The sequence below is a fragment of the Salminus brasiliensis genome, chromosome 9 (assembly GCF_030463535.1).
Source record: "Salminus brasiliensis chromosome 9, fSalBra1.hap2, whole genome shotgun sequence".
Classification (NCBI taxonomy): Eukaryota; Metazoa; Chordata; class Actinopteri; order Characiformes; family Bryconidae; genus Salminus; species Salminus brasiliensis.
In genome coordinates, this window is record NC_132886.1 from 25,347,200 (window position 1) to 25,489,617 (window position 142,418).

The window sequence follows — 142,418 nt, forward strand, 5'->3', positions numbered from 1 at the left end:
GCAGTAAGAGCCTGTTTGTCTGAGGAGCATTTACATTACAGTAAATACAAAGAAGGAAAGTACCAGAAGTACACTGTGCTTAAATGTGTGAAGGGTCCACCTAACACTAATTTATCTCATCAGACCTTCATCAAGTAAATCAGGTGTCAGTCCAAAGCTACAGTGGCTGAGGTCAGCAACCAAACCTGTGTTCTTCACAGCTGCATTTATTACAGCTACTGTCAAATACTGTAGCCAGCCAGCTAGCTAGCTATATAAGCTACCCCTAGATAAGCACGTGTACTACTGAGATAAACAAAAACTTACAAGCTACATAGTAAAAAAGTTGCTGTATGATTTTCTTTTATTATTTTAGCTGAATGCTGCATTATACTTACATATTTGACAGAGTCTCTTGTGATTTACTAATTCTGCTGTTTTTCTGGAGAAACTGCTGTTCTGTGGTTTTATACATGTAGCTAGCTATAAAATAAAGGAATGCGTCAATAAATGAGGTAAGTTTTGGTGTCACCGCATTGTTTTTTCTCTAATTTAAACCTATAATAAATGTCTGTCTTTTGCTGACTAAAAAACTCCTCATATTTCACAGTTCGCCGTGTTTGTTTACATAAACCGTGTCCGTGAACAGCGGTTTCTTCGGCTTCGGAGAAACGCCGTTAGGGGTACGTTCCAAACCGGCCATTATTTTCGACTCCTTCTCCCTCGCACCCTTAAAAGCGTCCACTGAGGAGGGTGGAGGGGACAGGGCGTAGGCACGATTGCTTGTAAATGGAACGCACCATTGACTACGCTGAAGCGCTTCAGCGTTGGATACATCCTCCACGTGATCCTCTCTGTTCCCGCCAGGCCCTCTTTGATCTCATTGGTCGGCCCTCGCAGTACCCGGATGGTGGTATATAAGCTTGTGAGCAGGCCGCTGCTCCTCCTTTTCCTGCAGAGCAGAGGCGACGGTGTGTTTGGGCATCCTGACTCACCGCTGTTCGCTCCTTTTACACGAATAAGTCGGTCAGGGATACACAATCATGGTAATTTTACCCGCTAATGTTTGCTCTTTGAGAAATGTTTGGTTGTAGGTGTGTTAAGCACACACCCGAAGCACGATGAATGTGTGTGTTGTTCCCGAGCACGTGTGGGGAATGGTGGCTAGCTAGCTACCTAGCTAGTTGGCTAGCCGAATAAAAATGCTTTTAAGTGTAAAGGTGCTACTGATAATGGGGGACTGTGTGGATTATTGGGATGTATTTGAGTCATCACCTGGTAATCCGTTGAGTAAAGACGTTGTTAGTCATGGTAGGTGATACTTGAGTGGCTTTGTGAGCTTGAGGTTAGCTAGCTCGAGGCTAAGTTGTGCGGCACCTACTAGTTGTAGTTGGAGCGATGTTTCTGCTCAGAAGGCGACTGAAGAGCTGGATTGCTATGTATGGATCTAGCTAGTATAATTAACTACGTTTCGTGTCACTGCTCAGTTTGAACAAGGCTTATTAGATAAATACTTTCAGTTAACTGTATGTTGATGCCCCTCAGGTAGACTCTCACTGTTGAGCTGCATACTGAATAAAGCTATATCAGTTTCATCTTGTAGTTTCCAGAGCATGTAAGAAATGCTTGTTTAGTGTTTGCTTCTAAACCTTAATGCAGGTAAAGAGGTAAAGGTCAGCAGTAGTGGTTGCAGTTAATGCCATTTCTTTTGGTTACTCAGTGTTTTTCTTTGCATTTGTTTTGACCCATGCTTCAAATGTAAAGCAAACCTCAGTCTTGCTTCCAACTTTTGAATGTTTCCCTATTTTTCTTTAACAGGCATTCAAAGACACTGGCAAAGCTCCCGTTGAAACCGAGGTGGCCATTCACCGCATCCGGATCACCCTCACCAGCCGCAACGTCAAGTCTCTTGAGAAGGGTCAGTGCCTCTGCTCAGTTTGTCTCTTTTCCTAACAAATCTCCTGGCTATGAGGATGACAATTGTAGGATGATGCTGGATGAATTATATACATACGCTATTCTGAGCCTATGATTGTCTGCAACTGATTGCTCATGAAAAGCTGTCTCGCTTTGCTCATATGAAACTGTTATTTTGCAGTGTGCGCTGATCTGATCCGTGGTGCTAAGGAGAAGAGCCTTAAGGTGAAGGGGCCTGTGCGCATGCCTACCAAGGTAAATAATGAGCGTGTGAGAACAGATGTGGGGATTGGTATTCTACTGAGACAGGGTTCACTGCACTGTCAGTTTTAGGTGCACCCAACTTGTCTGGTTGTTTGTAGTTGAGATGCTGTTGGGTGTGCTGTTGTAGGGTTGGTGAGCAAGTGGCCCATGGGTTACATTAAGGCTCTTCTGTGTAGGCACAAGACCACTGATGGGTCCAGCATTTTTCCCTGGAGTGTTGTGGAGTCATTATTGTCTCCTGAAAATATTAAAAATTCCCTAAGGAAAGATGGAATCATGAACTTGTCTAAATGCCCTGTTTCTGTAGCCAAGTAGCCTTTTTTAAGCTGCATTTTACAACATATAGAGACTTGCTTTGTGTATAGAGCAAAAGTACAGAGCATAAACTAGTGGTGGTGAAGATTTAGAAGTAGCTGGTGGAAAATGACAATATTAATAATAACATAAATGGTACTTTATAAAATGTCCACTTGTAATCCATCAATGGTAATTTCACTCAAACTGATCATTTTAAGTTTAAGAAGGAACTTGCAGTCTTGCATTGCGAAGCAATTGTAAGGTTAAACATTTAAAGGCTATTAGGATGATAACTGCTGGCATTTGTCCTGTTGAAATATTTAGACAAGTGTGTTGTGAAGGAGGTGCATGCCTAAATGTTTTTAGTACATAAACCCAGCTCCCAATCTTTTGTAAAGAGCTTGTTTTTTTGCATACATGTGGACTGAGTGTGGTTTTAGGGGAGTGGTACAGGAGGGGTACCTGTTTATAGGAGCGTTTTTACAGCTGTAAGTGTGAAGAGAGTATAGTTGTTGCCATAGCTCACCTGGCTTTAATATACTCTTCTGTTCTTCACAGACCCTGCGCATCACCACCAGAAAGACTCCTTGCGGAGAGGGTTCCAAGACCTGGGACCGGTTTCAGATGAGGATCCACAAGCGCCTCATTGACCTTCACAGCCCATCTGAGATTGTCAAGCAGATCACCAGCATCAGCATTGAGCCCGGTGTCGAGGTGGAGGTTACCATCGCAGACGCATAAACTTGCCAGATTGAGCTGCTCTGATCTTACTCATGTCAGCGCAATAAATAAATTGAACTTGTATGCTGGTTCTGGTTTTTCTTTCATGTTTCTTTGGTCTGAGGCCATGCTTGGTGGCTACATTTGAAATACTACTTCAAAAATACCCATTGCTTGCTGAAGTTTGTTGAAATCAAAGGGATATATTGAGCAGCTGACATGAGCTTGTCACAATGAGGGCAAAGCAATGTGTACAGGAAAATGGCGGTCATGCATTTGCCATAGGAATTGGTTGTATAATGGGAAGTTGGTACTACAGCCTACTATAGTGCAGTAATGTCCAATCTTACTAATAGAATGATCTCTGAATTTGAGATGCTGCTTACAATAAAATGCTTCACTTGCCTAAGTTTGACAAATACTGATCTGTGGTATTAAAGATGGGCTGGGTGGCTTCTGAGGCAACATTTTACCTTTTTTTTGTGTGTTGGCACACTTGCACCAAAAAATGTACTTGGGTATTCATCTTGGCCTGAAGGTTTTTTAGGCCACAGATTTACAATTCTACTTGGTTAAGGGTTGTTTCTCATGTTTCAGCCTTAAACTGGTTTTCTCTGCAGGTGTTAGGCACCAGTTTTAAACTCCTCAGTCAGGTTTTAGCTGGAAATTGTTCTTTTATAAAGCATTAACTGCAATTCAGACCTTTTTAGACAGCTAACTATAATGGAGGGAAAATAAACCTGGCAGGGATGGAAACCTTTAGCGTTTGGAGTTTATTCTTCTGGCACAGTAGAAGTGCTCTCTTTCCTGTATTAGGAAAAACAGGGAGCTGAACCATCCAGCACAGTGTTAACAAAGATTCTTACAGTGATCTACATCTTGTACAAGGTACCTAATACAGTTCATCACCTAAGAGAACAGGGTCTGCTCTCAAACCACTTCATACTGAAGAAACACTGAATCAGTTTTGTGACCGTGATCAAAAATAGAAATACTGATCAATCTGATCTGAGATCAGTCCTCTAAATCAGCACTGCTTTGAGACTGTGTCTGAAGCCTGATGCCTTGCTGCTGTCTACGCTGTCTCAGCTGGCAGAGTGGTGATGAAGGTCTCTCACCGAATCCAAAGGTAAAACTTTAAGGGATCGTCAGCTCATTAGCATTTTCGCTATGCTATGTAAGGATTACTACACACCTCAGTTCAGACAGGATCGTGTGTCTCTCTCTGCCGCAGAATCAAGTCTGCTGCAGGTTAGAGACACAGACACTGCCGGAGCAGAGCTCAGGTGCACCGTTTACTCCCTCAAGTTGATTGTTGCTCGGCTCTGATTGGTGGGGTGGTTGTGCAGCTGATCTGTGATTGGTTGGTGGCCACTTTTAGGCGGGGCTTCGGATCATCACTGAAAGTGGATAAAGTGGATGAAGCTGATTTCAGCGCTGGGCCTCGATCTGACTTGTCAGGCGTTTTGTAGTGAAATCAGTTGAGGAGTTTTAATGAACCAGTCTTCCTGCTTTAAAACAGAAGCGGTTAGTTACCATCAGAGGAGCTACGAGAACGAGCGGGAGAGGGTGGGTTTACCTCCAGTGGTCTGTTAGGTGAGCACAGCTCGGTCATCGTTCAGTGTTTTACCGTGTTTTTCTCGGATAGCTATGGCAGCAAATATCGACCTGACGCACGAGGGCACAGTGTTCGGGGCAATGGAGTCGACAGCCTGTGATCCTCACCACACTTCTCTACCAGAGCTTTCTGGCCTCTCCTCCATCACTTCACAGGTATTTCTGGAGCTCTTCTCGCTTCATATAGGAGCCAAGAAACCATGAGCGTGTCCGTCTGTAGATGAGCTGTTCCTAAACGGAGAAAGGAAGTTTCTTTAGATTTGAGAACTGCTGCAGTAGATCTCTGTGGCTGGATGCACAAAACGACCCTGAAAAAAATTCTTCTTAAATATGCCTTTCTCCCTTTCTTAGCTTCTAGATTAACAGTAATTCTTAAAAAAAAAAAAAAAACTTTAAAAGGTGTTTTTTTTTAATGATTTCTAAAAAAAGAAATGTAAGAGCAGTTGGTGTTAAACATGGCCTTGCATATTTCTTCTTTTTTAATTAAAATAGCCTTTAAGTCTTTTATTAAAATAAAATAGCCTTTAAGTCTTTTATTAAAATAAAATAGCCTTTAAGTCTTTTATTAAAATAAAATAGCCTTTAAGTCTTTTATTAAAATAAAATAGCCTTTAAGTCTTTTATTAAAATAAAATAGCCTTTAAGTCTTTTATTAAAATAAAATAGCCTTTAAGTCTTTTATTAAAATAAAATAGCCTTTAAGTCTTTTATTAAATAAAATAGCCTTTAAGTCTTTTATTAAAATAAATAGCCTTTAAGTCTTTTATTAAAATAAATAGCCTTTAAGTCTTTTATTAAAATAAATAGCCTTTAAGTCTTTTATTAAAATAAATAGCCTTTAAGTCTTTTATTAAAATAAATAGCCTTTAAGTCTTTTATTTTCCCTTGTTGTAAATATTGTAAGTGATTCTAATGTACACTTTTTTTCTTAATTAAAAAAGTATTAGAATAATAAATCAATTCTAAATGGTTTGTTCTTTCAAATGCTGCTAGTATCTGAGGTAAATGATGACTGTGGTGTCATGGCTCTTATTTTCAACAAGGGTTTTTAATTTATTTTTTTTTTTTATTATTCAAATGTTGAATCTGTGTTTCCTTCATTTTGAATGGAGTTACTTGACTAATGGAATATTATTGTCTGCTCAGTTATGGTGATCTGTAAAACAGGCTGCTGCAAATGGTTGTACAGAACAATGAGTGTTAAGAAAATAGAAAAGTAGACTTAGTATTAATATTAAGAGAATTGCATTTAAAAATATTAATGCGGTCTTCCTAAATGTTTATCTTTAGAGTCTCAGTAGTTTTGAGTCAGCAGGTATGTGGTTAACTGTTGTTGAGCACCGCTCAGTGTATCTACTGCTACACTTGTCTTGGCTGTTCTCGTCCATCCATGCAGAGCGAGTTTGTGGACAGTTCTGAGCAGCAGCTTCGGGTGTATCTCAGGGTTCGTCCTTTCAGTAAAGAGGAGCTCAACAGTAATGAAGACCAGGTTTGTGAACTCAGACTTTGCCCAGGTTTTCATCTTTCTTCAAAATGCAGCTTAAGTGTAGTGTCTGGTGTGGCTCTTCTCCCTCAGGGTTGCGTTGTTCTGGAGAGCACAGAAACTGCTGCGCTTCACGCTCCCAAAGGTTCTGCCACCATGAAGAGCAGTGAGAAGGGTATCGGCCAGCAGCTTCACAAGTTCAGCTTTACCAAGGTGCTCTGATACTGCTGTCTGTCCAAGTCCAGTACTTGGCATTAATAGTTCTGTATTATTGACTGTGTTTGATGCGTTTGTGTCTTTTGTGTAGATCTTCGGGCCGGACTCCACTCAGGGAGAGTTCTTTGACGGAACAATCAGATCCCAAGTGCAGGACTTCCTGCAAGGCAGAAATGCGCTGGTGTTCAGTTACGGTGTGACTAACGCTGGAAAGACTCATACTATACAAGGCATGTGCAGCTTGGTGTCTGTGACAATTTCTTAATTTCAGTTTTGAATGATTAGAGGAGGGATTACAAAATGCCTTTCTTGAGAGAATTAAGAACTGTCAATATAATATGCAGTTCATTTTATTAAAATAGTATTTTGTATTTTGGAGAAATTGTTGTTAAAGTGCAGGTCTGTGCATTATTAATTTTTTTTATTTATTTTTTTTCCCTTGTCCACACAGCCCTGACTAAATCAAATCTGTCACACTGCTCCACCCCCCCACCACACACAAACACCTGTTGGGTTGTCTTTCTCTTCCCTAATGTGAATAAACTGTACAGTAATCAAATATAATTCATAATCTATTCTGGATCTTAAAATAATCCAATCTACCCTATTTAAAAAAAGGTGCTACAAATGGTAGTGATTCCATAGAAGAACCCTTGTCTGTTCCGTAAAGAACCATGTTTGTCATAGAACAGTGAGCATAAACTTTCAAAAAACCCAAAATGTTTTCCATCAGTTTAAGTCTCATCTCTATTACAAAGAACCAAAAGTAGTGGTTCTATCGCGTTGTGCAACCTTTTGTAGCACCCTTATTTGAGTGTATAGTAATAAGTCATTTTAGAACCACATGCACTTCTCTCCACTGTTCTAAACCTCTACACTTTACCAGTGTTTAATTTTTTTTTACAGGACCCATATACTTGAACCGAATGATTTTTTTTTTTTTTTTTTTTTTTTTTTTTTTTTTTTTTCGGATTGGTATGGCATTGGGTGCATTTGGCTCCAGACTTTTGACTTGGGTTATACTTGTGTGGATGTGTGCAGGTTCTCAGAAGGATCCTGGGATTCTGCCTCGTGCTCTGGACGTGGTGTTCAGGCACATCAGCGGGCGGATGTACGAGCACATGGACCTGAGGCCATATCTGAGCTCAGATGTGCAGAAACTGGACCCAGATCAGCTCAGGGCAGAGAGATGTGCCAAGGCGGCGCTCTTCAGTCTGCTTAAAGAGGTGCTGCATATGGAGGGGTTTCTGGGTGCACCTCAGGTTCAGTGATTCTTTCAGGAATTCAAAAAAACACTGGGTACAGAAAATGCATCTAAAGGAACTGTTTACAGAGCTGCTGCCTTCAGATCAGGATGCATTTTTGCAGTCCTATTAGCTCAGCTTTAATGTTATGCTTGCAGCAGGTTTGAAACTCACAACCAAACCACGGTTCAGTGTGGAAATAGTAGGAACCATCTGTAGGAACAGATTTATTTTGTGTACGCTTGAATATGGGGTGTGCTCTAAACTGAGCGGTCTGTAGCTAGATCTGCTATGAGTTTCTGTGGAAACTGGTTTAATGGGATGGGTTTTAATGAAACATTTTTGCTTGCAGGAGTCGGAGTCCATCAGAAACAGCAGAAGTAGGAGCTCCTCCTCTTCCTCAATCAACAGCCTGTCTTTCTCTGGAGTCTCTTATGACCAGACAGGCAATACATTTTTCTCATCATTTTGGGGGGGGGACAATTTGCGTTCAGAAGTTTAATTTCTTTTGGTTTTAAATATGCTTCCTTCAGTTGCTATGTTTTCTGGACCTCCTGCTCAAATTAGCCTAGTGGCTTGTTTCCAAAATGTATTATTTTTTAAAAATATAAATCACCCACTTCTACTCTTTACACAGAGCGCAAATGCTTTTTCTGATGGTTTTGCCCACACCTGATGGCTTTTCCTGGTGTGTGGGTTATTTTTTTTTTTATTTATTTATCCCCCCTCATTCTCAGTGGACAGTGCAGAGGTGGCTGTGGAAGATGTGCAGTCTCTCTACTCTTTATGGGTGGCATACTATGAGATCTATAATGAGAATGTGTATGACCTGCTTCAGCCAAGTCTCGCAAACAAGACAAAGAGGCGTCCTGCGCTGCGTGTGTGTGAAGACAGTGCTGGAAACTCCTATGTCAGAGGTGAGCGTGTGGGCCAGTCTGTTGTGACAGGCCTAGCTGAGAGCAAACATTTGTGCATAATTGCATCAACTTCTCATACAAGGACAACCTCAATTTCTGCTGACCAAGATTGCCTCATGGTTACTTAATGAGAAGAGCATGTTAAGTTGACTGGGTCTGTAGGTCAACTTTGTTTTAAATGGTGGCTTTAGTTTTATTTGGGATTTACTTTTTATATTCCAGTGTCCAGATAGTCTTAAATTGCTCTGAGCGTATTTGCATTATCCTGTTAGTGACTGAGGATCCTGATGAGCAAATTCATTCATATCAGCAGTATAAAATGATCCTAAAATTGTTTCATTGTAATTATTTGTGGTGCAGTATCTTGTCTAATAAGTAGGCCTACTCCCAGCATTCCTTACATAATGTGTTCATATGGGTGCTATAAAGCACAGGTGGAATGATTGGTTTCAGTAGTGCATTTCCAAAATGTGATGCAGTATACACCTACCTTGTATAGTTGGTCCTTTATTTATAGCACACTGCTACAGTGTTTATGCAAAGCACACACTAGTCCTCATAAAAAACCTTAAACCTTTTTTCTGGCAGTGAAATGATCTGTTTAAATCTAAAGCATTTAAAACGGAACTCCTTTCTGTCCCTGATGGTCTTTTTGTGTATCGTTCCATCCCTATAAATGTATTGTACTGCTGTTAACTACGCCATTAGTTGTGTTGATAGGAGCAGGTGTACTGATTGTTTGTTCTCCGTTGTAGAGCTGAGATGGGTTAACATACAGGCAGCTGAGGAGGCAAATAAGGTGCTGCGTGTTGGGAATAAAAACCGCAGTGCTGCTTCCACAAAAATGAACCAGTCATCCAGCAGAAGGTATTGCTGCGTCACAAGTTTCTTTATGCACATTTTGATGCTTATTCAGTTAGCAAATTCACTTGGAAGGTCTTGCAAAATGTGCAGATGGTGGAAGTCAACCCAGGGAAGTATCCAGAGAAAGCAAAGGACAAAAGCTTCAGAACTTACTGTAACTAGATAAATATGGTTATACGTTTATGGTTATACTTATGCTGTACTTTTATATACATTGAGCATGTCTCCTCCAGGCTAGTAGTATTTTCCTTAAACGAATTACTGTTTTTTGTTTTTACACGTACAGCCACAGCATCTTTACCATAAAGCTGATGCGTATCGATGGAGGTGACGTCCAGGGAATATCAGAGTAAGTGTTTCTAAAGTGTGCATGCCTGTGTGCATCTACTCTTACCCTGGCACGGCTAGAAGAATGAAGTCTGTAACATGATTTAAATTAGTTGGGAGTCTTGCCCGAGGATTTGTATTGGTGTAGCATGGTGTTTGTCTGGACCAGGGACTTGAACCCCAATTGGCCAGTGCACTGCACCAATGGCTAGTGATAATCCTTCCCTCCCTCACAGGCTGTCTCTGTGTGACCTGGCTGGCTCAGAGAGGTGCAACAAGACTAAAACATTTGGGGAGCGTCTGAAGGAGGCGGGGAACATCAACAACTCTCTTCTGATCCTGGGCAAGTGCATCGCAGCCTTGCGCAACAACCAAAATGACCGGTATTTCCTTGTGCTGGGTGAAAGTTGTTTAAGTAGTTTGGAGGGGGGCAGTTGGTCAGTGGTTCCCAACCCTGGTCCTATAGAACCTGGTGCCCTGCACATTTCAGTGTTTGACCTGCTCCCAACACACCTCATCCAGCTAATCAGACACTTTCTTTGAGTGATCTATTGGAGCAGGAAACCACTAAAAGCTGCTGGCCACCTGGACCAGGGTAGGAAACCACTGGTCTAGATCTTGGGTGAAATGGGCTCAGATTTTTGTGTAGAAAATGCGGTCTTTAAACTCTGCATTTCGCAGGGTGAAGGGCAGCTACATCCCTTTCCGTGAGAGCAAGCTTACCCGCCTTTTCCAGGGAGTGTTCTGTGGCCGCGGTAGAGCCTCCATGATTGTGAACATCAATCAGTGTGCCTCCACTTATGATGAGACCCTCCACGTAATGAAGTTCTCTGCTGTGGCTAAAGAGGTACTAGCACAAAAAGCTCCTGGTATTGTCCAGCACATTAATGCATTTTGCCCCTTTTTTCCTAACCTGCCTGATTTTAATGCTCAACTTGAATGTTGGTGCATGTTATAATGGCTAAATAGCTTGCATTAATGTAGAGCTGTGTTAGGTGCTTCAGGTGATCCCACCCCGCTCTCTTGAGTCTCTGGCGCCCCGACTGATTGGTCGGGATGGTAAGCCATTGCTTCGCAGTGGGGTGATTGACAGCCAGGCAGTGGACGACTACTTATCAGAAGATGAGCTATTGGATGGTGAAGAAGATGCAGACATGTCAATATTTCCTCAGGAGGTAACTCCTTTAAATCTGTTGATGCACTGTGCTTGTCTTGATGCAGAAAATATCCATGTATTATATGAATGGTTTTATGGTGAGATTACAAAAATCATGCAACCATTTCTAGGAGCTCATGAGTTTGGTGGAGAGTCTGCGGGGAAAGCTGTTGGCGGAGCGCAAGAAGAACCTGATGCAGGAGATTCAGATACGCAGAGAGATGGGTGACGCCATGCTGCAGCAGATCATGGAGATTGAGGAGATTCACAGGTGCTTGTGCACGTTCATTGCATAAATGATCACAAAGATTGAATGGCATCTGCATAGCATAGTGGTGTAAATGTCTGACCTAAATTTGATTTGGGTGTGAAGGTGGAACTTTTTCCCCAGTATTGCATGTAGTTGTGGTTCTGAGGAATTGCATATTACATAACGTGGCTCAAAATACTGTTAGTTAGTTCTCAGCTCTGAGCTTTCAATTGACCTGATGGTCCTGAATGTTTGGGTTTGGTTCAGAATCTCTTGATCATCTGCATGTTGTGTCTTGATGGTGAAAGCTGTTGCTGGTGTTTCAGTCGTCAGATGGCAGATTTGAAGGACAATTATGAGGAGAAGATGGACAGCACATTTGAGATGTATAAAGAGGCGCTTAAGGAACATGCCTACCAGTGTGCTCTGGAACGCCTGGAAGATGATTATGTCCCTCTGGAGGAATACACAGAAGTGCAGGACCGAGCGAAGGTGTGTACTATTGGACTGCACAAGATGGAGAAGACTGACATGCTTTTATTAATCTGGGATACCTCTGTTGCGATGTGGATGTCAATGCCAATGTGGGTAAACGGTCATACCCCCGTTTCTTGCCCTATTAGGAGCTTGAGAGGCGTGTGAATGAATTGGAATGGAAGCAGGAAAGTTCTGCCCCTGCTACAGCTGCTCCTGCCCAAGCTGTTCAGCAAGACGACTCAACACAGACAGACCCAATTCAACCAGCCAGTGAGGAGACTGGTTAGTTGGTTGCATGCATACATGGCTTAATTTTACTTTGGTCAGATGCTGCTTATCTAAACCATGTCTGCCTACTTTAGATTCTGACAGGTTTAAGCTTCTCTACAAGGAGAAATGTGCTGTTGAACAGCTGTGTGCAGAAAAGCAAGAGGTAAATGGCCTTCATTTAAATTGCCCCCCCCCCCCCCCCCCCTCTTAATGAATGTTCTTTATTGGGGAAGTGGCAAGTGTTTTGGAGGAGTATTGCTGAACTGTGCAGGGACCTGGCACTCCAGGGCAGTAGTTCCTCGCTTGCTGTAGGATTGTGACCAGGGAAAAGATGCAGTACAAATGGTCCATTTTTAATTTTGCATATGAACTGAGGAGTGATGTTTACGTCATGTCATTTAACATGGCAATAGATTATTTCTGTCTCCTTTGAAAAGCTGAAGATGCATAGTATTGCAATAAACAATCTGCAAGGTAGAATGGACTTGAATATCAGTTAAAAGAATAGCATTTTGAACCTTTAAGGGTGCAAATGGTACAGTTCTTGTGCGCACAGTCACTTTTAATGTCCTTTGCCTAGTTGATTGAGTCTCTTGAAAAGCGGATCCGTGAGCTGAATGAGACTCTGCAAGAAGCTGGAGAGAGCTACATGGAGAAACTCACGGAGGTCCAGAATCTCCAGAACAGGCTGAACTATCAGGTATAGGATTAACTCTAACAGTTTTGAGAAACCTGCATGTTCACATGTTTTATTCCCTTCTCATTTATCACCAACAGGAGCGAGAAGCTGAGCGTTTGCAGCGTGAGCTCACTGATAAAGAGGCAGCGGTACGCACTCTGAAGGAGGAGGTGACCAAGCTGAACGCAGAGTCTGCAGGCCCGCCTCGTCCGAAACGTGGACTGCTGGTCAACATTAAAGAATCTGTGTCCAGCCCGTCTACTGGAAGCCTGTGTCGCACAATCCGAAAGTCTGTGCGTACGACAACATCTCTGAGAAAGAAGCCCAACTGACTATGCTGTTTCTGCAACTATGCAGGTGTCTGATTTTTATGTAATGTCGGTTTTTATTATTTAATAAAGTTTTTACCACAATGCTGTTCCTGGTAAAATTCTTTTTTTTTTTTTTTTTTTTTTTTTAATAAAATGGTCTGGTACTAAAGTAAAAAAGGGTGCCAGGTACTTTTCTTTTTTTTTATATATATAAATAAACCCCCACTTATTTGCATCGTAAAGCTAAATGAGTGCCTCTTGATTAATGTGGAGAGGGTGTCTCCTTGGCTGGCTGGCTTCAGCTGCGGTTTTACCTCTTTAGCCCATTCAGACATAGTCCCAGAGTGCTCCTGAATCTATTTGGGTCTTTTTTTTTGGCAATGCTGCTCTGTGATTGCAGTTGGGCTTTAAAACGGCCTTACAAACGGAATCTGCTGAAGGATGTGCCAGAGACCAGGTGCTGCTTTGGGGTGTCTCAAATGCTGAAATCCAGAGTGGATGCTCTTGATTAAGGATCAACAAATGGTGGCATTTTGAGTTCCTGTGTAGATCACTAAACTGAGTTGCCAGAAAATCTTTTCTAGGAAGTCAGTTTGGGGTTTAAAAAGAAAAAAGCTATCCAGCATCCCCACCGATCCTAATGCTCAGTGTGAAAAGCCAAAAAAAACTGACTTGGTCTGTTTGAAGCACTGTCTATAAGCCATTGTTATACAGTATGGACCCTGTTCCTTTGTCTCAGGGCTGTTGCTGATATAGGTCCTCTGTGGCAGTGAAATAGTCCTCCAGGATGCTCTGCATGTATTCAAAGGTGGGCCGCTCCTCCGCACTGGCTTTCCAACATGAAATCATTATCTCGTACAGCTTTTTAGGGCAGTTTTCAGGCTGCTGTATCCGGTAGCCCCGCTGTACTCTCGCCATCACTTCTGCGTTGCTCAAACCTACAACAGATGTGCAGAAATGGGAGGCATTGTTTCACTCTTAGGTTAATTTGCTTCAGAAATGCAGATCTTACAACTCTCGTAAAAGTCTCTTACTGATGCAAAATTAAATGACAAACTATTGCTTTTTTCCTGCTTAAGAGAATTTTCTGGTTTGAGAGCTGCATAGAATTTGAAGACACCCTTTCCAAGATTGTATTGCACATTACAGGTAGTTAAACACTACATCTCAATTTCAGCAGTTCATATTTACATGCATCTTTAAATACACTGCATGGACAAAAGTATTGGGACAAAGCTCATTTATTGTTTCTTCTGAAATCAAGGGAATTAGAAGTTGATCTTCCTTTTGCTGAATGAACTGTCTCTACAGTCCAGCAAACACCTCCTACTAGTTTCTGGAGCATTGCTGTGAGGATCTGATTGCATTAATGAGGTCAAGATGTTGGATGACTGCCACCCCGCCTCATCCCAAACGTATTGACTGGGGCACCATCAATTCAGAGAACACAGTGGGGTCTTTATACCTCTCTAGCCCATGCCTGCCATTAGGCATGGTGCCAAAAGGTTCATGTTTATCTGATCCAGAGAGTCCTATTCTACTGGTAATACTTCAAACAGGGACTAGCCAAGCTGTCTGTCTCAGCAAAGGTGTAACTAAAGGTAGCTAGCTAAATGTAGTGTGTCCACAAACATTTGGCAGCTGTTAACTGAGATGTTGTGTACAAGTTCAGTTATTCATGCTTCTTACTTCAGCCACTAGGGAGCAGCAAACACCACTCCGTGTCCTAGGACTAGATTTGGGCCTTATCCAAACAGACCTAGTGAACCCTCTGCAAACCCTCCAGTAGATTCAAATCTAAATATAACATGATGCATTGTGAAGGTTTTACCTTACATAACCTGTCTGGTACACAAAATGCTGAACCTGGTAAACCTGTTGTGAGTATTAAGACCGCATGTAACATCTGACTCACCTGTGTAGGGGATTTTCCCATTTGTGACAATCTCATAGAGGAGGATGCCAAAAGACCACATATCCGACTTAATGGTGAAAGTACCGTAGTTTATAGCCTCTGGGGCCGTCCACTTAATGGGGAATTTAGCACCTAGAAAAAGGAATTTGAAAGCATACAGTAGTTCAAGGTTGATCTGTAGTCCAATGTTTTAAAATATGGATTTTTAATAGTGATGCAATTGTCCTGATGTGTGAAATCTAATAGCAACAACAATATAAATATTAATATAGCTCTTGTCCAGAGCAACAGGGAAAGAGGAATGTAGAGCATTAATAGTATAACCCAGAACTCTCACTGGTATAGCATGGTGTTCTTGGGGATTCAATCAAACATGGGTTTGCCACATGACCATCTACTACACAGCCTACCAATCACATGCATAGTGTAATGCAATGTGTGCACCATTAGCCATTAACTCTCTTTTGGCAAAAGTATTGGGACACCTGCTCATTCATGGTTTGTCCCAAACCAAGGGTTTGAAAAAAAAGGATTTATCCTGCTTTTGATGGATTAACTGTTTTTGCTGTCTAGAGAAGACGTTCTGTTTGCATTTAGCGACAAGAATGTTAGTTAGGTCAGGATGCTGCATGATCACCATCCCACTACCCCCCAGCTCATGCCAAAAATTATTGGATGGAGCACCATCTTTCCAGAGAACACAGCTCCACTGCTCCACAGATCAATGCTGGGGGGCATTTTACTCCTCTAGTCCAGGCCTGGAATTAAGCAAGGGGTTAAAATGTAGTGTAAGGTGTGCCCATACCTTCACTGGCTGAATATTCATTTTCTTCAATCACCCTAGCCAGTCCGAAGTCAGCGATCTTACACAGCAGGGTCTCGCTCACGAGAATGTTGGCAGCCCGCAAGTCTCTGTGAATGTAGTTCTTCTTCTCAATGTAGGCCATGCCTTCTGCGATCTGACGTAAAAACACATAAACAGGTTTCCATTATGCTTTATCCCTGCTGAAGCTGAACAGTGTTCTTCTTTTCTTCTTTCGCCTCGCCACATCATGCTTCACCAGAGTCTCAGTTCTCTTTAATTATTTCCGTAGTTCTGAGAAAAGTCATTATAAATATCACACATCTGTTCAGCGCATAGTAGAGTAGTTTTTGCTCGCTCAGCTTGATCAAACCTGGTTTGTGCACATGTGGGTGGATACGTACCTGAGCACCGAAGTCTATCTGTTTAGGCAGTTGCACTTTTCTGCCTGGTGGACTCTTCAGAAAATCCAACAAGCTACCTACAACCAGACACAGACAGTTAGACAGTTAGTCTATCCCAGCTAGCAAGTTTTGGTTAGTAAAACATTTTCAGAATGTTACTGAATATTACTGTTACTTAAAATGTTAAATAAATGTTTTTTTTGTTTGTTCCGGTAACATTTACTCATTTGTTTTCACAACTGAATATGGGCTTTTCACACATTTCAAACAGTTCATCATTAATTTTTCTTTATTATCAGTGTAAATTCTGAAAATACTCTATTCTATGCTTAAATAAATGCTCCAATTCTTTAGTTTGGAAAATATTTATGGCATATTAATGGAATATTATACATCAGTGGCATATTAGTGTGATTATATCATATTTTTATTGAATGGTTTTGGAATGTTTTTTAAAACTTTACCATAAAGTTAGCATTGTCTAACTGGGAAGTTGTGTGGAAGTTGTGTTCTAATAAAGTTGTTATATAAACCATTAGCACGTCATGTAGTACAACATGTTTTTAGAATGTTCCTGGAAAATTATTTTATTGGGACTTTGTTATCAAAGTTGCTAAAAAGCTGTTCTTCTCTGTTATTTTGGATGTTTCATGGAGCTCTCATGTCTGTGCTACCTTCTGACTCTCTTCGTTTAGCCTCTGTACTCCATGAATCCAAACAGAACTAATTCCACCTCTTTATCTTTTTCTGAGCATATGATTGCCCACCTGTCTGGCCTGACACTGAAGATTGATCGCCAGGCTGTCCTGTAACTCGCCTCAGACCAGCTGCTTTCACCCTACATTACAGACTACAACTGTTGCTATTGTCGTTATTATTATTATGATTATAATTACTGTTACTATACCATAATATAATAATCATTTAGTTATTTTAACCACCAAGTCTGTGCTTATGTCAGCACACCTGAGCATAACCACAGTCTTGTGGTGTGGTGACTTTTTAGTGGTTTTGACCAGAGGAGGATGGGCCCCCGGAGTCTTTTTTTTTTAAAACAGGATTTCTGCTTTGCAACAACATCCTTTATAAAAAGTGCTAGACAAATACATTTCATCAGTAAGCACTTTTATAAATAATATACAAAAAACAAGTAGGCTAAATGGCCAACATGACTAGCAAATAATTGTAATATCATAAATGTAAGGTTTACGTAATGTCTGTAATGTCTGTCCAACATGAATATTTTACAAAGCTATTATTTGCTGATACTGATCTGATACCATTGTGCATCTGTAAATTAAATTAATTTGGAAATCACAAGAACATTTTGCTGAAAAGATTTACAATGTGCTGTGACACTGAGAATTTCCCCACTGTGGGACTAATAAAGGATTATCTTATCTTATCTTATGTATGTACGCATTGGTAAATGTGAGTACCGTTAGCCATGAACTCTGTGATAATGTAGATAGGTTCTGATTTGGTGATTACGGCCAAGAGGCGGACTAGACGATCGTGCCGAAGATTTTTCATCAGGTTGGCCTCCTGCAGAAATGCCTCAACCGTCATAGTGCCAGGCTTCAGTGTCTTCACTGCCACCTTGGTATTGCTGTTATACACCGCTGAACACACAGAGAGACAGAATGATCCAAGCAGCTAATGCTTAACCAGGAATTTGTGGTGGAAAGTAAAAACACAAGTAATATAGTTACTGAGACAGCTGACATTTAAATTCATGGAAAGAAGAACACGTTTTTATAAACATAGACCTAAACATAGAGAGTGAGAGAGAGAGTGAGAAAGAGAGAGTGAAACTAGAGATGAAAATAGAGGCAACAAGGAAGTGATGCACCTAAAATCATACACATTTACACATGCACACTTAACTTACCTAACCAGACTTCTCCAAACTGTCCAGCTCCAAGTCTCTTGACCATTCGAATACTTTCTTTCGAAATCTCCCACGCATCTTCATCCCAGTGAATTTCATCTTTCGGCTTCACACAAGGTTTGCCCAATCGTCGACATAATCCATCAGCTTGCTCTAAAAAAGACACATCACATTTGGTTCAACCACTTTTAGTCCTAATGAATGTATTACTACAATTAATTTAGGGCGCAGAATATTTGCACTCACTGAGCACTTCATTGAGAACACCTTTACACCTACTAATTCATTCAGTAAACAGGCCAGTAGATTAAGGCAAGGATCAGTAGAATTACGTCAACCATCAGAGTGATGGAAAAATGTGATCTCCGTGATTTTGAGCACGGCATGATTATTGGTGCCAGACGGGCAGGTCAGAGTATTACTAAAACTGCTGATCTAATGTGAACAGTCTCTATAGTTCACTTGTTGATGAGAAAGTTCAACAGAGAATGGACAACTGTCTGGAGCTGACAGGGAAGCTACAGTTACTCAGATAACCACAGAAAAGCATCTCAAAAAGCTCAACATGTCAGATGTTCAGGCAGATGGGCTACAACAGCAAAAGATCATGTTGGATTCTGCTTCTTTTAGCCAAAGACAGACACAGTTTCACCAAAACTAGACAGCTGAAGACAGGAAGAACATAGCCTGGCCTGATGAATCTCAATTTCTGCTGAGGAACACAGGTGGTAGGGTCAGAATTTGGCTCCAACCACATGAACCCTTGGACCCAACCTGCCTTGTTTTAACTGTTCAGGCTGGTGGAGAAGGTGTAATGGTGTGGGGAATATTTTCTTGGCACAGTTTTGCCAGTTAACACCAACCAATCATCACTTGAATGCCACAGTCTACCCATCTTCTAATGGCTGTTTTCACCATGGTTTCATGAACATGACTGTGAATTCAGTGTATTTTGGCTTCATCGAATCTGAATCCAACAGGAACATCTTGGAGACTTTGGTAGAGAACTAAAAATCTACAGAAATTGTGTGATGCAATCAAGTCAACATTAAGCAGAATCTCAAAGAAATGTTTTGTGGAATTCATGCCAGCATAAATTGAGGCTGTTTTAAGAGCAAATGGAAGCCCTACCCATTTTAGTAAGTGCTCAGTAAAGAATATAAAACCAATTTAGCTTCTAAAATAAAAAAATAATAATAATGTCCAAGGATCGTCACATGGCAATTTGATGGAGATCAAACGTAAATCAATGGAGATGAAAGAATCTGGCAAATAAATAATACTACACCCTGTTATTTATTATCTAATGACTTTGTGTTGCTTCCAAATTGCTTTAAAGGCCATACTAGTTAAATCCACACCATGTAAGTTATTATTAGTTATTCAATAACATGACAATATAGTTCAGAAGTTTAATGTGGTGCTGCAATGTGAGTAGTTAAGCAGTCATTTTCTACTTCTGTTGATTGCAGTGTGCACATACAAAGTAATCAATTTAAAAGTTCCTCAAAAACACGGCTTGCTGAATTTCTGTGTATGTTTGTGTGTTTACATACTCTGGTAGTGCTTGATGAGGTCGTCCATACTTTTGAAGGTGATTCTTGGGGAGATGTAGAATCCTCCATCATCTAACGTACGAATCTTATAATGCTTTACTGCCACTGAACCGTTAGCATTCACATCCCTCACTGTCATGGAGTAACACCCTACCCATGAAGACATACACACACACAAAGAAACATGAATCTAACAAATATACAGAATATGATTTTACTGTACATGTCCTTTTGTGTGTGTGTGTGTGTGTTTCTGACCTTCAGAAGTCTCACTCTTTCGAATGAGGAAGGCTCCTGGTTTATTAGCAGGACCCAGCAGGTTTCTCTCTGCATCTCTTCTGTTGATGTTCTTAAAGAACCAGCTGTAAAACAAAAGGCCAAGAACACAAAGTGAGAGTGTGCATGTGTATGAGCAAGAGTTTATAAGAATATACCACATATCTCCACCATGCAGACTTTCCACTGGTGTTCTACAAGGCTCAGTGCCGGGTCCTCTTCTGTTTTCTCTCTACTTTTGCTTTCTTGGTGAAGCAATGTCCTTTCATGGATTCTCCTATAACTGCTGTGCTGATGACACTCAACTCCTGCAACCCATCACCTTAAGCTCAACCCCAGCAAGAGCGAGCTGTTGTACATCCCTGGAACTACTTTGAACTTTAACATTCAGGCATAGTGTAATGTATGTACTGTGTCTAGCTGTTACATATTGTGAATATTCTGAATTTAGCTATCCATACTGACTTTTTGTATAAAATATGTTTTGGTACTTTTGAACTTCTATTCAAATTATTTAATTAATTAACTTTTGGGGTTTTTTTTACATTTTATGCTACAAATCATCACATTGTATTTAAGTGATATATGATAATTTATTTTACCCCCCAAAATGAATCATCACATAGCACTGAAATACCATGTGTTTTTAGTGCAACACCTTGTTACACTGTCAAAACTTTCAAATGTATTACACTGAAAAACTAAAAAACATTTTTACACTAAAAAACAAACAAAAATACTGAAAGTACAAAATTTTAAGTAAAAAGTAATTAAAATTTTAAGTAATTCAAAAGTTGAGAATTGTTGTGAATGGACAAAGCTATACTCAGTTTCGGATGGAACTTTTTACATATCACTAGCTGTTTCCATTACCATTACACCATGAATTTTGAACAACTGTGACAAACCATATATATATATATATATATATATATATTTTTTTTTTTTTTTTTTTTTTTTTTTCTTAAATAACATATGATGGTATCACATGCAGGACTCAGTAAAAACAAAGAAACACCTTGTTGAAAAGAAGAAAATGCCACTTGATTTTCATACAGTATATGATTACTTCCGCGACAGTCTCGCTTGACACATGAAAATGCTTCAGTTTATCTGTTATTGACAGACTTGCTATCAGGGCATTCAGCTATTTGTCCCATTTCATAATAAATGTTCTGCATTTTGCTTCAAAACTCTCACATTTTCTTTTTATACTTTTGTACTTCATACTAAAATAATTATACCTTAATCCTATAATACTGCATTACCTCCCATGCTCTCTTGCTTGACTCCACTTCAACAGTTAGGTTATGAAAAGCTACAAATATGACACTTACATGTCAAAAACTGCTGAGGTACTGAAGTATACTGTACACAGTGTACAGTTGGGTAGTCAAAGTAAAAAAAAAAAAATTTGGAGCTTTTCTGGAAATGTATGGAAATAAATTTGCACAAAGAAACAAAGTCAATTTTCACTGCATGGACTTCCATTTTCACTGCATGATCCCTCTGATTGCAGTTCACATCCATAACATTTCACAATTTGCATAAACAAAAATTTCAATGCATGAATTATGAGGTACGCCCTTATGTTTTCCTCACTTCGAAATGCAGCCCTTGCTTTGTTTATCCTGAAGACATGACATAAGCACATAAAGTGTGTTTCAGCATGTACTTACTCATTTGTCTCTATGCTCTCTTCCGCCTGCACATAATTAGAAGGTATAATGCCTTCTCTGCCAGAGCTCAAGGACTTAGCTTTCCACCAATCACCATTCCTGCCATACACACCCCATACAAACAGAGATATCACACTGGTGGGACAAAATATTTGTGACAGTATCATGTGGTGTGTGTGTGTGTGTGTGTGTGTGTGTGTGTGTGTGTGTGTGTTTATGGCATGAGGGAGACATTTACACACGTTTAAGTGTAAGAAACTGGTGCAGGTGCACATTCCACATATATGCATATCCTACAGAATGCAGGTTATACTCACTTCTCCAGTACATGGAACCTCTCTCCTTTTCTGAATGTCAGCTGACTCATGTTCCCAGCTTCATATGCAAAGAGAGCAACCACAACCGTCTCGTCTGCGCTGTTGTCTGTTGATACACAATGATCATCATGAAAGGCAAAAGGTGTTGCCGCCTGTGTGCATATGTGTGTCCTTGTACCACTGTACTACCTCTGAAGGCCAAAAGTCCTCACAATGATGGAAAAACATAAATCAATTAGCTCAAGTGAGGACATTTGTACTGGTCCTCAGTTTTAAACAGGCTGACTTCAACACAAATTCAGCTGAGCTGAAGGTTAGGATTTAGTTTATGTTATTAAACTTGAGTTTAGGTTTAGGTCAGGGTTAAGATTATGGCATATATCCAGTGTTTACTGCTTGCAAAATTACTTGTTTGTGTGTTCATCAGCTTGCCTTTTATCAAATTGGCCACATTTTAATTCCAAGAGAGTTGAAGCTCGGTCAGCCTGAAGTTATATTTAGAATCCTTTAGAAAGAAACTTCTTTGGAATTCCTGACTATGAAATAACTAAAGGTGAAATGTTGAAAGACAGGAGATGCTAATAACCATTATACATCTGAATGAATGTTTGCATGTGGTGTCATACCATCAATACTCGACAGAGCCTGTCCGGGCAGTAGAGGTAAATTCTAAAGAACAAAACACCAGAGTGAGTGTGGAAACACAGTGGAAACTCTGATATGCAAATTCTGAGGGTATTTACCTCTCACACCGGAGCCTCAAAACTTCGTCAGAGTATTTGAATGTGTACACAATTTGAATGTGTACACCATTTAGCAACTGTGTGTTCATGTGTGTCATTGTGTGTATGCCCTTAACACAGCTATTACATTAGGCTTGCTCAGAGGTGTAAAAGTACACATAAAAGAGCCCATAAAAATGTAAGTGAAGAAAACTGATGGGTGTGAGATCCTGACTGGTGTATCATTCCAAGTATTTTCATTGGGAGATTGAGATTCGCTTTCTAGAGATGCCACAGTTAGCTGCGACTAGGAGCTTCAGACAGCATTATTGGCATGGTGCCAATGGGGGACAATCTATTAGTGTGGGCAGATGCAATACAATAACAGTCCTCTTCTCCAAACACATTCACCTATCCTGAACTTTAGTGACCATTTGAAAAGGGACTCCAGGGAAGCACATGCTAGCCTTTACCCTTCGAGGTAAGTGAAGTGGTAGTGATGTGTGATAAGGGGAGTCCTAACTAGGGGTGGGAATTGGAAATGACTATATTGGAGAGAAAGTTGGGGAAAAGTCCCTCCAAAAGAAAATTTGGAGGGACTTTTTTTCTTTGTGAAAACTGCATAATTGGGTTTAAAGAAGAATTTTCTTCCAGAGAACAGTTGGTTATTTATTTTATTTTTATTTAACTATTTTAATCCTATTTATACCCACATTTTCAGTTAGATCCAATTCCCATCAGTAGCTAGGACTCCCACTCCCACAGTGCTGGTAAGTTGGAAGCATGAAGCAAAACCATTGCATCTTTTTGAACCGCTGCTAATGTAACATCATTGGACAGTTAGATGCACCTGGAGGGGAGCACTAACTGCTAATTCCATTACATCAGCTAACAGACACCTGCACTGACTGGCATCGCTCTGAGTGATGGGGGACAGAGGGAAGTCCATCTTTCCCACCCACAGAGAGCAAGGTCAGTTGTGTTCTCTGGGACTTCTGGCCACGTATGGCAGTGGCATCACCAGGAAGTGAATCAGTGATTTCCCAATGATACAGCCAACTCTCAGACAGCAAATCTTTTGTATCACAATGTTACAATGTAGCGTTAGATCCTTGAACTTACAACATTAAAAAAAGGGACAAAAATCTAAGAACCAAGAATTCTAATCTCCAAACTAAGATACAAGTTATTGAAACATTGAAAATAGACATTTAATTTAATCTTAGAAAACTGTATCAGGTCAAATTAAAGTTGCTGTACAATATGAAAGTCGTTAAACAATTGCTGATAGAATATAGATTTGGCACAGACTGCTGTAAAGATGTGTGATATGTGCTCATAACATTACATCTAACAAACTTTAAAGGTCCTACAAGTTCTTACGTTTCCAAAAATGGCCAAAAGTTGTGTAATACTAAATAACAAATACTAATTAGCTTAAATCCTGTAATCGGTAGCCAGAATGTCTTTTTCAGTAAAGTTACTGGTATGTAGGTTAGAAGAATACAGTTAGAAGTACACAAGTTTGGTTTGTTGACTTCTCTCTGAACTCCAGTCACTGTTTGGTTAGTTCAGTTCCACCAGCAGCTCACCTAACTTACTTAATAAAGGCTTGATTAGATCAACTAAGCTTTGCATACTTCAAATACTGTCCTTCCTCAAAGAGAACTTGGAAAAGCAACACACTTACATACACACACAATCACAATGCACTGCTTAACTGTATTTACTTTCAGTGTTTTCTGAACAAACACTCAAACAAATGGTTTCATGTATAATTTTCTCAGATGTCTAAAACTTGTAAACAAAACTGCACATTTAATACAGTTTAAAGCACATAAAGTTTACACAATAAATTGCTGTAGGTGTAATCACCTTTGTGTTTGATCCTGTCTGAGTTGGGTCTTTGGTGTATCGGTCATTCTGAGGTGTGTGTTTTTGCGCCTGTTGAGGGGAGCCATTTTTAACCATAGACTTCCCACATCCCATACTAGAGAATCAAAGAAAGAAAGAATGATGGTTTACTTCTGTTACTGAATTATACCTAAAATTCATTAGTACTGTTATTATACTGTATTATAATATAGAAGTCCTAATTATAATGTAAGAAGAATGACTGTCAGATTTAGTATACACTGTAAAATTGGTTCATCTGTTCAACCAAACAAAATACTTTTTGTGGTAACAAGCAATTGAACTGGGGCTATTTAACTTGAATAAATACTCTGAATTAAATAATGATTCATTCAAAGCATTTATTTGAGTTAAATAAAACACTTGCTTGTGTTTAATGTTTTAGATTAAACAGACAGACCCCTGTTTACAGTGTAGCTACAAAGGAAAGTAAACAAAAGATTTGATTATCAAAGCTGCTTAAATGAACAGATATTGAAAGTGTACATTTTCCTTTACAGTGGACCTTGATTTAGCTGGACATCCACATACACTGGTGAAGTGAAGTCCATTCTCAAGTATGTTTCTTCAAAGTACATAGGAGGGATGTGCCTCTAAACTTTAATTAGACTTAAGACTAAACCAATGGTTTACAAATTTTGAGAAATTACATAAACACATAACCAAAACGCCAGGATTAAGGTAAGGATGGGCAGAAAACAGAAGCTTAATGTGAGCCAAAAGAACAATCAGTTTCATACTACGTTTGGTGGCTCTCTCTTGGAAACTGAATGACTGTCAATGCAAAAGAAATGAAAAAGGGAATTGGGGAAGAAAAACAGAAGTGGGCATTTAGTGTGAAAATATAACAAAGACCAGTTTTACGAATTAGCAACATGTGCATCACACAGGTGCCAAACAGTGCTGTGTAACAGTGAAACATTCGTTTTACAGTTAGTAAGAAAGAAATACAGTAAATGAAGCTTCATCACTAGTTCACTGTTAGTTATATTTAAATTTGATATGCCATTAAATAAAATACAAGACAATTATCCATTCAAATGTGTAATTAAGCTCCAGCTCCGACTCCTTCTGTTTACTTGTTTGAACACCATCCATTAAGAGCCTGTATTTTAGCTGTAATGTACTCACCTAATCCTGTAAAGTTCCCTCAGTGCCCAGAATCCAGCCTCTATCTCCTTATCTCAGCTCAAACTTGATGATATACTACAGTTGTGAGTCTAACTGTGAAGATGAAGAACTTCAGGGATAGCAGTATGACTGTACCTTTCAGCGTCCAGGCCACTCTCTATCAGCCCAGCTCAACTCACCGCCTTTACTTCACCCTATTTGCATACTGTCAATTGAAAAAGAGAAACAGAAGTGGGCATTTAGCACGGAGGCTTTTACAGAGCAGCAGTATCCTGTTCATGGTGATGAAAATAAATTGTATTAACAAAACGAATTAATGCACTTTTAATTTTCTCTTTGAATGTAATGAAAATACAAGTATAAAAGCGAAACAAATAAGGGACTATAATGATAATAATAATAATAATAATAACAATAATAATAATAATAATAATAATAATAATAATATGAGGGAACTACTTGTTAAATTGAGGAAGCTACTTGTTAAATTGAGGGAAATATTTATTAATTTGAGGGAACTGCTTGTTAAATTGAGGGAAATATTTATTAATTTGAGGGAACTGCTTGTTAAATTGAGGGAAATATTTATTAATTTGAGGGAACTGCTTGTTAAATTAAGGGAACTGCTTATTAATTTGAGGGAACTACTTATTAATTTGAGAGAACTACTTATTAATTTGAGGGAACTACTTATTAATTTGAGGGAACTGCTTATTAATTTAAGGGAACTACTTATTAATTTGAGGGAACTGCTTATTAATTTAAGGGAACTACTTATTACTTTGAGGGAACTGCTTGTTAAATTAAGGGAACTGCTTATTAATTTAAGGGAACTACTTGTCAAATTGAGGGAACGACCTATTGAGAGAACAGATAGTTTATTAAATTGAGGATTCATTAAATTGATTGGACGGAATGTGGAAGAATTTAATTCTCAAAATATTATTTTCCTACCTTAATATCATCCCTACCAAAATATTATTTTCCTCATCACAGCTGGCATAGGACAACAGCGTAATTCACAGACAAACAAAACAAAAACAGACTTTAATATACAAATTTGAATTGTTACAAACGAATATTCATGTCATAAAATAATCAAATATAATACATTTCATACAGCAGAATGAAATAAACCCCAGTGAATCTCAAACTTGTAAGACGTGCGATAACAGCCCCGGAAAAACGCTGCTGACCCAAAAGACTACATTTCCCATCAGCCCTTCGGATATGGTCCATACAGTTTCCTGTTTATGTCGCGCTACACCGCCTACTGGTGGGGCCTGTCTGAGACTTCAGGACTGTACGAGTCGCAGACTGGGCAGAAGGAAAAGCACCAGTCTGAAGTCAGGAGAAGATTAAGACCATGTCCTGTAGTGATGGTGCTGTTTGCTCCATTATTTACAGCACGCTCACGTCACGTAACGGCAGTGGATGTGACGACGTTTCCGCCATTGGGACACCATGAGTAAGAAGTGATGAACCATTGCCTCTCCCATGCAGACAGCCTGCCTCTCGCACTCCTGTAATCCATATAAGTGTGCTGAGTGTGCATATTGATAATATTTGATTATAGCTGTTATGATTCCTACTGTGTTCAAATGTGGGCTGTTTCTGAGTGCTTCTGTTGTCTGGTACTTTCCCAACTGTCCTCCAGGTGTGCACCAGAGGCCTTCACCATGACAACACCATGAAGTCCAGCATCACTTCCTGTCTGTGGGATGTGCTGTGGTGGGCTTGCTCACCTGTGGTACTGGTATTTCTCCTGCCTTTCGTTATTTTGTTCTTCCTCTACCTGTCCGTTCTCTTCCTCCACCTGTATAAAAGAAAGAATGAGCTGAAGGAGGCGTACTCGCACAAGCTGTGGCAATGTGCTCGCAAAATGCTTGCCACAGTGTGGGATGCTCATGCAACCATCTGGCACGGTACTTCACACACATCTACACATTATGTGGCCGTGTCTGTGGCGTCAGAGCTATGTGTAAGCTAACGTTGTCCTGTGCAGGTTATGAGCTGCACGGGTTGGAGAATATTCCAGACTCTGGTCCCGCTCTGATAGTGTATTATCATGGCGCTATCCCCATAGACTACTACTACTTCCTGGCCAAAGTTATTATCCTGAAGGGCCGGACATGCCACTCAGTAGCTGATCGCATCCTGTTCAAGATGCCAGGTAAGGTGTTTATGTATGTTGTGCTCATGTTTGTAAAGCACATTGTACTCTACACAATTATGTTTCCTTTAATTTTGTAGCATAAGCCCATATATGTACATTATGAGCGTGAGGAACATGCATGTGCAGGAAATGTGTATTGAATGGTAATGTTTGTGTGTGTATGTGTGTGTGTAGGGTTTAAACTTCTGTTGGAGGTGTTTAGTGTGATTCATGGTCCTCGTGAAGAGTGTGTTCAGGCGCTGCGGGAGGGGCATCTTTTAGGAATCTCCCCAGGAGGTGTACGGGAAGCAATGTTCAGTGACCACACATATCAACTGCAATGGGGAAACCGCACAGGTTTCGCTCAGGTGGCTATAGACTCTGGAGCGGTAAGATTAGGATTCTTAAATGCGAACAATTTTCAGAAAAACACATTTATGTCAATTACATGTAAATTATTACATATGAAAACAGCATTTTAGGTGACTATAAACAGAGGTTTGTAAAATAGCTCAACAGAGTGGAGATAAGTGTTTTTCAGAGCTTTCATGCTGACAAGAAACACTCTGACATGATGCAGTTAACTTGGTTGTTGCCAACAAATGACTGGTTTTACTTTTTATTTCGGGGACAGAACATCCTGATGATCAAATTCGAAAACAGGTACAGAAACTCCACTTCAGTACCTAGTCAGGAGTGTGTGGGTGATTGAAAGACAATAGTAAATAAAATGATAGATAGATATTTAAATAGATTATTATGTATATATTTTCTCATTTTAAGGTTTTCTGTCTTGGTACAAATTGAGTTTAGACTGTGTAAGATGTTATAGTGACCTGCTGTTTGAACATAGTGAGAAAATCTAATTCTTGCTGTATTTAGGTCTGTTTTGGCCATTTCACTGTTTCTTAAGGAAGGAACTTGATCAGGTGTTTATGAGGGGTATGCTGCTCTCGCAAGCATCTCAGGAGTGTTTTGCATTGTTGTGTGGACTGAGGGAGTTTCAGAAAATATTAGTTATTTATATATAATAACGTGTGCGCATTTATTTTATATATTTTAACAAGGAACAGTACATGGCACCCAGTCAGTACGGAGGTCATTTACATACAATTATTTTGGATAAATAAACTGAAACTGCAATAAGTAAGAAAGAAAGATATAGAATATGGACCCTTGGCGAATACTGAGCATCATTTATAGCTTATATTCATAAGAAATTTAAAAAGAAATGTATCAAGCCTCCATGCAATAACTATTTCTATTCTATTACTACTATACTAAAAGTTGGTAAAGATGGAATATAGGAGCACAAATGTACACAACAGTTCCTGAAATGTGCATGTGTTTCTGTGTCTTCATTCCAGCCTATTATTCCGATGTTTACACAAAATGTCAGGGAAGGGTTCCGGTCACTTGGAACATTAAGTAAGTACGTTCGTTTGTATGTATCAGTCCTGGTGACACCACCTTTCTGCACAGTAACAACTATTCCCTGATACTATTAACTGATCCAGCTTGTATAATTCTGGGTAATTAGCTGGAGCTTTGGATCAAGGCAAGGAAAAACTGAAACTGAAAGCTAGTGGCTCCCCAGGACTGGACCAGCACTCCAGGCTGATCCAAGCCCTCAGCACAACACAGAATTTCTCAGACATAGCTGATTTCGAGTCATTACGTATTCATCACTGCCTTCTTGAGCCGAACTAATGAAATGCAAAACTTTCAACTCAGGACTGCAGTATAACCCCGGCTGGAGTTTTAACTTGACATTTATTATCTGATCTAATGTATTTGTTCCCCAGGATTTTTCCGGTGGGTGTATGAAAGATTCCGCGTGCCATTAGCTCCAGTTTATGGCGGTTTTCCAGTCAAATTCCACACATTCCTTGGCAGCCCCATCCCTTATGATCCAAATTTGACTGCTACAGAATTGGCAGAAAAGGTATTTCCTCCTTGTGACCAATCAAACGATATTTTTCACCTAAAAAGGAGTCATCCTAGCAACAACTATTCCTCTATGTCTTACCAGGTTCAGCAAGCTCTGCAGGCCCTGATTAAGGAACATCAGAAAATCCCGGGCAGCATCATACGAGCACTGCTGGAGAGGTTCTTACACACTGCACAACCAGCACCAAACGTACACCCGTCCCTCAAGGAGGACTAAACCACTTCCCCTTCCCCATATGGATGGGCAGTCTCGTATTGTCTGATAAAGCATGTTTTTTTTTTGTGGAAAGAAATTTCAAATCAAATGAAAATTTGTATGGAGGACAAGACGTGCGTAATGCATTATGGATAGAGGTGTGCATGTTCCATGACTTTGTTGTTTGTTGATGTACCAGTTGTAAGCTATGAAAAGGATTTGGGTGCTCTCAGATATTCAGATATATAAAATGTGTTATTCTAGTGCACTCTTTGAACCAAACACACATTTCATTCCTTTACATTTGCATTTTGTCCCACAAAACTCAGAGAGACATAAATCATGGCATGTACTCGGTGCCATAATAACTTTATTTTATATGCTCATAAGGCATTTAACACAAAATAATAGACGAAATGAAAGGTAGCCTAAATGAACATTTGTTTATCTGCACAATACATAAAAAATGAACATTTATGTCTGTTGGTAGAAATGTCATTGTGACAAATGGCACCTCTTAGGCATATAGACAGACCTCTTGTGACCCTTGTCTTTGTGGTGATCTTAACGTTTTACACTTGCATATTACTACTGTTTAACTGTCAGCCACATGGCCAGTCTAAATACCTGGAAACCGAGGTATCACTGTAAAAAAGAAACAAATTTTTACTTAATATATTTATATAAATCAGTCATTAATATATATGTTTGCCGTGTTGTAATGGCAAATTCAGCTGCAAAGACTTTTTTTAAACTGTACTGTGAAATCTTACAGGTGCTGCGTGTGTGCAGGTGCGAGTGGGTGTGGTGCAGTTACACACCGCTGTTAAATGTTAATTATGTGGATATATGTGCATTGACGTGTGCATGTCTGCATTTGCCAATAATAAAGCTAAATCCATCCTGACAATGTTAAACAGTTGCTGCCACCAAGTGTAGGAAAATGTCACTGCAGCAGAAAGTGTATTTTATTTTTCCATTCTAACACTTAATGATGCATATTTCTTTGTATTTTCATGTCAATACGTTTCAGAAAAACACACCACACGAGTATATATCAAACCTTTAATTGAACAAATGTGTATTACAAGTCACAGAAAACTCAAAACATCAGCTGCCATTGACATTGCAAAGTCAAACATGGGGTTTTGGTTTCTGTATAGTCATTTTATTTGAGGGGCACAGCTTAAAGACACATGCACAGCTTCTACCCATATAAATGTTCAATCCAAGTGCACCATACAGCGGCTGTCATAATAATAGCTAGAGACGAGTATACAGCAGGGGTGGGCAATGGGGCCAAGAGTCCAGCACAATTAGCTGATTTCCCTGCTCTACCCTACAGACCTACTAAATCTGGCAGTTAACAGGCGAGTTAAATCAGGTGTGTCTGTGCAGGTAAAGCACAAAACTATGCAGGAATCTGGCCTTCCAGGACAGGACTTGCCCATCCCTGCTATACAGAAACACCAAATGTACACAAGTTCACAAACAAAACCCAACACGTTAAGTGCTGCAGTTGCATTAATTATTCTTAAGAGCAGATTTGATTGGCAGGTTTGCGGCATATGGGAGCACTGTTGTTAATACGGAGCACACAACATTTGCGTGAGAGTCGAGCATATGCCCCAGTCCCGTGCTGGGAGCTAGAGCTGATCACCCTGATTTCGTGACACTTTTAACTGCTGAGCACTTTAAAGCTTTTGGTCAAAATGAGATTACCGTAATGCACAGGACGGCCTTGAAGTGGTCAAACAGACCTCTCTTTACTCTGCAATAGAAATATAGTACACTCATGGGTTACTCTCCGTTGAATTGCAGGTGCAAGTGAGAAGGTGGACTGTGGCTAAAATGATCTCCAAAACATAATAAGGTGTAGGATTTATTCAATGTTTTCCATAAAATTTTTGGACACTTTAAGCACTGCATGATTGACAGCTGAGTGGTGCGTTGAGAGATTAGGCACTAAATAATTCATGTTCTTTCACCTTAAGTGCTAATCAGTAACCAACAGCTGTGCTTCCAATATCAAGGTGGTTCATATTATCATCTTCCAGCACCTTCAGCAGCTGTTTTCTTTCAAAAATCTATTATGCTAATCGGGTATGTAAATCACGTATATGTGATTTATTATTAATTAATTAATTTAATTGGTTGTTAGGAATTCCTCCTGGTTTACAGAGTAGCTTATATATCATCATAAATGTTTAAATCACAGTATAGGACAGTGTTGTCCACAAAATAAGAAGAGCATCTCCAGGACATCAGGTTCTGCAGAGCACCTTGCGACCTCTGTTTTTGCACCCTGTCCCCTGGCTGGCTGGGTAACCACAGGAGGTGTTATAGCTTCTAAGAATGGGTGCACCTTATTATCTGCTCTTTTAATGACTGGTGGGTTGAAGGCAGGTAGAAGGCTATTTTTTTCAGCCCAGGACTTGGGTGACTGTGTTATAGGGGCCACCTTAGCCTCCCTTTTTGGTGGGGAATCAGCTTTTCGTCCTTCTGGCTCCAGCTCAGAGTCACTTGCATTTGGAAGATTGAAATAGGTAAACTTTTGTTCTGTCGGTCCAGACAGTTCCTCAAGGTCAGTGGAAGGAAGGACACTATGAGGAGAAGCTGGGCAAAATAACGAATATGGAACATCTTCTTTTATAGCATCCTTCTCAGGGTCAACTAATATGACTGTATTCTGTTCCACTCTCCTCTGAGGTTCTTGTAGTTCTTGAGAGGATTCATCAGTTGGTTGGTTTTCACGAAGCAACCAGCGACCTTTGTCTATGAGGACGGCATCTTCAGGTCCCACTTGGGCATTCAAAGTGACGCAGTGAGTGGGCTCATTTAAGACATCAATTGAGCTTGTGGCATTAAAGTACGACAAGTCAGTCCTTACCCGTGTTCGGGCTTCGTGGAAGGAAGCCAGAGTAGTTACGTTGGCCTTTCCAGGACCTTCTCTTTTCTTCTCTTTGGAAGCAGATAGAGGTCTCCTATCGTCTGGTCCCGTACTATTTGAATTACCTCTTCCATAGAGCCGCTCAATGGTCCTTCTGACAAAACCCTTGGCGATAGTTAGCCGATTAGTGTCATCCTCTCCACTGGATGTTTCTGGTGATGTCTGGGAGCGGTTTCCTCCACTGTCATCAGTGGATTCAGCCTGGTAATCAGACATGTCAGAATTTCGACTGTGCAGGTGCCTCTGCCCATTCTGGGTTCGAGTGTTGCTTTTAGCTAGAAACATCTCCCGGATTGACTTTACTCTGTTACCCTGAATGCTTCCTTCTGGATCTTGTGCCAGAGAGCTGCTCCGGGAATCGTAGCTGAATGCTAACGAAGACGAGAGGGGTTCTGAAGACAGGTCCTTGTGTGATTGCTTAATTGTCCTGATCATCCTTGGTGATTCTTCTGAGACTTGCTGGATGTCACTTTTGTCATGTGTTTGGACCCTAGATTGGTCCTCCATTATGTCTTGATCACTTAAGATTAAAGAGACATTGGTTACGTTACCAGTGTCTAAAATTTCTGGTACTTCGTTGTGGTCCAAGGGTTTGTTGGCGGATTTCTTGGGTTTTTTGCTGACCCTTTGTGTAACAAACTCCAGGGTACTGATGAGCTCTGCCACTGAATTTCTCCTTCTTTTTACTTCATATTCTACAGCTTCTCCTGGACCATATTCCTTGTCCTCCACAAAATGTTCCTGGTAAATTGTATAGCATTCTGGTGCTTCCAAGACCACTTGCTCCTCCTTGGAGGAAATGTTTTTTTCCTCATAGATGACTTGTTGCTGTTCTGTGTCATGTTGTGTCATATCCTCTTTTATATGTGATTCTATGGGAATAGCAAGCAAGGTAGCTTGCATTTCAGGTGGTTCGGGGTGCTTCTCCACACAGTCTGCTTTATTGTGGAGTTGGCTTTGTGTTTGAATCACCTGTGCTGTCATAGTGCATGGCATTTGGTCTGCACCACTTCCTGAGTTTGGATTTGTTTGAAGATTTTCTTCTTTATCACTAGCCTGGTCTTCAGAAAAGCTCATAAGTTCTTCATCACAGCTTTCCTCTTCCTCCCCTAAGCTGTATTTATCTTCTTCAGAGGTGTTCATTTTATCTTCACTGCTACTTGGTGACTCAAGTGATTTGGGTTCCATTTCTGTAACCCCATCTTCACCGAGTCTGTTTGTATCCGCCTCCTTTCTTGCTACTTCACTTGCTTCATCACTATCTGGTACCCTAAGATGTTTAGGATTCTCTTCCATAATGTAAGTTGTCTTGGCACCACACTCTTTGCATGCTGCCTTCTCCTCCATTGCTTCATGCTCTTTCACATTACTTGGTGGTCTGGCGTCTGTTTCCTGTTGCTTCTTATGTCTCACGGGCTCTGCTCCTCTGTCCTCTGTTCTTTGTTGCTCTTCTTCCAAGATGGGAAGCTCATGAGAAGACACGGCCTTGCACACATCAGCCTGCTTTTCTGGGGAGAATTCCTGGTCATGTTTGTCAGTTTCCACGCTATCTTTTCTAGCACCTGCCAATGCATGTGTGATACAGACACCTGGACTGTCACAATCTTCACTTTTTTCAATGACAGATTTAACATGCATGTTCACATCTTCTTCAAGCATGGGGTCATGGAAGCTGGTTGTTTTTTCCCTCATAAATGATTCTGTAAATCCATTCATCTTCGCCTCTGGCAGTGACTCACTCAGCATTTCTAATTCCTCCTCCTGATCACTTCTGATGCTCTCCTCCTCCTGAGGGCAAAGAGCAGCTAGCTCCTCTCTAACCCTGTCAGGAACACCTAGATACTCCATGAGTCCTTGAATTGCCTCTTCCTCAGAGCCTGAGCCGCTCCTTAAGGAACCCAGTGTGACACTGTGACTCCTGGACATATTGCTCAGTTCTTGGAAACCTCTCCAACTCTGCAGCAGTTGAGCTGATGTTGAGCTTTGGAGAGTATTTAGACTGGCCCTCAGCATCTCCGCATCCTCCATTGCTGCCATCTCCTTAAGTGACTGAAGCATAAGCAAGGCCTCAGAGCAGCTCAGGTTGTCCTCAGCTGGGCGACATGTGTTCAGATTGGCCAGACCATCCTTCAGAGTCATAACTGAGAGGAAGGCCAGGAGTACTCGAGAAGAAGAGCCGAATGTAGAGGCCAGGTGTGAGGAGAAGTCTGGCATACTGTTGGATTTCTCCAAACAAGACCGCCGCTTCTGCTGTGTCACTTCACGGAGTGACTGAATGGAATGACAGAGCTCTTCTAGAACATGCCTCATATCTGGCCTCACTGCCATTTTGACTGTATATGCTTTTTCTGCAGGGGATTTTATCTGGGCATCTGCAGTGTCAACCTGTGGGGTGATGTTAATTTCACTTGTTTTTATTGCATCACTCTTTACTTGCTTTGTGCTCAACAAGATTCTTTTAGGCTCAGATACCTTAATCAGTGCTGAATGTCTTGGTCCTGGCCTGGTCTTGTCAGAAGTAACCTTTGTAGAAAGTGACATTTCCTCCTCATGTTGATAGTCAAATAGTGATGCCTTGGTCAGAGTGTTGTTTTTGGGTATTTCTTCTACAGAAGCTTGGTTAGGTAGAAGAGTCTTTTCAGGTATAGGCTTCTGTCTGTCATGATCATTACCTGTGGACATTTTCCTCAAAGCTGTATCAGTGTTTGTTTCTAAACTTGAATCTTTTGAATGGAAAGACGTTGTCGTATTTTTGGGGATTGGCATTATTTCCTGATTTGATAAGTCTAGAGATGATTTTTCTGATGCAGAGTCATTATCTGAGGTAGCATGGTTGCTTTTTTCATAAGCATTTCTTGGCAGTAAAGTATCTCCTTGAGAAACGGTTTGTGTTATTGTTTTTTCAGACGAAATGTCATTCAGCAACAAACTGTCCTCTAAAGAAACCTTTTTATTATATGTATTTTTCAGAGAGGGATTTGTTGGTACTGGTATTTGCTCTGTACTACCTTCTTGACATAACTTTGTTTCTGTTTGGAGTTGGCTAGTTATGTCCACTTTCATATCTCTGTTAGACAGGGATGTGCTCTCTTGTGAGGAATCTCTGGGCAATGAGATTCGTTCTGGAGTGGGACTATTTACCTTTGCCTTTGCAGAAGTGATTATCTCCTCCACTGATGTTTTGGTTGGAGATACGTTTCTGGGAGATGAAGTACTATATTGTAAAACATAACATGGAAGATCCTGCTGTGATGTGTCTGTAGCACCCATAGTTCCACAGGTTGTCTCTGAACTTCTGCGGGAGGGCTGTCGCTCCAGAGGTGTCAGGAAGGTTGTGCTTTCCTGTAGTTCTGTATGGGGAGACGGCACCTGTTCTTGGTCAGGTTCACTCCTCTGTAGCCAGAGTTCAACATATTCATTGAAGACCGACGAAGACGAATGCAGAGCAGGAAGGGATATGCTTTCACTAAGCTCTCGTGTCTCTCTCGGAAAATTGCGCTCCTCATGCATAGACGTCTGCCGTGTTAGTGGACATTTATTGGTTGATGCGCGAAGCAAGTCTTTCTTTGGTGAGGATGAATTTTCATTCCGTTTCTTAAAGAACACGTTTGCCTGAACAGGATTCATTTCAGTACTACACTGCTCTTTCCCAGCTGATATTCCCTTTGGACTTTCCACTGTCAGCTGAACAGGATTGTGTAACTTGGAAGGTAGAAATCTTCTATGATCAGCTTGATTGTTTCTTCTTTTTAGAAGCTTGTGAACAGCTTTTGTCCGGTAATGCTCAGTATGTCTCATTGTTCCAGCTTGGCTGAACATATCAGCTCTAATTTTCTTCATTTCTTTGAACATGTTACTGGTATTATCTTTTCTCTTTTGTTCAGGAGTGGGAATTTGGAAAATATGATTCTTTTTCACAATCACTCTAACTGGCTTTCTCCTCTTGCTAGTGTCAGCTGTTGAGATTATCCTGGTTTCTGAAGCTTTAGGAAATTCAGTGACTGGAGTAAACATTCTAGACGTTTTGCTTCTGATTTTTTTAGAGGAGTTTTTTTGGCATATGTGAAACACTGATTTGATTTTTTCTTGTTCTTTGAGTGAGCCATAAGTACCCAAGGTCCTGGGCTCAGACTCAAAGTCCCCACTTGAAGAGTGCAGAGTATTTTCAGAGGATGCAGGCAATAAAGTATCTGACGATGCTGGTCGACCGCTGGCTGAACCGTAGGTGCCCATGCCCTGCATGCAGAGCTGTGTGTTGGCAAAGAGACTTTCTTGGCAGGACTGCTGTTCATAGATGTGGACCATTGTCTCATGGACCTCCTGCCCATTGTCCTGCAGTTGCAGAATCTCTGCTGACTTATAGGTATTAGACTGCAGGTCGGAGGGCAGGTTGATGCGGGGTTTAGGTACAGGACGACTTCTGCACTGCCGTACCATGCAGTGCTCCTGCTTCATCTCCCCGTTACTTGTCTCTTCCCTATAGGCATATGATCCCAGCAGGTTTTCCTGGATCTCAGTTTCCGTAACTTTCATAGTACTGCCAATAGATTGTTTCTGCTGAACTTTGCGCCACCCAGGGGTAGAAGGAAGGGATTGGAGGGACTCTTTCACACTGGTGATATCCTCCACCCTACCTTCCTGCATCTCATCAGTACTTTCCTTAGAAAAAGCATGTTCTTCAGAGGCCACAGGGTCAAGATCAGGGAGAATGTTGTCAGACAAGGTTGCACCTATATCAGGATGTGATTCCGTCTTCAGCTGATTGGCCACACTGGAGCGACTAAGTGTGGTTGTCCAATGAATCGTCTCCTCTTCTTTTATGGTTAGACGCACCTTCATCTCCACAGTCATGCTGCCGTCTTGGTTAACCCGAAAAGACTTCTCTATGTCATCCTCAGTGGGCATGTGGACTTCACCATCACCATCCATGCAGGCAATTGTGTCCGTCTCAGCAACAGAGTCTAGCATCTGACCGGTCTCCATTTCTACAGAACCAGTAGGGTTACTTGGACAGTCGTATGCACTTCCTGCAAAACTGTTGTGTATTTGATTCACAATGTAACGCTCTGAAGATGGTGAGAAAGGACGAGATCTGGTGCTGCTGGTTATGGATTTCTTTTTCCCTACAGCATTGTTCATCGTTGGTTAATAAATTAACACAGACACAAAATAGGAGACAGCAGTTTACCAGTATCAGATGCGACAGTTGATTAGCAAGGCCGGAACAACATGAAAGCATTGAGAGGGAGAGAAAGAGAGGGTGAAGACTGGGATTAGAAAGAATAACTGAACCAGTTATGATGCATGTTACAAGATGTAGGTCATGGTAGGTATTAATGGAATTATCAGAGCCTCTGTGAATTCCCTCGGATAATCTCAACCATCGACAGCTACACAAATATACAGGCCAGTAGAGCATTAGAAGCATGAGACAGTAGAGCAACTAAGTAAGTATGAAATTAAACCAGGAATTTGTCAATTTCACATAGCTTTCACAGAAAGGCATTTCTAATTGTAATCTGCATAGAATTACACATTGCTGATCCAACAGTATTGAAAATGGACAGAATGTTTTCAACTTACGAGAAACAGGATGCAGCCATCCCACACTTTTCGCTGGTAGCCAAGTTGGAGCAGAGGGTTTCTGAACATCATAATTTCCCTTTCTAAAAGACTCACGTCCAGACGCTACCAGTACCCCCGAACACAAGATGAGAGCAGGAAGGCCATCCACCTACAATACATAAAATATATATATTTTTCAATTAATTCAATTAAACATAGCTTAAATGATAGACCTACCACTTGTATGATTGTGTATTGTCTATTCTGCATTGTTTATATAGAGTTATGTAAAAACTTAAAGTTCGGGAGAAGGACCATGCCCACTATAAACCGCTCCTCTCCCCTCTTCTTCTCATGACAAAAAATCACACCCCACCACCACCCCTGCTCTTCCTAATGGCCCAATAATGCTCAACCTCTGCCTGGCAAGGAGGGGGCTGGCTTTGGGTCCCATCAGCTTGAAGCCTCCTGGAACTCCAGCCCAAATTTCTATAGTTCCCCTTCCTTGCCTCAGCCAAGCCACTGTTTACCAAAAGCTGTAGTATTTTATGCTATTGCTATTCTCATGCTTATTAATATTTGATTGCTAGATTTGATAAATGAAAAGATTTGTAATAGTTGAAGTGGATGAAGGTCTTAGATATAGATGGCCTGGTGTACTAAGCCTTTATCAGCAGTTTCAGGGCAAATCAGAAGCATTCTGCTTATATGTTATATACAAAACTATCTCACAGTCCTAAACAAGCAGTTTATGGACCACACTAAGGAAAACCACATTTGGAACAAAAGGAAAAAATCATGCAAAACGAAACAAACAAATTTTATAGTTTTTTTTTCATATTAGTGTCCCAAAAGCACTTGTCAAGGACTGTCCTTTAACAGTGACAGCAGACACTATGACTAGGCTGATGCTCAAGCTTCAAACACATGTTGAAACAATGTTGAAACAATAAGCCTATAGATGCAAAATGTGCCTTTATGCAAATGTTCATTTGTTTCACAACTTAAAATGTTTTAGCCAGAGTACACCCCTGTTGAATGCCTTGGTGTGAAGGAGCTTTGTTTATTACCTCTATTACCTTTTCGACAGTCGTTTTCTCCCCTATTTTGCTGCACTTGTTAAACGCATGTCTGTCCCAGAGTATTTCTGATCACACCTTTCAGACACTCTCTCAGGATATGCAGTGCAGTATAATAGGATGAGGTGGTAAAGAGGCTTAATGCTGAAAGGTGACGGGTCTTCTTCAAGCCCCTCTGTGTTATTTATGCTTATAGAAACTATAAAAGCCTAAAACTTATTTAAAGCAGGAGAGCACAATAAACACAATAGACACAATGATATGGTTACCTAGACAAACCCTCCAAAGTCAAGGGCAGAGATGTTTCCTGTTAGAACTAATTTATAACCCAAGGCCAAAAAAAGGCAGTGACATTCCCACCCATAGCTACAACAAAATGAATACAGCAGTTTATACAATAATAGATGGATCTCTTTCCTAGATTGCCATATTATTGTACGGGTACAGCTAAGATGGCAGAAACAGTGGTAGAAAGCATCAAGTCACCGAAGCAGTGGATTAGAAGTAGAACTTCATTGTGCTTCAACAAACTTTAGACAGCATTCGCTCAATGTTTGTGGAAAGCCAATGAGAGGTCAGTTTCCCAGTCAATTTCAGGGTCTACGTTCTTACGTTCTTCTAGTGCCATAGAAGAAAGGTGTCATTTTTGTAAAAGTGTGTGAAACGCCTTTTAAAGGTTTAAAGAAATCTTCACCAATTTGAAGGTTCTGCTGTGGCAAGGTTTAGGCCTAGACTAGTAGACTAAACAGTTTAGACATGTAAACCTCTGACCACACAGCAATTTTGTCCAATTGCAGTTCTTATTATACTGATGTTCATAGTACATATTCACAATATGGACAAAAATATTGGGACACCTGCTCATTAATTTCTGCCAAAATCAAGGGTATTATTAGTTTATCCTTTGTTGGAGAAACTTTATAGTCTCTATATTCCATGTTCCCAGACGATGATTAGGCCTAGTCATAACTAAATGTCCATGTCAATGGCGAATCCACTGGAATTGTCGCCATTGGGAATACCTGAAACTGTGGTAGCCTGGATCTTCAGTACCTTCACTGCATTACAAGGCAGGGCAAGCCAACAAGAGCTTCAAAAAATATGAAATAGTGAAGGAATTCTTACTCTTCTTCCATCTGGTGTGTGCAGCTTCAACACAGGAAAGCGCATGACCTCAGACACGAGGCCCAGTAGTGCCTCAAAAGAGTGTGTGGTCCTTTTCTGCAGCAAAAGCGTATGCTTCACTTCTGGATCTCCATTGCGGAACACCACCAGCCGCTTGGGCGTGTGTAGCAGGGCAGCGTGTTCATTACGTCTGGCCCTGCGAGCACTGCGTGGGCCAGGGCTCTGCCGCTGTCGGGCCAGCCGCCTGCTGCTGACCGGCCGGGCATTGTACCATGGCGGTGGTTTGCGCCGCGCCCGCTCCAGGTCTATGGGCTTCACTGTGCGCTTGTCCGAGCAGATGTATGAATGTCCGTGGTGCAGCTGGTCAAGGGAACGGACTGTAGTATGGCCACGCGGTGTGGTGATAGTGCGGACTCCGAAGGGCAGTGGCACGCGCTTTGACAGACTGTCCAACAGTCCCTCAAAGGTTTTGAAAGTGCGGCTGTTGATGACCACCGGTAAACCGCTGAACTGCGCATCACCGCTTTTGTAGAAGCACACTCGCTTCGAGGCAATAGGCTCACTCATGTATGGTTGACGGGATGTCATCAAGGTATGAATGCTGCCAGAAGACTGGGCCTGTGGAGGGGCTTTCCTCACTGCTGGAGCTTCGTTCATAATCTTACTGTAACAGGACATAAAAGGAGGGATGTAAAGGGAGAGAGAAAACAGGGTTGTCTGAACAGTTATGAAACAGCTATGAAAAGTACATAATCATAAACCAACACACTATATGGCCAAAAGTATTGGGACACTTGCTAATTCATTGTTTCTGCCAAAGGGGTATTAGGGGTCAAGAGTATTTAAAAAAAAAAAAGTGTTTATCCTTCTGTTGGAGTAACTGTCTCTGCAGTCCAGGCAAGGCTTTCTACCAGATTTCAGAGCATTGAATGGAGCACCATCATTCCAGAGAACACAGTTCCACTTAGTAGCTCAATGCTGGGGGGCTTCATACCCCTCTAGTCCAGGCATTGCATTAGGCATGGTGCCAAGAGGTTCATGATTATCTGCTACTGGCAGTGTCTACTCTCTACAGGAACTAGACAAGATGTGTGTGCATTGAGGAACTGTCGGAGGTTCTTCAGTTTGAAACTGTGAAGGAACCTTTTACTTCTAAAGTTTCCTCAAAGCACCTTAACAGGTTTCTCCACAGTTTCAAATTAAAGAACCTCTTTTAACCTACTTTTAACAGCGTAAGCCGCAAGCATTTATTAGAAGGGGTGTCCACAAACATTTGAACATGTAAAAAAACATGTTGACATTTAAAGCTGGCAGTTGTTTACATTGGGTCAAAATGTACTAATGAATGGACCAGTAGAAAAGCTTCATGGAACTTCAATGAAACCATTAGACATTAGAAAGGTTTTTGCTATTTGGAGATACAAGTTTTTGTTCCCACAGCAACGATACCATCAAGATTCCCCACATAACACACACAGGTACGAGTAATGCTAAACAGAAGGGCCCTTGTTTATTAACATGACGTTGCAGACTGACAGAACGTACAGCATCTTTGACGGCAGGTGTTGTTTACTGTTCCACCTTGCTAGATTAACCGTCACGACATCAAGTTAGACAAACATATGTCCAAATATTTAGAGTTAGTCTGTGACTTGCCTTCAACTTCTGTCCACAGCAACAGCAAGAATTACCTGAACTGAATATAAATGAAACCAAAATCTATCTCAGGTCAAATTGTTGAAATCAGTGACTTATTAAATTAGCATTTCTCCCTTGAGTGCTAACAGTTCTAATAGAAATGCAGGTAAATCCAAAGGAATCTATTTTAAAGATATAGATGAGGGAAAAGGAAACCATAGGGATGCATAGGACATCATTTAGTTAATCTTCAAAAGGGTTACTTTACAGGAGAAGGCCATTCAAAACCATTATCATCTTTTATTTTAAGGTTAATGTAAAGAGGTTTTATTCCAAATACTTTTGGATCCTTTCTGATGGTTTTTTCATCATAAATTCTGACCCCATGAAAAGAAAAGCTGCCGTGTTATGCAGTCGATGTGGGGAAAAATGGAAAAACCTAGACAGCCACAATACTTCCTCTAATATCCACCTGAACTGCATAGTACTGATTCCTACTGTCATGTGATTCAGTCATTTACACATTTGCATATTTTCTTCTAAGTTTTCTTCTGTCAATATATTATTTTAAAATTTGATTTATGTTATTATGATACCTTAATCTCCTCAATACATTAGTTATGGCAATTTTTTAAAAACTACATATCTTGGAAGTTCCAAATTTTGCCAGAAAAAACACCCACAGCTTCTCCTTTTTAAAAAAGGTTATGTAGCCCACTAACACTCCCCCTCGTGCACTGGATTATAAGACTCGGACAACTTAGCTGGACAACTACTGCAGCTATCTGGTAAAATAAGACAATCTAGTCTAACGCAGAGCTGGCATATCTGTTCAAAGGAAACACACTCGAGAAGTATTTTTACACTCACAAGTTTTCCCATCTTGAGTAGAAAGTCGGGATGGGTAGAGCGATTGGTCTCTCATGTTGTGCTGTGGAGCTCCGTGCTGGAGACTGAGTTATTCTGGGCGATGGCTTCAGAATTAATTTGCTTAATCTTTGCTCACTACTAATCCCAGCTACACTGAGGAGAGCCCTCTTCACAGAATAGGTGTGTCTGTGTATAAAAAAAACAAAACACTTGTGCATGTGTGTTCCTGGGTTTCTGAGTGTAGAGCAGGGTCAGAAATAAAAGCTGTTGTGGGAATTTTAGTCAGTCTCTATTATAGTGTGCATGCCACTATATGTGTATTCATCTATAAATAAACAGAGATGAATACACGGACCCAGTACATGACTTGAGTCCTGGCCAGTTCAGACTGGTGTAAAGCGATACATTTGAACAATAAGCAGAATTATATAAGTGCTTCTGTCACACTGGCACACTCACTTTGTTTCTGTGTTTTAGGCCCAGGTGGCTACTGGGTCTTTGCCTAATCTCATTGTGCATGCTTAATAAGGATAAGGACACAGCAGCGTGTGTGTGTGTTTTGTGTTAGCTGGAGGGTTTAGCTTATGTTTGATTATGGGTACAACATGCAACAACATGAGCACTTTCAAATGTGATAAAAAGAAAAGTAAACATAGTGAAAGTAATAAAGATGTCTCACTTGAAGAGCCCATAGAATCTTATTTATTTTATTTTTCTTTCATCTGTGTGGTTCAGTGTCGTTATTTAAGACATATGAATGATTTCTTCATGAGTTCCGACCGGCTGCTCTGGATTGTGTCTCATTCCAAAAGCAATACGGACTGAAACACTGCTTATATCATCGGCCTGAAGGGGTGGGGATTAACTGCTGCAAGGCTGAACAGGTGGATGTAGATGTGATGCATAGATTTTTGTGACATTACAAAAACAATGAATTTAAAATAGTGATTGTTGTGATCCAATGTGCCTTTGAAACTTGCCTTGACTACTATGTCAAACTCTTATTTCAGAGAAGTGAGGAAACTCACCATGATATGGCCCTTTAAATGTTTTGTTAGCAAACTTTTTATGTATTATATAATATTATTATTTATTATAGTATATAATAAGTGTCACACTGATTATTACCTCTTATTTTAAGCAAACAACACAAATACACAGGCGTGGGCAAATTATCTGGGCTTAAGTGCAGGGGGCCTTGAGTACTTGACTGTTCACTGGCCAGAATTATAAACAAGGTGAGCTCTGATGCTCATTAGGGCCAAGAAGGGATGCAAGGGGATCTCAATGTAAGCGCTAGTCTGCTAACCATTTATTGATCCCTTCTGTTTACTGGAATTTAACAAAATGTGGGGTTTTTTTTGGGCATCAGAAAAGCTCAGACCTCCCTTATAATAGTTTATTTATAGGGTGAGTCAATTTTAACTTGCTTGAGTTACATAATGATGTTGAGGTTGTGTCTTTAGTGTGTGCTTTTCCTTGTTTGGTTTGGGACTGGTAAATGGTTTCCATGCTGATACTGTTTCAGTCAATTTGTGGTTTAGTCAATAGCTTTTTATGACATGTGGTAATATTGACAGTGTGATATCTTGGTAAGTAAAAGCACACTTGGGACGCACATGTTTCATTATATCCTGGTGTTGAGCATCAGATTACTGTGTGGAAGCTCTGATTTGAACTTCACATTCTGTGATTGGATTAGCTCACTGGGCTTGTGTATGTTTGAGATATTAGCTCACTAGTTTGGCTGTGTAGCTACATTACTTAATGGACTGACTTAAAAAAAACAAAAAAAAAAACGAACTACTTAAATTCTCTAACATGACCTGGGGCTGGCTTGGTTTGTGCGGGATTAACTAAGTGAATGCTTGCTGGGCAGTATTAACAACATTGTAAGCTGTGTAATGTCTGATGGTAATGACTGTTGGAAAGACTGTGGTCGGAGTTTATAGGTTCAAATTGAGTTTTTGTACAAAACACAGCGGTGTGTTTTGAGTTCTTGGATGTGCCGTGTGTTCCAGTGTGCGGTAACATTAGTCCACATCAATTAGGAAGGAGTGTCATGTTGTGTTATACTGGTTTTATGGATTTTAACTGGACCCATAGGACAAGCAGGTTGGAGGGCCTTCGCACACAGGCACTCACACTCAGAGATTAACTAGCGCCTGGTATACGGTTGGTGTAAAGTTGAGAAAGATCAAACAACAACCACTACCCAACCACCCGAGGGAGCAATGATGAGTGGGAATGTGCACATGTTCCATAAGTGTGTATACATAGGGAAAGAATGTTGGACCTGCAGGAATTGAAGAAGTCTGGAATGCCGGTGTGGTCTCCTGCCGAGTCTGAATCATTCCCAAAACAAAACGGAGAGGAGGAATGCCAAACATCCAGCAGAGCAAGCCCCTTTACCATCACTGATAAGAGACTGCATGGTAAAGAGAGAGAAACACAGAGAGAGAGAGAGAGAGATGTAAGTGAAATAATTGATTAGTCACAATTAGAAATTTACAATTCCTACACACACAAACATGTTAAACCAGAGTCTGAGTGCTTTTATTCCTAAGCTCTGCAGTACTGCCATATCTGGACAGAATGTGTGTATGTGTGTGTGTCAGTGTGTGTGTGTGTCTATATTTAACCCTTCACTGCTGTCTCGGCGCCGGCTCCAGATCCCTGAGCACTCTCTTACTGGGAAACTATCCGGGACACATCTAGGATGAAATAAGGGATATGTTTGATATTTGAAACGTGCACGTGCGCACACACACACACACACACGCTCAAAACATCAAATGACATTATTCCTCCCCCACTAGCCAACCTGCTTTACTGTGTCTCTCTCTTTCATTCTCTACTGGTGACCCTATGAGTGGCCGACCCCTGTAAATGGATGCACGGGGTGTTAAGCTGAAAACTCAGCCCATGACATGGCGGACAGAGAATTCCAAGTTTTTCCAGAGTTGTTGTTTTTTTTTTCCTTTGGGGGTGGAGGGGGGAGGGTGATAGTTGAGGGAGGAAGCAGAGATTCCAAGCCCAGGGTTGACTCCTGGCAAAACACTTCCTCCTGCTCGGCTCCCTGCTGCTCCGGGTCCTGACCGCTCTTCCACTGGAATTCCCGACCGCACTGCCCTCCAACCCCACACCATGCCAGCCTGCTAATCTGAAAGGCAAGAAGGATCAAGAGTTTAAACACACTGGAGTGCATAATAAACAGTAAAGCAGTATATAACATTACAGTATTACATGATCGTTTCGCAATAGCATTCTTTTAATTGAATGTGTTAACAAAAACTAAATGAACATACACAGCGAATTGACAGACTGGCACAACAAAAAGAGAAAACTCTTTTGACTCATGAGATTCATTGTCATGAATATTAAGAAGACTTACATAAAATGCATTTTAATAGGCATAACTAAGACATTTTTTTAGTTAAATATGAATTCAACTGTTTTTTTTTCATTATTATTATTTACTGCACAGTACAGTCATTGAGATGTTACCAAATTAATTAAGAGCATTCTGGCATAACTGTTTTTTTTTTCACAGCGATGATTTTTACAACACAAATTACAGTCCTTTTATTTACTACACAAAATAACCAGTGAGGCTAGGGTTAGTTTTAGGTTCCGTTAGTTAAGTAAGGTTGATAATATTGGTGGATAGTGAAAACAGTACTAAATTCAATTCAAGTTTATTGACTGTTTGACAGTATATATGTATAGTATATAAATGTGTGTGTGTGTGTGTGTGATATTAGGTGTTTAGTGATTTGATCAAATAAGTATTATTTGGGGTGTATTTTGCCTTTTTTGTGCCCTATATGTACCTTTCTGTCATGGACAGATTTGAAATACATGTCTAATTCAAGACATTACCTGAAAATCTGAAATCATAGAAGTTTCAAGCGGATCAATGTATTATTATCCATGTCAGGTAAAAACCTTTTGAGGCTTTAAACACCGATCCACTGTAAATGACTTTATTTCCATCTCAATAATATAATTCCTCAGAGGTTTTGGAAGTATTGTAAGTAAGAATATAAGTATCCAGGTTCAGTAACACGTGCTTACAGTACTAATGCTGCTTATTAAGACTGACTACGTAGTAAAGTACAGTTAGGCCTACTTACAAAATACACAGCACACTCACACAAGTCAGAAATATCTCTAGATAAAGATTTACACTCAAACTGGAAAGCTTACACACACACACACACACACACACACACATATACACCCACTTCTGTCTCATAAGGAAATAGCCATCCAGCTAGATTTCAACAGAACAATAGTCTCACCTTTAGCTTGCTCACCATAAATCCAATCTACACACACACACACACACACACACACACACCGCCTCGTTCACTCCGACCCTTCATCCTTGTTCAGACTCTTCTCTTTTCTCTGTGAACATCTTCACATGTAAAGCTCAGAAAACTCCACAGCTTCACTCATAATCTCCTTTGAGGAGGTGTGTTTAGGTTTCGACATTAGGATATAAATGTATAATATAAGTATATGATATTTATAGGTCTGTGTGATCTCTCTGAGGGTAAATAAAGCTCAGCTAAAGCTTTTCTGAGGTTTTCTGAGAAACGCGCGTGCCTTACTTTGACGGCGCGCGCGCGCCCTCTGGCGGGCTTCCACCAACGGTCGCCTGCGGCGGTTTCTGGTCCGAAAACCCTGTAAAATCAGCTTCTGGTACTGAAGTGGATAAAAGCCCATGAAATACGATAAAGCCCAGTCCACGACTACAGACTTCACAGAAGTGCCGCGTTTATCCTTCTAAACGTGCCCAGGAGTGTCAAACTAACCGACCAGGGCTAAAGTGCGGCAGTGCAGATCAGCAGGCGGTCCGGCAGTGTGTCCTCTCTCAGACACGCTCGCCCTGTCTGTGGATGTCGGTGAGGGAATCATAATTATGATATTTTGGTTTGTGCTCGTGTTAAAACTCTCAGTGTTTCTGAGACATCTGGTTAGACAACCCGTCGTGTTACACTGAACCCCAACACACACTCCCATACACTCATACACACACAGTGTCTCCTCCTGCATGAAGGAAGGTGATGTTCACTGAATGTCTGAGCTTCTGAGAGACTGTGTAGATAAGGGTAAATATTTCTATTATAATAAACATCTATATAAATCTACACGTCTTCATAGACCTGTTTAAGAGACCCCAACGTTAGAAAGTCACTAATATAAAAAAAGTATTAAAAAAAAAAAATATATATATATGCTTCCTGTAGAAACCGGAAACGATGTATACTGTGTATATATATATATATATATATATATATATATATATATATATATATATATATATAAAATTCTTTATACATATATATTTATTATCTCATAAACTGAAAAAAATTACAGTTTTATTCAAACACTTTGAACACTTTTTATTGTTTTTTAGAAATATATATATATACATCTTCTACAGGAAGCAAATATTTATAAATGACATAAATGATACTAAAACTGCTTTTTTACTAGCTTTTGTAATTTTTTTTTTTACCACAAATATGTTAAACTCTAAATAAGCAGAAGTGTATATTCTTACTTAGAACTTAGAAAATGAACAGAAATGGCATGTCATTTTAGTTTGTAGTTTGTAATTTTAGATTTGATAATTATTTTGAAATAAACACAGAAATTGTATTTAGTATTTGAAATTGTAGTAAGACTTTATGTGATGTAAATCAGTTTCAGGGTTTAGTAATTGCATGATGAATGAAATGCATTGATGAAATAGGGCCATTTGGATCAAGTACATCTTACATCTTACATCTCATAGCAAAATGGCTGGGAATTAAATCTTTTTACACTGATGTCCATTAAATGTTATGTGATTTTATTAGATTTTTTTACCATTCTTTACCATTTTGAGGATTTTTATGTAGAAGTGATGATGTAATTTGTTTGTCAGTGAAACAACACTAAAACATCCCAGCTGACACAGAGCACGGATCCCAAAAATGAGACAGATTCCCAACATCACATTTCGCCTCATTTTTGAAAGGGTTGATGTAGAGGCCTCATTACAAGCTTAACCTAGCTCCCCCGCCACCAGCCCCTTCAGAGCAGAGTGAAGCCGTCCCCCAACCACACAAAGCGATCAAAAACCAGCAACTGAAATGTGTGTTTATGCTTGTGGGTCTGTTCCTATTCTGCTCAGGTGCAAATGTGGAACTTGAACGATAAACAGGAACATTGCTGTGACCCCGCTCTGAGACATGCGTGGGAAAGACACACAAATACATACGCACACCCATGCATATATGCTGACAAAGGTGTCTGACCTGTGTTATGGCGTGCCCTTTCTTCTTTATTTAGTTATATTCTGATGTATTTTTATTTAGGAGGAAATCCTTCTGTCTTTCCCAGAGTAGTGGAAGCGCTGTGAGTTTTAGACAACTTTGTTTCCTGTGCAGATGAGGATGTTCCCAGCTAATCTTTCACAGGGTAAGTAAGCCTAGACTGTCCCCACGCTGAGGAAATGCAGACAGGTGCTCTTGGAAACTTCCACAGATGCTCCAGTATTAAACACAATGAACCACATTCATCTTGAAACACATCAGGGCCAGTCTATCCAATGTAACCTATTTTTAAGGTGTACTAAAACAACAGTTCTGCTGAAGCAGCAGCGTTATTGGAATTATTCATCAGAATCAGATTACAAGAACTGCAGTCTCAGCGGTGCCGTAAAATGCATTTATTGAGAATTGTTAGTTGTCGTTTGATGTTTAAGTAGTATGTGACTTTTGTTGGGATGAAAGACACCCTGATGCGGTTTCACAAGCCTGATATTTACAACCCTGTTACAACCCATGCTGATTTTCCTTTTACTGTGGACGTATAACTAGTTTGTTTATAAATGAACTCTGTTTTGATTGGCTGGTTTACTTTACTTCACAGTGTTCTGTTGGCTAATTTAAGAGATTCTAGCTGTTTGGCTAAGGGTTAGCTTTTAGCCTAGCATGGATACTCACTCGTTTCAATATTGTCCCAAAGTGGCTGTTGTGTTTTACTGTGTCGCAGCTTTAAGCTGGCCCTTCTCTGAACGGTGCTTGACCTGGTTGGCTAGTATTAGCTTCAGCCTTTTTAGCCTCACTTCTATATTATCCTGAAGTAGCCATGAAAGACTTATGCTAGTAGGCTGGGTGTATGCACATTTCGGGAGTGTAAATATAACGAGTTAAGTTACTAATCAGTTTTACAGGTTTTGGTTTTCCAGATTTTCTTTTTCCTTTGAGGTTCACAGTATGTCAGTATTTACCATGCAAAGGTTTATTGGGCACCTTCAAAGAATGAGTGAAAGAATACATCACTTGAAAATGAGCATTTTAGCCTAAATTATTGACTTTTCCCTCTTGGACTCTTGCTTTTGAGCTTGTGTACAAACAATTGCACTTTGAATAAAAGCCTGGAAAGCATGGACCCCTAGAAGACCCTTAGAAAACCTCCTTTAGAAACACTCCTATACCAATTACTGCGTACTGTAGGCAGCCAAATGTTGAATTTTACAATGATGTGAAGGCTGTCACTATCAACCGTAACGACTGGTTTGGTTTTCTTGAGTACTAAGATTCTTAAAAAAGGCCAAACAAGAAAAAGTCTTAATAATGTATGTTGTAGTGTGTGTATACAATATTAAATCACAGTATTAAAGCACAGCCTTAAAATATATATAGAGAGAGCGAAACTGATAAACTAGAAAATCTTCAACATGACTTTATAGAAATGTATATAAATGTGTGTCACAGCCAATGCATGCAGCTTAAACATGTAAGTCTTAGAGTAAGTCTGTCACTGCTGTACCAATGAGTAAAAAAATAATAAAAAATTCAGGTAAAAAATGGTATGAGACTGAAGTGCAGTTTGCTTAGTCACTCACTGTTCAGACAATGTCCCTTTGAAACTGAACAGTTCTCACCAAATCCTTGCCTCACTGGAACATTTTAAGACTGTGTGTATAAGCAGGAGTGATATATATACTCCTAAGGGTCAAATCAGTGAAAATAGCTTATTGTGTCAGAGCCTGGAGCGCCGATCAAGTGTGAGTTTATATTTAGAAGCAGCACAACTGGACTGGGTTTGGGAAAGCCGTGCCTATGAAAGTGATAAGGCCAGGGAGGAGACTCATATTCCAAGGATTATAAAACCCAGTCACACACACACGCACATACAGTCAAACACACATACATTCAAATACACATGCACCCACACAGACACACACACATACATTCCTTTTCAGACAGGAGACGCCCTGTCCATTGCAGCTGCCTCTGATGAACATTGTGTCCTTCAGTTACTGCACTTGAGTGTAAAAAAACTTTACTCTTAGAACTTCAGTCTACAGCTTTTACTTCGTTGTGGTTGTGTATTAGGGCTGCATGCAGGACCGTCACTATGGATTGCATTAGTAACTGAGTAATCTAGCGATTTGTTTTTAAGTTAAAACCTCTTAATGTCCATCGAACTGCAGATGAATTCCAGGCTTCAATTCCTTTCATTACTCAGAGATTCCTCAGCCAGTTTGCTTTGTTTTCCATGTAATTACAGAATAATAATCATTGAGATGTAATGAAAGTCATAGACTTCAAGAGACCGAACCTTTTTAAAGATTTCTAAATATTTAATCTGAAAAAGGATTTTCAAAAGCCTTATAAATATGAAAGCACAATTCATATGACAAAATACTCACTAACATTTAATGGAAATCAGTGTAAAAAGATTTTACTCCAAGTCATTTTGGAGAATTTCTACTGGTCCACTCATCATGAAGTTTAATGTAAATGTAAAGAACAACCAGCTTCAAACTATGTCAAAAAGTGACAAAACAACAAAAATTTAGACAATATAAATTTGTTGTCAGTCTCAACATCTAATAATGACTGAAAGCCAGAAGCCACCAGTTAGCATGAAGTGATTAAAATGACCAGTGTTAGCAACATTAGCGCCATTGACTGAACCGTTCCAATCATGAGGGGCTCTGGTCCTGTCTTTTTTTTGTGCCTGAGGCCAATATTAGGATTTGCATTAGTCGACTGGTTAATTTGGCTATTAGCTAGATTCATCCAGCTGCTCCCAGCCCCCACCACACACAGCTCTTTCCCTTTTACAAGCACAAACACACCCACTCAGGTGCTTCTGGGTGGGGACAAAGCCTATTGTTTGGCCTGTAGTTTGGCCTCACACAACAAAATACGCACACACACACGTACTGAATGGGTCTAAGGTGTGGGAATCGGAGTGTCTGTGTGTGAAAACCTGTCGTTGGTGCATGTTTCCGTCGGGTTTGCTAAATAGGGACGCAGGGGTCAGTGTCAGTGACCTTGTCCAAAAAGCCTCTTCCTTTTTCAAACAGAAAATGAGCCGCGCTCTCTCAGCAGCGCACCGACCAGCGCAGACTAACACTGATTGTTTCTATTATGAGCCCCAGCACAATACATGGTACCTCCACTGGCCTGACTTTTATTCTCAGGCTCGCCCCGGCCTCTGTTTGTATGAGCGAGTTTGTGTGTATTTTGTGTGCGAGTGTGTGTGGGTGGGTGAGCTCAGGCTCGTATTGATGTTAATGATGGACTTTGTTTGGTGAAGGTGCAGAGATTACGATCGTATTTAAGCCATTGGAGCCAACAGAGCTGCCTTAAACAGGAAGAAGTGTGTTAATCTCAGTTTCCCTGCAGCAAGAATACACACATACACACACACAAAGAGGAGAACAAAACGATCAGAAGTGCACAGTGCCAAGATAGGGGCAAACAAATTGACAAAGAGGCTCATCATTGAAATTTTTTTATTTCCCCAAAGTGCAAAAAAATATGAAATTACATTTTAATACACTAATCACTGTACATTTAATGTTATAAAAGGATATATTTACAGTGTTTCTGTGTTTCTCAGAACATATGAAAAGTTCAATTAAACAAATTTCAGTGAATTCACATCATTTTATACTTGTATAGGCATTTGAACTCCCTTCCCTTGTGGCTTTTTATGATTAACATAGTCCAGTAAGTAAGGATGTGTCAGCTGGGTCGGTTGTAACAGACAGTTTCAGACAGTGTTAGGTCATTGATTACTGGCAAACTTTACTGGTAATACACTAAATTTACTTGATTCAAATATGAATAGCATTTCCACACCAATAAAACACACACATTTCTTGTATGTATTTTATTCACGCAGAAATGCTACACACTTGAATCAGATCCATTCAGTGCATGGCTTTTTTCACTGTAGTGTGCTGCAGGGGCTTCAGGTGTTGTTATAGTTACAGTAATACACAGCAGTACTAGCGTCGGACAGTACGGAAGAGATCAGGTCGTTCCCCTGCATGGGTGCGTGAGGAACCCCGTACGACAGGTATTGCTCAAACTCACTACCGTCCACCTCGTTCAGCATCTCCGGGCCATGCCGGTGAGCTTCCGTCGGGGGCCGCGGGTGCTGGTCAGCCGCTGCGTGTGGGTGCGCGTGACTGTCCTGAGGGGGCGACAGCTGCTCGGCTGGGCGTTTCAATTGAGAACTAGGGTTATAGAAGACGCTCAGAGTGGATGGACAGCCCAGGTAAGTTGGAGGAGGGGCTTGACTGGAGCTGGGCGACAGGCTCCTGTTGAAGAGCGCCTGAGACAGTGAGTGTGAATGGATGGGATTGTGGTGGACGCTGACATTATGGCTGCTGTTCGCATTAGCAAGTTCTTGAGAGTGTGTGCTGGACATCAGACCGGCTTGCGTGTTGCCGTGAGTGTGTGTGCTAATATGAGGGTTAGCGTTCGTGTGTGTGCTGACGCTGACATGAGAGTGTGCGTCGCTGCGGTTGCTGCCATGAACCTGCGGGTTAATGAGGGTGTGTTGATGCCCCTGAGGTGTGTAATCTTGATGATGGTGGTGGTGATGATGGTGGTAGCCGTAAGCTGCCTGAGAGTGGCTGTCCTCCTGAGTGTGGCCTGCAAAGAACACAGTCTCCGTCGCCACGGCATCCATTGGCGAGGAGTCCGGGGTGGGCAGGCTGTAGGACTCAAACAGTCCCTGGGCATCGCAGTACTGAGGTAGGCCAGCCTGAGGCAAACCCATGGGGGGCAGGGAGTAACCCATCCCGAGACTGTCCATGCCTAGAGGGGCTGGGGGCTCGGAGGCGCCGGGCAGCAGGAAGCCAGAGTCCAACCGCTTGATCCTCTTCACCTGTTTGCGGCGGCGTGGTCGGTACTTGTAGTTTGGATGATCCTGCATGTGCTGCACACGCAGCCGCTCTGCCTCCTCCACAAAAGGCCGCTTGTCCACCATGGATAAAGCTTTCCATGATTTACCTATCAAAAGAGAGTGATACGGTTGTCAGGTCAAGTACTGTTAATAATAGTCAGTTGCCATTGGTCAGTAGATTTTTTATAAAGTTAGTCATCTAAAGACTGCTACTATAACTGCTGTGCTGTATCACTAGACTGTGTAGTCTAACTAATGACTACTGTGAAACTCATATGTTGCGTAGATATAAAAATGAGGAACTTCCCAGAAGGTTTTAACAGACCATCTGCATTAAATAGAAATTGTAAAGGATATTATACCTGAATACAGAAAAAAATATATATTTAAAAATAGAATATAAAAAATAAAAAGAGAATGAGACAACATGGGGAATGCTACTAATAACACAATAAAAACATGAGGGTCCAGCACTGTCAAAACTTCATGTAGCCTCATACCCAAGAAAGCCTCCCTGAACACCACGACTTAAGGACTTGATCTCCTCATTGACCCAATGCCAGCACATTTCCACTCATATGATCCTCTCATTAGACTGTACTTCCATACACTAAAATACATTTTATATATGTATATATATATATAAACAGCCCATGGCCTACCGGCGGGCCGAAAGTGTTCATACACACAATACAATTACAATTACAATTGTTCATACAATTACCAAAGAATAGTCCCACTAGATTCTAAAGAAATATGTAGTAAGCCTTTCTGCATTAAGAGGTTAAAGGTTTTAGCCATACACAAAAACCAAATGACTCATTTAAGGATGTTGTGCCTATAGTCAATAGCAAGTCAACCTGGAAAACTCTATAAATGGCAAATTCAAGTGAAAGGTGAAAGAATACCCTATATACTAATGATCAACAAACACCTCCACAACCTTCAAGCATATATGTATATATACTGGATTATACAGGTTATTATCACTGCATTATGTAACGCCACTGTCTCGTACTATTGAGCTTAGCTGACACTTTCTCCTGAGTCAGTATCCCCGCCGCAGGGACAGTCCAGGAGCAATGTGAGGTTAAGTGCCTCAAGGGCACAATGGCTGTAGCAGGCTGTTATCAGCTACGATCAAACCAGTGACCTCCTGCTTCACAGCTAAGCTCCATCAGCTGCCTTTATTATATGAGGAAATTTCCTTTCTGCGAAGAAGACTGCGCCAAACCCGCTGCTCAGAAATACCTTTATCAACTGATTGCACCCAGTGATGGCTGTGCTGAACTTTTCATGACCCATTGCTCTTATAGACTGCAAATAAAGATAGCTAAGACATGTATAACAGAATGTGTACAAGTATTAAATATGACAACTTTTTAAAAGTGGTAAATAGTAGTCATACGTTGTTATTAAGCTTTATATCATAGGAAAGAGGCTGTATTTTGAGGTAACGTCGAGGTAAAAGAATAGGTAGGTAGGTTTGTGGTAGAAAATCTAAACTCAGCCCTCAGTGCTAAGCATCTGAAGACCAGCTGTAGTTTTGGTCAAAATTCATTTGATTTAATAGTTTCCTAAAAAATAATAATAAGAAAAAATTCAAACAAAGCCACCACTGAATTATATTAATTGAACAGATTAGAAAAACACAGAAGCTCAGACCGCAGGCCGTCAGTCTGAACCACTGAACACTTGGACTTGTAAACATTGTATATACCAGGCCTTTTTAAGTTTTCCATTTTTCAGAGTGGATTCAGGAGTTCTGAGCCATCAGGTAACAGAAGACTTATCATGTAGCTCTATGGTATTTCTCTGTCAGCTGGTTCTCATTAGAGTATTCTTTCGAAATTAGTAAATAGAACTAATGTAAATAGGCACATTCAGTAAATATCAAAACATTGATTGATTATGAAATTGAACAGTTGAACAACTTTATTATTCACACAATCTGGCCTGCATGTCCCATATTACCATATAATCAGCTGTCCTGTATGACCTTATTGACACTAATACCCAATAATACCAGTAGAAACCCAAAAGCCATTGGTTTCCAGTGAGGGGAAAGTTTCAATCGTTTGGAAAAAGCATTTAAAAATCATATAAACACCAAAAGAAGGTAAAAATTAATTCTTAATTATCTAAATACGGTTTGTTCTACTAAATCGACCCCCGCCCCCTTTCCAATACCTTAAACCCTTCTAATGAAATTAATCTCTGATGAGAGGATTTTCTTTTATTATTTTGCCGTGTTCATTCGTGCACGGCGGTTGCATAACTGCTGGCAAGCGCGCTCCCGAGACTCGTTATCCCCGCAGAGCAGGATTTCGCTCAGTTAGCCGGATAAGTTCAACTCAGAATCAAAGTTTTGAACATGAGAAGAGGTTCTTCCTCAGTGTGAGCTTAAGTTACCCTCACGCTCGAGCTCTTCTAACACACGAACTCACGTGAACACACATTTGAACACACACTTGAACACACACACACTCACACACACACTCACCGAGCATCTTGCTGAGCTCTGCGTTGTGCAGGTCCGGGTTCTGCTGCGCGAGCCTCTTGCGCTCGTCTTTGGCCCACACCATAAACGCGTTCATGGGTCTGCGGATGCGCGGCTCCGTGCGCGCGCGCGCCCCTTTGCTCTCGCTCGCGGGGCTCTGCGCCTCGGTCCACGCGCACCGGCCCGCGCCGGCCATGCTCACGCGCGGCTCGTCGCTGCCGTAGCCCGCATCGGGGCTGCTCATGTCCGTCACTTTACACCCCCCTCCCGAAAACCCCTCACCACCGCCCCGTTACTCGAGAGAGCTCTGGGTGGCCGTGGAGTGGTCGTCACGGCCCGGGGCGAGCTCGGCGCGCGAGAGAGACAGAGGAGAAAAGAGAGATAGAGAGAGGAGAGAGAGAGAGAGAGAGAGTGTAAGAGATGAGAGCAGCACCGCTGCAGCTGCCACTACTTTTTCTCCTACTAGCTACTATGGGACGCACGGGAGCGCGCGAGCTTTAAGCGGAGAGGCGACCAATGGCGCGCGCGGTGGGAGTGCTCGTAGGGGCCGGCGTGAGGGGTGGGGTGGGGTGAGGGCGGTAGGTAAGTTCTGCGGTACGCGCTACTCACCCCATGGGGAGTTTGCTGGGGCAAGAGCTAAAATAAAGCGCAGAGTTTGACTTTGCCTCGTTTAGACAATGAAACGAGCTGTTTGGCCGACGGAGGGGCTGTGATTGGCTGTTTATTCTGAGATTGGAGCTTTATTGTGATTTGCATAATTCATTAGACCAGCAGCCAGCAGTCTATCTGCTGGACTTTCACTCCAACCGAACTCTTTCTTTCCATCTTAAATAGCTTCATTTAATCGCCTGCTTGAAGAGAATAAGCGATAAGACAAGTGGAGTCAGGCAACCCTGCAGTCACACTGGCCTAGTGCGGACATGATCGGTGACCTGTGCATTAGAAAGATCAAGAACGATGATGAAAGTGTCTAGAAGACGCAGGGTTTTCCAAACACTGCTCCTGGAGAAGAAGCTCTGTCCTCCAACACTCCCACTTCAACTCAGGAAGGGCTTGTTGAGAGCTTGAAGGGCTTGTTCCTGAAGGCTTCTTGGTTGAAATTTACAGGGAAAATCTTGAGAAGACAGAAGAATTACTTTTGTAAAACAGGTGTGTGAGTGTGAAGAACCTTTCACCTGATGTACAGGGTTTTTTGTTTGTTTGTTTGTTTGTTTGTTTTTTACAGAAATAAAAGTTCTTCACACATATATCACTTTAACACAAACATGGAACTGGAAGTGGCTCTTCTTTGGCATCACTCAAAAACCTACTTGTAACTTTATTTTATTTTGAACCCTTTATGCTCCGTGCCTTTAATTACACCCTTAGGATTACTAATCAGTAGCTACATGCTAAGCAATGCAAACTGCCTTTATTGTTTCTAAGTTAAGTGTGTTAAGTGTGTGGTTTATAACCTTTACATTATGTGGTTCTTAACGTAAAGCTTCTTTTCACTCATATGTCTCTTAAAAAAAAAAAAAACAACAGGCCTTTAAAGAACCATTCATGGAAAGGTTTTATAGACAGGTTACAGAAAGGTTCTTCTGTGGTGCCACTCCAAAAGTCCCTTTATTAGCACCTTTATTTTTAAGAGATCAGCCTGTAGCATGGTGAGCTTGCCTAGCCAGCGATTCAAAGCCTACTCCGCTATGGAGAAGGCAGTTTTGTTATCCACTACGCTGCACCAACCAGTGTAGACTTGGGTCTAGACTTATCCACAAAACATTGAATGTCAGGTTTACTTAAAAGTACTTAAAAGGTTTACTTGAAGGATTTTTTTCTATATAAGGGAACAAATACATTTGAAGTAATTTGTTCATTTAAGTAATTAGTACATTATGCCTGAAGCTCAAGATTCAGTCATAAGGTTTTCTGAGAAACATTGGATTAAAAAATGCTATTTAATTACATTTACTTTTTGAAAAATAATAAAATAATATATAAAATAGTTGAAGACTTAAAGCAGCTTCATGGAGTACTGTACTGTACAATACAGTACCAACTGGTATTTCTTGTTTCTTGGAAGTACAATTCCCATTTTAAGCCACTCCTCAAAAGGGACAAGCTTTACACATGCATTTTTGGACTTTTGACAGATACAGAACTGGCATTAAAAGTGAAAGCATGCAGACTGAGGGGGCACACTGTTAAACGTATAAGATCCTTGATGAACCTTTGGAGGTTCTTCGGTTTGAAACTGTGGAGGGACCTTTAAGGTGCTCTGATGGAAGGGGGCCATTTTCTTTTATTAACTTTAATTGAAAAATCCTCAAAGCACTTCCACAGCTTTAAATTGAAGAACCTCCAACAATTCCTCAAGGATCTTATACTTTTAACAGTGTAGAGTATGATTACAAGGTGACTCAGTTATCGTAAACATTTACCTGCCCGCATCTCCAAAGTTACATAGTGCAGTTAGCAACAATAGAGATGCTATTCTCCCTATTACAAGTCAGTGGAGCTTCACAATGATTCTGAAGGTGTTATATTATGGTAAAAATGTTACATACCGTTACTTTAAAGTAAAGTAAAGACATAACAAAGTATAATAAGAAAATTAAAAACTAAACTGGATATTGAATTTGTTCAACATTTGAAGTCCATTTACACTCATCTTCACCTTTCTAACTCTTCTACCACTAAGACTTCTTTACTTTCTCTCCTATTTCTTTCCCCTTTCAAAATGCTTTGCATGTAACAGATGTGTGTGTGTGTGTGTGTGTGTGTGTGGGGGGGGGGGGGTTCTGTTATAAAACACAATGCATGAATTCAAGTGCTACTTTAAAATGCTTATAAGCTCTACATGAGCTCAACTGCAGTACTACAGCACAGGCACTGATCTAACACCACGGCCGACTGAAGGATTAGAATTTCTCACCTTTCTCACAGGGGATCAGGGAACATTTGCAAACAGTGGCAGGAGAGCAAAAGTGCAGATAGTAGTGTGAGAAAAGGGCTTTTAAGATTAGACCAGGCAGAGGCAGCCTCACAAGGCCTACAACAGTGCTACCCCCTTCCAGTGCCGTGGTCCTTCTGCACTGTGCAGCTACTGCACTGTTAGCTGTATGATTCGCTAAACATAAGGTCCTTATGGAGTTAAATCAGATGTGTCAGAGCAGAAAAACATGAAACGGTGCTGTTCGGTGCTGTTAAGCTGTTTAAGCACTGGCCTGTTCTGTCCGGAAAGGAGCCCCCCCCCCCAGCTCCATGCAGTCTTTCACAGGCTTGGTGTCTGAAGCTGTGCAGTGAATGTCTGTCCACTCCACTCCATGAGGAAGTGGTGGCTGTGGTCCTGTAGCACAGGTGTGCTCAGCTTGAGCTTCTGCTCGGACTTTTCGCAATTAAGCCGAGAAAGAGGATATCCGTTTCGAATATTTCCAATAAAACGGCCGGGTGGTTTTGACGGTAGACATGGGAAAAAGTAAAACATTGCATTGACTTGATTCAAATGCATGATTTCCACATAAATTAAATCTGTTACATCAATACTAGTTCATCTTTACGTTTACTAACCTTTGGAAAGATCTGTTTTGATAAGCGATAAACGTTACGTTAAAAAAATTAACTGGATTATTAAAATTTTAATAAATAGTGAAAGTAAGTAGTGACTAATTGGGTGCCAGTGCGTTCACCTAACCCTTCCCACACCTTTCCTTAAGAAAGCTGTTTTCTACATAGTTATTGTCTAGTACTTACCGTGGTCAGTCAGTGCTTCATTAAGTTCAGTCAGGTGATCTGAAGCTGCTGCTGCTGGATTTGTACACTTCGGTGCATTGGCTGCAGACGACATAGATAACTCTGGGACCAAATCTGTGAAGTCCTGACTAACAAGAAATTCATGCTGCAATAGTGTGTGTTGGGATTTCTTGCCAATGTTGTATTGTACAGTGTGTACGGACACATTTATTACCCACAGAAATGGTTTTAAACTGTTTCTTCTTAAAAAGGGATTCTGAAAGGGGCAGAAATAGCAACTCTGAGAACCATCTTAATGCTGAAATGGTAATGATGAAATCTTTGTCTTTTTAAATGGTTCTCAATATAATGTCACACAAAATACTCCTATGTCTAAAATGGCAACTTTACAAGAGAAGGAAAAAAAGTTTGGAGCATTTCTATTGGTTCATAATAATTTTAAGTGTTTTTTGGGTGACGCCGAGGATATATAAGGAAAACTCTTATTAGTGTTTCTTCATAGAACTTTTTTAACAGCCTGAGCAGTTTAAGACTTCTGCTGTGCTTTAAGACAAGTGTATTTTATTTCCATTATCTCCATTTAAGTGCTCTTTTGCATAATTTCTTGCATAAATTGTTACAATTTCATCATTAATGAGCCAGCAGAAATGATCCAAAATGCAACATTTGTGTGTTACAGTTGGGGGGAATATGAAAATTTGTTCCAACAATCTGTATGTACAGACAGTATGTATTGTATAAAAACAATGACATATATTAGGTCATATATTCAGGTCATCTGTAACTTTCTATATATGATATTTTTCAACCAAATCTGTTTCACATCTCTCAGCTTCTTCAGCTCTTTATTACCTTTAGTACTTTTTACTTTTTTAATTTATCCCCTACCCTATTTATTGTTTAGTGTAATTTTCCTTTAGTTTAATACTGTAAATAATCTGTGTTCTGTGTTTTTGTTACTTGTCATACGTGTTGCTCTCACCAAGACAAATTCCTTGTATGTGTAACATACTTGGTGAAATAAAGAGATTCTGATTCTGATTCTGATATTAATATACACTGGGTTTGACGTGTTTTGATATATTTACTGCAGGGAAATCATTTCAGACTTTTTTTCTCATTTTAACTGGACACAAGGTAGACTTACACACACTGATATGATTACTTAGAATTGAGCCATCTCAAATTTCTTAGCTAGGCATTTCTAGATCAGTATTTGAATATTTGGATTTGGATGTTTTGTGACAAAAAAAGTAAGCAGTGATTAAAAATTATAATAACGGTGCTAATTACAGTGTACATCGACCTGCTGGTACAACAGGTCAGGGTTTAGGAGGGGAAAGTTAACTGTGTGATATTCTGGGATTATTTGTGATATCAGCATTAAAAAGAATGAAATGAAACCTCACTTGCCCTCCCTGCACTTGCCACTCTCTTGGCTTTGGTGTCTGTCAAACTACTTAAAAAACAAATTCTGCCAATGTTTTCTTTTAATAATGCGCTGTTTAAAATCTGGACAGTTTAGTGGTCTGCCCTGTCTAAATTTGACCACTGTGTCAATCAGTTTGGCAGCTCCAAGAAGAGGTGTTTTAAAGAGACACTTCTTGTCTGTTTAGCAAAAAGTGTGTTGGGTGGATTAATTTTGAGAAGTTAGGGCACCTCGCGTGTGTGTTGTGTTCCGGGAATAACTGGGAACTTCACCTAAACCACATCCTATTTTCCAACAACCTAAATCTGTGTGCACGTGTGTCTGTATGTGTATGTGTGTGTGTACATTTTATATACAAAATGTCCTGACTTTGTTTGAAAACCAGAGAAAAACAGGGAGTTATTGTATATGTATGTATGAAACTAAATGGTCCTGACATTATAAAGTGCTTTTTATGAAAACTCCATGCATACATACATACCGGGAGTTATGTACAGCATATAGGCTAATGAATATGAGCAGTACTGCCACTGTCAGTTATATTACTAATAGTATTTTAATGCTTAGATAAATACTTTTAGTCTTTTAAAAAAGCTCAAACAGCTAAATTGATCAATAGTCAATAAATTGACTTATCTGAACAATAATAAACAATACATCAAATTCCTAAATACTTTATTGTAAAAAATACAATACTTGACCATTTAAAACTTAAATCATCAAATAACTGCAATAAGATTATTTTTGAAACTGCTGTGTTCATTAAACCTTCTGACCAAATTTTTTAAAAAATGACTTACCAAAGAATCACCAAAAAGGCCCCACCTTTTTGATATGAAATGAACCCCTTTTAAAGGCAGCTCAGAATATAAGGAGTTTTGTGTTCTATATGTTTCAGTTATATGTTGTGATTTGCTGTGTACAGAAGTCCCTGTAGTCCATTTGGACTTTATTGCTCACAGTATTTTTTTTAAAACAAACTAAAACATATAGAACACAAAACTCCTTATTCTCTGAGCCGCCTTTAAAATTTTACTCAAGTCATTTTAAATATATGTATGTATGTATGTAATTGGGGCCTGCTGCCTGCCATCAGCAGCCAGAGCCAGAGAGAGCACAATTGGCCTTGCTCTCTCCAGGTGAATAGATGGCTTTCTCTCCCCACATCACTTCAGTGTGTTGCTGGCCATCGGGCGCCTGCTTTTCGATGCATCAGAGCTGGGTACCTGGCACTTTCCTCTGAGTGCATTGTTTTCCTGGTGATGGTGCATTTCAGAAGCAGTTAAAAAAGAGGCGGTGGCTGGTAGCGCAACTGCCGGGAGCATTACACATGATGGGCACAGTGGGTTGGGATTTGGAAACAAAATCCATATGTATTTTTCTGGTGCATGCAGTACACAAATAATCCACCAGGGACCAGAAAACATGTATCTGATTTTTTTTATGTAGTTAATATTTGGATAGTACCCTATTCACTATCCATTATCTAATCATGCTAGATATGCAAGTGAGCTCATCAGTCTTCCTCAGAGAAGCTGCATGTGATTCCTCAAGCCAAACTACATAATGGATTATGGGTATTCCATGTCCGATAGATTACATCATTTGTACACTATATATTATGGTGCACTGTGGGATTGTAACAGTGCACTGAACATTCGAGACTACATTTTCAGACACCACTACAGAATGGCGGAACCCCAAAGTAGTGCACTAGATAGTAAGCAGAGTGGGCACAGCTATTGTTTTATGATAGTTTAGAGATCAAATATTGGTCTACAATTAAAGCACATTTATGGCAGCGGTCTAGATGCAGGTCGCTGTGAGGCAAAGTAGTCTTTAATTGTTTTCAAAGTGACCACTGTTTTACCATTAGCAACTTTACATGTAAAATCTGGCATGTAGGGTCACTGGTCAAGAAATTCCCATTAAAAACTTTTCATCATTGTCATACAAAGTGCCAACAAATCACTGCTGAGGTTGCAAAAAGGCCAGTTTTAATGATTTTAAAAATAGGAAAAAGGTTATTGTGATAGCCCTGCATTCAAAACATACTTTGCCTCTTTGTCTTATGTGCAGGTGAAAGGTCAGACTCTTTGAATGTAAGTCCAGATTCTAGGCCCACACACCCAACACCCCCTTAACCCACACACAGTGTATTCTGAGCCACACACATCCCTATACTTTTGTTCCCCTGTGGAAGGGCGCAAAGGGAGTGCACACTATACTGCAGCTGTATTACTGTCATCATCTATTTTACTACTGAAAACTCTATAGTGTGTATGTGTGTGTGTGTGTGTGTGTGTGTGTGCAAGTGTGCAGTGCAAACACATATACAGCTTCCGTTTGACTCATGTAAAGTCCCTCTCGGCACTCAGGAGCCAATGCTATTGTGTAATTCCCCAGAAAGGCTCGCCTGGCGACAGTCTGTGTGTGAGTGTGAGCGCTCGTATGTGTGTGTGTGTGTGTGCGTGCTTGTGGGTGTGTGTGTGTGTGTATGTCTGAAGGCGGACAGTGTGTGCTCCTACGCCAAGGACAGGAAGCAGTTTGTGGGGGACAGGAAATGCACGCTGAAGCAGTAGCTTAGATAAGAATGAGAGGCCGCTCCCATACACACACACACATACACACACACCTCACTCCACCCCAGACTCCCCTAGGCCTGGCTGGTGCCATACAGATATGCTTACACACCCTGCAAAGGTTAGAAATGATAGAAGTGTTAGACGTGACCTCGCAGGTCTGAAAGGTCCAGTCTGTGAAAGTCTCGTTGACGGATCGCCTAGAGGGACTTTTCTTATGTATCAGTATTGCACCTTAGGGATGTCCTGAAGTTCTGTCTTTGAGTTGAGTTGGTTCACATATTAATACGTCAAATCAATTTCTGCACAGCTATTCTGCATATTTCAGTTACTGATCCCAGTGCTGGTGGTTTTAATTTTTATGACAACTTGGTATCATGGTTGTACACTGTAAGATTAAGCTAGCAGTTAGACCGTAGTGCCACTGCAAAATGATCCTACGTAAATACATAGCTCTGAGTAAATTTACCTTTCTGCTCTTTCTTGAACACAGAAACGCACATGGTTTTACAGCCCATGAGTGGCGCAACTGTCTAACTGCCTGCTTGTCAAGAGACCGGACATCAAGTTTACATTCTGTTAGCTTAATTCTTACATTGCTCTCAAACAGGACATGCCCTTGTCTAAAGCCTTATTTGGACACGATTCGTTTTACATGGGGAGGTGGGGTAATGCGATTATTACCAGAGTTTCTCAGTGATTTTAGTTCCATCTAAATGCATCATGTCAGTCTGTAGTTATCTTTGTGTGGCAAATCTCAGTGAAATCCAGAAGACCAAGGACTCGCCAGAGGCGCAACGCTTCTGGCAGCTTTAAGCAGGTCACTGTGTAGCACAGCCTATAGCCTACATATGTGTTATGCTAAGCTAATTTTATCATCAAATGTAATTATTATTATTATACGGGGATTATAGCTTTGGCTATCATTACATTTATGGAGGTGACAGCAGTAAATCAAGTAGCCACTCCCATCTCAATCATTTATGCCAAGATTTTCTCTCCTGTGCGAATCAGTCATAAATTTAACAGACGTCCTGTGGTGAAATCTTGCTCTACGTCCCCATGTAAAACTAGAATAGGAAAGGCCTCCCCATGCTTGATATGGAAAGTATTTAAATACAGAGGGGAATAAACAGTAAACAAATTGAGAAGGAGGGACACCAACTAAAACTCGTTCAGAAGCAGTACATTTTTTAATGTTTGCTTAACTTAAACTCTATAGTTAAAGTAACTCAATTACAGACTAAACTAAAACTAAAAATATGAGGTTAACTTAAATTATGTTGAGTTATATCAAAATAAAAGTTTTACTTAACCCTTTTAAAAGGCTATGCTATGACAAACTTTTTGTACACTGAATAATTTGCGTGTAATAAGAGGTTAAAGAATTTGACACAGTCATATTACCGTTGAACTGTATAGGATCACAAAATATGAGAGCCTTTTTTTTTCAAAACGTGCTGTCATGAAAGCTATTTGAGAAGTTCTTCAGAATTAATGTAATTACGTAAATTGTGAAAGGGAACTTTGTCAACACTGTAAAGTTCGTATAATGTAGACAATAATAATGAACCCATCTTCTGCAACCCATAACATTAGACAGAAATAACAAGTAGTCCAGCAACTGACTGTGATTTAATAGCTGCTCAATATCTTTCCATTTTATTGCAGTTTAGCTTTTTATGCTAGACTAGCCTCTTTATCCTTCTTATTCTCAGTAATTCCTTTTCTGATTTATCAGATTTATGGAACACAATAGGCTGCTACATTGTAGCAAATCAATAGAACTTTAGTTAAAGTCATGTTTTAAATTAAGAATCAGATTATTGATCTTGTTTTACTCTTAATTCGTCTCTTTCAGGACTGAGTCTGTGTTTAACTCGGCCTATGCATATCTAATTACCAAAATATGATTTTCTAGAAACCGTCTGAGAACAGTACTGCAATATTGAATGCCAATTAACAGTCATTTAACGTAAGGCTAAGATTAATCTGACCTAAAACAAGATTTAATTTGTCCAAAATTACAAAGTAATAGTCTTTTATATCATGCTTTGAGATGCACTGTGCTCTCCAAAAGAGTTTCAACATCTGTTCAGCACAGTGTGTGTGAGAGAGCTGAAGTGAGAGGCTGTGTGGCCAAGTGTGTTCACACTGCTGAACTGAGAGTGACTGTAGTAATGAGTAGTGGTCTACATGTGGTCCAGTCATGGTCAACTTATGACCAGACCTTCTGTGTGAGACGTGTCATAAGAGCGCCCACAACCTTTGACCTCAACATTTGATTCATTTCATAACCTTGCCTGTAAAATGTTTGAAATATGTATGTGTGTGTGTGTGTGTGTGTGTGTGTGTGTGTGTATTTGCTTGTAAAGAGTTCATAAAGGAACATTTCATGTAAGATCAAGGGCCATATCTTGCACCCTACGCAAGGCGTATCGCAATGCTCATTGCTATCTTACACCCCGCAAACAGTCTATTTTCTGTGTCGTTTAAATGGCAACGGTGCTTGCCAATATATCTACACCGATGGGCGTAGTGGTCTCGAAATGAGGTGTGTTCAGGTAGATTTCTGGCGTATTGCTATCTTGGCAACAGAAAACACAGGTGCACCACTGACTGAAAGCAATCTAGGCAGACGCCAACAGTCAAACGTTCATTGCTATCTTGGCAGTGAATTTGCAGCAGGGCACAAACCTATAGCGCAGCCAGTTGGCAGCTATGCAAACTTTTACATCAGCAATAAACAGAAACAAAATAAAATAACATTACTCTATAGGTGAGGTTCTTTACCACTTCAGCAGGCCTTCTCAGACCGTACGCAATGCGGCATTGAAATAGCAATCCACCAAAGTCAGATGGTTGATGGTTCGCCTAAAAAGATTGCGAAGTGTTAAGAGTGTTAGAAGAATGGCTGCTAACATAGTCAACTCAATTAATCTTACAAAACTTGGGTTCCACTGACACAAAGTAGAACTTGGATGGCAAGCTAGACAACACAACTAGACAGCAACCGACAGTTTGACTTGCTGTTATGTAGCACATTTGCTAACATCACTTCTGCTGAAATGTGCTGACTTAGCTCATGATCAAAAATCAATGACTGTAGAAAACATGGACGGCGCAGCGTCTCTCGAAAGTGAAGTGACTACAGGTCTAGCACCTCTGCTGGCCGATTGCAGTATGATGTGTAGCTCTGTCTATCCACATATGTTTCAAAGACAGAACAGCCCATTTTCCATCTCATTTTCCTTCTCTACACCATCTCCAGTGTCGAATTCCAACAGTTTTCCCTGTACTGATATTGGCCCATCTTTTCTTTTCCCCCAGAAATCTTGTTTTTAAAATGTTATCTGCTATATCCTCAGAAGGCAGGAGTACCCTCAGAAATGAAGTGATTGACAGCTGTGGCTGGAAGAGACCACCTGCAAAACCTGCAGTTACATGGAGTAACTGAGTTGTAGTAAAAGTGCATTTTTACTGTTGAAACATTACACTTTACTGGACAAACAAAGTGTCCAGGAGAAAAGTCCACTTTTTCTTCCGCGCTGTAAGTTCAGTGAAGGCGGTCTGAGACATGTTTGGTCTGGGATAAGAGGGCAGGTCTACCAAATGACCTGAGTATGCAAGTCTGGCTCCACCTTTGGTTTCTATAAAGCAGCTTTACAGAGACTTGAGATCCGGGTCCGAGAGATCCGGGTCCGGGTCCGAGATCCGGGTCCGAGCCTATTTCAAGTAAGCCAAGGGCGACAGTGGCAAGGAAAAAACTCTCTCAGATCGAGAGGAAGAAACCTTTAGAGGAACCTAGACTCAAAAGGGGAACCCATCCTCTTCTGGTCGACTAGTCCAACAGGAAAAAGACCAGCTCGCATCCTTTTATCTCTTTAAACACTCGCCTGCAAGTAAAAGCCCGTCCGAGATTTACTCTTGCCCAGTCTCTCGCTCTGTCACGCTTTTTTGTTCTCTTCCTCGCTTCTTTCGACAGCATCTTTTCCCATTTCTTTGCAGCCTCTACCTTGGTGTCCTGGGAATTCCAAGCTAGTTTCTTCCTACAGCGATAAAGACCCTTCCTTATAGGTGTGTGATGTGTTCCATAAAGCGTTGTGCAGTTCTCACGAGCAGCTTCACTAAAGTTACATAAAGTACACAAAGTGCAATAGCCGACATTCCAAACCTGGAGTGACAATGACAGAGACCTCCTTCCTATTGCAAATCAGTGTGCCATCAAAATGATTCTGAAGCCGCTATATTAACGTTAATGTGCTAGGTAATGTTCCTTTAAGTAGAATGGTGTTAATCCGTGTCATCTCACTTTTGTCATCAAGGAATAAATAATTAGTGGGAACTCAGCAGCGGCTTTAAATAGGCTTTATTACTATCACAAATATTTCCCTATCCAAATCGCGACACTGAGATGTCTGTCTATTTTCACCTTTTCACCTTCCTGACCCAGACTAACACACACACACACACACACACACACTCCAACAGACACTCATAGACACACACACGGGTTGACTAGTTGACACTGATTAGTGCAGCAGTTTATCATTTTTATGAGCATTTGTGTGAAGACAGAAGAGGAATAGCCAACATCCTGTGGCAAAGAGGGAGAGTGAAAGACAGCGCGAGAGAGAGGGAGAGAGATGTAAGAAATAAGTGAGAGTGATATATTGAGCTTTAACTGGCCCATTGTTCTCCTGCATAAAGATAGGATAGCCCATGAACATTAACCTGAGTTTGATCCCTTAACAAAAACATCAGAGTTGAATATTATAGACCATGGAGCATGCGTACACACACACACACACACACACACACACACACACACACACACACACGGTGGGTAGCAGAAACACTAGAGACTGAATATTGATTCAGACTGTATTGAGTGAGTGACTGAGTTCCTTTGATTCAAAGTTGTACGAGTTTAAATATAAGTTAATCATCATCTGTGCAGTGTGTGTGCGTGTGTGTGACTGCATGTGTGAATCGATCTCGCACACACCTCGCTCTGTGTCAGGTGCGGTGCTTCACCAGTTTTGTGTGTTAAGGTTAAAAAGGGTATAGATAAAAGGCTGGAAAGGTTGTGCGCGCACACACACACACACACACACACACACACACACACACACACACACAAATGCATAAAACTTAAGAACAGTGAGGAAATTGAACAGACTTGATTGAAATGATCACGTCACTCTAACAGGAATAAATATCTGTTTACATCAACACAGATCTACATTACATCAACACAGATCTTCACAGGTCTTTCACTTTACTCATTTTAAGCAAAAACTCCTAATGTAGTTTGTTCTCTTTATGTGAGGCTAATTTAGGGTGAAGTGGGGTGTAACCTTAGGCTAAATAATTGTTTCCTTTGTTTCCAGGATCTACTGGTGTTTGAAGAATTCAAAAACCGGAACAAAAAACTGGACAGAGGACCCCATGGACCCCATGGACTGAGGTGGTAATTACATTCAGTAAGCTGGGCCAGTTGTACCTAGGGGTGTAACAGGACATTCCTGCTGAAAAAAATAGGGATAGGGTATAGGCATAGGGTATGCTTTCGTTCGAGTTTGGTGGTTTAACTGGTCTACATGCATGATCAACCTGACCAAGCATGAGCATCGTATGACTAAGCTTGACCATACTGGTTGACCAGCTTGACCAGCATTGCTAACATGGCTGACCAGCATGACCAGCATCACCAAAAAACAAATGCAACACACAATATGCTAGTCAAGAGCTGGTTAACATGCTAACTTACTGGCAAGGGTATGGTTTCACCTGGATGGTCAGCTTTTTGAACCACCTTGACCATCCAAAGACCAACTAAGACCATCTGAAACCAGCTACCAGCAAAAGCTGGATTTTTCAGCAGGGATCCTTATCGCAGTATGAGGATCACGGTTTGGTACATGTAATCAGACACATGATGAACGCTATTAACGCATGAACTACCTCATGGGGGGCATTTTTTTCTCTGAGAAAGTTTAGTCATAACTCTGTAATAAAACTAGCCACGTGGTGTGGAGGCTGTACACTGTTAAAATATCCGATCCTAGTGGAACCTTTTGGAGGTTCTTCAAGTTGAAACTGTGGAGGAACCTCTTAAGGGGCTTTGAGGAGCCTTTTAGAAGAAAAACGTTCCTTGAAGGTTCCTCAAAGCACCTTAAGAGGTTCCTCCACAGTTTCAAACTGAAGACCCTTCAAAAGTTCCTCAAGAGTACATTTAACTGTGTACTGTAGTCTGGCTAGCCTCACTGTGGATTCTGTACATGCTTCCAAATGCGTGTATGTAACGACCCCCAAAAGGGTCAATAAAATAATACAGGTGTGAATTTTGAAACTTAAAGACAGAACTCAAAATAGTAATCAAAATACTCCGTGAATATTCAGGGTAAATTGATTACTGTCAAATATGATGAGGCCATAGGGATATGAGAAGTAAAAAGACAATTGTGTGATTACATAAAAAGTGTTGCATTTGCCCTTGCGATAGTGTGGGCCCTGCTCTCGCATATACATTAAAATCACAAAATATAGTGCTTTTTAACTGATTTCAGTGAGTTTAAGAAAAATGTTTCATAATTTGAAGAGATATATAGTTCTATATACAATTTCATGTTTAAAAAAACAACAATGTGTCAGAATTACACCCTCAACCAACCTCTCTCTCACTCTTTCTCACTCTCTCACAATCACACTTTCACATCCCAGATCTTACCCACTCTACACTCGTCGCTCTGTCACTTACTTATTATGCTGTAGCTGTTTATAACCTGGCCTTCTGTTACAATCAGAATCACACACACACATACCTGTAAGCACGCATACACACACACACACACACACACACACACACACACAGATGCACATAGACACACACACATAGAAGGTGAGGAGAGAGTAGTGTGTTGGTTCTCACAGCTGTAGTTTTATGGAGGAAATGCACGGTGTGAGTGCACATCCCCCCCACCCCCCCTTAGTGCACACACACATAAAGACATACACACACACACACACATTGATTTTAAACAAAATCCCATATGGCCTGACATTCATTACTTATGCGTGTTACAGCAGTATTATCTGGGTGTTATTTCATACCTGTCAATCAGTGATTAACAATATTTAATATTCTTCATTATTACTGAAGACGACACTCATTTCTTTGCTTTCACTAATGACTGTGTTTCTACTTCAAATGATAAAATGGCCAATAATGGTCAGCTGAGTTCCTTCCAGTTCCTGTCTTTAAAAGAAATTTACAGTACACCCACCCACCCACACATACACACACACACATACACACACAGATTATGAAAAGTGATTTCACACTTTAGCCTCTCACACTAACTTCCCTGAATGTGTCAGATGACCAGCTTCCCTCTGTTGATCCCTGCATAGATAACAACCTGTCACTCAATGTCCCTCTCTCGATCTCTCTCTCGATCTCTCTCTCTCTCTCTCTCTCTCTATATATATATATAAAAACAATCTCCAACTTTATACACTGGAATGTGTACAATCATGATCATGAGTATGACTTTGCATAGTAATTGTGATTTTTCTCGTATGTGTGTATGTGTGTGTGCATGTGTGTGTCCTGAACTCTGCTCTCGTGGGGTTTTTGAGGGTTCTGGCTCAGCACCATCCTAAACAGGCCTTATCGCCACAGTGAGCTCTTATCAGATGGCCTTGTGGCCTTACAATAACACAGGCACTATCAGCAGAGCACAGGCTCAATCTGGCAACTCGGCCCTACAACAACAATAAATACACCGCCTGGCTCATTCTCCAACCACACACATTCCCAAGACAGCATTCTCCTCACAGTAACTGACTGTGTCCTCCTAACACACACAAATACAAGCTCAAGAAGCTGCAACATTTTAATTACAGATTATAACTTGTACTGTACATCATGATGGTGACATAAAATATGTAAGTCATTATGATGCTAGAAGATCTGTAAGATATTATGATGCCCTAAGACCTGTACATCATTAGCATACTATAAAATGTTTAAGTCTGTAGGATCCTATAAGACCTGTAAGTCATTAGGATGTTATAAGATCTGTAAGTCATTAGGATGTTCTAAGACCTGTAAGTCATTAGGATGTTATACGATCTGTAAGTCATTAGGATGTTATACGATCTGCAAGTCATTAGGATGTTCTAAGATCTGTAAGTCATCACAATCATACAAGACTTGTAAGTCAGTAGGATGCTATAAGATCTGTAAGTCATTACAATGCTGTAAGACCTGTAGGTCATTAGGATCCTATAGGATATGTTAGTCTTTGGGATTCTATAAGATCTGTTAGTCATTGGGATGCTATAAGATCTGTAAGGCATTAGGATCATATAGGACCTGTAAGTCATTAAGGTCCTATGGGACCTGTAGTTCATTGGGATTCTATAAGATCTGTAAGACATTAGAATCTTATAGGAACTGTAAGTCATTGGGATTCTATAAGACTCCATAAATCATTAGCATGCTATAAGACCTGTAGGTCATTAGGATGCTATTAGACATATAATACATAAGGCTTATAAGACAATATGTGCTCTATAAGACATATTAGATATTATGATTGTAAAAGACCAATGATAAAGATAATATAATATTATAAAAACATAAAAAAAGGTTAAAAGTTGTTTGTGATCTTAATTTACTCAGAAAATAAGTGACTGCATGTTGTTAAAATTTCAGTAAAATTATGATGATTAAATATTCCAAATTTAGTTCAAAGGATGTGCCTGACATAGAGTCTCCCCTACTTTGGTCATCTCAACACACACAAACACACCCACACACCCACACACACACACACACACCCACACACTGTGCACAGTTTTAGTTTCTCTCTGTACCTTTTTTCGATCATACCATCCCTCTAAAATGGATTTCTCTATTTTGAGATTTTAATCTGGGTTTGTGTTAATCTCTTGCAGTAGAGGTAAATGACCCTATCTGCCTAAACTGCCTCATAAACTCCCCCTCACACACACACACACACACACACACACCGGTAGACAATGGTTGTGGAAAGCCCTTTCTCCAAAATTAATTTTTTCACAGCTTTATATGCTCCGGTAGGCACAGTCATATAGGTCAAACATTCACAGTGTTTGTGTTTGCTGAATGATAAACATATAAGAACCTGTGTCTGTCTGCGTGTTGAAATAGAACTTTTACTCTTAACTTACCTCACCTTATAATAAAAAGAAAAACATTAGAGTTATTGCGCAAAATTATTAGAGGGAAACCAGGCTACTCCCACAGCTGTAGGCCATATTAGCAACTTCAGCAACTTACTATTGCTTTGTTAGCCAACCCCCACCCACACATACCCACCCACACATACCCACCCAGACATTATGCACTTCATTTGTGCTGCAGTGTTGTCTACCTTGTGTAGCCTGTCTCTCTGTACTCCTCTCTTTTCAGAGGTTTATGCACTTGTGTGTATGAGACATGGTAGCTCCCTCACATGGTGACTCATGGAAGAGCAAACAAAAGTAGCACACCCTCATGACCACTCAGATGATCTACACACACACACACACACACACACACACACACTTGCAAACACAAACATACAAAAAAATAAGTAATTTTCTCTTCACTCAAAAACATAGACGTCCAGATGCTGGGTTGAACCTGGCGGGTCATGTTATTAGGTTTTCTCCACCGTGCTGGAAAGTGTTGGGTAGTTGTAGTGTAGCCTAGTTGCTGGGTTTCTGACTATGGCTCAGTAACCACCCAGCCAATGGGTTAATTATCAGCATTAATTAACAACACCTGAAGAAGTCAGATGGAATAATTAACAGCACTTGAGGAAGCTGATTAGACCAGTTTAAGTCGATTAAGCTGTTCGATTAAACAGCTTTTTTCAGGCAGCAGCAGCACATCTCAACTGGAAGGAATCGGTGAGTAAACTTCCATTAAATATAAATGTTGTACTGCTTACTATTAAGTGAAACTAAACTATGTGTGTTGTATTTCAATTAAAAGCAATATTACAAACTGTATTTGTCTGAGCTGTTGATACAAGACTAATAGGATTAGCTACTATTAGCTTGCTATAATGTTATAGCCTCATATTTGTTTCCATTGTCTTTCCTAGAAGATCACTGGTAGTTGCTTCACAATTTTATCATGTTTGTCTTTTTTTTTATTTCTAGAAATTAGATAATTTATAAGAAGATACAAATATTGACTGTGTAAATATATTTTATTGTAGTTGATGTATATTAACCTGCAAGCTGAGTTACTTAGCTAATTTAGATATTTAACCAAACATAATTAGACCAGACTTTATATCACAACAGTTTTTCTTCAGTGTTTGGGACAAAACTCTTGAGTGAGAAATGTTTCAAATGTTTGTTCCTTTTTTTTGTAAAAGTTTATTTTCTAACTAGATTTTCTAAAAAATCGTTTTGCAGGTAGAAAGGAACATGCCAGAGAAAGCAGCATGCTAATAAAGATCTGAGATCTTTATTTGATTGATTTTAATTGAACAGTGTGTCATTGTTGAGAAGTATTTCTGTTAGGCATCTTAGACTAATAAATATGTTTTTTTTTTTAAGAAAAGAAAAACTAATAAAAAAAACAAACTATTTTGCGATGTTAAAATTAAAAAGTCCAAACCATACAACCCAGTACAAAATCTGGATTACAGCAACAACCCAACAAGCTGGATTAAAGGAACCTCTTGAGTAACTCTTATGACCTAGCATGCTGGGTAGTGAAAAAGACACACATTGGTCTGGGTTGGGTTGCGTTAATGTCATTTCAAGTTTTGTCATTTAGATGACTTACTTAAACCTGGCAAATCAATCAATGTTTAACTACAGTAATTCTACAAGTTTGATTATGTTATACTGCTGTTATTCATCTGAAATGTCTGAAATATTGGTTTCTGAAATAGGGATTGTGTCTAGTCCTGGGCTCAATTTTTCTTTTAGTGGAGAATCTCTAGTCACAATGCTGTTAAGTGCAAGAGTAGACTAGATCCCAGTCCCTACATCTCTTAAACATTCAAATATTAACATCTAACACTATTTAAAGTTGTGATCGATCCAAAATGCCCTTATTTGTTCCTTCCAAACCAGTAAAATAACATTTACTATCCCAACTTCTGCCACTTCCGCCGAGTTGCACTTTCTTATTTGAAAAGCTGGCCTTGAAGTTCCACTTGTGCTTTTCCTAATAGCTACTTTCTTCTCCTCAACTTTCCTTCTTATAAATCATCATCACTAAGGAGGATCTGCTGATTCAGACGTGAGCCTTTTCCTTCGTCACTGTTTTGCAGAAGATGAGTCAAAGTGCAGCTGTGCCTCTGATGCAGGTTTTCAAAGACCTTCAGTTGCTTATAAATATTAAAAGACTAAGAATCACTGTGTCAAATTCACATTATGCCCATATGAAGAAAGCTCCTAAAACACACTGTAAAGGTGTCTGCATGTGAAAGCTGATAACTGTAACTATAAGAGAGGATGTAGTGGGGTGCTAAAGAAAGGGGTAAAGTTTATTTGTGGTTTAACACAAGTCCCTATCTGTTCCACTGTATGGAAATGTAGAGGTCTTTCCTCCCTCTTACTCTCTCTCTCTCTCTCTCTCTCACACACACACACACACACACACACATACACACACAACACACAGACATTTGCCTTCACCCTGAAGTCTGTGGTTCTTGGGGTATAAAAATACCAGCGAGAGATCAAAGACTTGACACAAGCTCGCTCCCACACACACAAAGGAAGACGATCAATGTCGAGAGGTTCAGTAAACACAGGCTGATGACACTCCTGAAGCCAGTGAATGTCTTTATAGGCAAATCACTCATTAACTCTGTCTGATAATGTCCCATCAGTGGAAGAACATCAGCTCTTGATCAATTAAGCCTTTACTCAGAAAGCTGTTCCATTTTGCTGTTATTACAGAAAGGCAATTTCTTTGTAATAACCAAAATGAATAGGCTATATCTGATTTACCAATGAAGCTCTTAAAACTCATCCCTGTCAATCCACAACCTGTCCATTTCCACTTCTGTATCGTTTACAAACCTTTTATGAACCTTTAAAACCCAAAACAACACTCCAGTATTACTTGGTATTAAATCTTATCACATAAAAATTCAGTACTGATTAGGACAGTCCTGTTCAAATGACACATTTTGTTGATGTTCTAAGCGATAATGCGTGGAACAATTATTTTGAGAGAACAGCATGAAATGGATCGGACCTATTGGACAAATACACATACATTACATTAAAATGTAGATAATATGTGTACCACATGCCAGATTTTACACTTTTCTCATTTCTAAGATGTGAAATTGAGCAAATGAACAGTATCAGTATTAAAATGTGATTTTTTAAAATCATAAAAGCATGCTATTTGACCAGGAGTGCCCAAACTTTTGCATGCAGCTGTACCTTAATGTTAACCTCTTAACGCAGAAAGGCTTATTACACACTATGGTGTGTTATTCAGTAACTACAAGGACTTCTGTACAAACTGGTGGGGCTATTCTTTGGTGCTTGAAGTTTGTAATAACACTTTGGGCCCGCCAGCAGACCTTAGGGTTTTAAAGGGGTTAAGAATGCTTTTTCCTTTTCCTGTAAACTGAGCTTCTACTGTAAACTTCTGAAGTTTCAGAACTTACAGCTGAAGTGTATTCAGTGTTAAATGCAGTGGTACCCCCGGTTCTGTATTTTGTTCTGTAAATTAAGTAAGTATGAAATTCACTGATCTCCAAAAGACATAAAGTAGAATATTAAACAGCAGTTTTAAACATAATTAATGCCTTTTTTGGCACACCAAAAGCACTCAAATAACTTTTACTGAGGTTTAATATTCAAAGACCAAGAACACAGTTAAAAGTCATTACTGAGGTCAGGATTTTGGATGATCACTACCTCAATTCATCTCAAAAGTAGTGTATGAGCACCATCCATCATTCTAGAGAACACAGCTCAATGCTAGGGGCCTTTATACTCTTCCAGCCTAGCCTAGCATTAGTCACAGTGCCAATAGGTTCATGTTTATCTGCTCCAGAGAGTCCTATTCTATTGGCAATACTTCTCTACGGGGACTAGACAAGCTGTGTGTGTGTGTATGTGCATTTGCACATCAGTACCAGCGCTGGGTGCAACTTAACGCAGCTATACACATTCATTAGAAGGGCTTTCCACAGTGTTTATGCATTAAGTTCATATGTTCTGTACTTTTCTCTCCTTCTTCAACGGCTTTTCAGCTTTCGAACCGCTGGAATCGTTGCCGTCAGTGCAGCTTTATCTTTCACAGCAACAAAATTAGCCTAAGCCCACAAGGTCATCCAACAGGAAACAATCTTTACTTCTGTTTGAGTTACAGTGAAGGGTATTACATTTTTAGAACAAAGCCCTGAGCAGTGAAAAATATTAGGCAAATGGAATGAAGTAAACATTGCGCTGTTTCTGAAATTGTAGTCGTAAATCTAAACCATTTAGAAATGACATTTTTTACATGCCAGAGATTTTACAGTATGGATGTGCAATTGATCTGTTTTGCTTTTTACCTGCCACATATTTTACATATCAATATCCGAATTCTTGAAATGCCCCAGATAGCTGAGGCGTTAAAAAAAAAAAAAAAAAAGATATGGTGCATAAGCTTTAGTCAAATATCCGAGATGGTTGAGAAATACTGCCACCCTACAAGCAACATACTGCTGATACAAGACCATTTTTATGTCACAGATCATAGATAATAATTTCATAGAAATTATTCCTCAGCATCTACAATACAGAGAATGGAAAACTGTGTATTTATTTATTTGAAAAATGACAGTTCAGCACATTAAACGGACATTTCATCTCCTGAACCTCAAAAACAGTTGTCAAACAAAATAGGCATAACCAAAACAGGGCTGTAAAATGAGCCAGTTTCAAAACCCCAAAACTGTCTGATCTCGCTAAATTTACGTCCTCAAAGCATACACCCTGCACACCAGCCTTTTAAGGCTTCACGCAACGTCTGCTTCTATCTTCTAGAATATGGAAGTAAGACATAAAAGGCTAAAGGCTAACGCTAGCTGGCTGGGTAAAACACTGCTCAGAGAAGGGCTGGGTATTCGCACAGGGAGGAAGTCACCAGGCCGCACGTGATCGTTGGGGGAAGAGCTAATCTGGCGCAATTTAGTAATAATTACTTGAAGTTCTTGAGGCAGTGTTAAAAGCTAGGCTAGGCTAGGTTGTACTATCCTTAGCCTGAGCCACTTTGCCACATTTTTGACAAACTGTAATGGCTAGACGACTGATCGGTCAGATCGTCCACAAAACATCTGGGAAGTCTTGTGTTCCTGCTATGCAGCGGTGCATGTGGGAAGAGTAGGCTAGCACTTCTGGTCTATTCCCACAGAGGAGCAACTGTAGCGCAAGCTGCTGAAGAACTTAATGCTGGCTATGTCTTGTGGAGTCCATCCCTCGACAGGTCGGAGCTGTTTTGGTGGCACAAGGGGAATACAGTATTAGTCAGGTGGTTTTAATGTTTAAGATGGTTTGATTGGTGTTTGATGTTCTCAATAGGCCTCTGTCTTGTTCCATTACTTGGGAATGATGCTTCATAGGCTGTTCATTGCTTTTGCATTTCAATGCATTGTTTAGTGCTTATGCTTATGTGATGAAGCATTGGCCTTTTCACATAGGCCTTGTAGTAAGATTTTACACAGCATTTATTCATAGCCTATAATTATATCCAAAAATGCTGATCATTTTGGAGGATACCTTAGTACTCTGTATAGTGTAGATTTCCAGATGTGAATTCTAGTCTTTCTTGAGTAGGTGTGGTTTGGGGATTTTAGGGTCATGTGCTAGTAATGTTCTTTGGGGATGTAAAGGACTTTTGCTCCACCCAAAGCACAAACATTTGAGTGGGCTGTGGCCTTCTACTTAACTAGCACCCCAAACACATCCTAACCCAGTGGTTCATCCTTTAAGCCAAAGATTCCTTCGGCATTATTATTTATTGAGTGTTACATTATTTTTTTTGTAAAACTGCAAGTGATCCATCAAAAGTAGACACTTTTGTTTAAGTAAAAGAATTTTAAACATTTATTTGTTAAACCAAATTGCTGGGAACAACACATCATTAAACGGAAACCAGGTTGATTTTGAGGAAAAGAATGTATAGCATGTATAAATATCTATGATCTTGTATAAAAGTATATAAAGTGAGCAGTGATAGTGAATGTATAACTGTTTTTTTTTTTTATTTCACTGCTGTCCAATAAAAAACATGTATCTCCATTTTCTATGGTTGGAACTCTGTAGCTGCTTTGTACACAGAATAAATATTTGTGGACCAATAGAAATGCTCTAAATTGCTTCTAATAGACTTCCATTTAAAGTTATGAACATTTTCAACTTCTCCTGTAAAGTGACCGTTTTGGAGATACATGTTTTTCATCAAACAGCAATAATACATTTTTGTTTAGTTTTTTTGTTTGTTTGTTTTATTTTTTAACAAATGCTAACTTTAACATTTCTGTCATATCCAGATGTTCATTCATATGTTACCTATTATAAAGCATTACAAAAAAAAATATTTCAAAAAGCTAGGTGTCCCCAAACTTTTGATGTTATCATGGCCCTGATTTGATCAACCATGCAAACAAATAGGCTTAGCTGAAAAACAATGAAAGAATTGCAGGACCTCTGTCTTGTGACCTCGCGTGAACCTTGAGGCGTTTTTGGAACGTAAGGAAATGAATTGATTCAGAGGCGGAAAACATGAGATTATATTTAAACATTTTTTATTTATAGCAGCTCAACGTCAAACTTTTCCCTAGTAAACAAGTCATCCAGTCACGTTTCCAATGTACAATGATCTTGCAATTGTCATCCATGAAACAGAGAACCATAACAGGGTTCCCCATTAATAGTCCTGGGGTACAGCTTGTTCTGAGTTCATCATCATAAATAAATACAAATATTTATATACAGCTAATTCACATTCATGAGTAAAAAAAAATCTTTAGCAGCAACTGTAAACATTTTAGCAGCAACGTTTGAACCACACAGGCCAGTATGGTGCTTTGACCCATGCAAAGTCTGTTGGGTTGAGGTCAAGACATGTCAACACAGTCAAGATATGACTGAGATGAGGTCATTTTGTTGTGATATCTGTAGTCAGTGTTGGTCTGTAAGTGGTACTGGATTGAGGTAGCGGTCGAATTCACTGCGGTCCAGTTGGTCCAGCATGTCCACTCGAACCTGCTCCAGGTAGAACTCCAGCGATGGTCCGCCTGAGCACAGGGCACATCCACACACTTCCGTCCCTCGCCAGTCCCAGTGCTCTGCCCTCTGCTGCACTGCATGCTGGGAACTGTAGTATAGTTGAGGTTCTGCTGTGTACACGGCCTGCTGGGGGTATGGCAAAGAGGAGCTCAAGTAGGCCGCTCCGTCTGAGAAAGACACTCCTCCGTTGGGAACCTGCGCTCCGTTTGGAGCTGCTACGGGGTGACTGGGGAAAGCCAGACTGTGTGGGTGTGTGTATGAGTCAGAGAGTGAGTGTGAGTGTGTGTAGGGGTAGTGGAGGGCCTGGTTGTGGAGCATGTAGCTGAGTTGCAGGTTAGGGGAAGTGCTGGGGTCACTCGGCGGGGTTTTGGCACTGCGTCTGTTGCTCTTGCGTCTGCGGGGGCGGTACTTGTAGTTGGGGTGATCGATGGTGTGCTGGACCCTCAGCCTCTCAGCCTCCTGCATGTATGGCCGTTTCTCAGCCAGAGACATGGCCTTCCAGGTTTTACCTGCAGAGAAAATAAAGAACAGCGAGAGTGAGACTACGTGAATGGACAGCAACTTAAGGCTGGATTTGCACACAATGCTTCTCCTTTTCACAATCAGCAAATGATTACAGCCGACGTTACATTCACTGATGTAATTACTGCTCGGTGTGTGGGTGTATACACAGCAAGTTCTTTACTAATGTCAGTCTATGTGTGTGTGTGTGTGTGTGTGTACAAGGCAAATGCATACAGTAGGCCATGTTCAAGACCATGCCTTTGAGTTACTATATTAAACACGACCATTTTTCAACCTCTAGAAGACATGTGTGCATATAATTGTGCTTACCCAGTATCTTGCTGAGGTCAGTGTTCTCCAGCTCAGGATTGAGTTGGGCCAGCCTTCTGCGCTCCTCCTTGGTCCAGATGATGAAGGCGTTCAGGGGTCTTCTCACTCGTGGGGCTTTGCCCTCGGGGCTGGAGCAGCTGAGCTCGGACTCCCCGGACTGCGGGCTCGGGGGGAACGGCTCCGGCTGCTCCAGCTGCATCATCTCAACACTGGGCAACTTCATGGTCTCTGTCACACCGAGGGAAGGTGAAGCTCTGAAAACCTGCGGCCATCCCAAGAGACTTTAAGCAGCGCGCGGACCAATGAGAGCGCGGAGGAGTGGATTAAAGGTGTGAGGACCGACAGCTCTGTCACATCAAGTGAAAAAAACACTCCCCAAAGTTCAACGACAAAAAACACTCAATGTCAAAATCGACAGATAATGTTCAGTTTCATAAGACTGAACTTAAAAATGACTTAAGCGAGTTGACATGTCCACTATTGGAGGCTAAAACATTCAAATACATTCAGTGTCAAAAACAAAAAAAGGTTCCTAACCTTGAAAAAGACCAGTTGATTTGAGTTTATAATAAAATAGTTCTTAACATTTATAAGATCTTCAACATCAAAACATTATTATCTAAATAAATTGAATAAAAAAAAAACAACCGGACGAAAAGTGAAGCTGTGAATTAGGTTAAATATTACTACTATTTATCTCAATTTTGCCAGATATAAACCTTAAATCAGTCAGTCAGTTGTTTGGGGTTTTTTTCGCAGCGAAATTAATAAAATAATATAATCAAGTACTATATAACTATATAGCAAAATTATATATATTGAAAAATAACGTTTCATGTTAAAACGGTTCGTCAGTTCAACCCAAGCAATTAAACAAGCTTCACTAAATCGATGTTTCATCCAAAGTACTTTAATTACTGATTAATTACTAATTTAAGTTGAATAAAACCACATTGCTGTGTTTACACTGTAAGGGAAAGCTCATGCCATAGCTCCTCCGCAAAGTCCTTGTATCTCCATGTTTGCCGTTGTTGTTGTTTTTGTCATATTTTTAAGTTGGTAGTTCTTTATACTGTGTCAACTTTTAAACGTTTAAGTGTGAATAATAATAATAATAATAATAATAATAATAATAATAATAATAATAATAAATAATAATAATAAATAATAATAATAATAATAATAAATAATAATAATAATAATAATAATAATGGCTTTTTATATCGACTTGTCTTTAAAAGTACGTTTTTAATTCAAATGTCGGCTGTAAAGGACGAGCCACGAGGTATTTGCGTGACAGCAGCGATATATTTAGAAACTGTGACTGGTTTTGAGGGCCATTACCATTTACTGACCTTCAGTGCAGCCTAGCTTAAAACATTTAGTCTGGCGTCTTCACTGTATAATAACTGTATAACTGTCATGAATATTTGGTCAGTTCAAACAAGTACTTTGTGTAAAGTAACGTGTCATTTAAAGTCTTATTTGAGTTGTTTGAACGCTTGAAAATTATGAACGTGACGTTCATAATTTTAAGTTTCATTATTTTACCTACAGGTTTTTTGTTTGTTTCAGCGGAAGAACTGAATATTTCAATGCTCCCGATAGTAGAAGAGTTGAGTCTAGCTGAGAAAGCCTGCTGTATACTGAATGCGTCCCCTGTGTGTTATTATTATAAACACACGTAAGGACAGATGTGTGTGAATACAGGGTGTGTGTGTGAGGGTTATTTTGTTAAGGCTCAGGTTGGGAACGATAAGACGTCGGTGTGGAAGTGTGTGTTTCGGTGAGGAAGGAAGCAGAGCTCTGCCCACATCTTCAACACTGTAGATCAGAACTAGCGGTTTTGTTCTCCCCAGGTCTCCCATGTGCTGTCGAGTCAGAGCACACTGTACAGTGGAACAGGGCAGGGGGTCACTTGAGGGGCTTTTGAGGGTCGAGCTGGTGTAAAATATGGAGTTTCTGCTTTGCGTTGTTTCTTTACAGTTCAGTAAAAAGAAACAGCCTGCTGCCACATGTACAGTACATTTTACAGTCTACAGTTTAGACTGACCTTGTTCAGATATATTGATCGATGTGTCCAACATGGGAAAGGCTGGTGTGAACTAACCCACATTCTGCTGTGCCTTGTTTCATAATCGAGTTGGATCAAAGTTGGATAACAGAGTTGGATCAAAGTTGGATAACAGAGTTGGATCAAAGTTGGATAGTAGAGTTGAATCAAAGTTGGATAGTAGAGTTGAATCAAAGTTGGATAGTAGAGTTGAATAAAAGCTGGATAGTAGAGTTGAATAAAAGTTGGATAGTAGAGTTGGATAAAAGCTGGATAGTAGAGTTGAATAAAAGTTGGATAGTAGAGTTGGATAAAAGCTGGATAGTAGAGTTGAATAAAAGTTGGATAGTAGAGTTGGATAAAAGCTGGATAGTAGAGTTGAATAAAAGTTGGATAATAGAGTTGGATAAAAGCTGGATAATAGAGTTGGATAAAAGCTGGATAGTAGAGTTGAATAAAAGTTGGATAGTAGAGTTGGATAAAAGTTGGATAGTAGAGTTGGATAGTAGAGTTGGATAAAAGTTGGATAATAGAGTTAATAAAAGTTGGATAATAGAGTTAATAAAAGCTGGATAATAGAGTTGGATAAAAGTTGGATAGTAGAGTTGGATAAAAGTTGGATAGTAGAGTTGGATAAAAGCTGGATAATAGAGTTGGATAAAAGTTGGATAGTAGAGTTGGATAAAAGTTGGATAATAGAGTTAATCAAAGTTGGATAGTAGAGTTGGATCAAAGTTGGATAGTAGAGTTGGATAAAAGTTGGATAGTAGAGTTGGATAAAAGCTGGATAATAGAGTTGGATAAAAGCTGGATAGTAGAGTTGAATAAAAGTTGGATAGTAGAGTTGGATCAAAGTTGGATAGTAGAGTTGAATAAAAGTTGGATAGTAGAGTTGGATCAAAGTTGGATAGTAGAGTTGGATCAAAGTTGGATAGTAGAGTTGGATCAAAGTTGGATAATAGAGTTGAATAAAAGCTGGATAATAGAGTTGGATCAAAGTTGGATAGTAGAGTTGGATCAAAGCAGTCAAACTGCGGGTTTCCATATTTTAGGTTGAACTGAAGAGCCATTTATACTGTAAGTATATAAGTTATATATAATTGTTTATGATTGTTGCTGATGTTGTGTTCAGATTTAGGTTCACATGCTTTTCAGATATGGGAGCACAAAGCTGTGCCAGAGATGTTACTGTTCACATACACCTATAACACCTATTTTCCTATCTTGGAGCTCCCCCGAACCCAAGCCTAGCCTCAACCTCAGGATCCAAAAGCAAGTCTTACGTCTTTCAATGAAAGTTGATTTCCTTCTAATTAGAACCGCCAGGGCCTTTAAAACGACAGACCATCAGTTTGACGTCACAAAGACGTTGGACTGTAACGTCTGACTAGTTGAAAATGAATATCGGGTTGACGTCAAAACCCAACACTAACACCATCTAACAATGTTAGTATGTATTTCACTCTGTGTAATCTTAAGACTTTGATCTTAGTTTCGTTAGTCATCATTACCCCACATCTAAATGAAGGCATTTTATGTGAATATGTCGTTGGCACGTGATGTTTGGGAGACATTCAACCAGGTAACGTCTACTGGCGGTCATCTGGGAGAAATAGCTTGACTGGAGTGTGTACACCACTTCACTAAACATCAATAAACATCAATAAAATATACAACATCAACACAATCAGAGCGGACCCCGAGCTGAGGGCGGCGTGTGCTCGCTGTAATGTGCTTTATTCATGTGGAAATGGCCTCGAATCCATTCGAGTCAATTGCATCACTGTTATCAGTGCTTTCCATCATCCTGGAACACACATACACACACAGAGTGGGAGTGTATGGCAGAGCTGGTGTGTGGAATAATGCACCTGTTGCTGCTGTGTGAGAGACTGCGCTGCACCGTGTTGACACCTCGATCAAACACAGTCCGAGTCTGAGTGATCAGAGCAGAGATTTTATCTGCAGGTCTGTCTGCGCGCCAGGCCAGCGAAACCGGCCCCCCCAACACACACACACACACACACACACAAAGCAGAGACGAGCGTTCGTTAATCGATACAATCTGGGAATAATACATGTTAGACAGTCTAATGATACTGTGGGTAATCGAATTGGTTTTTATCATCGCTGATTGATGAGCATTTTGTTAATTGGAGACTAATTCGATCTCGGATGCGCAGCGATGATTATGATGAGATGCTATGAAGATCCTCCAGCCTCAGAACCGCATTAAACCGAGACTGCACTGATCAAAGGCCCGAGCTGCTCAATCAGACTCGATATGATTAGAAACGTGCTTTAATAAACGTTAATAAAACGTGCTCGATAATAAATCATTCACACGATAAAAATCATTCGTCTGATTAATGATTCGAGCGGGTCGTGGGGTGTTCACACTCTCAGCAGTGGGTTATTAGGAAAGTTATAGCTCAGATGGACTGATGATCTCAGCATGCCCTCTTTAAAAGGTTTACACCTTAATCCGGAATCAAATCCGGATTTTTTATGGTTCTGCTACATCAGAAACAAAAACAGTGACCTGAATTATAGATGAACTACACTGTTCAGGGTTCGAGCAGATCTGTGATCAGGCAAGTTTTTTTTAGATAGAGGCATTAATACACTCTTAAAAATAAAGGTTGATTAAAAATAATAATAATAAAAGGTTTTTTGATTTATTAAAATTTATTTTGGGATTTTGGGTCAATAATGAATCATTGTTTTAAATAATCCACATAATTAAAATGATAATAAAATAGAATAAAATAGAATAAAATAGAATATATTGGTTCTTTATTAAAGAAAGAATCGTTCTTGTGTATCATCACTCAAAGAACCATTTCGAGCACCTTTATTTTTAATGCTGGTCTCGTATCGAGAAAGCAAATCAACAACAACAACAACAACAACAACAAACACCTCAAACCTCAGAAATATGCCCATCCTCGCGCGGGCACGCTGTGAATACACACTCCTTATGATGGAGGCGTTTGCATAGCAAAGAAGTGAAATGACAGCGCACCAATACACATTCCGCTAATGCCCGTAATGCGGGTTTGCACTAATAAATGATTGATGATTGCCCCTTTTTTCCTCTCTCTCTCTCTCTCTCTCTCTCTCTCTCTCTCTCTCTCTCTCTCTTCTCAGCTGAGCGCGCGGAATCAACATGAGTCGCGCGCCACTAACGGCGTTAACGGCCTGCAGCTCATTAGCGCGCGCGCACAGCAGGGAAACAATAACTCCAGTTTAGCTGAGTTTCGGTAGGAGGACTCATCTACACACTCACAGCCCTTTCAATGAGTCTGCAGAAAAAAAATCTATAAAATCTATATAAAAAAAAAAAAGCTCACTGATGTGAATGTAATTGTAAGAGTTAAACTGACCCAAATGAAAAGATTATTAATAATAATAATAATAATAATAATATTATACAGCTAATAATAAAATACGGGATTACTGTACAGATGTCTCACCAGTTAAACCCTTTTTTAGCTCAAATAGATATATTATATTTCACATCATTTATAGAATTTGTAGTTTAGTAGATTAAAAATGTATTTAACATTAATTCAAACCTAACAAAAAAAATAACACTTTAAATCACAACCACTGTGATTATTACTGTACTGTGAATTACTTCTATTATAACTTTTATTATATATAAATATTCTAAAAACACTGTTACTTAGGTAGAAATATCCAATTTTGCTATGTTCTATAATATTCTAGCACAAATTGATGTAGGAGAGTATTTGAACTGATTTTATTTGAGTTTAACTGGATACTGGAATTGATCTGAATATTTGAACTGAATTTTAAATGGTTTTAATAATTGAATTAAATGTTATGATTTGAGTTCAACTGAATTAAACATTTCAATTGATCTGACTATTTGAGGTAAATGGAATTTAGGGTTTTACTATTTGAGTTGAATGTTTTGAGTTAAATTGAGTTAAAGTGAATTTAAAATATCAGTTGATCTAAACTTTTTAATCTTAATGTTTTAATTTGAGTTGAATATTTGAATGTAATAAAAAAAATAATAATTCACTGAATTAAACCAGATTGACTATTTAGGTTGTTCAGTCAGGTCGCTCCAATCTGAACTGTGGAATTGAGTTCATGTAGAAGCACTTCAGTACTTCACTACAATTTGATAATTTGCTTTATATTGTTGAATAGTTGAATAACAACACTTATCAAAATAACCCTAAATGAAGCCAGTTCAGCTGCTTACTACAACTTATTTAACCTGCTGAATGGTAAACGTTATATTCATATTAATCAGTGGCCTTTTTTGTTTGTTTGTGTGTGTGTGTGTGTGTGTGTGTGTGTGTGTGTGTGTGTGCTGACCCTTGGCTCTTGGCTGGAATGAGTGGGAATGTGGTAATCCACAGCGAGACTGTGTGTGATTGAATGGCCTCTGTGCTGAATGAATGGGGATTGTCTTGAACACAATGTTCCATTGTATTGGACGGCGGACATATATGAGACTGAGCGGAACAGTGTCAGAACAGAACGCGGCCGCTGTCAGCGAGGAGCTGTGGAGAGCCTGGCTCTCTCTTCCCACTGACATATCACTTCTTCTGGACATAGCGGCTCGGACATACTGGGGCTTGTAGAGCTGGACGGATCTAGCCGGACTGGATACTGTGGAGCGAAGACGCCGGGGTGTTTCTGACTGAACTGGTTTGACTGTACACTCAGTGATAGTGGCTTGAAATGATCTGAACCGAAGTGAATGGAATTCAGCAAACTGAACTCAAACTGAACCACAGCTTTTTGAAGCACATCTGAACTGAACTGAATCTTCTGAACTGGTTTGAAGGGAACATCTGGCGTGGAGATGCTGAAGGTCTGATCAGACTTTAATGAGGAAGATTGTAAGATTTTAGGTTACGAGCTGTGTGAGTTTGTGCGTGTGTGTGTGTGTGTGTGTTCCTACTTCTTTTCCATGCAAGTTGGTCATTTGTTTATATGTAGTGCATCCTTACTTGTGCATTTGTGAGAAATAGTGGCTAAGCAGTGCTTTTACCAGCGTACCGTGGGCCACATTTCCATACAGGGCTTTATCGTATTAAGGAGTGTGAGTGAGTGTGAGTGTGTGTGAAAGGAAGACGCGAGATATTGCAGCATCTCCACACAGTGCTGCATTAAATGGGCATTGTGTTTGTATCTGCACTGTATTGTGGCAGCAGGCCACCGAATCAGATGGGCAAACATACACTATTCAATTCATCCTCTCTCCCTCTCTCATTCCCCCATTGCAGCAGATAAGCAGGTGAGTATGAACACAGCATGAGTGTATTGTCCCCACGCCCCCTCCTCAAACAGGAGTCTGGCCTGTAAGACACACACACACACACACACACACACACATACAGGATTACAAGACCCCCGGGGCACTTTGCTCGCAGAGCCCTCATTAGTGAAATACAACGACACCCCACCTCCTAAAGTACATAATACACAAACACAAACACACACACACACACACACACACACACACTCACACACACACACAGGTTTGTTTTTATACAATGTCAGGACACGGCACCTTTTAGACACCTGTGAAAATGAGACTTACAAAGCTTGTTTATTATCTGGGCAGTATGTCATTATTTGCTCAGTAAAACATTAATATTAGAATAAATACAAATTATATTCATACAAAAAGTCACGGTTTTACGTCACTGTGTTCTTTTATACATCTCCAAAGCTCTCTTAATGGGAATCTCATATTATTTATAGTTATCATCCAACACCTAGTTTGGGAAATCAGTGCTTAATGGCGTTAGATCAGGTGAGCGGATGATGGAATTTAACACACCCATTCTGTCTGCAACAAGGCCTTGTTCTTCAAACTAGCTGGAACTACTTTCTTCAAAATGAAAAACTCTTGCTACTTTTTACTGTATTTATGTATCTGCATCTGCATCTGTTCTAATGTGATCTGGAGGATTTACAAGCAAAAAGACTTACGGCTGAGATAAGTGATTTTACATAGTATACGTCCACACAGCACTGTATGTCCTATGTGCAGTATGTCTCTGTTATATAAGAAAATATGTAAATCTATTTTTTCTTAGGTGTTGATGTGCATCCGTTGAAATAAACAATACTTTGTGGTTTGATGTGGGAGTGCATTAGCTTGTCCATTTCCAAAGCTCTCCTCAAGAAAGTCCAGAACCTACAGTTCCCATCCAACACCTAGTTCCTGTAATCAGTTCTTCATTAAAGTAAACCAAATGAGCTGCCGGTGGTATACTGCACAAATCCATACAGTTGCTGGAGCTCACACAAAAGATCAGCACCCAAACCCGCGTTCCTCTAATCTTTAGTGCAATTCATGGAATATGACTTAAGTATGTGTGTAAATGTATGCAATGCAATAAGAACATAAATGTAATATACGACTTTCAATGCCTAATAAAAACGCTAACCTTAACCTTAAGTGATCAACTCTTAAAGAACTTGAAAAATAAACATACTGTAAAACATACTTTATAAAGTCAGTTTTTGTTGGTTTTGATATTCTATGTTACCCCGGTTTTCCTGGATTTCCCTGGTTGACCAACAAAGTCAACACATTATTGCCATGACAATGTATGAAACTTAATACCCCACCACCACCACCACACACACACACACACACACTAAATAACATTTCTAATAATTCTTAATTTATACTTTTATTTCTACAACATTTTCATACATTTAGTCTAAACTTTCACAGACTAAATTTCCCTAGATTGCATTTCCAGTTATGAAAGCCCATTAGGACTTCATATTTAGTTACACCTCTTAAACTACTAAATACATTGCATAGTCATGGAAGTGAACAGGGTCCACAAACAGGCCCTTGCAACTAAAGGGGTTAAATTCCAGCAACATGTTCGAGGTACAAAAAGGTATAGAACGGAAAGCCCTTGATTCCCTGGACAATAAACGTCTGACTCAGTATAAAAAGCCCTTCCTCACTCCCAACTCGCGGAAGACGTCCTGCTGACCCTTCGCTTCGGTCCGCTCCTGCGGCCTCAGTTGAGGGTGCAGGCCTGGAGCGTATGATCCTTTGAAGAGTGAGGATTTATAACTCAGCAGCATTCAGTGCTAATGCTGAATTGTATTCCGCTTGGAGTGTGTGATAAGGCCACATTATCAGCCTGTGGCTATTGTTCACCTCTCAACCAAGTGTGATCAACTACTGTATGCCACAGCAGGCTGCTGCACTGTATTCAGCTCCCATACTATCACACATGCATACAAAGAGCCATGGCAGTACACACACACACACACACACATACACAATCGCATTATCTTTAATGGGGGGAGTCCATAGAATGGCATACGTGTTATTGTTCCAGAAATTATTACACTGCTGTCAAATTAAAGCTTTATACCTTTATATTGTTATAAAAATTGTTGCTGTCCTGCATTTTTCACATTTTTTCACTTTTTGAGATAATTTAAAGGTGGCAGTTGTGCTTTCTTTTTTTTTTTTTTTTTTTTTAATTTTTTACATATCACAATTTCATGATGACTGGACCAATAGAAATGCTCCAAAATAACTTTTGACAATAATCGATCTGTTTTTCCTTTTAGTTTAAGCTGAATATCATGCCAAATATCTCTTTAAGAACATCTAAGTGAGGACCAGCAAGAATCCCCACAATGACAGAATTCTGTGTTCATGTTTTCCTGAGCTGTAAGAACTTTTTGTTCCCACAAAGCACAAAGAGAACTGAATACAATGTGCGCACACACATACACACACTCACTCACACACAATAGCATGAAATAATCAGGGCCAAGAATAGGCTTCAAGTGAACAATATTACAAAATCTGAATCCATTCACTCTCTTGAACCTTCCTCAGGAGCACAGCACACTCAGAATGACAGACTTGACCAGACCAGTTTAGTGAGTTTAGTTAGTTAATCGACTATTTTCCACAGTTAATTAGTGGGTGGCATGAATGTCTGACACGCAGAAAGAAACTCAAAGGCAAAGATTTTACACAGCCTGCCATCCACCTTTGTTTGGATTTTTTTTGGGTCTGGCTTCTGAGATTTAATTAGGCGACATCAGTAAAGCTAATAATGGCCCACTCAGACTGGAGATCGGTATGGCAGATAAAACTTCCCATCAGACACTGGGTTGTCTCCACTTGTCTGATGATCTACTGCGACTAAATGAATTTGGAGTCTAACAGATTAAACTCTGCTGAACTGGCCAATCTACAGTGCAAATTTCTAACACTAAAATCTAACAGCTTAGTCCTGTATAATTAGTGTACCAGTAATTCGGTGCTAGATACAGTGCATTTCAGCCTTGAAGCTGTGGATCAGTTCAAGTATTTAAGTAGTGGCATTTTTCTAGAATTTAAGAAACTTTTAATTGTCAATGAAGAAAGGAAATAAGGATAAACATGCAGCAACGATACTGACAAAGGCATTTTGCTTTAATTTCCTATCAGAATTCAGTAAAGTAATGTACAGCAATATCAAAGCAGTTATTTATTGTAGTTACCTTAAATTTCCTGGGAACTCTGCAGCCAATAACCTGCTGTAATGACTTTTACCAAATCTACAACCAGTAACCTATTTTCTAATACAGTTTCGCAACCAATAAAGGCAATTATTTTATACTTCGGGCCACAAGAAAGAGACAAAAATGTCCTTATATGAACATTTACAGCACACACACACTCATATTCTCAGCGTTCCAATCTCAGCGCCTTCACACTGCCTCTCTGCTCCTTTGTAGATAAGCTGTGGTGTTCTCTCATAAACACTGACTGCGAGTCGCTTTCCTGAGATTCTGCTTTATTTACACATACGCTGGGCTGAAAGGACTCGGCCTGCTTTTCCTGCCCTTTCTGCCCCTTGCTGCCTCATGCTGCCCGCACAGAGCACACGCCTTTCAGGGCCTTTAGGGCCGCAAACTCAAAATAACGTACAGACATTTGCCGAGTCCCTAGAGGCTGGTTTTACAGGAAAAGACACCCAGTTTTCAGTAATGACCCAGTAATGGAGTACCAATCAATGTGTGAATAGTGATCAACAGCTAGGTTGTAATGAGACGAAAAGTTATATTTTTAAAGAAGTCAACGAGAGTCAGAGAGAGAGAGAGAGAGAGAGAGAATTATTAGTTGGTTTACACTAAGCAGGCAACACATTTCTGCTGTCGCTTACACACACACATACACACCAACAACACAAACATGTGCTTCCTTCGATAAAGTTCAGCACAGCAGCAGAGACTGAAGTCAAGTCCCTCGGGACAGTATCTGTAAGTGTGCTATATATAGAGAGCAATAGCCTCACAAGTACAATAAAACATCACAGAAGAAAGATTAATGTGCCCTCACTAAACTGCCTGAAATACCTCGACTCACAGGCCCGTATAGCCTAGGCCAGCTAAACGTGGGTGCATAACACCAGGGCCATTTTTTGGTAGTTGTGGTGGGCTAAGAGGGAGGCCAAGAGGGAAGGTAATGATAAAGCATATTTTCTAACATCACATTGTGTTGTAGTACTGACACACTTCAACTTCTATTATTCAAACAGAAAAAAATATGATTTTAATTATGTATGTACTCATGTAATTAAGTGAGGGGGCAGGGTTAGTATAACCCATCAAATATGTTCATCCGCAGGTCCGCAGTGGTCCGCAGGCCACATTTTGTGCAGCACTGGTTTGGAGTTGCTAGGCTACCTCACATTATGTTGATAGCTAGCAAGCTGTGTCATCATTCTAGAAAGCAGTATGGATAACTATGGATAGGCACCACCTCCATGTTTCTACACTTAATGCCCATTCTATCCACATAAGAGCAGTCTGTATTTCTATAATCCCAGACTGTAGTCCATCTGTTTCTCTGCATACTTTATTAGCCACCTTTCACCCAAAGGTGTTTTCAAAGGTCAGGACTCCAAATAGCAGGTATTATTTGGGTGGTGGGTCATTCTCAGCACTGCAGTGACACTGGCATGGTGTTGGTATGTTAGTGTGTGTTGTGCTGGTACGAGTGAATCAGACACAGCAGTGCTGCTGGAGTGTTTAAACACTGTGTCCACTCTCTGTCCATTCTATTACCTAGTTGGTCCACCTTGTAGAGGTACAGTCAGAGACAGAAGCTCATCTGTTGCTGCACAGTTTGTGTTAGTCATCATCTAGTCCTTCGTCAGTGGTCACAGGACGCTGCCCACAGGACACTGTTGGCTGGTTGGTGGACTAGTCTCAGTCCAGCAGTGTGACTGCAGTGCTGAGAATGACCCACTGCTCAAATAATACCTGTTATAAAATGTCCAGTGGAATCCTGACCATTGAAGAAGAGGGTGAAAAGAGGGTTAAAATAAATACAAAGGACAATGGGTGTAGAAACCAGGAGATGTTGTTAATGTTATGGCTGATCAGTATTTAAATGAATATCTTTATTAAAACAGTATAAAATCTATTCTGTATCTTTTGAACTACAGCTTCATCAAGCAGTCAGTACTACACAGCCTCTCCATTTAGCCATGTGGTGACTCCACATTACTCAAATTGTGGCTTTGAGGCCTAGTATTATGCAATTGATCAAAAAATGCTGTGTAATACAGGGGACTAATTATACACTCATTGCATTCATATATACATTTTTATGTCTTTCTTTTTGCAATGATTTGGCTAAACCCTGACTTGTACTTATCATGGTGTTATGCAATGTCCCAGTAAGGTGTGTATCTTCATACATCATTCCAGCTGTTTAATTGTTTTATGTGGAGGTTCTACATGTTGGGGATTAAAAGGAATTTAAGGAACGCTTCCCGCAGGTTAGTGTGTTATGCCTGCGGATGCTGTGTGAAGCAATCATGATAGTCCTTTGGAAAATATTCAGGAAATGTGTCTGTAAAATGCTTTTGATGTGAAGGGACAGTTCCGTAGGCTCTAAGTGTTTGTGTTTGAGAGTCATTCTGCCTGGGTTTTGGTTAGTTGTTTTAGTGAAGTGCTGCTGTGCCGGTTGATTGTAGAGGCCCGGACACAGCTGTAGATGAGTAATAGGCTACCATGCTCACAGCTACTCGCCTTGTACGTACACACAAAAGTGACCCACACTAATGCAGCTGGTTCCTGTTTTCAGGCCCTGAAGGCTCTTATTTTTCCTGTTTCCCGCTCACCTGCTCCGCTCCACACTGCTTCTGCCACTACCTCTCTGTGAGCTTCGGAAAGCCTACTTTCACCGTTAAGGGAAGCGGTCAATGATCACAGATAAGTCCAGAAAAGAGTAATCATACTTTGCGTTTTACTGGAAAATAATATACAATCTGCACTCATATTCAATAAACAGAGCTGGCCACATGGTAACATTTTATTATTAATGAATGTAAACAATAATACATATTTACATATTCAAAGATGAATCAAAGAAACAGGCCTACATTTGGGTCACTGAGTGAGTATTCATTTTCAGGATGGATTATGAACCATAGTACTGCAACAGGTCCTTGTCAGTGGGTTTAAGAATCTTCTTCTCAGCCATGTTGACGACCCAGCCCGGTGCCAACCCGAAAAAGATCTGTCTGGGATCCTTTCGCTCCGCTAACATTTTGCACATTGTTTCCGCTGAAGCGTCTGGTAACGTGTAGCCGTATTTCTTTGCAAGTGCTTGCCGGGCAGCCTGGATCTTCTCTGGATCAGCCAGGTAACCTCGGTTATTGGCGTCTGTGTAATATGGGAGCAGGTCTTCGGCAGGTAACATTCGCTTGGGAATGGGCTGGCCAGTCAGGAAGAATGGCACTGGCCTAATGAGGATCTCTAGACACACAATCAAACAAGTTAGCATGAGTGATACTGGCTACCTCCGTGCTTCAGAATCACCAAACAGTATGTGACAAGCTTAACCACTGACCATTATGTAGATCAATCAAACAGTAATCAGCCCTTAAAATTTAGACCCAACTTCTACCACAATTTTTTACAGTTTCTACCCACTAGACTGGAGTCTCTTATCACACCATGCTACCAACACAGGGAGGATAAAGGCTAGCATGTGTCTTCTCCAAGGCACACAAAGCCAGCCAAATGCTTCTTTTTTAAAGTCGCAAATAATGCAATATCACTAACATTCTGTTACATCAGCTAACAGCTAACCAGAGGCTAATTATGCTCTCTGTGACTCCTGGCCATGAATGGCTATGGCATCACGTGATGATAAAAGCCAATGCTAAGATGTCTGTGCCACTAGGGAGTCCCCCTAGACCCCTTTATCCTTAACATAACCGTCAAGATGTTTGGTGTGTTGGGGTTTGCTTCCATCAAAGCACAAAAAAATATATTTTTTTGCAAAGATGTGAGGAACCGTTAAAAGGTTTAAGATAAAGGCACTTTACACTCACATCTCTTTTACATATTTGGTTCTTTATGGAACCAAACATTGTCCTTCTGTGGCATTACTCACCTTCTGAACCCTCTGTAGCACTTTTTATTTTTTAATATCACCAAATTACAATATTTTTTGTTTGTTTCTTTGTTTAACCTGTCTGTTGACAGCATATTAAATAGTTAATTAACTCTATGCTGCTTTGAGCCTGTTGATTTGATGCTGGAGTAGTGAACTCACAATGTGATTATATGATACGTATGTAGAAGAAAAAGAAAAAGAATAGAAAAAAGTGTGCGCATGCATTTACAGCAGTTGACTCACGTAAGCTGCGGGGATCATAGTAGGTGGTTGTGATTACGCCACCACTGCGTTCCACGGCAGCAATGGCTGCTTCAGTTGCCATTTGTACTTCCAGATTCACCTTAGCACAGAAAACGTCGGCTCCCTTTACATACAGAGAAAGACGCTATTAGTCAAGTCACCTCAAGAAGACAACCAGAAGCTAAAACATGACTGACCGCTGCCACCCTCTGGACTCCTAACATACTGCAGCTTGGTATAATGAAGTGACATTTTATGACAGTGACATGTTCTGTTGGCTGAGAGGCTGTATAAAACCAAACCCCTATAAAGTATGTACTTGAATATAGTACTTTAGGTACTATCATTTATGTGGTTGCTGATGAGACCCGTGATTTCAATAACTGGGCCGAACCCAGGGGTCCCAGAGTGGTAGTAGTTCAGAAATATAATAAAGCCTGGTACTAGACAACGACACCTATTTATGGCAACTAGAACTATAACACGAACACCCAAAATAAGCTACATTTATAAGCATCGTGTCAATCAGTTCATGTCGATCTGCTCCAGGGAGTCCTATTTTCTGTTTGCAGTACTTGTACTGTTTGCAGTACTGTGCGTGTGTATGCATTTGCACATCTGTGTCAGCAATGGGTGAAAATATAAAGTTCCTGAATGCACTCATTAGAAAGGGTGTCCACAAAGATAAAGTGTATATTTACAATTGTTTTTACAACAACAACAACAACAACAACAGCAGCCATATTCCATCAAAAACAGGCAACATCCTAAGTGATTTCAACAGTTACTAGTGAACAGTCGTGTAACGCTGACACATACACATGTCCTATTACGTTCCAACCCAAGCAAATCTGTGGTAAGAAGGTCATAAAACTTCTGGTGAAACAAACACAAATTTGGATCTACCTCATCTACAAGTTGAACTCCATAGTGACGTTTGAGAGGCTGGATTGTGACCCCTCTGCCGTTGACCAGCTGGGTGAGGTCTATGGGCTGGGAGGGGTCCACTCGGCCAAGATCGATCAAATACTGCAATCTCCGCAGTGACAGTGGTGGGTACTGGTGCCGAAGACTTTAAAAATAAATAAATAAATAAAAACCTGAGAGTATGACAGAAGTATAAACTTTAATAAGTAAAAGCAACCATTTGTGGGTATCCTACCTGTGTCCCTCGTTGTAGCCATATTTAGGAATAATCAGGTAGAATGGAGTCTGTCCTCCCTCAAAGCCCAGACGGGGACGGTTCCCGCGCTGTCGTTCACCTTTGTGTCCTCGTCCACTCCTATTCCCACCATGCATACCACGGCCCCGGCGTTTCTCCTATGAACAGACATGGTAGATACATAAGCCAACAGACTGTGAATGTGTCCCCTGCTTCAATCCACAGATTTCCATTTTCAGATATGCCCCCGATCAACTGGTGCCACAAATGAGTTAATCACCACTAACGGTCATTGGCCAGGTTTACATTCAGAGATTTTCAGCAATCCCACTGAATTCGTTCCTATTAGGACTGAGATATTCATACGCACGTCTACTCAACAGTGTGATGAAAATTAGAAATTGTTCCTGGAATGGCTCTAATCAGACTTGTCTATTCCGACTGAAACATAGTATACACATAGAGCTGGGCAACATGCCAATATTTTACCTTATCATGATTAAGTTTGTTACCGTGATACACAATATGCTATTCTAAGCATATTGAGGATATTGTTAGTACTTAATAAACACTGATCAACTGCATGTTACATATCTGAACAGTATCTGAACAGTAGTTTGGTAAGAATCTTTTGCTACTGATGTATTTAGTCGGTGATTGCATGTATCGTGATAAAAATTGTGATATAGTATTTTTACCATATCGCCCAGCCCTATATGCACATGGTCGCATTCTATTCTGATTGAGCTATTAGTCAGATTAATAATGGACTACCAGACATCATTTAAACATGACTAATGATGTTTTTCATATCTCCTCACCAGGTGGAAGGTTGATTTCTTGTTTCCTCTCTTGCTTCCTCAGAACATAAAAATAAATCCACAGCATGTTTATGTTCAGGTAGCTTTTATAGCTTAAAGTGTGGACTTTTTATAGGCCTAACTGCATTCCAGTTCTATTCTCGTCCAACAAAGGAGGCGATGCAAACGTCAAATTACTGAAACGACACTACACTTCGCCCAAGTACTCTCGGAAGAGGTGGGTCTTCAGTCTGCATGTAAAGATAGCAAGCGACTCTGCTGTTCGGACACCCAGGGGCAGTTTGTTCCACTACTTGGGATCCAGAACAGAAAAAAGCCTAGATGCTTGTCTTCCATGGATCTTAAGGGATGGCAGGTCAAGCCGAGCCTGGCTTTTGGTGCAGATCGGCTTTTGACCATCTCTAAATCTAACCTTTAGTGTTTAGACAGCTAACACAACTGGATTAATAAATTAAAAAAAACAAGAAACATCGAAAAGAATGAGTGAGTAACTTGGGCTAAATGTGACTAAATCCAACACTGTAGTTCTCTTGCATCTGTCATTGCAGTATCTAAGAACTTGAACACACTGTAAGATTATTTTTTGTGCAGCAGGTTTTTTTTGTTTTTAGCTTAGGACATCTTAACCAACCTGTGAAACACCTGACAGAGATGGTTCACTATGTGGCTAATGTCAATTTGCTTGATACTTTTGCTGGGGTAGTGAGAAAAACAGCAAAGGCCAAAAGAGAATAAACTACAGAAGATAAATGTTACGATCACTGGCAGCAGATACTCATGCTGAAAAGAAACAGCCTGACCAGCTCAAGCTGGTCACCAGCTTTAACAAACCTAGTCAATCACGTTGGATGACCAACTTGCTAAAGCTGGTCATGCTGGTGTACCAGCTACTCCATCAATTCCAAATGAAAACATGTGCTTTGCAGGTCAACAGGTATACTGGTTTACCAGTATAGGGTATGTTTTTGCCTGTATGGTCAGCTTTGACCATCAAAGACCAGCTTAGACTTCCTGCTATCAGCTTCCTGCAAAAGCTGGTCTTGAGCTGGGTTTTTATTTTCAGCAGGGATGAATGAGAAAATACCAATTAGTAAATTAGCTAGCTAGTTAACTACAGTTCTCAGTCATGTTATGCATAAGCCGAAATCTACAGCGTTACTGTAGATCTCTGAACTGGACCAGACTGGCCTGTCTCTGATGCTAACAGGCTAAGATGAGGGTAACGTTACTGGGAGCTCCACAGCGCCAGTACTTACATTTTTCCTTGCACCAGGGTTAGGTCGTAGGTTGGCTAGTGTTATCCGCGGTAAATTCTTCACTATGTCGAGTGTTTTCCCTCCTCCTGTCCTGGATACAGACATTTCTCTGACTGCAGACACTCACTCACCAGTCAACTTTCAAGGGCGAGTGTCATGGCGGAGGAGCACGTGGTTCAGCGCCCCGGAAAAACATTCAAGAAGCAGAAAAGCTGTAAAAATATATATTTAAAATCATTTTAGAGCGTTCAGACCATTACATTTAATTCTATGTAATTAAAATATAAATTAATTGCGTGCACGAACATAATAATAGTTCAAGTAGTTTTCCGATAATGAATAAAAATAAATAACAATAAATTATTTGACCTCTGGGAAACCGTAATGCTAGATGAACAAAGATGTTTCCAACGAATGTCTGGTTAAATATATAAATTCACGCAGTTTTTGTCACTGAATTATGAGCCACTATCAAAATGTTATTCCGTGTGGAGATGCCGGGGATTGAACCCGGGGCCTCATACATGCAAAGCATGCGCTCTACCACTGAGCTACATCCCCTACTGGTCAAGCCGTCGGATTTTCAGCTCTTGAACATGACACACCAGATCATATTGAGTTCAGCAATTCTGCTTGGATTTTAGACTAAATCTTCGCCTTGTCCTGGACTACACAAGATGTGGTGTGGCGTTTCTTAAGTAATCTTTCAACATGTACCAGACCTCACTGACAATGATATTGTGGCTGAATGCAATAAAATGCCCACAGCAAAGCTCTAAAATCTGGCTAGCTAATGTCAAGCCACTACAGAAGAAAACTGTTTGTGTAACCATTTAAATACTAACATTTAAATTATGTTAAAAATTTTATTATTACAATTTTATTTTTTTTCTGATTAAATTACGTTTTAATTGTTTTCCTTAGTCAGTTTAAGTAGCTAGTACTAATGCAAAGGCTTTCAGCTCCCATATTAATGGACACATTTAAACTGTTTCAGCGTACAAATAAATAATTAATAAATAATTTATTTTTCCTTTTTATGTGCAGAATATTAATAATAAAAAAAGGGTCGGTATGGAAAGGAAAACTAGTAGTGTCGCCCTCGTAGATATATCGCTACATACATACACACACATCTCCGGTGGCCAATCCCTACTTCACTACTGTAGCTGCATTCCTCAACACCGCAAGCTAACGCATGTCGCTCATCAGCCAATAGTAGCTGCGGATTGTTCAAGTTACGACAAAAGCACCAATCACAACACTTGTTCCATCAAGGAGGCGGGACTGGAGGCGGGACTTCCTGTGTCATGCTTGTTGTGGTAGGAGGTTTGGGTGGCCCAGGAGAGCTGATCCAGGGTCGGTTATTTGTATCGCTCGTTATCTGTAAACTACAGTGAGGTGTAAAAACGGCTGAACCGAGACCTGCTGGTTGCTCAAGATCAGGACATTAGCGAGAAGGGTCACGGTGCGGCTCCGTAGCGTGCTTTTCAACTCCGCAAACTGGAAACGGTCAGTCTGGACACACAGTGTTGGGTTAACGGACTCGTATCTGTTCCGATTTCTTTCCTTTCAGTTTACTGCTGTTTTTATTCGTCGTGTTTATACTGGCAGGCTGGGGGCTGTGGTCTGTAGCTCGCCAGCTGTTTCAGGGTGTTTTTCCTCGTATTGAATGTAACGCTCCGGTCCGGTGCATGTGCGGTAATAACATGTCAGCGCCGCTGCCCGCGATAGTCCCAGCAGCCCGGAAAGCCACTGCGGCGGTAAGTCAGTGTGAGCGAATGGGGCAAACAACACAACACAGCACACACCGGTGTTTATCAACCCAGTCATCAAGGCCCAACACACTGCTGATGTGTTTGTTACTAGTGTGAAGACTCCAGTTCACCTGTGTCAGGTGTTTCCTCATGGTTCTTCATGTCTGCTCAGTGCATGAGGAGCTGGAGTAGGCTGAGCCTCGAGGACTGGGAACACGCGCCTAATAACAAAAGTGATATCAAATGTAATAGCATACATGAGCCTTTACTACTCTTGTGTCAGTGATCAGATAATGTAATTGTGTACAGATGAGTGTAAGGATGTGATGCACACACACACACACACACACACACACACACACACACACTGAAAGGGACTGATGTGGAAAAATCCCCTCCTTCAGTAAACCTGCCACTCCCACTTTCCTGTCCCTTCTGGCTTACTGTTCTTTTATCACCTGAAATGTCTCCAAAACATACATTAATTTTGATCATATATAAGAATTAGGTGCTATAGCTGTAGTTGTGGTGGATTTTATTTGCAGGACTCACACTTCAGCCCAGTTGTTTGACCACCAACTTTGTTTTCTTTACCACTGCATATCAGTGGCAATACAAAAATAATATTGTGATCATTGCTAAACTTTTTATTACAGAGAAAAAAAACACTACATATAAGAGAATGAGTGTAAGATAGCATGTAGGCCTACAGTCTTCATTCATTCCTTGAATCCTGTTGCTCTTTTTTTGGCCAGGGCAAAGGCACTTTATACTCTTGGTAGAACAAAAAGGGTTCTATGTTGTACTCTTAGAGGGTTATTTGACTTCTAACAAAAGTAGGACCCCTTTTAATGCCAATGCAGAACTTTTTTTTTAATAGGCCAAGTGTTCAGAACAGTAACACACCAAAAACAGCTGTACTAACATCACAGTGCGCCACATAATGTATACACTGTACATTTATCTTGGACTGTTTATTGATATTGAATATCACAATCATTCTAATTTATATTTAGTTAAATGTTTAGAAAATATAGGCATATAATTATTAAGGGGCCCATATCATAAATTTATTTATAATGTTCACATGGCTTTATGTTACGGCTTAATTTATTTTTTCATATCATTCAACCTCTCTTTATCCCTTTATCCCTTATAAGATGCAGGCAAATAAGCTCTGTTCTAATTGGCTGTACTGTATTGTGCCCCATTTCAAAAGCTCTAAGAGCTGAGACGCTTCTAAAAACAGCATTACGAGTGGGTGGAGCTGAATAGGTGGAGATATGTGAATGAGTTGGTTTTCATGACATTTGAGATACATTTGAAATTTTAACTAGAATATTTTTATAATGTTTTCATTGATAATTGTACAATGTAAATACTGTACATACTTTAAACATAACTTTATATTAACATCAAATTATATAAAAAATAAAAATCCAGAAATATACAGTCAGTTCCTTCAGTAGACACCTTTTCATCCTGCCTTAGAAACTAAGGTAACATGGCTATGCCCTTACATTTCCAGGTGATCTTCCTTCATGGCCTGGGAGACACAGGGTAAGCCACACACCTGACCTAAGCTTTGTACATATGTGAATTTTTATGTGAGTGAGTAAAATGTGTATTTTATAATCTTTTTGTTATTTCCATTGTAGTTATCAGTTACTCTTGTTTCTCTTAGGCATGGCTGGGCTGAAGCTATGGCTGGAATAAGGACCCCTCATGTGAAGTACATTTGCCCACACGCGTATGTACAATGCACCTATTTATTACTGATATATACGACAGTTCAAAAGTTTAAAATCACCTGTCATATTAGGAGGCATTTTTTACATGTTCTACAGCAATAAGTATTATTGGTTATATAATTATGAGTAAAATTAAAAACCAGACACCAAAGGTCATTTAGATGATCTATTCATTAAGTAAAAATACACGTCAGGTTTACTCCCTCTAGATTTGATCACCACTTTTTAAACATGTGAAATTCTGCCAGTTCTTGATGCTGCACAGCTTTACAGGTCATTGTAGGATCTTCGAGAGCTCTTCATTGCTGTGGGCATAGTGTTCTAAAATCACATTAGTAAAAAGTAGGGATGGGGAAAATTTAGTTTCTTTGATTTATCTCAGTGTAGACATGGACCATTCTGAATCAGTTCACAAATGTCAAATAGATTTTCAGAAAGTTAATAAAGAAATGTTGACGGAACACAAAAGGCGGAAAAACTCAGAAGTGTGTGAATGAGGCAACCAGACAGTGGTGTGCACGTGACCAGCACCGTCTGCATTAAGAGCATGCCTATGGAAGCACTTTGGCTTCTAAATAGACAGAAATTCATGGCAATAAAAGGTGTAATAGTGTAATTCTCTTGGGTGGAAGCTTTGACATTGCTTGGTTAATGGTCCATACAATGGTACAATGCTGTGTTCACTCTTTGAGAACCAGGGCTTTTATGTCACCAAAACTACACATTTTATCACAGACAAGTGTCAGCTAGAATCTCATGTGCTCCAAACAAGAGTAGTGAATAAGAGCCACATGGGTGCAGATATGGCCGAGCTGTTAAAGACTGTCTCAGAGTTACGGTAGATCCCGAAGATCTAAGGTTTAGCCTCAGTGATCGATAACGCTCCAGCAAATCCCTACATTCCAAATGCTAGGTCCACATGCTAAATCTGGCCTTTCAGCATTCGATTTATTTCATTTAGGAATTATCTTGAGATGCAGCATTATACAGTATTATACAGGTTAGAAAGTAGTATCAACAACACTGATTTTAAACTACTAAATGGAGATTTTCAATTATTTTAATTGGTGAAGTATATGTCGCTTTCAGTAGTCTTTTTATTTTTCTTTCTTGCTTTCACTGGGCCAGGCCGGTCATGCCAGTCAGCCTCAACATGAACATGGCAATGCCTTCCTGGTGAGTCTAACTTTTAATATTTTCCATTGTACAAATGCTCTAGAGTGAGTTGTTACCTGGGTTATTTATATGATGCCATCAAACTATGTGCTGACTCTCAGGTTTGACATCATCGGTTTGAACCCAGATGCAGAGGAGGATGAGACGGGCATCAAAAAAGCTGCAGAGAGCAGTAGGTTCATCTCTAGTGTTTTAGTGCATCACTACATTAAAATCGTATTTAGAAACGTGCTGAATGGCTAACATATGTTTCTAATGGCTGTTTACTGCTTCAGTCAAAGCTTTGATTGATCAGGAGGTAAAGAATGGTATTCCTTCTCACCGGATCATACTGGGGGGCTTTTCTCAGGTGAGAAACGAAGCAGCAGGTATGCTGCAGCATTTTTCAGCCAAATGTTTATTTATTACACCTGTAGCAAACAAGTGATTAGCATACACAGTAGTTTATCATTGGAATACAGTATTTTCGAGATGGGACAGGGTTTCCAGAAGAAAGAGTTTTTCCAGGCCTTGTCTGATCACCATTGATAGCAGAAGTATTTATCACTCTTTTGTACAAGAACACTAAAATAAAACTATTGAATAGTTCAATTTATATACACTCACTGAGCCTCTTTTTTTTGAATACCTGTACACCTGCTTATTCATGCAGTTATTCAGCCGTGTGTACATGAGCCAGCAGCTTCAGATGAAGTTCACACCAACCACCATAATAAGGAAGAAATGTGATCTCAGTGATTTCAAGCATGGCAGGATAGTTGGTGTCCTAAAGGAAAAACACAACTGTCAGTCAAGAACAGAAAGCTGAGGCTGCAGTGGCCACAGGCTTACCAAAACTAAACAGCTGAGGGCTGGAAAAACGTAGCATAAACCGATTTCTCGATTTCTGCTCAGCCACACAGATGGTAGGGTCAGAATTTGGCACCAAGAGCATGAATTTATGGACATAACATGGCCTTGTGTCAACAGTCCAGGCAGGTGGAGGGAGTGTAATAGTGTGGGGAATGTTTTCTTAGCACACTTTGAGCCTGAAGAATTCTACAGTTTTGCAAACAAATGGAGACCCTACCCAGTATATATATTAGTATAATAGTGTGCTCAGTAAGTGTATAGTACTGTGTAAAAATGGCCATTAAGTACATATTATTTATTAATTAATTAAAAAATATTTTTAAGCTTCATATGTTTAACATATATATCATATTAAATGTTGCTGTGTTTACTGTTTCACCTCTTTACCTCTTTTCTAGCTTCCTTTCTTTTTTAAAGACTGGCTTTCAGCTTTTTTTCCTCACCTCCAAAGTTTAGTCTTAGATTTTGGAGCATTTCCTGCTTTATCACATTCACTTATCTTGAGGTCTGAACTCTGCACTTTAGTCCATCCATTGTTCTGAGAACACCAGCAGCTTCAGCAGTTTTCAGATGTTCCTCTGTTTTACTAGAGGGTACTTTTAATAATAAAATTAATATATATATGTGTGTGTGTGTGTGTGTGTGTGTGTGTGTGTGTGTGTGTGTGTGTTTAGGGTGGTGCGCTTTCTCTTTACACAGCTTTAACTACTCATCAGAAACTTGCAGGTGTTGTTGCTCTGAGCTCCTGGCTTCCCCTCAGGAACTCGCTGTCAAAGGTAGTGTGTTCGTGTTGCTTTTGTCATGTACTTTAATCTGCTACATTGCATCACAAATTAAGACCTACACCTACACCGATCAGCCATAACATTTGCACTAACTGCCTAATACTGAGTAGGCCCCCCATTGTGTCACCACAACAGATCTGACCATTCGAGCCATAGATTCCACAAGACCATTGAAGGTGTCCTGTGGGTCTGGCACCAGGACAGCAGATGCTTTAAGTCCTGTATGTTGTGAGATGGGACCTCCATGAATTGCATCAGTGACCCTGATGCAGGTTCACAAGGAGTTCCTTTCTTCCACCACTTGTTATGTACTGTCCACTGCTTACCACAGAACACCCCACAAGACCGGTCTGGTGTTTTGGAGATGCTCTGACCCAGTTATTCAGTCGTCTTGGCATTATAATTTGAACCCTTGTCAGGATGGCTCAGATTCTTATGCTTGCTCATTTTTTCATGCTTTTAGTACCTAATCACCTTCAAGAACAGACTGTTTTACTTACTGCCTAATATGAAGCATTTAGGTGGGCTATTATCTGGGGTGCTGTTAACTTGCGGTTTCTGAGGCTGGTAACTCTGATGAACTCTTGGTCTTTCTTTCCTGGGGCGGTCCTGATGAGAGCCAGTTTCATCATAACGTTTGATGGTCTTATACTTTCAAGGTTCTTTCTTAATTAAGTAAAGTAATGATGGACTCTCATTTTTCTTGACATAGTTCTTTCCATAATATGGATAAGAACTCACACACTTCACAACACAACTGATAGTCTCAAACACATTAAGAAGACAAGAAATGAAAGGAATTTACTCCTGACAAGGTATAGCTGTTAACTAAAAGCCATTCCAGGTAACTAATTCATTAAGCTGACTGAGAAAATGCCAAGATGTGCAAAGCTGTCATCAAAGCAAAAGGTGTCTAAAAACCTTTTTCTTTGTTTACTAAATAATTCCATATGTTTGTCTTCATAGTTTGGATGACTTTTTGGATGAGATTTTCTCTCTCTGCAGTCAGTGATTGGCAGTAATAAGGAAATAGCAGTATTGCAGTGTCATGGGGAGGCAGATCCTCTCGTGCCTCTGATCTTCGGCTGTCTTACGGTGGAGAAACTCAAGACCATGCTGAACCCCAACAACATCACCTTCAAGACGTATCCCAGGATGCCTCACAGCGCATGCCCAGAGGTCTGCTGTCTTAGACTTGCCCACCATTCATGTCTACTCACGTTGATTTCAGCATTGAGAATAGGTTGATGAATTTAGCAGTGCTGAAACAGTATAGGAGCTGTGTTGAGTTAAACCACAAGGTAATACAGCAACAAGTTTTACAATTCAACCATTTTTGTCTTCTCTCTCTCAACAGGAAATGATGGACATAAAACAGTTCATTGAGAAGCAGCTTCCTCCGATTGACTAATCAGCAAAAAGCCTAATGGATCATTTGTACTGATCAATAATCCAAGACTCTCCAGCTGCTATTTTTTTCATCTGACCGAACTAAGCACATACAAACTCTCCTGCACCCAACCTGGACTAAGTGTGATAGTAATATCAAACTGTAATACTAAGCCTAACTGGAATCATCCTGAACTATATCCTCAGAGTCCACCACGAACAATGTTAACCTCCTGACCGCCTGACACTGTAACCTTTTGCTGAGGTTAAGGTTGGGTTGTCACAGACATGTCACCTGTCAGAAACCCAGTTCCTAAGACTACTGTAGGGCTCGTGACACAGTAGTCCAAACTGTAGGGCATTCGCTAATGTTACAAAGCCATCTGATTACTGATGAGTGTTTGGTTGGGGGAAAAGGGCTCCTAATGTCAAATTGATATGAATAAAAGAAATGAATGATGCCTTGAGATGGCAGTGTTGTCTTTGTGTGGGAAGGTTTTGTATGTTTGCATACAGTCCTGTGTTGAGAATGGTCCAACACCAACAAACTGAAAGCTGGTCGGTCTTTTGGCAGTCCCCTTTCCATTGATGGAGGGTACAAGATCTACTAACTGAGGGGTTACAGTCAGTAAATGCCAAACTACAACATGCACATACAGTGAAGAAAATAAGTATTTGAACACCCTGCGACTTTGCAAGTTCTCCCACTTAGAATCATGGAGGGGTCTGAAATTTTCATCTTAGGTAAATGTCCACTGTGAGAGACATAATCTAAAACAAAAATCTGGAAATCACAATGTATGATTTTTAAATAATGTATTTGTGTGTTACTGCTGCAAATAAGTATTTGAATACCTGTGAAAATCAATGTTAATATTTGGTACAGTAGCCTTTGTTTGCAATTACAGAGGTCAAACGTTTCCTGTAGTTTTTCACCAGGTTTGCACAAACTGCAGCAGGGATTTTGGCCCATTCCTCCACACAGATCTTCTCCAGATCAGCCAGGTTTCTGGACTGTCACTGAGAAACACAGAGTTTGAGCTCCCTCCAAAGATTTTCTATAGGGTTTAGGTCTGGAGACTGGCTAGGCCACTCCAGAACCTTGATATGCTTCTTACGGAGCCACTCCATGGTTATCCTGGCTGTGTGCTTTGGGTCATTGTCATGTTGGAAGACCCAGCCACGACCCATCTTCAGTGCTCTAACTGAGGGAAGGAGGTTGTTCCCCAAAATCTCGCAATACATGGCCCCGGTCATCCTCCCCTTAATACAGTGCAGTTGTCCTGTCCCATGTGCAGAAAAACACCCCCAAAGCATGATGCTTCCAACCCCATGCTTCACAGTAGGGATGGTGTTTTTGGGATGGTACTCATCATTCTTCGTCCTCCAAACGGACTCTGCCATGTAAGAACATTCCATTTCTTTGCCTTAAGATGATCCTGGGTTGTTTTGAATTATGTTTTGGGATATTATCCATGTGTACAGTGAAGCGCCATCCCATCAGTTTTGCAGCAGTATAGTTTTCTACACTTTACCTACCAATTTTTAGACACTTCATCCTGCCAACAGTCATATCACCAGTAAACACCAAGGATCCAGTTCCATTGGCAGCAATGCATGCCCATACCAGAACTACGCAGGCTTTTGAATGTTTTCTATCAGTGTCTTTGAGTGTTCCCATGAAGGCATCTCTCGACCTTGATGATGATATGTCTACCTCCTTGAGCGTGTTTTTGACTCGATGTCATGGAAGGTTCTGTCACCAAGGAAAGAATTCTGGGTTCATCTACTTCAGTTGTCTTCCACATTTTTTTAGTGTAGCCAAGTTCACTCAAGTGCATTCCTTTTTTTTAAGCATCAACCAAATTGTTGATTTGACCACTCGAGAATTCCCAGGGCACCAAATAATGCATGGGCACGGATTCGTTTCCAACAAAATGCAACAATCAGTGCCTCCAACACTGTTTACATTATTATTAGAAAATTGTTAATGTCAAAAATCTGATTTTGTCAAGTAATTAGTAAAACAAATGATTGAACACAGAATCACTGGCAAATATTTGTGCTTTATTATTGATTTAACTCTCTTTATACAGTTTGTCCCGGTATACACAAGTGAATATATCAAATGCATTCTCTGAACTTCAAAAACATGCATGTAGTCATAAATATAAGATCACAAAACTCTGTTTTATTGGTCCAAGGAGATCTATTTCAGCTCTTTTCAGCTTTAATGTTCTGCTGCCTGTGTGGATTTCTGTGTGTGTATATGTAGGTTTGTTTTAAATATAGTCTTCACTTCTTCTGTTCTAATATAACAGAAAGCACCTTGATCTGTAGTGAAATGAATATTCAGAACAACTATATATATATATATCTAATCTACATGATCTATATGTATAGCAAGGCACAAGTAAGCATCCACCGTTATCAGTGCCTTTTGCACAACTGAGGCAGAAAATATCTTCATATCTTCTGATTTGTGGAACTCTGAGACCAAACAATTTCCCTTTTTCAACCAACAACGATCACTTTAATGGAGTCATAAACTGTTAGAAAAATATACAGGAACTGCAGTACAGTACATTGGGACTTTGTAAAGTGAGCGTGTTGTATGTGCAGTGAATAAGGTGACGTAAGGTGTATCAACATCTTAAAAGTTTAGGCTGATTAAGATTCACCCATGTGTTAAATAATGCCAGGCCCACACTGCCTGCAGGATAATTGGTAAACATTAAGCATGCTAAAATTGGACAACCATGGCTGGACTGCTATTCTCAGAAGAGAATACTAACCCCCTCCAGGACTAGCAAAAAGGTCCTGACAATTATCTTCCCAGATTTTCCTGTATCCAATCTCTAGCCCAATGATCTACTCGCAGTCCAGCCACGACCACCATGAAGTGTCAGTGAAATGCTGAATCACTCGAAAGAAATACAATGTTGATATTGTGTGAAAAGTTTGAACACAAGAAATTATGCAAGATATGAGGGATTCTGGTTCGGCAACGAAATCTGAAAGTGTGTGGGAAAACCTTTAATGTGGATGCTGTGATGTCTGAGGACACAGACTTTACTTTACTTGGCTAGGAGACAATAGCCTCTTTGGAGAGACTCAGATGATTCTCAATAATATCAGGGTTTTAGGTTTTAGGTGGGATCCGGATTAGGATTAGGGTTAAGGAAAATCAAGGTGAAATGATTCGATATTTAGCTAAATGCAAAGAAACAGTAAGTACAGTATCTATAAACCAGCTAACGAGTCCTCTCCAAATAAATGTTTGCCCATAAAATCTGTGGAATCTGTCAATATGTGTGGGGGTCTTGTACATTTTCAAAAGCTTGGATTTTTGAAAGTCTGAGATTCAGTGGGCTGAGTATTAGACACTACTCTCACAGTATTGTCAAGATACTACTGGGGTGTATGGGTTTAAAAAAGTGAGAGAGAAACTGGAGGTGTGTGTGTGCATTAAAACTCATTGGGTGTCGGAGGTGCTCCAAGCTTTTGATCAGATCTGTGTACGTGTGGTGTGTGTGTGCGTGTGTGTGTGCGTGTGTGTGTATGTTAAGACTCATTGGGTGTCGGAGGTTCTTCCAAGCTTTTGATCAGATCTGCATACATGCTGGAGTTAATGTAACGAGGGTAGGAGTCTCGCTGCATGAGTGTGTAGATTTGCTGCTGCGCGTCATCAAATGTTTGTGAGCTCGGCTCCAGCATGTTGGTGTTGATCACTTCCCGCACACGAGAGTCCAGACTCACCTGGATGAACACATACAGACACAGCAAAACATGTGTACAGTATGTACCCATTTAAATGTTGCGTGTTTAGGGCAGAGGGGGGCACAACCTAAACCAGTGTGGCATCGACTTTTCTTGTAGTTAAGCAGATCAGATTCACCCTGAAGTCTAATACCATAAAAGTTGTGGTTAAGTGGCACAATTCACACTATACAACATTCCTTTTCCTTTTGGTGGCTGTAACCTAGACTCAGTTTGGAGCATGTACATAACTGTAAATAAAAGATAATCCAAAAAAGAAAGCCAGGCTAAAGTCGGCCTCCGCACTGCAGGGTTAGTTTAACTAAGAAAATTATGTGAGACGACAAAAGAAGTCCATATTCTTCCAAATGCATTTAAAATATGAGAATTAATAACAGCATAATAGAATGTAAATATATTTTTTATGCAATTTGTTTAGTCCTTTTTATGGAAAATCTGTGCATAAAATGTTTTTCCAGGACACATTTAAATACTTATTGTATACATATTAGTTCTTATTAAATAAAACTGGTAAAATTGGCAATGGCAACCGGAAAAACTGGCAATGCTGGGCGAGGTCAAAACTGGCACCACGGCATTACTACGTATAGGCCATGGGCTTCACCCAGCATCGCTACTGTGGCTTTAGTATTGCTACTGCACTGTTACCACCGGTACCGCTGCTAATGCTGCGTCTATTGGCCTCGCCAAACATTGCTGCCACGGCATTAGTCACAAGCCATGTTCATGAGGTCCTGGACCCTTCACATTCGAAAACTAGTAGCTATGTGGTCTACAGCGTAAGGCCCTGAGGCCAAGGCTTTAGTCCTTTACCAGGTAGAGTCACATGAAATGGTACATGAAGCATAATAGAGGTCATTTTATGCAGATATTTTGGTCCCAAACTCCCCATTAGTCAAAGGTCATTGACCAGAATATGCAGTCAAGGCTTGCCTGGTATTGAACAGCACGATTTCCAGTTTTTCACTACAAAGACCTCATAAATGTGACTGTGGGTTTGTGTGTGTATGGAGGTAAAAGTACCTCTCTAGGCGACAGAATGGAAACGTAGTCCTCGTATATTTGTTTAACAGTCTGTTCCACTGCAGTTCGGTTGGTCTCTTTCTTCAGCTCCTCACAGGCCAGCCAGAACAGCAGGTTCTCCTCGCTGAACTCCGTCTTGAGAAATTGCCGGAAGCTTGCGCGGCCACGAGGACTTTTAATCAACTGTTCAAATGACTGCGCCCACAACTGCACCTCTTCCAGTGTGGGACCGCGTCTGTATAGCCAAAGGGAGGAAACGACAGATGCATTAGTCATTGTAACATTGCCTACCATTTCCTATTTTGCCATCAGCACTTGCTCAATATGTAACAACACACAAACACAATCACTCTCGAAGGAGTACTGATTACTTCATAGCAGGTAATGGAGAACTACAAGATTCAGTTATACACTAACATTCAGAAGTTTAGAGACAAAATGGGTATTTATATTTTCTATTTTAAGTATTTGAGGAACAAAACGGAGGTAATTACATGAATAAATTAAATGTAATTATTAAATTACACTTAATAATTACATTTAATTTGTCCTTAAAACTGAGATGACCACTTTTAAAAATATGAGGCATTTTGGAAATTCAATTCTAGATCTAGTGTCCAGGCTGACTGATGTTCCGATGACCAATGATCGGTTGGCCAGTACATTTACATTTACGTCTAAGGCATTTAGGAAATGGTCCTATCCAGAGCGGCTTACAAAAGTGCTTCACTGTTTACTCAGAAAATACCCTTAGCTAGTTTGTATCGGCTAGGATCCAAAAGATTCCTCTAAGCTCAGACACTACTAAATACAAAAGTCAGTATGGAGACCACAATACTCCACATACTCTACACTAAGTGCTCCTGAAAGAGCTGGGTCTTCAGTCTGCGTTTGAAGACAGCGAGCGACTCTGCTGTTCAGACACCCAGGGGAAGCTTGTTCCACCATTTCGGTGCCAGGACAGAAAAAAGCCTGGATGCTTGTCTTCCGTGGATTTTAAGGGATTGTGGGTCAAGCTGAGCCATACTTGAAGCTGAAAGAGCTCTTGGTGCAGATCAGCTTTTGACCATTGCCATCAAATATGGATGGGTTGGTCCGTTCTTGTCTTTGTAGGCCAGCGTCAAGGTTTTAAATCTGATGCGGGCAGCAGCTACAGAAAGCCAGTGAAGAGAACGCAGCAGAGGAGCTGAACATGTCTGAACTGAAGACAACCCGTGCCGCTGCATTCTGGAGAAGTTGCAGGGGCCTGATGGTGCTCAAAGGGAGACCAGCCAGAAGGGAGTTGCAGTAGTCAAGTCTTGAAATGACAAGAGACTGAACGAGCACCTGGGAGGGCTCTCTAGAGAGGAAAACATTATTTATAATGTTGCAACAATTACCAAACCCAATAGGAAGCACCCTCTTGTCAGTGATATACCAGCAATACAGGCTAAACATAAATAAATATCCTATATGAAAAAAAGTATGAACAAAATAAGAAAATTAAAGACCAAAATCCTCCCCCATTACAACAATATTTTAGTTACTTGTGCCAATTAAGAGTTTAGACTTACACAGGTCAATAAATAACCATTTATATAAACCTGTTATAATATATGTAAATATAAACTGACATCAGAATAATTATATTATACTAGCGGTTATCCTAAACTTCAGTTTTGGTACCCATCACTACATTTTGGGCTATAGTTTGGTGATTACCCTGCTGGACACCACACCTGTTTAGAACTGAACAACTCTGTGTCTGCGAGTGTGGAGCGTCACAAACAGGTGAGAACGATGTGGTACTCACAGTTCCTCGGCCTCAGTTTGTTTTTCACAGATCCTCTCCGGAATCCTTTCATCCTTGGAAGGACGCACTGTAAGACTATACACACACGCACATAATGCAAAAACATGTTTTTTATCTGCACTATAAACACGCGCTTAGGTGCGCAACCTGAGTGTAAGCAGGATCCCGCTGTGTATACAGGTCTGTGCGTGTGTGGTTCCGCTGGGATTACACTGTAAACCTCCTGAAGCTTAATGAATGTTCCCAGCACACCTGCACCTAATCCACGACCCCCTCCCCAACACATACTCACACAAAATAATAACACACAGCACATACACAGCTTACAGTACGGCATATACAGTGGCGTACAAAGGGTTTGGGCACCCCTGAACAAAATATCTGTTACTGTGAAAAGCTGAGTGAATGAAAAATGAGCATACTAAGTAACACCGCCATTGGCAAGCATACGTCTGTAAACGCATTGCCTTCTTGTTCCTTCTTGTTTTGGGGCCTCTTGCATGCACTGCTCTTTTGAGGTTCTTCTGATGACTCTTCTTTGAAGGCCATATTTGTGCAGGTTTCGCTGCACAGTAGAACAGCGCAGGGTCTGCTAAATCTACCCGAAGGTCTTTTGCAGTCAAACGGGAATCCTGCACGTTTTTCAAACCTCAACTTTTCAAACCTCTGCTCTCGTGTTCCTTGCGAACCAATGAAATACGTACCTGAAAAATCTTTGCACACTCCTATAGCCTTTAGGGGCTGCTTCTCACAGTCTATAAAGATTTACAAATGTGCTTCAAACCTGGCCTTTCCTTACAATGACTGTGAACAAGCTGTAGCCCTAAGAAGCTTATTAAGAGGCTGAGTTCTTGGTAAACGTTTTTTAAGCTCAAATCTCTAGAGGGTCCAATCCTTTTTTACTGTGCTCCTTTTCTTCTTTTCCACTCTAAAATTGCACAAATCAGCCTTGCTTAACATGCTGGAATGAATGTTTATTGAAGCCTTTGGAGATGAGTTAATCTTCTACTCCCTTAACTATTCACAGTAATAGAAAGTGAGAAATGAGAAAGGGTCCAGCACCTGTGCATGTATATATATATACATGTATATATATATACATGTACATATATATATATGTCAGGGTTTGTTAATAAAAAGTAAGAATGTATTAAATATTCAATAATACACTGTAATTATCCATCTATACTCATTTCAGAGGACACATGATGAGTTCATACTGTGGTTAAAATGAAGTCAGTATTACTTAGATAATAAGATAATCAGATTTCAATCATTTTAAAGTAATATATCATTATATAACATATAAACATATAATATTTATATAAAATATATAACTATATAATATTTCTAAATGATATTTTAAGACATATTTACTCTATTAGTTGACATCGGCCTACTACACTGAAACACACACAGTGAGTGAGTGGGTGTGTGTGGTGTGTGTGCTAATATATTTATAAACATGTATCTTCCTAAATGTTATTTAAAAAGAGCGTACCCTGCTTTTGTGGAGTTTCTACTGTGCAGGGAAGACTTTTTGCTAGATTTTAAAGCATTGCTGTGAGGATTTGATTGCATTCTGTGAGCATATGTGAGATTAGGATGTTGGATTATTACTACCCCACCTCATCCCCAACTCCCCAAGTCCTGGATGAAGGACCGTCAATCCAGAGAACACTGTTCCACTGCTCCACAGCTCAATGCCCCTTCAGACCCCTCTAGCCCACACCTGGCATAAACCATAGCCAATAGGTTCATGTTAATCCGCTCCAAAGAGTCCTATTATATTCTCCACAGGGACTAGACAAGCTGTGTGTGTACATCTGCACATCTGTGTCAGCAATGCGTGCAACCTAAAGTAGCTGAATGTGTTCATTAGAAGAGGTGTCCACAAACATTTCATATTGTGTATAACAGCGATCCCAAACTTTTAAACAGTAGTGAACTGTGGGAAAATTCAGACATCAAAGAACATGATTTCAGTTGGTTTGATTTGAGTGGCCTTGACTGAGTCTGGCTTGATTTACATTGTGTATAAACTGATTTGTGTGCAGGCTCTGTGAGCCACCAGTTTCAAAGAGCTGCCGTGAGTTTCTGTACACATCCTGCACTTTGTAGACTACATATGTGGAGACTACAGAGCATGTGGCACGTTGTCCAGAGATGGACAGAAGTGTGTGCGAGTGGGTGTTATTACCAGGAACAGCTGCAGCAGCAGCACCAGCAGAAGCAGCAGGCATTGGGGGGAGCGTTCAGCCAGCCCAGAGTGTGTGTGTTCACGCTGTCCAGCACATGTGCATTGGAAGGCGTGATCCGTGTGTGGCCGGCGTTGCCAGGGTCCTGCTCTGGACGTTTCCCCATCTCCACTGGCTCTGACCCCATGAGCTGCAGAACGGGAACTTTTATCTACACATCAAAAACAGTGTTGCGTGTAATATCAGTTTTCATTTGTGTACATTTAGTAGCTGCTTCTGCTGCACCTAATGCATTTAAAAGTATGTTCTTTTCTTAAAGCTTTTATGATGGTGACAAAAGCAAAAACAGAAGCTATTAAACAATGATTTTGCCCAAAAATGAAAATTGTCCCCCTTGTTCAGCAGTGAGGTCATGTTTGAGTAATTTGAGACATTTATTTCTTTTTCTGTACAAATGCGACTTCAGAAGATTTTAAAAAAAAAATACAAAGTAATTACACCGAATTTTGTCAGTGTATTTTTATGGCATATCATGTCAATCACTATCAGAAATTACATAGGCAAGTATTTTTAAAACTATCTAAAGTGTTGATTCCAGCGATTTTACACTGGTTAAAATTAAAATGTAAAAAAAAAAACATATACATTTTAAAAGTAAAGATTAAGCAAAGTTTACACATTATATATGTATTATAATATATATAATAATATATATATAACATTATTATATATATAATATTATACATACATTATATATACATGTTATACTGTTAATTTTCAGTAAATGTTATAATATAATAGATGTTATAAGATGTATTATACATGAGACATTCTAATTTTCAGTTTAAGCAAATGTTAAAATGTTATTATATTGGAAAAATACATTTTCAGTATAATACAATAAATGTTCAAAATGTTATCATGGAAAAATGCATTTTCAGTGTAGTAAAGTAAATGTTACAATGTTATTACACTGAAACATTAAAATTGTCAGTATAATAAAATATTACAAATATTATTATACTGAAAAAATTACATTTTCAGTATAATAAAATAAATGTTATAATGTTATTAAACTGAAAATGTAATTTTCCGTATAATAAAGTTACAAATATTATTCTGGAAAAAGCTCATTTAGTCTCAGTCTTTAGATTTTTTTTATCTATTCATGGCGGACAGGTGCATTCAGGACGTTGTAAGGTTAAAATAGTCCCAAAAGTCCTTTTAGATTTTCCTCTATTTGATCATTATTAATATCAACGAACATGTAGCTTTACTGGTGGGTTTGAATAGTGCGAATGACTATAGTTATACTGTAGACACCTGGTTCCCATCACCACCACTGAAAAGGAAGTAAGAATCGGTCATTTTCTCTACAATGCACATCATCAACTCACATCAAACCACTATCAATGACTCTGTTTACATCTCAGCAACTGAATTACACATTGGTATTCCTCTTCAACAATTTGACTTAGTCTGAGCTGGTGCATAATGACTTAGGCAGCTGTCTGCATGAGGCTAATTGGTGGCTACAGGCTTGTTCAAGGCTGCTTGTTAGGCTAGCTATATGAGCCTAGTTGATAAAGTAGCAAACCTCACCGACCAATCATGTCTTGGCTGACTGACTACATTTAGGATGAGGATAAGCGTAATTTCTTTTTTAACCTGCACATTCATTAATCTTTACCTCTAGATATAAATCTTGGTTGCAGTCGCACAGCAGTATGACTGTGTATGCAGACACACACTGGTGTGTGTTCAGCATTTAGTACAGCAATTCAGCATAGGAGCAATGAAAGCTGTAACATGCTTAATTAATTTAAGCAACTGTCCACTGGGACATGTCCAGGTGGAGGACTGCATGCCACAATACACATGAGGCATGCAGCAATGACTGAAATCCTCTGAGATCAATTACAACACAGCACCTGAGCACACCACAACAACAGTACACACACACACACACACACACACACACAGGCTTCCACTGGCTCTTCCATTCATGTCTACACTTGATCATATACTGCATCCTCACTATCGTCCAACAGCAGCACAGCACAGGCGCTATTTGTGCTTGAATCAGTCTGCAAATGGAGAAGACGAGGTGAGCCATTTCCAGCCCAGCAAAACGCATAAGCACACATAGTCCCACAGGCCGTGTGAAGCACAGCAGCACTAAACGCCCCTGACTGTAGATTAAACTGCAGCTCTGTTGGTGCAACGCCAGCATCGCTCACCAACCATCTCCCTGTTTTACTGTCCTCTCTCCTTTCTGTCCTCATTATTCGAGCATGAGACACTGGACGCGCTGGATTCCCCCTCCATCCATTCCTCAGCTCCTCAGCTGTGTCTCTGAGAGCAGGACGGCGCTCCTCCACGCGCCGCCAGGCTGGAGCAGCAGCACCGATTCAGCACCGACCGTCAAAGCGCGTTAATTCATCGGCTCATTTTAACGTGACTTACCGTCTTAGCATTGGTGGCCGGTGTGAATCGCTCCTGGCGCGCGGCTCACACGCCCATCATCATCATTCTCCTCATCCTCAGCCTCAGCCTCATCATCATCATCATCATCATCATCTACTCTGCGCTCTCCTCCAGTCCGCTTCTCGACTCCACGCGCATGCGCACTGCGAACTGTCCTCTGAGAGATTACAGGCGTTTATAAGTAAAGAAAAACACATTTTAATGCTCATGATTTCCCCCCATCGTTTCTCAATAACAACCTGTTAAGTTATTTTTCTCAAAAAGTAGTTTTTGGACATTTTGGACATGGCATTTCATAAGGACATTAGCATTAGCATGTCCAAATACAGTAAACAGCTGAGAGAGTAATGTACATGGCCAGATTTCTAAAAAGTGCAAAGTTGAAGAGGAATTTTCATTGTTTACAGCTGCAACATCAAAAAAATAAGAAATGAGGCCTGAGGACACTGCATGTTCACCCATTCTTTACATTTACATTTGAGGCATTTAGCAGACACTCTTATCCAGAGCAACTTACAAAAGTGCTTCACTGTTTCCTCAGAAAATACCCTTAGCTAGTTTGTACAGGCTAGGATTTTGTAGATTGATACTACCAAACACAAAAGTCTTCAGTCTGAGTTTGGAGACAGCGAGCGACTCTGCCGTTCAGACACCCAGGGGAAATGTGTTCCACCACTTTGGTGCCAATACAGTAAAAAAAAGCCTGGATTCTTGTTTTCCGTAGATCTTAATGGATGGCGGGTCAAGCCGAGCCAAACTTGAAGCTCGAAGGGCTCTTGGTGCAGATCGGCTTTTGACCACTGCCATCAAGCACGGAGGGACTGGTCCAGTCTTGGCTTTTGAGGCCAGCCTCAGGGTTCTGAATCTGATTAGGGCAGCAGCTACAGGAAGCCAGTGAGGAGAACGCAGCTGAGGAGCATCATGGCTGAACTTAGAGTCCATTGTGTGTGTGTCAAACAGGGGTTTTGATTAGCCTGTCTACCAATCCTACACCTAATTGTCTCTGAACGCCTGTTGTCCTGGTCTTCCTGACCTCAACTTGAGCTCCACCTTTCCTGTCAACTTGAAGCACATTACGAACTAAGGAAACAGCTTTGTGTCCAGCTAACATGTTCATGTGGGGCTCATGAGGGTGGAACATGGGCTAGGTGGGTTCCAGGAGGGTTTGTACATATGTTTTTACTGGGACCCAGTTTGCCTCATCTTCCCAAATAGCCCCATCGTTACAGCCCACCTCAATCTCACATGAGTCCCATCTAGGCCCCATGTGCAGTGCACAACTCAGATGAGGCCCATGTTTAACTCCTCCTGGTCCCATCACTGACCCTGATTGGCAGCCATATATAGGGCCAACATGGAACCCGAGGACAAAACGATCAATAATTTTGATTTCAGAGTCGTGAGTCTGTTTTATCCTGTAAACACAATAGAATACCAGGATAAATACAAAGGAACATATGTCCTCTAGTACAAATGAGTTATTGTCAGTAAAGTTATTGGAATGATACGAATACAGTCTAAAATCACAGGTTTGATTTCTGAATTCTCTTTGGCAAAAAGTTTTGCCTAAACACTAGCATAGAGTAGGCCTTCCATCTACTAAGGCTGCCTTGACATTACCAAGATATATTATTGGCTCTGTCTTTCTGTGGGTGTAGTGTAACAGTAGACCCCAAGGCTTACTTATTTTTACTGCTGTTAAATTTGCTAACCTGTTTAACATCTGCTTAATTACTAAAGCATTTATATGAAGCTTATATGCTGTGTACATACCAGAAATACCTAAAGCTATATTCATATCCGGTCGACCATCCTAATATATTACTGGGCCCTGTCATTGCTATCAGATCAGCCTGGGTCCTCTTCCATTTTTAGAAACAAGAAATAAATGGAAATCTACTTTTCATGATGTGCTCCAGAACTTCCCAGAAGGACCATAGGATAATTTGCTCTAGAGACAAAGACGGCCATGGAGGGTGTTTGATGTCATCCTGGTGTTCATGAAATCACGCATGAATTTAGGAATGAATATAGGGGCACTGTCATCACCAATTTAGGTTTTTGTTGTTTTTATTGACCAGTTGTCCATGCTTTGAGCTGTCCATGTTATGTGCAAGTTATGCTTACTACTATGAACTGGGAAGCCAGTAGCATGTTTTGAAGTTAACAGGGTTGATTCTGCATAATTACTCCATGGCTTATTACACACTAAGGTGTATTATTCAGTAACTACAGAGACTGTGATAAAAAACAACAACTGGTTGGTCTATTCTTAGGTAATAAATGTTAATAATAACCAGTAATAACCTTTTAAAAAATTTCTATTTATTATATATATTAAATTCTGCACAGAAGCAACACTTTTGTATTCAGCCATGCATTAATGCTCTCTATAGAGGATCTGTACCAGTTTTCACTAAGAAAATCATCAATGCATCTTATTTTGCATCTGATTGTGCATATGTCTGATCTCTTGATTACAGAGTTGTAGGCCATTTGCATGTCATGTTATTTGTCTAGCTGCTCGATTATAGCAATTTATATAATAACTATTTCTCTTAACTTTACAAACACAAATGTGTAGAATATGTTCTACAGGTTAAAGATTATTGCAAGTTGTATTATATTATAATATCATATTTTCTAAAAGTATTGTTTAAAGTTTGTCTACTTAAACACTAGAGGGCACTAGCACTGTTTTATACAGATCCTGACCCTGACTGTAACTGTAGTCTCTCTTTCTTTCTCACTCTCTCTTTCTATTTATTTGTGTTTGTGTGTGTGTGTGTGTGTGTGTGTGTGTGTGTGCCTTAGGAAAAGAAAGCTCAGACCTTTCTCTGCTCAACTAAAAGGGTGTAAGTAATGTGGGAAGATGAGATCTGAATGTTTTTTTTTCAGAATCTGGACACTTAAATCCTCCGGAATGACCATTATCATCCAAACTCGGCCAATTTGAGAATATGGCCAATTGAAACCTTCACCCACTGGGGACAAATGGCACTACTCACATTGTGTCTAAGCTGCAGGGCACATGTTAGGCAGTGTTTTGCTGTTTGATTAACTTGGCAGATTTGTTATTCTCCCTTTCAGAACAAATGCGTGCATCTCCAAATCCAAATCCAAAACTTTGCAGACGTCTTTATTAAAAACATACTTCATTTTTAACATTACGAGAAACGTTACATGGAACAAAATCCATTCATCATGAAACCTTCACACAGTGTAAATAAACATTGTAAATATTTACAAATAATACAATACAGTAAATCCTTCAGGTGCAGAAAATCTAAAGTCTATATAGCCCTGGGCCATTTGAGAAAAGGATCAGTAAAACTACTTATTTTGGCAATGATTTATTATTTTACTGCTAACGGAACCAAAACACAATATGATAGACATGTTATGTATTTATTAGAAGGATATTTAACACTCAATCTTCCAGTGTGGAGAAGTGATTGCTGCTTCCATTCTAAGCAGCAACAACTGCAACCAAACACTTTCTTTAGTTCTTAGTGTCTCACAACCTGCCACAATATTTAAATAGGGTTTAGGTCAGGACTTGACTGACAAGGCCATTCAAAAATGTACATTTTGATTTTGTAGCTAATGAAAGTGTAGACTTGCTGTGTGTTTTGGATCACTGTTTTATCATTGTAACAGATATCTCATGTTGTACTGCATGTATGTTTATTTTATGTATGTTTGTTTATTAAATTTCCACCACGAGCATGATGGGAAATAATCTCAAAAGGAATCTAGCTGCATTCTTGCAAACAGTGCCCCTGCAAGATTCTCAGCCCTTTCAGCTTATTAAAAGTCTGTGAGTAATGACAGATTGTCTTTAGATGTGGGAGAGTGTCAGACTTTAGTGTTTTCAGAATTTTGAGTTTGAATGTGATTGGTTGATTCTGAACAATTATAAGACACACACTTATACAACCTCATTATTTTACCCCCCCCCCCCCCCCTCTAAACAATTGCACAGATTATAGATCACATTAAAGGTGGAAAAATGTCTGAACTGATTTAACTTAGTCCCATCTTTTTATTTATCACAGAGACCTCACATTTGAACAGGGTGCATACTTTTATATATCCACTATACACAGTGGCCAAGGCTGTATGCTCTGCTCCAGCTCACTTTCTCTAAAATAAATAAATAAATAAAATGCTCATCCAGCAAACAGGCTTGTCTCCCCATGCTTTCAGGGTTTAGTTTCCTCAAGGACAATGGAGAGATGAATGGAGGAACAGCAGGAGACTAATGCCAGCTCTGCAGCTTCTGAAGCTGAGATTTTCCTGCCTTTGGACTTTTGCCATATCCACCACCAGAGTGAAAAATCTGAGAAAAGCTTTGCTAAGTGTTGGCATAAGGATCAGAAGGTGGTGGAGACATCGTCAATAAATTCCTCTTGAATCCCGTTTGTCTAAATGTTTCCTTGATATTTTGTCCTGTGGTCCGCTAGTAATGTTTGTCTGATGTTCCGTTGGAAAAAAGTCCTAATAATATATTTAATATGTTTGCATATCCCTTGCTTGCTGTTACTGTATCAGTCCACCAAGCAACCCAGTGACATGGGGGGGTCTGTCCTTGGTTTTTACTTAAGGAGGTAAAATTTGCGCTAACTTGGGTAAAGGTCACCTTATAATTCAGTTCCTCAATGAAGTCATTTGTTAGGTTAAAAAATGTGTTTTGGGGGGACTCTCAGGTCATGCTATCTGCCATCAGCAGCCAGAGCCTGAGAGAGCACCATTAACTTTGCTCTCTCCAGGTAGGTAGATGGCTTTTCTCCCCACGTCACTTCAGTGTGATGTTGGCATGAGCGTCTGTTAGCCGATGCATCAGAGCTGGGTACCCAGAACTTTCCTCCAGGTGCATTGGTTGCCTGGTGACATTACACCCTACCAGTGATGGGACGAGTACTATCAAGTGGGTTGGGTAATTGGCTAACTAAAATGAAGGAGGAAAATGTTAAAAATAATATGAATGTGTTTTGCTCATTATCCTGCTGCATTGTGATGTGTATTTCTTTGTAAATTTGCAAACAGAATGTTTCTGTAGAATGAACTGATCTGCTATCATCATGAGTTACATTTGTTAATAAAGATTAGTCATGGCCCAAGCCATGACACTACCTTCACCAAGCTTGACAGGTCAGCTTGTATATTTGGAATAAGGAGCAGCAATTTCTTTCTCCACACTTTGGCCTTTCCATCACTTCAGTTGAGGTTAATCTTCCCTGTATATATCCCTGTATATATATGCAAATTAAATTTTTCATTCTTACTTCTGACGAATTCTTCTTTGAACAGTAGATTGAGATATTTTTACCTTCGGGGTTCTTCTCAGTTTTCACGGCGTTCCTGACATCATTTGCTGCTCTCTTCCTTGGCATTATACACATGAGCTAAAGTCGCAGTGGTCTGTGTGGTGAGGGAGGTGGGTGGACTATGTAGTGCTAGTGGACTATGTGGTGTTTTTTCATGATAGTCACACCTTTTAAACACATACACACAAACACTCACAAGCCCATGCAGTATCAATCAAAATGAATTCCCTTATTGCTCTGCTCTCAATTTCATGGTACAGTGTGTTTCCCATGGGTGAGAGCGCTAGCTAGAATAATATGACTCATATCTCTCTCTCTCTCTCTCTCTCTCTCTCTCTCTCTCTCTCTCTTTCTTTCTCTCTCTGTCACTAGTACCTGGTTTAAAGTGATGGGGTGAGTGACCTGCTCGGCTTACATTTATCCTGGGCTGGAGACTGGTGTCATGAAATAAATACATTGGGATTTTAAAAGGTTAGTGAGCCCTTCATGTCTTTCCGTCTCAACTTCTAACTGAGAAACAGGAAGAACCTTCAGTCATTAGCATTTAGATGGAACTATGAACCTGTAATATGGAATCAACAGTACAGAGGTATGGAACAGACGGTAACTTGTGACTTGAAAGGTTTTATTTTTTTTGCTTCAGCTCAATACAGCTCCTGGAAATACATCCGTGACGAATGAACGTCACACACATGGTAGCAAATACCCTCTGAGTGTGGATCTGGCTCTAATGGGTCTTCAGGCAATAATTGTACTGTGGCAGCTCCTCAAATGCTGGATGAAAGGGGGCTAATAGCTCCTTTACGTCAACAGCTCTCTCGTAGAGACCACTGTGCTCGGCTGTGTGCTGTAGACAGGAACATGCACAGAGTGGCCATGAGCACAGGGAGAAACACTGAAGCTGTGCTAATGACCTGCCGTATCTTCTCTTTCTTTGAGTCTCTTTGTTTTGCTCTTTCATTAGATAATAATAATAATAATAATAATAATAATGACAATTACAACAATGATGAAATTGTGCTTTCTAACATACCTTTATGTTAGAAATCAATACATCAATCAAGGACAGAACTATGTAAAACATATGAACAGTTTGCAACATTCAGGGTCCTCAGACAAGGCCTAATATGTTTGAGTGATGTATAATGTCTGTACAATACTCTATAATGTCTGTGAAGAATTTTATTTAAACCCTAAAATGAAAAAGGTGTTATTACAAACCTGTATTACCAAAGAAAAGCCCCACCGGTTTGTACAGAAGTCCCTGCAGTTACTGAATAATACGTTTTAGTGTGTAACTCAGTTCAGTTAATTCAAATGTATTTATATAGGCTTTTCACAATTAATGTTGTCACAAAGCAGCTTTACAGAGATCCTGGTCCGAGCCTCTTTTAAGCAAGCTAGTGGCAACAGTGGCAAGGAAAAACTCCCTCTATTCGAGAGGAAGAAACCTTGAGAGGAACCAAGACTCAAAAGGGGAACATCCTCCTCTAGTCGACACCGGATTGCACAATAATAAGCAAAACAGGAAAAAACTGTGTTAAATTAAGGAAAAAATGGCTCTTGTGTGCTCCATCAAGCCATAAAAGACAAAAACATGAATAAGATGATATACAGTCCATATAGTCCATACAGATAAACATATCACAAGCATAGTCATACAGTGAGGTGAGGATGAAAAAACCCTTTGCAGCCATAATGGTACTACTTTTAGTTCACTGTTAAGTTTTAGCTGGAATTACATTTTTGCTTTTAAAAATGAGTTGAGACAATTGTGATTTGATTTGATTTGATTTGACAGTTATTCATCATCACCCAGGTCATTTGTGCAAGAAAATAATAATAAATACATATTATTTGAGAAAAAAGAATGATAATTCAATAGTAAATATAATTTGATGAGCAATTGAACAGGAAAATAGTACATTGTTAAATTACTTTATAATAACTTTTTTTGTGATGTCCACCTCTCAAGAATAAACATCAATCAGTAGGTTCTGCTTATGACACAGCCCAACAAATTGCATGACCACTGATTTTCCATCAACAAATCATTCAGCTGGTGGTTCTTTCTTTGACCTCTGCCTTTGAGAGAGAATATGAGGTCAGTGAGAGTCAGCAGTTACCTCTCTACACACGCAAACACACACACACACACACACACACACACACACACACACACACACATCAAAAAGAGGTAAATCCAGTAGAAAATGAGAACAATAGATCCTGAAAGAGCCTCAGTGACTGAAAAGAGGTTTAAGGTCAGTTTGTTGGAAAAAGCAATAATAGCAGGTCAAGCACTGTCCATTCTGCCATGTTTGACCAAAGTAGAAATATCTAAAACAATGTGTTCTTAAATTATTTTAGTTAATTGAACCATAGGCTATTTCTCTGTTAAAATATCCACATCAAGGAAAACTTTTTATGTTAATTTACGAGCCAATCACATTTTTGTGTTTGAATCACATGTAAACATTGTCATAGTTTCAAAACTGGTCCAACACCGCAGAATCACACAATTGGATAATCACAGAATTCCTTTATTGTTGAAGAAACCCCCTTCCCAACATCTAATCAAGATGAGAACACTCTAAGGTAAGTGGTAGCTGTATCATGGTCAAAGAGTACAATCAAGTGACGTCTTTGTGGATGTTTAAACAGAGAGCTTACCCTAAAGATGCAAACTGCCTGTAACACAGCATTAAGGCTTTTCTTGAAAACATGCCTGCCAACAATATGTACAAAACAATGTGTACCAGAATGATGGAAAGAAAAGAGCATGGAGAAGAAAAGGAAGGGTTCATGATCTAAAGCGTCTTACATCATCTGTCAAACATGGTGGAGGCACTGCTATGGCAGTGAAATGTACAGTGCATATCTACTGCAAATTTGACCTAAACCTTTATCAGATTTTCACACAAGTCCTAAAAGTAGATAAGCAAAACCAAACTAAACAAACAAGACAAAAATATTAGACTTGGTCGTGTATTTATTGGGAAAAAATGATCCAATATTACAGATCTGTGAATGGCAAAAGTACAGTGCAGCAATAACTGCAACTGCAACTTTCCAGTAACTGTTGATCAGTCCTGCACATCGGCTTGGAGGAACATTAACTAGTTCCTCCGTGCAAAACAGCTTCAGCTCTGCTATTTTGGTGAGTTTCCTCCCATTAACTGCTGTTTCAGGTCCTCCACAAAATGTCTATTGGATTATGGTCAGGACTTGGACCTTCTAAAACCTTAACTTTATTCTTCTTTAACCATTCTTTGGTAGAACAGCAGTGTGTGCTTAGGGTCATCCTCTTGCAGCATGAGTGTGAGTTTTCTCAGAATTTCTTTGCTCCTCTTGTCTACTCTCATTCTAGCACCCAGGATCAATTCACTCCTGGTCTTTACTCTGTGCTCATTTGGGCTTAGGATTAAATTAAACGGAATGTGCACATGAGGAGATGTGTCTGGATAAATTACTTTTATTGACCACTGTAGCAAGGACGGAAATCTCTACTATAAAAAAACAGATGCACATCCTAACATCCTGAACCACCTTATACACAAGCACACACATACTGTGATGTTTCTTGTGTTATTATGCAGGGGATTTTACACTAATAAAAGGGCTTTTACTGTAACAAATTCTATAGACTAGGACTTCCTGAATACTTAAACTTCAGCACCCATAAACTTCAAATTTGGCACTTACAGAACATAGTAAATAGCTGAGTACAGTTTCAGGTACTCAGATATTTTGATGGTTTTGTACTTTCAGAGTAAATGATAATATACTGTAAATGATCATTCTTCACCCCCTTAGCCTATAGACCGCTGGTGTTACAAACTTCTATTACCAAAGAATAGCCCCTCCAGTTTGTACAGAAGTCCCTGTATTTACTGAATGATACAGCTTAGTGTGTAAAAAGTCTTGGAGTGTTAAGGGGATAACTAAAATGAACTGGTAAGAAAAGTTATCTACTTTATACTCATTTTATTATATGTTTTATTTATGAAATATAGTTACTTGTTGATTACACTTCTCACATTTGAAGTATGGCATTTTGATAATGCTCTTATCCAGAGTGACATGCATTTGAATCATATTACACAGGTAGGCATCCCTGTCAGGGAATTGAACCCTAGTCTGCCAGAGGGAAGGTAGTGTTGTTATCCACTACTACACCAACTATATTTATATTATTTTATTATATGAGTGCACTAATAATAATAATAATAATAATAATAATAATAAGTTCTGACATATATACCTAATAGTATATATATACACACACACACACACACACACATATATATATATATATATATATATATATATTGTTTTTAATATTTCATTATTAGACAAGCTCATTATGCATTTCAAAAGAGCTTAAGAGAGTAAACCGTCCATATAAGCAAGTTATTTCTGTTATTTCTGTTCCCCTACAAATGTAGTAGCAGCAGACGATACAAAATGGCTTCAAAGCACCATTAAAAAACACATGCAGAGAGATGAGACAATACGATGCAGAAAGCCACATGTTGTGTCCCTCATGTTGTCATCATTATGGTCTCTTACCTCATTAAAGTATGAGCAAGAGATCAGAACTGCACTTGCTCACTCGTTTGTTGTGGACTATGCTAGCTAATGTTCTAACATCAGAGGAATCGAATGAAATTAGAATTGTGGGTGTTTTACCTGCCTCTAGTCTGCTTACACTGAGATTTCAGAATTCTTCACTGATGTGGTCTAGAGCATTGATCCTTGGTCCTCTTGAAAATGGAAGCCTAGAAACAGCATGTGTGGAAGGTATCTGATCTAGTTGAATTACTTTGCTGATTCTTTTAAGGCCAATTTATGCTTCTGCGTTGAATCTACGCTGCACCCTACACCATGGTCTAATGCACACCTTAGCAGAAATGTAACTGCACGTTGCGGCAATGCAGACCCAAACAACTGCGATCTTTCCACTTGGTAGCCTTATATTTCCACTCTCGCCACCATTTTTTAATTCAGTTGGGCGAACATGGATTGTGGTTTGTGCGAACACTGATGTGAGATAAATGGTTACACATGAAGAACCAAATGGTCAAATCTACCTCCATTTCCTCATCCGTGTCTCTCAGTCCCTCTTCTGCCTCGGTTCAGTGGCCATACAGGCGCTTCTCTCCTCTGATGTCTTCTCTGTCCATCATTGCAGAAGTTTTAGTAGGACTAAAAACAGCTATTTTGTTTTGACTCCAACATAATCAGAGTCAACCCAGTGACATTACCAGTGTTTTGGCTGCAGAGCAACACAGAGTCTGCAACTACGCACAAGTCTAAATGCTCCCAGCGGCGTAGATTCTGCATCACATTACTCCAGTTTTATGTTTTTAAAGCAGTGTTCTAGAAAACCGGCATTTTTCCTCTTATAGTCTGGAAGTGGAATTCGCACTTTGAGCCACAACTAAAGGAGAGGCATTTCTAAACAAGTTGAGAGGATAAAGATCCATTACTGAAAATGAAAGAAGCATGTGGACTGATGTGGTTCAGTTATACTACAGGATTTTACACAAATATGAAGCAGCATTACACAGTATAAGTTACATAGTGCAGTTAGTAGCATGTTGAGTAGCAATGATAAAGACACTAATCTCCCTAAATAAATAAGTGTCTGAAAAGAGAAGAGTCTGAAATTGATCCAAAGAAATTCTCCCTTGCTCAAAAGAGCCCAAAATTGAATCTGAGTTGTAACTTGATTCTACACCCTTCTATACCCCAGATACTGAACTATTCATTACATTTTGAGCAACTGACATTTCAGCCACACAGTACTCAATGTCTTATAGATGTGTAGTGCATTATTAGCGTTTATAAATTATACTGTTGTGACTTAATTGGTGCTCTATAAAAGAAGCTTTCATATAATGACTTCACTGACTACTCCAATTCAAGAAAAAAATCTAAATTCTAAAGGTCAAATTTTTCATTAGCAACTTTTTAAACTAACAGACATAACAGTCAAAGTACTGTGTTCGTGTGATTGACAGCAGGGTTTTTTATGGAGAATTAAGGGGTGTAACATTACTTTAGGTCGAGCACATATGTGCAGTTTAGGTGAGGGGTACCCAAAGTTTTGCTTAGGACCCTGGGAAATCTAGAACCACCATAGCCTAAACCTGTGCTCAAGTGTTGTTCTTTTGTAAAATAATAATAACTCAGGGAAAGGCAAAAATACCTTTGCAAAAGTGAAAAGTAAAAAAAAAACTGGAGTACAAAAGTAGTTACTACCCACCTTTGTCAGCAGTTTTTTACCTGGCACTTTTAGTTTAAGGCATTATTCCAGTGAAGCAGCAGTAATTCCAGACTGCTGCTTAAAAATCGGTTTTAAACAGTGTTCAAGCATGCAATTTACTGAATGCTACATTAGACAGCAAACACTCCCTGTTAAATACAGCCTCACTCGCTGATGTATATTTCAGCCCTGTGTGTGAGTTATGTATCTGATTGCGCGCGTGTCATAAAATCTTTAGTGAAAACGAAGCAAGATGCTTAAAATGACAGGATCAAGATTTAGCATCAAATTATCAGTTCCAATTTACACCAGAGAGACAGCAGTTATTCACAGCCCCATTTTACCCCATACCCCTAACTGCAAATTGCAGCAAGATGGCTTGAGATACAGAGAGATAGAGGGAGAGGGAGAGAGAGAGAGAGAGAGAGAGATAGAGAGAATGAAAGAAATAGAAAGGGAATAAAAGAGAATAGATAGATAGATAGATAGATAGATAGATAGATAGAAAAAGAGAGAAGCTGGGGAAAGAAAAAGGAGAAGGAGAAAGAGAGAGAAAGAAAGAGAGAGACAGACAGACAGAGAGAGAGAAGGTATGATGAGAGACTGAGCAGAATAAATCAGTATAAAACACTGTTCACCCCTCCTCCTCCTCCTCTTCCTCCTCCTCCTCTGATTGCTGGCAGTGTTTGTATACCATTATCTATTAATGGACAAAACTGTCTCTCCTCTATAACCTTTTTTCTCCTCTCTTTGAAATCTAACAAGCTCTAATTGGGCAATTCCTGCTGGAAGACCAAACTCCCCTTGATCACAACCTGAAATTTAGCTCTTACACATTTCTATGCATGCTCAGTAGTTGTGATCTCAGGTTGGTTGCCTCTGGAGTTAAACACATCCGCATGCTGTTTCCCCCCTGTTCCGTTCACACTGCGTCCTTGTTTTGGCTGTGTTTATAGTCTCCCTGCCTGACTAACACTCGGACTAACAGTCTGCTAATTGCATCTGACAGTGAGGAACTTTACTACGGTCAAAAACGTGCGCTTGAATTCCCCTGATTGCTGCATAGTAATTGTAATAAGTATTAACTGCCCTCTGGCTTCCTCATGAGATTATAATAAGCCAATTAAAAGAACTTTCGGGTCTTTCTCACACTCACTCTCATTTCTTTTTGTCATTTGGCACGAACGCATATACACCCACTGACTGTTGATTCAGGCTAATTAATCACCAGTGACCTTACAGGAACCTCACAGTCTTTAACCATGTAACTTACACAAGCTGGGCCTGTTGAGTTCATTTGTAATGCTGGTTCATAGTAGGTAGTAGGTAACTATACAGGGACCAAGCAGGAACGAAGGAATAGATCTTTATCTACACTCAAATCACTACTGTTAACTGAATCTGGATTTTTTTTTTATTATTAATGGTATCCTTAGAGGAGGCAGAGGGCTTCAGTGAAAGTTCCACCAGGAGACTTTAATGCTATGTCTTCATCCCCGGCAAGCCAATTGCTTCCATCTGTCTTTAAAAGTCCTCTGCTCACACTAACAGTCTATCAGATGCTGACGTATCCACTTTCCATCCTTCCCCTCCAGCTGCCACCAGTTTGGTCCTGCCCCATTGCCCAGTGGGTTGGCTCTATGCGTCATTTTGCACATTAGCCTACGAATTTGCACCTGCTAAACTGCAATGGCATCAATGCCAATCCAAAATTTCCACATATAATTTAAAGTCTTTAAGGGCATGGTCAAATAACCAAAAAGTAGGTAATGGCAGCCATAATGAATCCAGAATGAATCTGTTCTGTTGTCTGTACTGTTGAATAAGTAGCAATGGACCAGACCCATTTAGTTTTAGCACTAAAGGCCAAAATATGAAATTCCTGAAGATTTTTTGTTTTGGTGTACAGCTGGTACTGTCTAGGTTTATGACAGGAGCAAGACAAAAAAGGTCAAAGACACAGCATCTAGGTGTGAAGCAGTCCCAGTGCTTGACATACTGCATGGATAAGCTGTATAAGCTGTAAGAATTGTGTTTTTCTTTAAAATCATGACAAAGCTGCAAAATTCATCAATTCACTCAGTCTATATTATGATGTCAAGTCAAGCTCTTTTCAACTGGAATGATAATATTTACGATGATGCACAATCCTAAAAAATACACTAAATACACTTAAAATGTACTTTTTAGTCAAACTGGACCAATCAGAAGATACATGTCCCCTGACCCCAAATCAGAAATCAGACCAAACTGTCTATCAGTGCCCTGTGTGCAAGAATTCTCCATAGGCACGGCTGTGATGTTGTTGTCGGGGATTAGGCAGGAATGCAGGAATTAATCCCAGCATGGACTAATGAACGGGTCTCCCTGAGTCAAAATGAAACACGAATCCCCCATCAAATCCCCACTGCACTCAGCAACAGCTCACAGAGCCTGATTGGGTCACTGTGAGCAGCTCAGTGTTTACTGTTGATTTCAAGTGTGTGTGAAATGGAAATCTTATTAGACTTTGATTAGCCGCTGGCCTACTCTGACCTCAGAAGACCTCTGTTTAGTGTGGATGGGACTCTCTTACAGATCAGCCTTTATATTACTGCAGCGTGCTAATTAAATAGGACTGTGGCAGGTCAGCCGGGTGTCAACACCGAGCGCTCTTCTTTCAGATATGGCCTAAATGACTCAGTCTTCAGTTTTTGTACTATTCAAAGACATTTTCTTTAGAAGACATAACAACGGGATTATCCTATATTAGCAACTGAATAATAATCCTGGGGTTATAGCTTTGTTCATAATGCTTCACTATTGCCACTATGAGGCCAGTACTGGATGTTTCATAGCTCTAAATTGTTATATCAAAAGAAACTTTTTTCTGTGAGGTTAGATTTGATATGTATTTGTATTTTCCAGTCTTTCCTGTTTTTGTTCTTTTTTGTGGACTTTTTGTCTTTTGCTCATAGGTTTGTGTCTTTTCCTGTCTCATTTGGTATTGATTTCCGTCTTTTCTAGTGATGTTGGTCTTTTTCTGTACTGACTGGTCCTTTCCTGTCTCGTTTTTTGTGAAGATTTCATTATTTTTGTATTTTGCTCTAAAGTTTGTGTTTTTCTGAGTGTCTGAGTCTGGTACCCAGGCACCTGATTGGCAGCACTTGTGAACATGGGCCCTGCTACAGTGGTCAGTGGGTGGCTGCTCCAAAAATTGGCATGTCATGTTTGACTGATCTGGATAGGGCCCATTCAATACAATTCAACTTCAAGCTGGTGTTCCGCAAAAACAAAGTTGCAGCATTATTTGGAGTGAGCCCTAGTACCATCGTCAAATTGAAGGCCAAGTTCCATAAAATGTGAATGTCAGAGACAGGAAGACGACACCCCAAGAAGATCGGTTTGCAGGACGATATGGCCGACGGTCTGATCTCTGGTCTCATTGGGCTGCCAGGAGGCCTGCCATGACTTCCATTCACCGCCAGGCCCGTTTGCACTGGTGTCAGCAACACGTGATATGTTTATCTGCTCCAGACAGTCCTATTCTGCTGGCAATACTGCTCTACAGAGACTAGACAAGCTCTGTGTGTGTGCATTTGCACATCTGTGTCAGCAATGGGTGTAACTTAAAGTAGCTAAATGCATTCATTAGAAAGTGGTGTCCACAAACTTTTGGATATATAGTGTAAAAATGTGGAGCTGTTTTGTAATTCTTATTAGGAATAAGAGTCATATTTAGAAATGTATACATTCATTTCAGCCATGTTCTTTATCTCTCTCTATCTCTCTCTCTCTCTCTCTCTGTCTCTCTCTCTCTCTCTCTCTCACACACACACACACACACACACACACACACACATACACACACACACATCATTTCTGGAACATTCTGCTCTATGTTCTCAGCTCTTGGGAAATGCACTGTGTTGTAATTGTTTGTCAGCAGAGAGAGTTGCAGGTCGGAGAACCTGGAAATTAAAAAGAAAATGACTCTCACTTTTTTTACTTTCACTAATTTTCTGCCTCTGTGATTCTAGAACTTTCTTCTCTCCAGTGACAATGACAAAGTATCAAAGTCTGATCAGAAAAAAAATCTCATCAGCGTTCATCAAGAAAACAAAGCTGCCTCACAGAAGAAGTGTCTCACAGATTTCTTTATCTGTGTGCAGTGATGTGTCGCGGGCAGTTGTAGCTATAAATGATGACTTCTAGGTTTTGAATAATGATTCTTTAAAAGCCTGGAAACAAAACAGTCTCTTTTCAGAATAGTCAAGTGGAATCTGATTGGTCCAATCCCAGCTTTGGGCAGCAGGAATATTTGTTTATTCATCTTCTTAACCACAATGATTCTAGAGCCTAACTGGAATAATTAAGCACAAGACATAAATACCCCCTGGGTTGGACACCAGTCCATGGCAGGGTACCGAACACAACCTTTCTCTCACACAACATAGCATGGCCAATTCCCCTACCATGCATATTATAGGGAAGTAGTAGAAAATCAAGGAGGTGACCTGCACAGACACGGGGAGAACACAAGGTCGCCACCATGCTGCATGTTTCAGGAGTATGTTAGAGTAAAACAAGGATCCACATCTGAATGATATGGACAAAATACTAGTTTTGCAAGACTACAAAATTCTATGATTGCAAAACACCTCACAATATATTATAAACCCATCAGGGAATCTGTAATGGGATATTGATGGGCCTACTATCATTGCCTTTTGTTGGATCATATAAACATCTTCATTTACAGAGCATCCACAAAACTCAAAAGAAACCTAGAGCTAAAACAGTAACATATTTAGATATACGTGGATGAGAGGACATGGAGGTTATCTGGTCATATCCGTACAGGCAGGGCGGGCCCCAGCACCCCACAGCCCCAGGCCACACCAACCCTCAAAATGTAGCATTGTGCATACAGTGGAATTCATTACTTGATGCAAGACTGATACCCTTCATAAGAAAAGTGCTAAAGACCATATTTTACAGTAATTATAATAAATAAATTCCCACTGAGCTCCTGCAATTACACCAACTGACAAATCGTTCAGCACAGTGCAGCACAGCACCTTCTTCTTCAGCTGGAAGTAGGGCTGTGATATGGGGATGGAGAGGTGGGGCTGTGGAAACTCCTTCTGCCTGTCCTGGCACAGAGCAGAGGCAGGGATAACTCATTTAGTAAGAATAGCTGCTAAAATTAATCTTCTTTTACTCGAGCCTACCTGGAATTATTAGGCACACGGCATGAATACCCCCTGAATTGGATACTAGTCCATAGCAGGGTACCACACCCAACCTGTTTCTCACATAGCCTAGCATGGCCAATTCCCCTAGCATGCATATTTTTGGGAGGTGGTAAGAAATCGAGAAGGAGGCCTGCACAGACACTGGGAGAACACAAGGTCGCCGCGGAGCCAGAAGCTCTTTCTGTCTGTCCTGGCACAGAGCAGAGGCAGGGACGACTCACTTAGTAAGAATAGCTGCTAAAATTCATTTTCTTATCCACAATGATTCTGGAGCCTACCCAGAATTATTAGGCACAAGGCATGAATTGGTTAAATGTCGACTAAAAGAGGAGTGAAATTTAAGCATTTCCATGAAGATATTAAATAACTACGGAACCATTTCATGTAAAGAGAAGTTTTAAACTGAAATAAATCATAAATAAAATAAGAAGAATATTCAAATTAAATGTTTTAGTGCCCCTGTCAGTCACAGGTCCTTACAGTGAGGTAATGCTAAAGCTAACACTAGATTAGAAGTTGATTAACAAACAACTTATTATACCACGTCACTATGACCCAAGTTATGCCTAGCCACTGATTTTAAGCAAGGTCAGTGCAGTTACCTCTCACAGTTTGAAGCTATATTTGGTGCTGTCACAACACACAAAGTCACCAGTATACAGTTTAGACCTCTCAATTGGGGGTTTGGCAGTGCATTGAGGGTAGGACTTTGTGGAGAGCACATGTACAAGGTTATTTTTGCTTATCTGTAAAAACTACTTCAATGCAATAGTGACACTTTTAATTGTCCATGGCCATTAGTGATTCTTAAAGAGCCGTCAGTGAAAAATGCACTGAGCATATTAACCAATGTAGCACCCTGCCTCCCCCAAACCTCCTTGAAGCACTGGCAAGGACCAAGAAGTGGGTTTTTTTCATCCATAAATTGAACTTTTTAAGCTGAAAGGGAATACAGCAAGTGGTTTTGCTGATACCAGAGTGCTATTCAACATGGAAATTAAAGTCACTGGCAAGGACCTTTAATGAAAAAAAAGGAACAGAAGAGAAAAGATTTCATTAAATGAAACCCACTGGTGAATTTGATTAATTTTGCTTTAAATCATTTTATTTATTTATTTATTTTATTTATTCTTTTATATTTATTTTTTGCTTTTAGCACTTTTCCAAGAGCCACTTAATTTCAAATATGATTCTTAGCTACAATGCCTTGCTGCTCACATATAGGAACGTATGGGCATTGCACGTTAGCTGAACAGCCCATTTACTAAAAGTCCACCCAGATTTGCACCTCCTGCAAGCTTTCTGACATACTGCAATGCACACATAGGCCTATATGTTTCTTTAGGGCTAAAATGAAGCAGTTTTAGAGATTTTGATGTTCAGCTTTGAGTCTTACAGTGGTGATGGTAATGATGACTGGAAGGAATTTGGAAATAGAGACCTTGGCGAGATAATGAGTTCTCAAAATAGCATACAGAGAATGTTTGTCGTGTGCTGCGCTAAATAGCTGTGTTCCTGTTGCACAAAGGCAATGTCATAAGGTTTTTGGTAAGCTTACTTTTTAGTCACTAGACTCTAGACTGGACTAGGCTAAATTTATCAACACTAAGAAGTAATAAAAATAAATAAATAAAAATTCTACAGATTTTAGAGACCGTTTTAATGATTTCAGCATTAGATGGAACAGAAAGGACCCGGAATGTGATTTTGGAAGGAAATGAAGGTAGCTTGAGATGGTAGCAGCAGTCTAGTCTCAAACAGTCATGTCTGTGGTGTATGTTTTTTTCGAATGACAATAATCTTTGCAACTTTCCCCAAAGAACAGAAAATCTTTTTCAACAAAACTCTTTTTTGTACACTGTTGTCCTTCAGTCAACATTATTTTGATTTTTTTAATTATTTGTATAGTTTGTACTTTCAGTGATGGGGCTAGTTTTGCAAGGGTAATCATTTCTGGTAATACATTACTACTGTTGACAGAGCCTGATTGCGTATGCAGCTTAGGGGAAGTGGAAGTAAGCGAGGCTGCTTTTTACTGTGTTGCTGAAGGTTTTGAAGGTTGGATAAACCTTATAACAAACATCCCCCCATTCCCGCATCATACCTAGAGCTTAATGGTTATGGTTTTGAATTTCTGTTATACAGTCACAAACTGCATTGTCCTTGTCTTTTCCAATCTTTTTCCTGTGTTTACCTCCCCCGGCAATGTGCTTCTTTATGTTTGGGTTGTGTGCTCTGCCCCTGCTCCACATTCTTATCCACTGTTGTCTTTCCCTTCACCTGTGTCTAGTGCCCTTTCTGTATTCCCTGTTTTTTTTTAGTCTGGCCTTGTGTATTAGTGGTCTCTTTGTTCCAGTGCTGTCTTTGTCTGGTTTTGTGCCATGTTTTTTAGTTTTGTTACTCTTGTATAACTCAATAGTTAAAAAGTTATACTTGGGCCCACATCCAGCAAATCCACCAAACATTTTCTGTTGTGACACAAAAAATACAAAAATGTCCAAGAAGCAATATTTAGACTTTTTTTATTGTTACATTTTTCCATTGTTAAAATGTTAAGAAATGTGTTATGGAAATAATAAAATTTTAAGAGAAGGACCACGCCCTGAACTCCTCCTCCTGTCCCTCAGGCCCTTATATACCCTCCCTTCTCAGTTAAACTCTGTGTCAAACAAACGTTGCACCCACCTCCACCCTCTCTTCTCCAGACCACAGGATAACTGACCTGGACTCCAAGCCAAAAATATTCTAAATCTGCCTGTCTTTTCTATCTCAAGGCGTGGTCTGCACAAGCAAAGCTAAAGGTAATATTGTGATAATACTGCACTAAATGTCTAGTACAGGGCAAGGAAAGGTGACCACATGTGTAGAATGAGCAGTTGTGAGTATGCAAAATGCCAAGTCCAATAGAAAATGATTCTAGAAATAAGTAGACCTGTATTGGACAGGGTAAATGGGGCAAGACATACTAGAGATGGACCGACACCAATCATCTTTCAGTATGGTGGGGTTAGCTGGCACTGGTAGTGCCTCATCATGCAGTGCTTTTGTAATGTTCTGTCTCTCAAGATGAAATGCACTTCTTACTTTTTGGAATCATCCACTTTTAAAGCTTTGTTAAACTCTAAGCAGAAGCTGTGAGAGTCTGTGAATGCTCAGTGTTGTTACTCACTGATACTCACTGTACTGGGCTGAGTGATGGGCTCTTGAATGAGGAACTGCAGCATGCTATGACCTCAGCAGAATGGATCATATGATAGGCTGAATTATCGGACGATCGCATATTTACCAATAAATCCTTCTGTCTCTGCTTAATACACACTAATACACACCAAAAATGACTGCAAACAGGAAAGAGACAACCAGAAGTATCTGAATGACTGAATTGGGTTTGTCTAAGGGTTGTCTAAGCAAAACCAGGGTGCAGGTTTTATTCTAATCAAACAGGAGTACAACTAATTCCACTTGTTTAATCAATTCTCAGTCTTCAAACAATTGATGAGCTTAAGCAGGTGCGTTGTTGGTTGATTAGATTAAAAGCCAGTAACCACACCAGTTCTTTGCAGATAAGATTAAACACCCTGTCTAGTGAGCACAGCGGCGTCCCTACGTATACAACCCATACAATGTCATGGCAACCGTACCTAATGACTTTAAAGAGTCATATCCTACAGTTTTTTTCAGAAGGTCCACTTTTTCTAACACTTGTTTGGGTTTTTGCTGCTGTGCCTCGAAAAAAGCTACATGTATTATATTTCAATGACTTCTGTTTTGATTGCTGTGATATTACAAAAATAATGAATTCAAAACAAGCTGTTGTTGCAGCTTAGTTTTCATATTAGCATGAAATTGACTGGAGAGAAAATGGTCAATTTTGAACTTTGAACAATTTTCACACTTTATAACACTCCTTAAATCAAAGATGTTTTCTATGATACTGACCCTTAAGGTGTGTAATTCAAGTAATTTGTTGATGTTTTAACAGTATGTATGTGACTTTGGTTGGAGCAAAAATGCTCAGACACAGTTTCATACACACTGATTTTACTCAAGCTCTGCTTTTAGGAGCTGGTTTACAGCACTGCCACAAGCTCACAGATGCCACATATTATAATATAGTTTTACTGTTATTATTCCAGATTTTAACCAGTTAGAGCTGCTGTCCTCTCATTGTGTTTTCTTGGAGTGGTGTGCTGTTAGCAAGCGAATGAGAGTGTAGCAGGTTGGCTTTTCGCTTTGCCCCCCACTCGTGAATCTGGGTTTGGCTTTCTCAAGTCTTACAAACACAAGCTGATGCTTTTGTTTAGCTCCAGTTTGGTAGTCAGCTGAGGTATGCCAGTTCGTTTTTAAGGGAGCAGATAATGCACCGAAGAGATGGTAAAAGCCTAGCGTTACCTTTAACCAGATCCCTGTTTGCCTCTGTGTATTTTGATCTGTCACATGGCAAGTTTGAGCTCTCCTTTTTCAAACACTGACACAGGAAAACCCACGGTCACAAAGCCTGGCAACCCAAATTTCCAAAAGTAGCAGAGTCTGGTGGTGATGTGTTGCTCCTCAGTATCAACTACACCATATTCTCCTACAGCCATCAGCTTTGACTAGGGCTAACTGGGCTTCCACTAGTGGGCTGGCTTTATGTACATTTGGGCCCATTTCATTTAAAGGAGGACAAAATAGAGGTTGAGAATCATGGTTTGTCATTTCCATGTACTGAACTTTGCATAGAACAACACCAGGGCATCTAGACTAGGAATAGATATGCCCCATTTAAACGCCATAGGCATAAAAAAAAAAAAAAAAAAAAAAAAAAAAAAAAAAAAGTGGGGGCAGTGGTGGCTCAGCGGTTAGAGCGCCGGGATATCGATAACAGGGTTGTGGGTTCGATTCCCGGGCTCGGCAAGCTGCCACTGTTGGGCCCTTGAGCAAGGCCCTTTACCCTCTCTGCTCCCCGGGCGCTGGAGTTGGCTGCCCACCGCTCTGGGTGTGTGTGTGTACTCACTGCCCCTAACACGTGTGTGTGTGTGAGTGTGTGTTCACTACCAGATGGGTTAAATGCGGAGGACACATTTCGCTGTACAGTCCACACTGTACAGTGACGAATACGTGCACCTTTACCTTTACCTTTACCTTTTATCTCAACTAATCTTTTTGACTGTCAGTGTATGGTAATAATTGAGTAATAACATGTTACACAGTTAGATCATTCAACACTGACAACTATGGAAAGGAGAAATGTCAACCATAGAAAAAGGCCAAGCAGCAAATAGACCATGATAAAGAATTATTTCAGTAACCCCCTAACTTTCCCCTTCTACCCATCCTCACCCCATCCCCACCTACTGTTTCCAAACAGCTGTTTGATTAAATTTGTCATGGTTGTAAGCAAAATGGATTCGATTTGAGCACCTAAGGACTAACTTCACTTCATATATTCAATAGATGTATGCGTTCACCCATGCGCAGTCAGTCACTCTTACACACACACACACACACACACACATACACACACACATTATTGCACACTGTATTGAAGTTTAAGCCTGAAACAGGTTAACTCGAATCATTAAACATACTTAAAAGGTGGTTTCATTGTAATGAATAAGCCACACTTAATTAGCAGTATTTTAGCGAGAGGCTTAATTAAATGTCAGTGAAACTTGAAGTGTATGAAAGAGTGAGTGAGAGAGTGTGCGAGGGAAAAGAGAGAGAGAGACAGAGAGAGAGAGAGAGAGAGAGAGAGAGAGAAAGAGAGGGAAGAGGTGGTACTTTATTCTGGGTGAAGGAAATGAGAGGATGCATTTAATCCAGACATTCAATCAGTCCTCCACTGCTGTCTGCTGCACACACACGCTACGTCTGCCAAAAATATGCATGTGTGTGCGTGCAGATTATTGGTAGGGCTGTGCTGGGAGTTAGAGCAGAGCAGTATGAGAGACGCACAGGGATTAGAGAATGAAATATCACACAAGGCTAGAATGATACTCTCTCTTGCGCTCTCTCTCTCTCTCTCTCTCTCTCAGTCCGTCTCATTAACTGCCTTTCCTTTTCTCTAAATTGAATTCCAAAGTTGACTTATTGTCTTGGAATCATATACAGTGGCAGAGACATTGTCCGGTTTAATGAGCATAAGCCCAGAGGCCCCTACATTATTCAGGACCTCTCATTAGGCTTTATTTATTAAGATTTATGTATTTACCTTCAACACAAAAAGCATATTTATCTTTTGGTATATGTCATTTATACCTGATACTATTTATCGATCATCTGAGAGACATGTCCTGCTGCAGTCTGACAGCTGTATTGTGTGCATAGAGCCAGAGGACTCCTATGCAAAGTAGTTGGCTAATTTGTCACAGTAAAACCTGAGTTCAATTATGGAAGATACATAGTTAGAATTGGGTTTCTCTCACCCAAAAAATAACTAGAGAAGACCTTGAGTCAAGATTTTAATCCAAAGATCGTCTAGAGATGGCAGGTTGTACCCACACTCCACCTCCAACCACCCCCCCCCCTGACTGTGCTGCATCTGTTAGCTGATGTAATAAAATTGGTTAGTGTTCTCCTTTAGGAGTGTTGGCAATATTTCAGAAAAGAGAGCAATATTTTATTTTAGAGGGTACTTTTTTTGAGCTTTTTTTTATCTTATGCAGAATTGCATAAGATAAAAATGTACAAATTACAAGGCTACTTGTATTTCGGAGGTGGACCAATGTAGTGTTAGGAGTCTTGCCCATGGACTCTTATTGGTGTAGCACAGCATAGTCACCACGACCAGCAACCGAACCCCAGTATCTCACATGTTGTAGTACCTCACTAGCAGGTAATGGTGTCATCCTTTGCGTCACACCAACCACATATTTGTGTACAATCCATATTTTTGTACAATCT

At 40.1% G+C, this 142,418-nt stretch overlaps 10 protein-coding genes and 2 non-coding genes across 15 annotated transcripts; 5 read left to right on the plus strand and 7 right to left on the minus strand.

Moving 5' to 3' along the window:
* The first annotated feature begins 915 nt into the window (after positions 1-915).
* rps20 (ribosomal protein S20) lies at positions 916-3,259 on the plus strand. The gene is made up of 4 exons (XM_072686900.1): positions 916-1,025; positions 1,798-1,897; positions 2,078-2,151; positions 3,016-3,259. Exons 1-4 carry the CDS (start codon positions 1,023-1,025, stop codon positions 3,196-3,198), a joined length of 360 nt encoding a protein of 119 aa, XP_072543001.1. The 5' UTR covers positions 916-1,022; the 3' UTR covers positions 3,199-3,259.
* Positions 1,942-2,010, plus strand: LOC140563270 (small nucleolar RNA U54). The gene has a single exon (XR_011980488.1). It is a non-coding gene; the product is annotated as a small nucleolar RNA U54 (small nucleolar RNA).
* A 1,568-nt stretch (positions 3,260-4,827) lies between the features above and the next one.
* On the plus strand, positions 4,828-13,086 carry LOC140562386 (kinesin-like protein KIF20A). Its single transcript, XM_072688000.1, has 18 exons — positions 4,828-4,950; positions 6,191-6,283; positions 6,371-6,490; positions 6,585-6,723; positions 7,535-7,719; positions 8,090-8,183; positions 8,475-8,654; positions 9,410-9,521; positions 9,805-9,867; positions 10,082-10,228; positions 10,527-10,692; positions 10,841-11,020; positions 11,133-11,272; positions 11,578-11,743; positions 11,875-12,010; positions 12,091-12,161; positions 12,579-12,698; positions 12,776-13,086. Exons 1-18 carry the CDS (start codon positions 4,828-4,830, stop codon positions 13,007-13,009), a joined length of 2,469 nt encoding a protein of 822 aa, XP_072544101.1. The 3' UTR covers positions 13,010-13,086.
* Positions 13,087-13,099: 13 nt separating this feature from the next.
* Positions 13,100-25,738, minus strand: LOC140562387 (tyrosine-protein kinase Lyn-like). Its single transcript, XM_072688001.1, has 13 exons — positions 25,596-25,738; positions 24,426-24,540; positions 22,455-22,497; positions 21,829-21,934; positions 21,512-21,610; positions 19,815-19,918; positions 19,557-19,706; positions 18,001-18,153; positions 17,549-17,731; positions 16,110-16,186; positions 15,709-15,862; positions 14,904-15,035; positions 13,100-13,926 (listed from the first exon to the last, which is right to left on the minus strand). The coding sequence occupies exons 2-13, from the start codon at positions 24,537-24,539 to the stop codon at positions 13,724-13,726; spliced, it is 1,518 nt and encodes a 505-aa protein (XP_072544102.1). The 5' UTR covers position 24,540; positions 25,596-25,738; the 3' UTR covers positions 13,100-13,723.
* A 1,136-nt stretch (positions 25,739-26,874) lies between these two features.
* Positions 26,875-30,799, plus strand: LOC140562390 (DGAT1/2-independent enzyme synthesizing storage lipids-like). Of its 2 annotated transcripts, none has more exons than XM_072688005.1 (7): positions 26,875-27,070; positions 27,253-27,520; positions 27,601-27,768; positions 27,946-28,139; positions 29,118-29,178; positions 29,556-29,695; positions 29,783-30,799. In XM_072688005.1, exons 2-7 carry the CDS (start codon positions 27,286-27,288, stop codon positions 29,915-29,917), a joined length of 933 nt encoding a protein of 310 aa, XP_072544106.1. In that variant the 5' UTR covers positions 26,875-27,070; positions 27,253-27,285; the 3' UTR covers positions 29,918-30,799. The 2 variants fall into 2 exon arrangements, with proteins under 2 accessions (XP_072544106.1, XP_072544105.1); XM_072688004.1 differs by having other exon boundaries at positions 26,875-27,063.
* Positions 30,800-32,014: 1,215 nt separating this feature from the next.
* LOC140562385 (uncharacterized) lies at positions 32,015-41,272 on the minus strand. The gene is made up of 3 exons (XM_072687998.1): positions 40,616-41,272; positions 38,430-38,580; positions 32,015-37,969 (listed from the first exon to the last, which is right to left on the minus strand). Exons 1-3 carry the CDS (start codon positions 41,270-41,272, stop codon positions 32,109-32,111), a joined length of 6,669 nt encoding a protein of 2,222 aa, XP_072544099.1. The 3' UTR covers positions 32,015-32,108.
* An 11,675-nt stretch (positions 41,273-52,947) lies between these two features.
* On the minus strand, positions 52,948-57,291 carry sox17 (SRY-box transcription factor 17). The gene is made up of 2 exons (XM_072688002.1): positions 56,844-57,291; positions 52,948-54,447 (listed from the first exon to the last, which is right to left on the minus strand). Exons 1-2 carry the CDS (start codon positions 57,082-57,084, stop codon positions 53,399-53,401), a joined length of 1,290 nt encoding a protein of 429 aa, XP_072544103.1. The 5' UTR covers positions 57,085-57,291; the 3' UTR covers positions 52,948-53,398.
* A 23,105-nt stretch (positions 57,292-80,396) lies between these two features.
* Positions 80,397-81,961, minus strand: sox32 (SRY-box transcription factor 32). The gene is made up of 2 exons (XM_072688007.1): positions 81,723-81,961; positions 80,397-81,397 (listed from the first exon to the last, which is right to left on the minus strand). Exons 1-2 carry the CDS (start codon positions 81,943-81,945, stop codon positions 80,781-80,783), a joined length of 840 nt encoding a protein of 279 aa, XP_072544108.1. The 5' UTR covers positions 81,946-81,961; the 3' UTR covers positions 80,397-80,780.
* A 13,156-nt stretch (positions 81,962-95,117) lies between these two features.
* mrpl15 (mitochondrial ribosomal protein L15) lies at positions 95,118-99,856 on the minus strand. The gene is made up of 5 exons (XM_072688006.1): positions 99,706-99,856; positions 97,629-97,786; positions 97,373-97,538; positions 96,467-96,590; positions 95,118-95,577 (listed from the first exon to the last, which is right to left on the minus strand). The coding sequence occupies exons 1-5, from the start codon at positions 99,808-99,810 to the stop codon at positions 95,240-95,242; spliced, it is 891 nt and encodes a 296-aa protein (XP_072544107.1). The 5' UTR covers positions 99,811-99,856; the 3' UTR covers positions 95,118-95,239.
* A 338-nt stretch (positions 99,857-100,194) lies between these two features.
* On the minus strand, positions 100,195-100,266 carry trnaa-ugc (transfer RNA alanine (anticodon UGC)). Its single transcript has one exon. It is a non-coding gene; the product is annotated as a tRNA-Ala (tRNA).
* An 889-nt stretch (positions 100,267-101,155) lies between these two features.
* lypla1 (lysophospholipase 1) lies at positions 101,156-107,882 on the plus strand. 2 transcript variants are annotated; one of them, XM_072688010.1, is made up of 9 exons: positions 101,156-101,468; positions 102,991-103,022; positions 103,147-103,212; positions 104,342-104,389; positions 104,491-104,561; positions 104,665-104,738; positions 105,916-106,017; positions 107,032-107,205; positions 107,384-107,882. In XM_072688010.1, exons 1-9 carry the CDS (start codon positions 101,400-101,402, stop codon positions 107,435-107,437), a joined length of 690 nt encoding a protein of 229 aa, XP_072544111.1. In that variant the 5' UTR covers positions 101,156-101,399; the 3' UTR covers positions 107,438-107,882. The 2 variants fall into 2 exon arrangements, with proteins under 2 accessions (XP_072544111.1, XP_072544113.1); XM_072688012.1 differs by having other exon boundaries at positions 101,158-101,217.
* A 1,579-nt stretch (positions 107,883-109,461) lies between these two features.
* On the minus strand, positions 109,462-118,810 carry LOC140562394 (regulator of G-protein signaling 20-like). Of its 2 annotated transcripts, none has more exons than XM_072688009.1 (5): positions 118,675-118,810; positions 116,211-116,419; positions 114,011-114,085; positions 112,219-112,453; positions 109,462-111,174 (listed from the first exon to the last, which is right to left on the minus strand). In XM_072688009.1, exons 2-5 carry the CDS (start codon positions 116,393-116,395, stop codon positions 110,980-110,982), a joined length of 690 nt encoding a protein of 229 aa, XP_072544110.1. In that variant the 5' UTR covers positions 116,396-116,419; positions 118,675-118,810; the 3' UTR covers positions 109,462-110,979. The 2 variants fall into 2 exon arrangements, with proteins under 2 accessions (XP_072544110.1, XP_072544109.1); XM_072688008.1 differs by lacking the exon at positions 118,675-118,810 and adding an exon at positions 118,449-118,654.
* Between the last annotated feature and the right edge of the window lie 23,608 nt (positions 118,811-142,418).

Excerpts from the sequence above, each read along its gene's own strand:
- LOC140562386 (XM_072688000.1), top strand. The coding sequence starts at position 4,828 with ATGGCAGCAAATATCGACCTGACGCACGAGGGCACAGTGTTCGGGGCA. Across the intron at positions 10,229-10,526 it reads CGCAACAACCAAAATGACCG|GGTGAAGGGCAGCTACATCC; the intron begins GTATTTCCTTGT and ends TGCATTTCGCAG. Across the intron at positions 12,699-12,775 it reads AGAACAGGCTGAACTATCAG|GAGCGAGAAGCTGAGCGTTT; the intron begins GTATAGGATTAA and ends TATCACCAACAG.
- sox32 (XM_072688007.1), bottom strand. The coding sequence starts at position 81,945 with ATGAAGTTGCCCAGTGTTGAGATGATGCAGCTGGAGCAGCCGGAGCCG. Across the intron at positions 81,398-81,722 it reads TGACCTCAGCAAGATACTGG|GTAAAACCTGGAAGGCCATG; the intron begins GTAAGCACAATT and ends TTTTCTCTGCAG.
- mrpl15 (XM_072688006.1), bottom strand. The coding sequence starts at position 99,810 with ATGTCTGTATCCAGGACAGGAGGAGGGAAAACACTCGACATAGTGAAG. Across the intron at positions 97,787-99,705 it reads ACCCTGGTGCAAGGAAAAAT|GAGAAACGCCGGGGCCGTGG; the intron begins GTAAGTACTGGC and ends GTCTGTTCATAG. Across the intron at positions 96,591-97,372 it reads GAGTTCAACTTGTAGATGAG|GGAGCCGACGTTTTCTGTGC; the intron begins GTAGATCCAAAT and ends CTGTATGTAAAG.
- LOC140562390 (XM_072688005.1), top strand. The coding sequence starts at position 27,286 with ATGAAGTCCAGCATCACTTCCTGTCTGTGGGATGTGCTGTGGTGGGCT. Across the intron at positions 27,521-27,600 it reads TCATGCAACCATCTGGCACG|GTTATGAGCTGCACGGGTTG; the intron begins GTACTTCACACA and ends TGTCCTGTGCAG. Across the intron at positions 27,769-27,945 it reads CATCCTGTTCAAGATGCCAG|GGTTTAAACTTCTGTTGGAG; the intron begins GTAAGGTGTTTA and ends GTGTGTGTGTAG.
- rps20 (XM_072686900.1), top strand. Across the intron at positions 1,898-2,077 it reads CGTCAAGTCTCTTGAGAAGG|TGTGCGCTGATCTGATCCGT; the intron begins GTCAGTGCCTCT and ends GTTATTTTGCAG. Across the intron at positions 2,152-3,015 it reads CTGTGCGCATGCCTACCAAG|ACCCTGCGCATCACCACCAG; the intron begins GTAAATAATGAG and ends TGTTCTTCACAG.
- LOC140562385 (XM_072687998.1), bottom strand. The coding sequence starts at position 41,272 with ATGAACGAAGCTCCAGCAGTGAGGAAAGCCCCTCCACAGGCCCAGTCT. Across the intron at positions 38,581-40,615 it reads ACACACCAGATGGAAGAAGA|GTGGATGGCCTTCCTGCTCT; the intron begins GTAAGAATTCCT and ends TATGTATTGTAG. Across the intron at positions 37,970-38,429 it reads ATGGCTGCATCCTGTTTCTC|GGAAAAAGAAATCCATAACC; the intron begins GTAAGTTGAAAA and ends ACAATGCTGTAG.
- LOC140562394 (XM_072688008.1), bottom strand. The coding sequence starts at position 118,493 with ATGAGGACAGAAAGGAGAGAGGACAGTAAAACAGGGAGATGGTTG. Across the intron at positions 116,420-118,448 it reads GTAAAACAGGGAGATGGTTG|ATAAAAGTTCCCGTTCTGCA; the intron begins GTGAGCGATGCT and ends TTTGATGTGTAG. Across the intron at positions 114,086-116,210 it reads TGCTGCTGCAGCTGTTCCTG|TCTTACAGTGCGTCCTTCCA; the intron begins GTAATAACACCC and ends GTGTGTGTATAG.
- lypla1 (XM_072688010.1), top strand. The coding sequence starts at position 101,400 with ATGTGCGGTAATAACATGTCAGCGCCGCTGCCCGCGATAGTCCCAGCA. Across the intron at positions 103,023-103,146 it reads CATGGCCTGGGAGACACAGG|GCATGGCTGGGCTGAAGCTA; the intron begins GTAAGCCACACA and ends TGTTTCTCTTAG. Across the intron at positions 103,213-104,341 it reads AAGTACATTTGCCCACACGC|GCCGGTCATGCCAGTCAGCC; the intron begins GTATGTACAATG and ends TCACTGGGCCAG.
- sox17 (XM_072688002.1), bottom strand. The coding sequence starts at position 57,084 with ATGAGCAGCCCCGATGCGGGCTACGGCAGCGACGAGCCGCGCGTGAGC. Across the intron at positions 54,448-56,843 it reads AGAGCTCAGCAAGATGCTCG|GTAAATCATGGAAAGCTTTA; the intron begins GTGAGTGTGTGT and ends CTCTTTTGATAG.
- LOC140562387 (XM_072688001.1), bottom strand. The coding sequence starts at position 24,539 with ATGGGATGTGGGAAGTCTATGGTTAAAAATGGCTCCCCTCAACAGGCG. Across the intron at positions 19,919-21,511 it reads GAGAGCATAGAGACAAATGA|CTGGTTCTTTAAGAACATCA; the intron begins GTAAGTACATGC and ends TTTGTTTTACAG. Across the intron at positions 16,187-17,548 it reads CACAGAGTTCATGGCTAACG|GTAGCTTGTTGGATTTTCTG; the intron begins GTACTCACATTT and ends GTCTGGTTGTAG.